This window comes from Dipodomys spectabilis, unplaced genomic scaffold, assembly GCF_019054845.1.
Source record: "Dipodomys spectabilis isolate Male_0828 unplaced genomic scaffold, ASM1905484v1 ptg000080l, whole genome shotgun sequence".
In the NCBI taxonomy this organism is placed as follows: domain Eukaryota; kingdom Metazoa; phylum Chordata; class Mammalia; order Rodentia; family Heteromyidae; genus Dipodomys; species Dipodomys spectabilis.
In genome coordinates, this window is record NW_024870757.1 from 1,046,547 (window position 1) to 1,184,611 (window position 138,065).

General features: G+C 50.2%; 8 protein-coding genes and 1 pseudogene across 14 annotated transcripts; 3 read left to right on the forward strand and 6 right to left on the reverse strand.

Moving 5' to 3' along the window:
- Nucleotides 1-3,065: 3,065 nt before the first annotated feature.
- Nucleotides 3,066-8,453, reverse strand: Znf446 (zinc finger protein 446). Of its 3 annotated transcripts, XM_042683298.1 has the most exons (7): nt 8,316-8,396; nt 7,611-7,701; nt 6,517-6,896; nt 6,240-6,438; nt 5,920-6,014; nt 4,093-4,177; nt 3,066-3,878 (listed from the first exon to the last, which is right to left on the reverse strand). In XM_042683298.1, the coding sequence occupies exons 3-7, from the start codon at nt 6,883-6,885 to the stop codon at nt 3,349-3,351; spliced, it is 1,278 nt and encodes a 425-aa protein (XP_042539232.1). In that variant the 5' UTR covers nt 6,886-6,896; nt 7,611-7,701; nt 8,316-8,396; the 3' UTR covers nt 3,066-3,348. The 3 variants fall into 3 exon arrangements, with proteins under 3 accessions (XP_042539232.1, XP_042539233.1, XP_042539231.1); XM_042683299.1 differs by lacking the exons at nt 7,611-7,701; nt 8,316-8,396 and adding an exon at nt 8,430-8,453; XM_042683297.1 differs by lacking the exon at nt 8,316-8,396 and having other exon boundaries at nt 7,611-8,067.
- Nucleotides 8,454-12,471: 4,018 nt separating this feature from the next.
- Nucleotides 12,472-41,573, reverse strand: Zscan22 (zinc finger and SCAN domain containing 22). Of its 3 annotated transcripts, XM_042683308.1 has the most exons (4): nt 41,485-41,573; nt 39,154-39,631; nt 37,795-38,853; nt 12,472-13,745 (listed from the first exon to the last, which is right to left on the reverse strand). In XM_042683308.1, the coding sequence occupies exons 2-4, from the start codon at nt 39,557-39,559 to the stop codon at nt 12,871-12,873; spliced, it is 2,340 nt and encodes a 779-aa protein (XP_042539242.1). In that variant the 5' UTR covers nt 39,560-39,631; nt 41,485-41,573; the 3' UTR covers nt 12,472-12,870. The 3 variants fall into 3 exon arrangements, with proteins under 3 accessions (XP_042539242.1, XP_042539241.1, XP_042539240.1); XM_042683307.1 differs by lacking the exon at nt 12,472-13,745 and having other exon boundaries at nt 37,682-38,853; nt 41,438-41,521; XM_042683306.1 differs by lacking the exons at nt 12,472-13,745; nt 41,485-41,573 and adding an exon at nt 41,365-41,450 and having other exon boundaries at nt 37,682-38,853.
- Nucleotides 24,007-25,116, reverse strand: Rnf225 (ring finger protein 225). The gene has a single exon (XM_042683124.1). The coding sequence runs from the start codon at nt 25,114-25,116 to the stop codon at nt 24,007-24,009; it is 1,110 nt and encodes a 369-aa protein (XP_042539058.1).
- On the reverse strand, nt 26,171-31,440 carry Rps5 (ribosomal protein S5). 2 transcript variants are annotated; one of them, XM_042683337.1, is made up of 6 exons: nt 31,343-31,440; nt 30,659-30,767; nt 27,348-27,557; nt 27,096-27,224; nt 26,369-26,467; nt 26,171-26,282 (listed from the first exon to the last, which is right to left on the reverse strand). In XM_042683337.1, the coding sequence occupies exons 2-6, from the start codon at nt 30,764-30,766 to the stop codon at nt 26,214-26,216; spliced, it is 615 nt and encodes a 204-aa protein (XP_042539271.1). In that variant the 5' UTR covers nt 30,767; nt 31,343-31,440; the 3' UTR covers nt 26,171-26,213. The 2 variants fall into 2 exon arrangements, with proteins under 2 accessions (XP_042539271.1, XP_042539272.1); XM_042683338.1 differs by having other exon boundaries at nt 30,659-30,775; nt 31,351-31,430.
- A 6,230-nt stretch (nt 41,574-47,803) lies between the features above and the next one.
- Nucleotides 47,804-57,374, reverse strand: Znf8 (zinc finger protein 8). The gene is made up of 4 exons (XM_042683284.1): nt 56,578-57,374; nt 51,593-51,719; nt 51,034-51,126; nt 47,804-49,487 (listed from the first exon to the last, which is right to left on the reverse strand). The coding sequence occupies exons 1-4, from the start codon at nt 56,641-56,643 to the stop codon at nt 48,049-48,051; spliced, it is 1,725 nt and encodes a 574-aa protein (XP_042539218.1). The 5' UTR covers nt 56,644-57,374; the 3' UTR covers nt 47,804-48,048.
- Nucleotides 57,375-57,441: 67 nt separating this feature from the next.
- Nucleotides 57,442-85,684, reverse strand: Znf274 (zinc finger protein 274). Of its 2 annotated transcripts, XR_006147903.1 has the most exons (9): nt 85,426-85,684; nt 84,981-85,050; nt 83,959-84,085; nt 83,002-83,097; nt 73,719-74,153; nt 70,722-70,810; nt 67,329-67,455; nt 65,608-66,669; nt 57,442-57,584 (listed from the first exon to the last, which is right to left on the reverse strand). XR_006147903.1 is itself a non-coding variant. In XM_042683279.1 (8 exons), exons 2-8 carry the CDS (start codon nt 85,011-85,013, stop codon nt 65,693-65,695), a joined length of 1,884 nt encoding a protein of 627 aa, XP_042539213.1. In that variant the 5' UTR covers nt 85,014-85,050; nt 85,426-85,684; the 3' UTR covers nt 65,521-65,692. The 2 variants fall into 2 exon arrangements, 1 of the variants encoding a protein (XP_042539213.1); XM_042683279.1 differs by lacking the exon at nt 57,442-57,584 and having other exon boundaries at nt 65,521-66,669.
- Nucleotides 85,685-89,130: 3,446 nt separating this feature from the next.
- Znf329 (zinc finger protein 329) lies at nt 89,131-99,245 on the forward strand. The gene is made up of 2 exons (XM_042683290.1): nt 89,131-89,174; nt 96,703-99,245. Coding segments are annotated over exons 1-2 (1,635 nt in total). The 5' UTR covers nt 89,131-89,173; the 3' UTR covers nt 98,337-99,245.
- Nucleotides 99,246-107,727: 8,482 nt separating this feature from the next.
- Nucleotides 107,728-124,875, forward strand: Zscan18 (zinc finger and SCAN domain containing 18). Its single transcript, XM_042683280.1, has 7 exons — nt 107,728-107,793; nt 118,596-119,625; nt 120,089-120,211; nt 120,597-120,709; nt 121,016-121,115; nt 122,119-122,199; nt 123,428-124,875. The coding sequence occupies exons 2-7, from the start codon at nt 118,680-118,682 to the stop codon at nt 123,928-123,930; spliced, it is 1,866 nt and encodes a 621-aa protein (XP_042539214.1). The 5' UTR covers nt 107,728-107,793; nt 118,596-118,679; the 3' UTR covers nt 123,931-124,875.
- A 7,341-nt stretch (nt 124,876-132,216) lies between these two features.
- Nucleotides 132,217-138,065, forward strand: part of LOC122110586 — a 17,460-nt pseudogene continuing 11,611 nt past the window's right edge.

A 138,065-nucleotide genomic window follows, 5' to 3' on the forward strand; every position in this document is an offset into this window, starting at 1 on the left:
CCAGGCTTACCTCAAACTCACCATGTCACTAAGAGTGGCCTTAACTTGTGATTTTCTTGCCCATCTTTTGAGCACTGAGATACAGATGGGGGCCACCACAATGTCTGTGAAATGGTTCTACAGATCCCTAAGCCTCTCAGTCAGCCACAGTGCACAGCCTGACCTGGCCTTTGAAGGAGGAAGCACAGGCTGCACCCCACACAGATAAACAAGGAGCAAGGGAAGGGTCCATAAACTTCAGCCTCATTAGGAATGGAGCCATTGTCTGGAGCAGAAAAGATACAGCCTTGGGGCTAGTACAACTCAGGGTCTCTTGCTCTTCCTTGGCTCTTTTTGCTCAGGACTGGTTCCACACCTCCACTTACAGCTTTTTGCTGTTTAGAGATGGAGTCTCACAGCCTTCTGTACAGCTGGCTGCAAACTTCCATCTTCAAGTCTAAGCCTACTGAATAGCTCGCATTACAAATATGAGCTACCTGCATCAACTAACTGATCAACTAACTGATCATTTCAGTCTCTAAGAACCCTTTCATGATTTATACTTTGTAAGTCAGTGAGGCCTTCATTACATTTCCTACAGTCAGACAAAGATGGCATCTGGATATGGACGAGGAAAACCACTCAGTCAATCCATTACCAAAGTGTTTGATGTATAAAATTTAGGAAAGCATATGTATTTGGATTACAGAGCTTGACTCCTAGAATCACCTGCCTTCCAGGCCTGTTTCCTTCAGTGGAAAAAATGAGGCATACAATAGTGTCCTTAAAGGGTGTTTAGGGAGAGTAATTGACATGGTTGGGTGCCGGTGTTCACACCTGAAGTCCTAACTACTTGAAACCAGCCCAGGCAGGAAAGTCAGTGAAATTCTTTTTTTTGTTCAGTTGTGGGGCTTGAACTCAGGGCCTGGGCACTGTGCCTGAACTTTTTTACTCAAGGCTAGTGCTCTAACACTTAGAGCCACAGCTCAAATCTGGTTTTCTGGTAGTTAACTGGAGATGAGAGTCTCATGGACTTTCCTGCTCAGGCTTGTTTTGAACCATTATTGTCAGATCTTAGCCTCCTGCATAGCTTTCAGGCCTGAGCCACTGGTGCCCAGCTCTGTGGGATGCTTACCTCCAAATAACCATCCAAAAGTGGCATTGTGGCTCACAGTGGTAGAGCTCTATAGTCTTGAGCCCCAGGATACACACACACACACACACACACACACACACACACACACACACACACACACACACACACACACACACACACACACACGAGAGAGAGGGAATTGAAGCCTGGCCTCTGCCCTCTCACCATACCTACTGTGAAGTCCTGGGCTTTGGCCTCTAAGTCCTAGTGGTGGCCAGACCCTGACACTCCCCAGGGGAAACTACCAGCAGGGTACAACCTGCACCTCTGTCTGGCCTACCCACCAACTCTGGTCTCTGTTACTTTAGTTTTGTTTCTGGACCTGTTGGGCCTGGGCTTGGGTGGCTTCCTCCTCACCCATAGGCCTGGCCTGCACACCTCTGACATCCTGAAGGCTCTTTGTGCTCCATGAATGACGGTCACAAGGAAGTGGCAACGCTTCTGACTATCCTGAACTTTGGAGACCCCCAACAGTCAGATGACATTGGATGGTGGGAATCGGCTTCTTGCATTTCAGCAGCTGGAAGAGGCATTATAAAAAAGTGAGGAGAGGGCTGGGAAGGTGGCTCATTGGTAGAGCGCTTGCCTTGCATGCCTGAGGCCCTGGGTTCGATTCCTCAGCACCACATAAGCAAAAAGAAAAAAGCTAGAAGTGACGCTGTGGCTCAAGTGGTAGAGCGCTAGCCTTGAGCTGAAGAGCTGAGGGACAGCTCCCAGACCCCATAACCGGACCCCCCCCAAAAAAAAAAGAAAGAAAAAAAGTGAGGAGAGCCTGGCACTGGTAGCTCACACCTGTAATCCTATTCAGGAGGCTGAGATCTGAGGATCATGGTTCAAAGCCAGCCCAGGCAGGAACATCAGAAAACCAGAAGTGGCACTGTGGCTCAAGCAGTAGAGCACTAGCCTTGAGCTGAAGAGTACAGGGACAGCACCCAAGCCCAGAGTTCAAGCCCCACAACCGACAAAAAAAAGTGAGAAGCTGGGTGCTGGTGGTTCACACCTGTCATCCCAGCTACTCAGGAAGCTGAGATCTGAGAATCGCAGTTGAAAGCCAGCCTAGGCAGCATACTCCATGAGACTATCACCAATAAACCACCAGAAACACCAGAAGTGGTGCTATGGCTCAAGTGGTAGAGCATTAGCCTTGAGCTGAAGAGCTGAGGGACAGTGCCCCAGAACTGACCAAAAAAAAAAAAAAACCTCTGAGGATCTTCATGGGCTATCCCAGGAACAAGCCAAAGCTGTTTACTTCTCAACTGACATTTCATCTCTAAGGCATCTCACAGACAAGGTTGTGGTATTCTCCCCTTATTGGTGGGGGCAGCCCCAAGTCAGAGGTAGTTTGTATTACCCAGTCCCTCCTTATAGATGTGAAATGAAGGACAAATATGTCATGAAAGAGCTCACTGGACCTTGAGTTACAAGTTTACCAGCACTTTATACTATTCATGTCTCCCTGAACCCCAGCTGCCTTCATCATTCACATTTTTTGCTACTACACTATTTGTAAGGATTAAAGGTAATCATTAGCCAGGTGCCACTGGCTCATGACTGTAACCCTAGCTATTTAGGAGACTGAGATCAGGAGGATCATGGCTTGAGGCCCATCAGGAAAAAAAAGCGCTATACTCTTATCTCCAAAATATCCAGCAGCACACTGGCCTGCTGCACGATTGCCAGTCAGGGGCGGCAGTGGCCTGCACATGGCACGAGACATGTACTTGCACCTGTCCTTTAGGAGGTCTCAAAAGGAAATGCCCTTACTGCCCCAAGCCCTGGCCCGTCAACACCCAATCCCAGTCCCTCTGGATCCTGGGCAGTTTTCCTGTGGTTCCCATGACAGGCAGAGAGCACTGGGCTATTCTTGCCTCAAATCAGGATTTTTATTCAGAAACTCCCATTATAGAAGTATAATTTTTGTTTAAAAATGTAGCACATGGAGACCCTGGGGTCTCACACAGGAGGATGGTCCCAGCTGTGCTTTGCTGGGCTTCCAGCACTTTCCAAAGACCAGGCCCTGCCACTGTGCAGAGGACAGGCCAAGGCAGTTTGGGGTTCTAGAATGAGGACTGGGCCTGACAGCCGGCAGGAGCAAGCTTGGTACCATTGGTCCACATGGGGTCCTCACTGTCCCCAGAGCTTCCAGAGGCAGAGCCTGTGCTGGGGTGCCGCACTTAGGCCTGCAGCCCCTAAAGCCAACACCTTCTCGAGGGTCACGGGGCCTGGGGCAGGTGGCTTTTTCTATGAATGACCAGGTGGGACTTCCAATCAAAACCACAGCCACAGTCAACACAGAAGTGCCGCCTCTGGCCTGCATGGCTCTTGCGGTGGATGACTAGCTGCGACTTCCAGCTGAAGCTGCGCCCGCAGTCCTCACAGGAGTAGCTCCGGCGCATCGCTGGCTCCCGGAGCACCTGTGACGGCCTCTCTGGGCCTGCCCCACCCACATGTGTTCGATGGTGGATGACAAACAGTGACTTCCAGTCGAAACTCTGGCCACACTGCTCACAGGTGTAAGGCCTTTGTGGCGTAGGCTGGGAGCAGGGCCTGGGCAGTGGTCTTGGGGCTGGCCCCTCTTGAGTTTCAGATGGGTTCTTGTTCAGACTCTGGCTCTCACCTGGATGGGGTGTACAGGCCTGGCCAAGGCCTGGCCCTGTGTCCCCCGCTCCCAAGTGCTGAGGCTCCATGCCCCGCGTCCCGGCCTCAGACTCAGCTGCCATCACCTGCCCAGGGGGCTGCAGCCCTGTTGGGGTGGGGGATGTCAGACAGGGTACAGGCACACAGAACTGGGGAGGGGATGGCAGCTGGGGCTGTGCATACAGAACCCTCTTTGGATAGAGGGACCTACGGCCAGGTGCTGGGCAGCTACCGAGGAGTCCTAATGCCACCAAGTGTACAGTTGGGAGCTGCACAGGGAAGGGAAGGTGGACGGGTCAGGGAACGGCTGGAGCCCTCACCCAGAGACATCACTGCGCCGTACTTCTCCAGCATCACATCCCAGTACAGCTCCTTCTGCGACGGGCCCAGCAGTCCCCACTCTTCCTGCCAGGGTGCACTCAGTTACTACCACACCAGCCAGTGTCACATCTTACCCATCACCTAGGGGAAAGCGGGCCAGGTACGAGGGCAAGAGGAAGTCTTGCGGGTGTTGGTCTGGCTTTCAGATCGTCTGGTCAGCCTCACAGCACTCATCCCAGAGTTACCCACCTCAGTGCTGGTGAAGACAGAACTGAGGGAAGGCTGTATGGAGTCCGGGCAGGAACACCATGGTTGGTCTCAGTGTTCCTCCATCACTGAGCCCTAAACTCCTGTAGCTAGAGGGAAGCTAAGGAGAGGGGTGCGGAGAGCAGAACAGGTAAAGAGGTGTGTGCAGCCAGTCATCTCAGGACTGTAAGAAAGTGAGGGGGCAGTAGTGGTGCAGGACAGCCAGGGCTGCTACTGCCTGTGCTGCTGTGACAGAGTCCTGGGGAGGGTGAGCCACGGCTTTTGCCCAAAAGATCCCTGCCTCGAGTCCCATTTGGGATTTTTCTGGGTTGAAAAAAAATATATATACAATAATTATACATATTATATACACACTTATATATGTGTTTGTGTGTATATATATATATATATATATATATATATATAGTGGGACTTGAATTCAGGGCCTGGGCACTGTCCTTGAGCTCTTTCGCTGAAGGCTAGGGCTCCATCACTTTGAGCCACAGCTCCACTTCTGGTTTCTGAGTGGTTAATTGGAGGTAAGAGTCTCATAGGTGGTGAGGTGGGGAATGTGGCTTAGTGGTAGAGTGCTTGCCTAGCATGCATGAAACCCTGGGCTTGATTCCTCAGTTCCACATACACAGAAAAAGCCAGAAGAGGAGCCATGGTTCAACTTGTAGAGTGCTATCCTTGAGCAAAAGCAGCTCAGTGACAGTGCCCAGGCCCTGAGTTGAAGCCCTAGGACTGGCAAAGAAAAAAAAAAAAGTCTCATGAGGACTTTTCTGCCCCGGCTGGCTTTGAACTGTGATCCTCAGATCTTAGCCTTCCGAGAAGCCACTGGCACTCAGGGGGAAAGATAATTTGAAGGACAGGCTAAAGCAGGTGTGAGGGCAGACGGGTACAGTGCTTAGCCACAGCTGGACATGGTGTTGGATGGAGGTGAGTGCACCAGAGGGTCCTCCTAGTCTTTTTTTTTTTTTTTTTTAAATCAGTATGGGGCTTGAACTCTGGGCCTGGGCGCTGTCCCTGACCTCTTCTGCTCAAGGCTAGCACTCTACCACTTTGAGCCACAGCACCACTTCCTGTTTTCTGTGGTTAACCGGAGATAAGAGTCTCATGGATTTTCCTGGCTAGGCTGGCTTTGAACCATGATCTTCACAGCTCAGCCTCCTGAGTAGCTAGGATACAGATGTGAGCCACTAGTGCCCAGTCTTCCTCTCAGTCTGGAAGCATGTTTCCTGTGGAATGTGGAAGGGAACTCCCAAAGTGGAGAAGCTTAGAAGCAGAAGAGCTGGAAAAGAACAAGACTTCTACCATGCACACTCAGGAATGGTGTGTTCCTGAGTGCAGGGACTCAGAGCTGAGCCTCTGGAAGGTCTCTAAATAGACTAAGCTGTATCCTTTCAATGAGGCCAGCTCTCTGTCCTTCCCTCTGTAGTCGCTGGGGTACCCCACTACTAATGCCACTCCTGGGCAGTAAAGAGTGGCTAAAGAGCCTGGAAAGCCACAGCAGATGGTGGCCAGCAGGGTTAATCCCCTCCCACATCCACAACCTCTACTTCCTATGAGGGGCTGCTCACCTGGGTCCTGGTTGGGTGGCAGGATGTGGAGGCTGGTTCCTGATGTTCAAGACACCCCTCAGGGGACTGGGCTAAAGGCCGGGGGCGGGGACATGCTGAGAAGTGAGGCAGACAGGAAGGGCTGTCAAGCGCTGGTGCTACTGCTGGTGCCTGGACCTGCCTCCACCACTTACGTGACAGGCAGGCAGCCCTGTGCTCCTCCTAAGGATCCCCTTCCTAGCTGGAGATCTATCCTCATTTCAGGAGGCCCAGCCCTAGCACAATCTCCTAGGAAATATGACAGCCCTCCACCACCCCTGGCCCTGGGTTGGCACCCTCACCCATCTGCCCATAGGCACTGGGCTCTTCCTTTACACTGCAGCTGAGTGGGGCAGACTCCTCCATCCTGGCTTCCTCCTGACTTTCCCCTGGGGCCACCCTGGAGGGCTCCACTGTGTCTGAGAGATGGAGGAACCCTGAGGATTCCTCTGTCTTCGGAGATGAAGGGAGCACCTCTGGCTTCAGGATATGAGCTGTGATCTGAGGAAAAGAGGCCAGTCACCGGGGCTGACAGGACTGCAGTCTGTCCCTCTAAGAAGACAACGCTGCCACACTCACCCAGCCCAGCAGCTTCCCAGGGTCATGCTGCAGCCCCTCCACCAGGGCTGCTGCCTTGTCAGGGCTTCCTGGCTGCTGTCCTCGCACCCAGGCCTGTATCTCAGGAGGCAGTGAGCCCAGGAACTGCTCCAGCACAAGTAGCTCCAGCATCTGCTCCTTGGAGCACAGCTCAGGCTGCAGCCACTGGTGACACAGCTCTCGCAGCCGGGCCAGTGCTTCTCTGGGCCCAGCCACCTCCTTGTAGCAGAAGCCCCGAAATTTCATCCGTGCAGCCTCAATCTCAACAGTGGTCTTGGGGTCTCTGAGGGGCAGCTGTGGGGGACCCAGAGGAGATGGCATTCTTGTTCTGAAGGGTCTTACTGGAATCATCCAGGAGGGACCTATATACAAAGGAGGAATCAATGTCACCAGAGGGGATGGCAAGCCAGGCAGCCCACACCTGTAACCCTAACTGTTCAATAGGGTGAGAGCTGGAAGACCCCAGTAGAAAAGTATACTAGATGTCATCTCCAAAATAACCAAAAAAAAGCAGCGCTGGAACCAGGTGCTGTGTTCACACCTGTAAATCCTACCTTCTCAGAAACTGATGTCTGAGGGCCTGTAGTTCAAAGGGCAAGAAAATCCAAAAAGACTCTTAATCTCTAATTAAGCATTAAAAAACAGCTGTAAGTGGTGCTGTGGCTCAAGTGGCAGAGTGCTACCTTTTATCAAAAGAGGCTCAGTAACAGTGCCCAGGAGCTGAGTTCAAGTCCCAGGACCAGCAGAAAAAAAAAAAGCAGCAGCCTGGGAAGGTGGCTCAGTGGTAGAGCGCTTGCCTTGCATGCATGAGGCCCTGGGTTTGATTCCTCAGCACCACATAAACAGAAAAAGCTGGAAGTGGCGCTGTGGCTCAAGTGGTAGAGCGCTAGCCTTGAGCTGAAGAACTGAGTGACAGCGCCCAGGCCTAGAGTTCAGGCCCCAGGACTGACAAAAAGGGGGGGGGGGGGGGACTTGGAGCACAGCCGAGCAAGTGCAAGGCCCCGAGTTCAAATTCTAGTAACATACATACATACATACACACACACACATACAGGGTGTTAGACACCAGGACCCACCAGGAGTCCAGACTGCCGCCGAGAAGCCTGAGGAAGGGGAAGACGGGTCGGGAAGGGCGCACACCAGTCGGATGCGGGGAAGCGGGAGAAGCTGCAGAAAAATAACAGCGGAGTCACACCCAGGGCTGTGGGGTGATGGGAAAGTGGATCTTTCCAGAAACAAACGGGCCGCCGGGGCGGGGTCCGGGTGACTGGGGCCCGAGGGCGGGGAAGGGGGACAGGAGCCCCTGAGGACTGGGCAGAGCCTGGGCCCGGCCGGCATCTGTCCCTCCGTTGGCTTGGGGTCCGCATAAATCTAATCTCGAAGGAGGGAGGCGGGCGGGAGCGACCCCGCGGTGCGGACGCCCGGTACTGACGGGGCCCAGGTTACAGCCAAAGCGCAATGCGGACGAGAGGCCCCGTGGCCCAGGGACGCGGCGCCGGGAGGCCGGCCTGCGGACGACGCTGGGCCGCGGAGGGCGCCCTCATGCCGGGGAGTCACGCGAGCGCGCCCGGCCGGGGTCGCGCTCACTTTTGCCCCGCGCCAGACCCTGGGCCACTTCCGGGAAGTGGCGCCGCGCTGGGACGCCCGCCACTCAAAAGCATGGCCCGCCCGCTGGTTGCCCGAGCGACGACGCTCCGACCCATCCGGGTACCTGCCTCGCAAGCAGCGACCCCTCCCCATGGGCTACGCGTCCCGTGAGCCTGGGGAAAAGCAGGGCTCACTTTCAGAGCCCTTTCGCGACCGAGAGACGATCCATTCCTCTCGAGTCTCTGATGCCAAAGCAGCCCGGGTCTCTATCCCCGCCTCATTCTGTTTGCTCCCAATTCCCTACTCACCCGCGGCGACCCACCGAGCACATCGGCTCCTGCGCATGTGCAGAGCGGACCCAGCTCCTATTGGCTGAGGGAGAAATTTCCTGACCAATCAAACCCAGTACCTGCGCGGGCCCCGCCCCGGCTCCCAGGGGGCGGCTTCCGGCGTGCCGGCTCGCAGGTAACCGGCGGAGCATCCCGATACCCCGGGGTGGACCGTACGTGTTGCCTTGCTGCGAGGGCGGACGGCTGTGACCGGTGGGCAGCGGCCTCCAGCGCCAAGCAATTTATTTTCCCAGCGCCTGCCGCGAAAAGCTCGGCCCCGCGGGTTCTGGTGCGCCCTGCGGGGCTCCCGTGGATCGGGCGTTTGCCGGGAGGAACCGGGCGGGTGGGGAAGGCGGCAGGGCAAGGTCTCCTTCCTAGGACTCACCAGAAACCAGTTTCACCACCTGCCGAGCCGGGGCTCGGGACCTCTCCCCTCGGAACAGCCTGGCAGGCTCCTCGGCTCTCGAGCCTCCCGTCCTGCGGGAGGCTGCCATGTGGTTTTCTCCATGCGGTTGCTGTGGACTCTAGCCTGTTCTCATACTAGTGCATTTGTGTTACTTTGTCGGTCACGGGTCTTGGACTCTGGACCTGGGTGCTGTCCCTCAGTTCTATCAATTGAGGCATGGTGCCACTTCCGGCTTTTTGGTGGTTTATTGGAGATCAGAGTCTCACGGACTTTTTTTGCCCAGGCTGGCTTTGAACCGCGATCCTCACATCTCAGCCTCCTGAGTAGCCAGGATGACAGGCGTGAGCGCCACTGGCGTTCGGCTCATACTAGTGAATTTGTCTCACTATTTATTGCCTGAGGTGTGCGTGACGAGCGAAGTGTGATGCATGTTTGTTCTTAACTCTGGCCAGAAAAGTCTAGGGACAGCATTAGTCACTTCTTCAGGATTAAAATGGGTCAGCCACTAAGCGCCAGTGGCTCACGCCTGCAATCCTAACTACTCAGGAGGCCCAGATCTGCGAATTGTGGTTTAAAGCCAGCCCCACAGGAAAGTCTGTGAAAATCTTACCTCCAATTAAAAGCCAGAAGGGGCTGGGAAGGTGGCTCAGTGGTAGAGCGCTTGCCTTGCATGCCTGAGGCCCTGGGTTCGATTCCTCAGCACCACATAAGCAAAACAAAGAAAAAAGCCGGAAGTGGCGCTGTGGCTCAAGTGGTAGAGTGCTAGCCTTGAGCTGAAGAGCTGAGGGACAGCGCCCAGGCCCAGAGTTCAGGCCCCACGACCGGACCCCCCCCCCCCCAAAAAAAGCCAGAAGCAGAACTGTGGCTCAAGTAGTAGATACTAGCCTTGAGAAAAAGCTCAGGGATAGCATCCCAGACCAATAAGTTCAAGTCTCGGGACTGGCACAAAAAAAAAAAAAAAGGGAGAGAGGCAGCAAAAGGATACTTTTAGTGGCCAAAACATGGAATGGGAAGGAAGCTCAGGACATTGGGAGTAGATCAAGGAGCTAAAGGACAGGACAACAGGCCCAAGCAAAGGTGGGAGAAGAGCTCAACTGGAGGCTGGTGGTCAGACCAGGACAGTTCAGTCTGAAGTCTGACTCCAGAAACTCCTTTCCAAGGCACAGAAAAGGTTTCGTAGAATGTGGTTGTGGCACAATTTCAATAGATGCCTTTGATCCTGAATTCCATGGACTCTGCATATGTGTTACCATGGTAAGGTTAAGAGGTTTGCATTTCATAACTTTGCTATGGACAATGGTCCAGGGGTCTGCAGGGTAACAGGAAGCCCAGCTTGGATCTGCCCTTAAAGGGTTTTGCAGCTTAGCCCTTCTTACCAACCCTTACACAGCTTATGGGTCTTGCCCCACTGGTGAATGAGACTGATAGCATTATCTGTGTGCTCCTGAGTATAGGGTTTTCTTGGTAATGAGACTGTAACAATCATTGGACTGGAGTCAAACTTTCCAGGTGATCATACATGGCTACCCTCACTCTGCCTTAGCAGCAGACAGAACACAGGCTTACCTACCTGCCTCTGATCATCTGAATCCACAAAGATTCACTTCTGTGAAAGCTGCTGCTCCTACAGAGACCGACCCACCCTGCTGAGATATCTAAAACCTCTCTGGCCTATTACACATCTACTTTGTGGCATTTCATGGTGGAATTCAAATCCCTGAACCAGCCGGGTGCCATGGCTCACGCCTGTAATTCTAACTTCACAGGAGGCTTAGATCTGAGGATCATGGTTGAAAGCCAGCCTGGGCAGGAAACTCTATGAGACTCTTATCTCCAATAAACCATTTGGAAAACCAGAAGTGGTACTATGGCTCAAGAGGTAGAGCGCTCACCTTGAGCTGAAGAGCGCAGGGACAGTGCCCAAGCCCAGAGTTCAAGCCCCACAACTGACCCAAAAAAAGAAAATAAAACCTTTAGCTGGGTGCCCCTGGCTCATGCCTATTAACTCAGAGGAGGCTGAGATCTGGGGATCAAGGTTCAAAGCCAGCCCAGGCCTACAAATCCAGAGGCATTTTTTGTCGGTGGTGGAGGCTGAACTCTGGGCCTGGGCACTGTCCCTCAGCTCTTCACCTCAAGGCTAGTCCCTATCACTTGAGCCATAGCACATCTGGCTTTTTTCTACTTATGTGGTGCTGAGGAATCGAACCCAGAGCCTCATGCATACAAGGCAAGCAGTCTATCACTGAGCCACATTCCCAGCCTCCCAGAGACTCATCTCCAATTAACCAGCAGAAATCCAACTGGCTCAAGTAATTAAGAGTGCTGGTTATAATAGAAAAGGCTGAGCAAGAGAATGAGGACTAGTTCAAGTGCCAGTAGCTGCACCAAAAAAAAAAAAAAAAAAAAGCGGGGGTGGGGGGGGGAGTGGGGAGGGAGGAAGAAAAAGAAAGCTTTTGTCAGGAAGCCTCCCCTTTGAGCTAATTAAAACCTGACCCATGCCCAAGAGTTGAGAAAAGGCTGAGCCTGTGGACTTCCATACTCCCACACAAGAAATCACACCCTTTATCCATTCTGAGTTGTAAATGCTAATGTTTGTTTTCATCCTGGCCAAAAAACAAAACAAAACAAAAACATGTGATTCTGGGTCCAGACTGGATTGGACTTAAGGCTTAGTCTGCAGAAGACCTAGAAGGCTATGGGAGAGTAAACTGCCCTGTGCAGTCTTGGGTAATACTATTCAATTTTCTTTCAACCTAGGTGGGCACACAACCAAACTCAGCAAATGTGAACAGCCCCATCATATGTCCTCAAGTGATCATAACTACCTTGGATGTTAAGGTTCCTCAAGACACTGACCTGACAAGACTTGGACAATGGTGTGAAAGCAGCCCTCTTGATCAGGCAGTGCTGAAAGCCACGTATTCTTTTTTTTTCTTCTTTTTTTTTTGGAGGGGGGGCGTCTGGTTGTGTGGCCTGAACCCTGGGCCTGGGCACTGTCCCTCAGCTCTTCAGCTCAAGGCTAGCACTCTACCACTTGAGCCACAGCGCCACTTCTGGCCTTTTTCTTTTTGCTTATGTGGTGCTGAGGAATTGAACCCAGGGCCTCATGAATGCAAGGCAAGCGCTCTATCACTGAGCCACCTTCCCAACCCCATGAAAGCCACATATTCTTGTACCTTGATGGACTGCCACCTCCTAGGGGTCTGCTGCTATGGCACCAGGCTAGGCCTTCAAGGCAGAGAGCTGAGCTGACACGAGGACCTTCCCAGCACCTAGATCGGCCTGGCAGTGCATACACACTGGGCTCAATTGGGGTCATGCCTAGAAGGCTGTCTGTAAACACCACCCTCTGTGGCACAGATCCTCTTTTCAATTTCTTTCTTTGCTGGGGTGGGCTGGTTCTTGGACTTGAATTCAGGACCTGGGGCTATTCCTGAGCTTTCCAGCTTAAGGCTACTGCTCTACTACTTGAGCCACAGCTCGACTTGATTTGTTAGTTGCAGAGTTTCATGGACTTTCCTACCTGGGTTGGTTTTGAACTGCAGCCCTCAGATCTCAGCCTGAGTAGCTAGGATTCCAGGCATAGCTATTGGTGCCCAGCTCCATTTTATTTTTACTTCTTCCCAGAGAAGGGAGCTGGGACTCGGGGCACAACGTCTTGCCTGGAACCCAGCTTGAGAAGCCCTGGACAAGCAGAGGCCTGGAGTAGAGGATCTACCACGGTCCTGTGTGCAGGCAAATTCTTCTCGGTCGACTCGGCTGAAGCCGGACTCCCCTCCCGGTCACCCCAAGTCAGGAAACACTGAAGCGGCGTCCACATGCAGGGCTCTTGGTTGTGCTCCACCAGCTCGGCCCACAACGTCGCGTCCGCCTGAGTTCCGCGAGCCTGACTGAGACCTAGTCTCCCAGCCCGGGTTCGAGCAGTGACTGAGGACGGGACCTGCCGGTGCGCAGGCGCAGACGGCCCTCAGGACTTGGGTTAGGCGGAAGTCCGCGAGGGTTGGCATGGTGTTCTCAGGCCTCGGCGGGCTGGGGGGCCGCCTTCCCGCCAGCAGCCGGACCCGTGCAAGCCGGGGCCTCGGCCGCAGCTCCTGGGGGCCCGGGCCGGGGCCGGCGCGCGGGCTTCTCCCCGCTATGGATGCGCTGGTGGTGGAAGAGGGCGGGGCGCTCGCGGAAGGCGCGGCCGCACTGCGCGCAGGCAAAGGGCTTCTCGCCGGTGTGGATGCGCTGGTGGCTGAGCAGCACAGCGCCCTTGGCGAAGGCCTTGCCACAGTCAGCACAGCGGAAGGGCCGCTCGCCCGAGTGCAGCAGCTGGTGCTGCGTGAGGTTGGAGCTGTGGCTGAAGGCGCGGCCGCACTGCGCGCAGGCGAAGGGCTTCTCGCCGGTGTGCACGCGTTGGTGCTTGAAGAGCGAGGAGCCCTGGCTGAAGGCGGCGCCGCAGAGCGCGCATGCGTACGGCTTCTCGCCCGTATGTGTGCGCTCGTGCTGGATCAGGTGCGAGTTGCGGCAGAAGCGGCGGCCGCAGCGCGCGCAGGCGTAGGGCCGGCCGCCCGCGTGGATCTTGCGGTGCTGGCTGAGGTTGGAGCCATGGCTGAAGGCCTTGCCGCAGTCCCCGCAGCGGAAGGCCTTCTCAGCTGTGTGGATGCGCTGGTGCCGCACCAGCGACGAGCTGTGGCGGAAGGCCTTGCCGCAGGCCGCGCATGCATACGGTGTCTCCCCGCTGTGGATGCGCTGGTGCTGTGTCAGGTGCGAGGTCTGGCTGAAGGCCTTGCCGCACTGCGCGCATGCATACGGCCGCTCACCGGTGTGCGTGCGCAGGTGCTTGAGCAGGTCCGAGCTCTTGACGAACACCTTGCTGCACGCGCGGCACTCGAAAGGCTTCTCCCCCGCGGCGAGGAGCCCAGGTCCAGCCCGCAGCGCCTCCTCCCCGGTGGCCAGGAGCCCCGGCCCGGCCCGCAGAGCCTCGTCCAGCGCTGCCCAGCCCGGGGCCTCGGCCCAGGCTGCGCCTGCACACATGTCCCCGAGGACGGGGACCGGGACGGGCTGGAAGGCGCCCTCGGGGCCCTGGGTGCCCAGCCTGGGCCGCCGGGCCCTCCGAGGCCGCCGGCCCGGCGTGCGACCGCCCGCCAGGACCTTGGGCCTGGTTGGGCCACCCTCGGGGGGCTTCTGCGGGGAGGTCAGCCGTAGACCCACGTCCTCCTCGTGGCCTGCACCTGGCAGCAGCCGCTCCCAGTAGATGACCGACACCCCAGCAGGCCGTCTCCCAGGGGGTGGGGAGGCCCGAGCAGCGGAGCCATTCCCTCGAGTTCCCCCAATGCTGTGTGGGAAGACATGAGGAAGGTCTGCTAGTCCAGAAGGTTTGTCCTCCACCGGAGAACGGGCACCTGGAGTCGGAGGGAGAGAAAAGAGGGGTTGGGGTCACCCGAACGCACCAGGTGAGCAGGCGTATGGAGGCCTGGTGGAGGCAGGGGCCCTAGGAGGTCCAGGCTGGCCAGGCAGTGAACCGGCCAGGAGCACGTGCTGCCTCTCTGCACCTGGTTCCCACTCAGCCCACCTGCGCCACATGGGGACAGCAGCGCCTACACACCACCCGTGCCTCCGCACCAGTGCACACCCCCCACACCACAGGGGATAGCAACCCCTGCACCCCGGGCTTGCACACCAGTGCCCACAGCAACCCCTACATATCACCTGGGCCTCCACACCAGCGCCCACTCGCGCCACAGGGAGACAGCAACGCCTGCATCCTGGGCCTGCACACCAGTACCCACAGCAACCCCTGCACGCCACCTGGGCCTGCACATCCCCGGGTCCTCCGCGCCTGCACCCACACCCGTGCCACATGGGGACAGAAACCCCTGCACGCCCCCCGGGCCTCAGTGCCAGCGCTCACAGCAACCCCTGCATGCCACCCAGGCCTCCACATCGGTGGTCTCATCTTCCCCCACCAAGCCCAGTGCTCACTCCAGCTTTTCTCCTTGTTCTGATCTTAACTGAGTCTATGGGCTACTTGTGAATCCCGTTTTCTACCTCTCCTGCTGGGGCAGATCCACAGCAAGACAAACGTTTCCTGGCCATGCTGTATCCAAGAGCCCAGTCAACACTTGAACACAAAGGAGGAAGGGAGGAAAGAACAGACTCACAAGCATGTGCAGGAGCTACGTGGAGGAGCCGCGGAGCCCAGCCACAGCTGCTTCTCACCAAGTTTGCTTGTGAACCCAGCCTTTGTGCCCTGGAACAGTACGGGAGCAGCCAGGCTCCCACATCCAGTGCAGGCTGATGAAGGAAGAGTGGGAAGTGGGAGGCAAGGGGATGTCTGTGGAGCCAGGACTCACCGAGGCTGTGCCTCTCATCGGTGCTGCCAGCCAGACTTGTATCCATCTCACTAAGAACCCAGGGTTCCTCCCCACGCTGGATCAGGACAACCACACGAGGTCGGGAGGCAGACAGACCTGGGAGGGAGGTGATCAAGTAAGCAGCCAGCCCCAGCTCAAGTCAGCCCACTTCCCAATAGATGGCAGCAATCAGGGAATATCAGTGCTGGGTGTGCAGCCAGGAAAACCCAAAAGTCAAATGCAGAGGGCACTCATTAGTGGCCCCTAGGTTGGTAGCACCAAAGGAAGGGGACTGGGACAGGCACAGAAAAATGCAGCCAGACAGCACCAAGGAAATACAGGAAATGGTTAAGCGAGGTTAAGCCAGACTGCACATCTCCAAGCCCTCCCCCCATCCCAACTTCACAGCCTCAGGGCACAAGGTTCTGCTCACAGCAAGGCTGTGAAGGAGGGGAGCAGCAGGGATGCCCCAGAGATTTACCCAGTGACGTCACAAGGGCAAAGTTCTCCAGCATCACATGGCGGTACAAGGCCTTCTGCGTGGTGTCCAGGAGCAGCCACTCTTCCCAGGAGAAATACACTGCCACATCCTCAAAGGTCATCAGGCTCTGTAACAGGCAGGGGAGAGCATCGAAGAATGACCAAGGGCTCAGTTCCCAGTCCTGATGGCCATTTCCCCCTGGTGCCTCTTGGATACTCATTCTCCTTCCCTCATCTACCCTGACTGTCTTCAGATGGCACTTCTGCTACTACTCTGTGTCTCCTTCTCCTTACCTCTACCTCCATATACAGACAACAGATGCTAGCTCGGCTTCCTTGCTGCCCACTTTACACAAGAAAGAGCAAGCATAAAACCCTTGGCTGGAGACAAATGCCTAAGTCCCAACTCTGGGTCCCCAGGTCATGTCCATCCCTAGGATTCTCCACTGCTGTGCCTGCCTAACATTTCAAAGCTGGTCCTTCAGAGACTGGATAAGCTGCACCAGCTTTCACAGGGAACTGACCCTGAGGACCTGGTGAATATAAAGTCAAGCCTTCCCTTTCTCACAGCTCCCTATTTCCACTCTACTGAACAGGCCCATGAGATCATCCCTTCTTCTGTCCAATTTCTAGACCCATCTCTGGGATAGGATACTAAAACCTTGTAAGCCGCACATCTACAATTTTAGGTCCACCAACCCCTCCACACTACTACATCACAGATTCTTGATCTTTTCCCTGAAAGAAACCTCCTTTCCTTTCCAATTACTATTTCTGTCGACAGCAACTCCATTCTTCCAGGTGCTAAGGCTGAAAAACTTGAGAAGGTTTTTCACTCACAGTGCTGGCTCAGCCCCCACGTGACACAACAGCAAATCTACCTATACTTCTACCATCTCCATCCACCACTGCTCTTCTGGTTTAGAGGTCACTATTACTTGTACGGTAGCAGTACCTTCCTCCTTTATAGGACAGCTCCCCATCCCATAAGTATTCTCCACTCAGTAGGAAGTGGTAGGCCTTTAAAATACCGAAAAAGCCAGGCATGGTGACAAATGCCTGTAATTATACTACCTAACTAAAGGTAGACATCAGAAGAATTGAGGTTCAAAGCTAGCCTGGGCCGGTGAGGAGGGTGGGAATCAAATTCCATCTCAGCTGACAAGCTAGGTGTAGTGATAGTCAAACAAGATCCAAGATACAGAGAATCAAGGTCTGAGGCTAGCCCAGGGGGTAAAATCCTGAGACTCAGTCTGAAAAAATAGCTAGTGATAAAGCACTCACCTAGCAAAAACAATGACCCGAGTCGAAACCCAATACTACCAAAAAAAGAAGTCCTAACTGGGTGGTGTCAATTTCCAGTCGCCCCTCCCGGGCACCCATGTCCCTGCTGCTTGTGCCCTCAGACGTGTCCACAGCTCCGCATCTCCGTGCTCTGCCTCAGTGGCGGCCAGCGCACGTGAGCCGTCCTTCCAGACCACGCCCCGCTGGGCGCCCCGCGGGTCCCAGCCCCCGACCCTGGCTGCAGGCTCGGCAAGCACCGCCTCTCGCCCCGGGGCAGCCGGAGGGCTGGGCGGGCTTCGGGCTCTCGTTCTCGGGAGGGTCCCCGTACTCACCCTCGGAGGATCGGTCACCGCCCTCGCCGCGGCCATCGGAGCCGCCACGGCACCCGCGGCCGGGTGATCCGCCACGGCCTCAGTCTCCCCGTCTGCCAGGGGCGCAGGCCCCAGGGGAGAGTGGTGGGACTGCGGCGGGGGCTAAGGAGCACGTGGCTGCCAGCCCGGCCAGACGGCCCCGCCGGGAAGCCGAGACGCACGGTTCCGACCAGCCGGCGCCTCGAAGCGGGCGCTCCGCCGCCGCCTCCCTCGGGGCCCTCCAGCCGGGTCCCCAGAACCTCCTGGAAAGCCGGCCCAGCCCCTCGTGCTACCGCCGACCAACTGTACAGTCTGATGTCCTGCAGCAAAGTGACAGTCCCAAATGCCGGAAGTCCCGCCCTCCGGCCCTCACTGGCCCAATAGAGGCGGCGGGCGCTCGCGCAAGGCCTTCTGGGCAGCGTAGTTCCTCTTTGCCTTTCCACGAGCCCGGAAGTAACTTCATGGTCCCTATGGCAACGGCCAAGCGTCCCTTCCCGCGTGACAGAGCCTGCCCCTCGCACCGCTTCCCGCCTGCCCGGCGGGCGAGCAGATTTAGGTTCTCGAGTTCCCGCGCCCATCAGAGCGGGCACAGACTCAACCCTGATGCGCCGAGTGGAAACTTTCAGAGTCCAGGAGGTGACCCCGGGCAGGGAGGACCACGGAGACAAAGGAAGGGAAAAGTTTGCGTCCAGAGACAGCAACATACTGGCGCCTAACTACTCAGGAGGAAAACTGAGGACGGCGGTTCGAAGTCGGTCCGGGCAGGAAATCCAAGGACCCTGAGCTCCAGTTTAACCAGCAGAGAAGCCAGAAGGAGAGCCGTGGCTCAGCCTCAAGTGAAAGAGCCAGGGGAGGGCTGGGAAGGTGGCTCAGTGGTAGAGCGCTTACCTTGCATGCATGAAGCCCTGGGTTCGATTCCTCGGCACCACATAAGCAGGAAAAAAAAAGGTGGCGGAAGTGGCGCTGTGGCTCAAGTGGTAGAGCGCTAGCCTTGAGCTGAAGAGCTGAGGGACAGTGCACAGGCCCAGAGTTCAAGCCCCACGACCAGACCAAAAAAAAAAAAAGCCAGGGGACAGGGCCAGAGTGCAGCCCTCAGTACACACACAGACAGACACATAGACACACAGACAGACACATGGACAGACACATAGATATCACAGATACATACACAGATACATACACAGACACACACAGACACACACAAAATAAACAGGAACTTTTTGTTTAAACCAGGCTATGGTTATTTTATAATGAAGCTCCAAGAAGATGCAGGATAGTGAAGTTTGGACTGCTGCTATAGAAACGCACTTGAAATAGTGCAGTGTTGGCATTTGAGACACATCCACATTTATAAGGACTGTGGGTTAGACCAGAAGAAAGGCACATCCACACTGCCGTTGAGGACTTTAGAGTGATACTGAGTCCATTCGGTGGCAGAATGTTGATATTCCTATGGCTCATGGTCGGTCTGAAATTAGTTTCCCTATTGTATATAGTTTAGAAAGAACAAAGAAAGGTGATTTTAGTGTAGGAAATGAGAGCAATACAGGCTCAAGGCTTTACTGAAGGCCAGACTTGCTGGGCTGCTCCAAGTGGGCAGCAGTGGACATGAGTGGGTGAAATTTAAGCAAAAATCTTAAGGGTCACAGGTCACTTTACATGGCTATTAGGAGAGTAAGGATCTGAGAAGGAGTATAAGGAGACTGTTGCAAATAGGGCCAGAATTTGTAAGTCACCGCCAGTGAACAGTACAGCATTGGGGAAATGGAAACGTAACGGATTTTTGTGAACAGGTAGGGACACACTGTGGGGACTTAATCAGCAAGCTGACTCTGAGATCTTAGATTTAGTACCCAAAATCACACTAGAACCCTAGGTGTAAATCTTGATAAGACTCATCCCAAAGTGACTTCAGAAAGTTATAAGACTGTGTTTGAAACAACTCAAGAAGCTTCTGCTTCCAAAACTGGATTGTCTAGTTACTTTTTTTTTTTTTTTTGTTTTGCCAGTCATGGGCCTTGAACTCTGGGCCTGGGTGCTGTCCCTCAGCTCTTCAGCTCAAGGCTTTTTTCTGCTTATGTGGTGCTGAGGAATCGAACCCAGGGCCTCATGCATGCAAGGCAAGCACTCTACCACTGAGCCACCTTCCCAGCCCTCTAGTTACTTTTTTGTTGTTGTTTTGGTCAGTTTTGGGATAGTAATTTACCCTATCACCTTAATTTCTTGATTATCTACGAAGAGTTGATTTTCAATTCAGCTTTTTCCTTACTGTGAGGACACCTTGATGATTTCTAAGCTTATCTGCACTGGTTGTTCACATCTGTAACCCTAACTATTCAGGAAACTGGGATCTGAGGATCACCATTCAAAGCCAGACCAGACAAGAAATTCCGTGAGACTCATCTCTAATTAACCACCTAAATGCCAGAAGTAGAATTGTGGCTCAAGTGATTGAGCCTGGGGCAGTCAGGGCATAAGGCTCTGAGTTCAAGGCCCAGTACCCACATAAAAAAATATTGAGCGTTGGGCTGGGAAGGTGGCTCAGTGGTAGAGCGCTTGCCTTGCATGCCTGAGGCCCTGGGTTCGATTCTTCAACACCACATAAGCAAAAAGAAAAAAGCCGGAAGTGGCGCTATGACTCAAGTGGTAGAGTGCTAGCCTTGAGCTGAAGAGCTGAGGGACAGCTCCCAGGCCCAGAGTTCAGGCCCCATAACCAGACCCCCCCCCCCCCCCAAAAAAAAAAAAAAAGAAAAAGAAAATGAGCGCTGTGCTTGTGGCTCACACCTTTAATCTTAGCTACTCAAGAGGCTGAGGGTGGCGGTTTGAACTCACCCCAGTGAGAAGGTCTGTAAAGACACTCATCTCCAATTAACCACCAGAAAACCAGAAATGGAGTTGTGCATCCAGGTAGTAGAGTGCTGTAAAGACACTTATCTCCAGTTAACCACCAGAAAACCAGAAATGGATCTGTGCCTCCAGGTAGTAGAGTGCTGGCTTTGAACAAAATACTCAGGAACAGTGCCCAGGCCCTGAGGGCAGGCTCTGTGACCGACCCAAAACTACATTACCCAGAAGTCCGCTCGCCCGACACGACCACTCGGGCCAATGACGGCCCAGGGAAGGCAGGACTTCCTGGGACGAGGTCGCTCCCGCCTTTGGTTGGCTCGTGGCTGGGAGGCTGGCTAGTGTCCGCCCTGGGCTGTGTGTCACCCCCACCCCCACCCCCGGGCGACAGGTGACCCAGCCAGGTAGCTTCTCCAGTGGATGGCCGGCTTGGCCCGTGCTCGTGACAACATAATCACGCTTGCTTCCGCCCTGTATCCACTGCACACAACAGGAAACCAAATCTCAGCAAAGCGGCTTCGGCAGTGCCAGTGGTGATGCCACCGGTCGTCCTGGCCTCTTGGTGGCTGAAGCCGTCAGGGACAGGGCAGTCTGTGCAACCCTTTTTTTTTTTTTGGGGGGGGGAGTCCAGTCGTGGGCCCTGAACTCGGCCTGGGCGCTGTCCCTCAGCTCTTCAGCTCAAGGTTAGCGCTCTACCACTTGAGCCACGGTGCCACTTCCTGCTTTTTTTTTCCTTTTGCTTATGTGGTGCTGAGGAATCGAACCCAGGGCCTCATGCATGCAAGGCAAGCGCTCTACCACTGAGCCACCGTCCCAGCCCCTGTGCAACCCTTATGTCCAATTTAAACAGGAAAAAAAATCCAGAAGGGGAACTGTGGCTCAAGTGGCAGAGAACTAGTCTTGAGTGCAAAAGCTCAGGAAGAGCGCCCAGGCCCAGTTCAAGCTCCAGGTCATGCACACACACACAAAATAAGAGGGGGTGGGACATGGCTTGGTGGGAAACAGCTTGCCTAACAGGCAGGAAGCCCTGGGTTCGATTCCTCAGTACCACATACACAGGAACAGCCAGAAGTGGTTGTGGCTCAAGTGACAGAGCGCTAGCCTTGAGCAAAAGAAGTTCAGTGATAAGACCCAGGCCCTGAGTTCAAGTCCCAGGACTGAAAAAAAAATAAAATAAATATCTAAGCCAGAGGATTGTGGTTTTAAGCCAGCCCATGCCCGAAAGTTCCTGTGAGACTCATCTGCAATTAACCACTCAAAAATGAATAGAGCCATGATTCAAACTGTTATAGCACTAGCCTATCCAAAGAGCTCAGGGACAGTGCACAGGTACCAAGCTCAAGCCCTATGACTAACAAAAAAAGTAAACATGATAAGTAGATAGATTGATGGTTCACAGATATAATCCCAGCCACCTGGGAGGGTGAGATCTAAGGGTCTTCATTAGAAGTCAGAAAAGTCCATAAGACTCCATCTCCATGGGGGCTGGGAAGTTGGCTCAGTGGTAGAGCGCTTGCCTTGCATGCATGAGGCCCCGAGTTCGATTCCCCAGCACCACATAAGTAAAAATAAAAAAAGCCGGAAGTGGCGCAGTGGCTCAAGTGGTGGAGCGCTAGCCTTGAGATGAAGAGCTGAGGGATAGTGCCCAGGCCCAGAGTTCAGGCCCCATGACCGGACCAATCTCCAGGGGCTGGGAAGTTGGCTCAGTGGTAGAGTGCTTGCCTTGCATGAATGAGGCCCTGGGTTCGATTCCTCTATACCACATAAGCAGAAAAAAGCTGGAAGTGGTGCTGTGGCTCAAGTGGTAGAGCGATAGCCATAAGCTGAAGAACTGAGGGACAGCGCCCAGGCCCAGAGTTTAGACCCTACGACCGGACCGCCCCCCCCCCCCCCCAAAAAAGACTCCATCTCCAATTAAACAGCGAAGTTTTGAGGTGAGAGGTAAAGGAGGAAGATACAGGCTATGGACAGAGGTGGGAAGAGGACCCTACAATCCTTTTTTTTTTTGGGTCCGGTCGTGGAGCCTGAACTCTGGGCCTGGGTGCTGTCCCTCAGCTCTTCAGCTCAAGGCTAGCGCTCTACCACTTGAGCCACAGCGCCACTTCCGGCTTTTTTCTTTTTGCTTATGTGGTGCTGAGGAATCGAGCCCAGGGCCTCGAGCATACAAGGCAAGCGCTCTACCACTGAGCCACCTTCCCAGCCCTAGGACCCTACAATCCTACATTAAGTAGCTTAATGCAGCCCCTGGGCTCTGTCACCAGCCTTCTCCCAGTGGTAGAGAGGAGACCCAGGATCCCAGTTGGGCGAGTATAAAAGCTACAGTAGCACCTTGCAGACAGCTAGGAGAGGGGTCCCTTCAGCTATTACCCTCAACCATATCCTGCCCTCTCTGGTTCACTTGGCTTTGTGCAAGCCTGCTAGCTATCTCAATACCAGGGTGCTTGCAGATAGTCTGGAGTTCTCTCCTTCAGACAGCCCTCACAGACCACCTTTAGGCAGATATTTTCCTGTCTTCTATGTATTGCCAGTCTAGGATCCCTTTCTGGCCCATCCAAATCTGCCCACCTTTACTTCCCCAGTGGGGAGTAAGATCTGAAACTCTTTGGTGAGTCCTCACAGATATCCAGGTCCCAATTACCAGAGACCTGTGAACCTGCTGCCCTCATAGCAAAATGGATGTTAGAGATGAGATGAAAGATCTTGAGATAGGAGATTATCTTGGGTTGTCTATGTATTCCAATTTAATCCTAATGGCCTTATAAATAAAGTAATTAAGGAAAGCAGCTCCACAAGTTGTAAAAGCTTAGGAAATAAGATTCTCACAGAGCTTCCAGAACTAGGACTGTTGGCTTGTCTTATCCACTTCAACTCAAAGAAATGATCTTGAGCTTCTGGACAATAGAACTGTAGGATGGTAGATGTACATTGTTCTAAATTAACACTGACCAAAGCACAACTGCTGATACACAGGGTCCTCTCCCTCCCAGGGAGATGGGCCACAGCATCCCGGTGAGCCAGCACACTGGTCCCCAGACCCGTGGATGACGTTGGCATCTGGGTGGTGGCCAAGAACTAGTCTGGGGAGACACACCCATGGGCTCCCTAACATTCCTCCTGTGGCTTCTCATGTGGAAAAAGTAGCTCGGACCTGAAGCAGCCATGCAGACAGGTCTAGCTCAGCCCCACAGACATGCCCGGGTGCCTCTCAGTTACCTCCGTGCTGAGAACACACGTGTAAATACACCACAAGAAAGCCTCCAGCTGCATAGAAATTGTGTTTCTTTCTGAAAAAAATATGCTAGATGTTTGTCCACAGCACAGCCCGGTTGGGAGGAGGCGGTGGGCGTTCCAGACTAGTGGTCAGTCTGTGCAGGGGTGGCCGCCTCTGGGAGGGTGGACTGGAGGTGAGGAACAGTCCATCTTAGAAGCATAGGTGCAGGGATGAGGCTCGGCTTCAGCTGGAGTTCAGGAAGACTGGGCAGGGCTGACAGGAGTCTCCGGAGGAAAGTCAGTGTCCCCAAGAAATTCATGGGCCCCATGCACCCAGGACGGGGCCAGGGACCCTCCAGCCGGCCCGGGAGGCCGATCACACCCCCCTGCCCAATCCACTTGTAGTGCGGCCTCTTAGCCTTGACACCGGCAGCCGCCATCGCAGTGAGAGGGGCCCGGAAGCCGGAGGGGAGCCGGCTCTAGGATGGTTCATGGTTCAGGACGCTGGTGAAGGTAAGTCTTGGGGAGCTGGTTCCCTTGGTCTAGGACACCCCGTCTGGGTTGAGTTCTGGCCGGGCATAGGTTGCTCGGTAGGGCGGCCGCTCCCCGGCCCCGTGGGGGGCCCGGCCGGGGCCCGGAACGCGACATCAGGGGCCGGCCTCTTCCCCCCTGGCGCCGTCTCGAGGAGGCTCCCGCGTCCTCCCGGGCCCAGCAGCGTCCTCAGGGACCCTGTCGGACTCCAGCCTGGGCCCTGCAGCGTCCTCGGGGCCCCTGTTGGACTCCAGCCCGGGCCCCGCAGCGTCCTCGGGGCCCCTGTCGGTCTCCAGCCCGGGCTCCCGCGTCCCCCGGGGCCCCGCAGCGTCCCCGGGGCCCCCGTCGGGCTCCAGCCCGGACCCCGCAGCGTCCTTGGGGCCCTCGTCGAGCTCCAACCCGGGCCCCACAGCGTGCTCGGAACCCCCGTCGGGCTCCAGCCCGGGCTCCGGCGGGAAGGCGGCGGGGATCCCGGGCGGCGGCGGCTGCGGCGGGAACCAGGGGAGGCCGGGCGGGGGCGCCAGAGCCACGATCTGGGGCCGCGCGGGGCCGACAGCGGTGGCGTGCGGGATGAGGAAAAAGATGTAGACCCCCGAGACCACCAGGCCCGCAGCCACCAGCACGGCCAGCGCTACGGCGGCATTGAAGGCCCAGGCGGGGCTGCTGAGCGACAGGCGGCGTGAGAGCGGGCGGCCCAGGCGCAGCGGCGGCGGCGGCGGCGGCGCGTGCATCTGCGCATGCGCCTGCGCCGTGCGGCCCTTGCGTGGCCCGGGCGGCGGCGGCGGCGGCGGTGGCCGCAGGTAGAGCAGCCCGCGGCTGCGGTCGAAGCGCACGGAGCCCTGGCGCGGCAGCGCGCGCGTGTCGCCGGGCAGCAGCCCGGGCTGCGTGGGCAGCGCGGGCAGCCCGCGGCGCGGGGCCAGCCGCGTGGGCGCGCGGCACACCGGGCAGGCCACCGCCGCGCCGCCGCCCGCAGTGGCCAGCGACAGACGCGCCAGGCACTCGAGGCAGAAGACGTGGCCGCAGTCCAGGCGCTTGGGCAGCTTGAAGATGCCGTCGAAGGGCGAAACGCAGATGAGGCACTCGGAGGGCGAAGCGGGGGACAGCATGCGGCCCGAGCCCGGGCCACCGTCAGCCTCCTCCTCCTCCTCCTCGTCTGCGTCCTCATCGCGGCCCGGGCTGGGCACGGCCCGGACACGGCGGAGCCAGGGCGGCCGCGGGCACGGCATCCGGACTCGGGGATCGACGCCGAGCAGGAGTGGGTGGTGTGCACTGCGGTGCTGAGCCGGAGATGAGAACCAGGCAAGAGCGGCGCCGCTGCTGAGCACAACGAGCTGGAGCCGGAGCCCGGGGCACGGCCCGCAGCCCAAGCAGGGCTCTCGCACCTGGAGACACCGCCGGTCTCCGCCTTCTCGGCCTACCTCTGGGCAGGAACGAGCTGCCTGTTGGAGGAGGGCGCCCTGCCCAGGCCGCCCATCCTGCCCCGCACAACGAGCCCAACCTGTCCCGCGGCCCGCCCTGCCCGCCGCCCATCCTGGGGTGTTGAACCCCAAACCAGACCCGGAATGGATCCTGGAGGTGGATGGAGTGCACTAACCGGCCTGAACAAAACAGTGCCAGGCCCATAGTCCACTCGCAGTCCCAGCCAATCCTGGGCCTGCCTTGAAAAACTTAAGAAACCACCAGAAACCAGAGGTCGTCACTCACAGCAGCAGAGCGCCAGCCTGGCATAGAAAGCCCAGGAACAGCGCCCAGGCTGATCCAGGGCCCAGGACCCACACCTCAGCCAAGACAGGAAGGATGACTCGGTAGCAGTGCTCCACACACATACATGAACAAGAAAACCCATGAAGGCCACAAAAGTGAAAAAATGCTCAGGGATAACGCCCAGGCCCAGCATTCAAGACCCACCACCGACCAAAAAGCAAAACAAAAAAAATCATGCTACTGGTTGGTGCAAGGGAATACCAGCCTAGCCTGCACATAAGTTCATTCACAGAACAATGGAAATTAGCTGCTACACAGAAGGGACATGAAGTTGGGCTACAGCCACAGGCTTCTTTCTACCTAATGTGATCCAACCAGGTCCTTTCCCAAGCAGGCCCAATTCTCATTTCCATACATGGCTGAGCCTATAAACTGGCTAGCCCTGAGGTGGTATATTTTTGAGTCAACAGTATTTTTCAGATGAACCTAATAGCCATGGCAGGAAAAGGAGTACTGACAATAGCCACAGGGAGAAGATATTCCACTCCCTTAAAAACAGCCAGAGACACAGGCAGGTGAAATTCCCCAAAGGGCACTTTATTGGGCAGCAACCGAGAAATCAGCGATTTGACTTGGCCACACGCTCCAGCTCATCCTTCTTCTTGATGGCATAGGAATTGGAAGAGCCCTAAAAAAAGAGATTGATTAGTTCTATGTTGGAAGGTTTCCCACGCCCACCTTGACACTTAAGGTAAATTCTGGGTCTCCATTCACCTTGGCAGCATTGATAAGCTCATCTGCAAGGCACTCAGCGATGGTCTTGATGTTGCGGAAGGCAGCCTCACGGGCACCGGTGCACAGCAGCCAGATGGCCTACAGAAAGCACGGGGCAGGGGGGGCCAGGTTAATCTAGCAGGATAGTGATAAGTTCCAGTGTTCTAGGCCCAATCTCAAAAACCTACCATGTAATGTGATCATCAAGATGGGGGGGAGGGGGAGGGGGGGGGAGGGAGAGACAAGACATTGGCACACTAGGTATGGATAAGAAAGGCTATCCAGACAAGCTAGACAAGGACTCTCCATGGAAGGAGATTCAAGATGTGCCACACATCATAGATATGTCATTGTCTTGAAGGACAGTCATACCAACCAATCTGATTCTCTACTGCTATTACGAATTTCTTCATGTGGGTATCAAAACTCCTGGCTTACATGATCCTCCTGTCTTGTCCTCTGAAGTAGCAGGGACTAAAGGTATGTAGGTACTATCAATCCAACCAATTCTTAAGTGGTCTAAGAAAACTAGTGTTAACAATGTACACTATCAACAATCTGAAAACAGATGGCTAAGAGCCAGGATCCACCCTGAACAAGGTAGGAATTCAGGAAGTTTCCTAAAGGGAAGTGAGGCTCTAGGTAAAGCATGCAGACAGGGACAAGCCTTCCCACCCACTCATGGTGGCAGTTCCTGCCCTGCCACCCACACAAGCTCCAGACCTACCTGATTCACCCGGCGCAGTGGGGACACATCCACAGCCTGCCTTCTCACTGTTCCAGCTCGCCCAATCCGAGTGGAGTCCTCCCGGGGCCCGCTGTTGATGATGGCATTTACCAGAACCTGCAGAGGGTTCTGGAAGAAGAGGGCGTTGAGCCTGACATCTGTTAACATGTCCCTCCCTTTCTCGACTCAGGTCACAGCCTGGCTTTGGCATGTGCCCAAGGGCAGCCTGTCCAGCCTGCCACACAATCCTACCTCACCAGTGAGCAGGTGGATGATCTCAAATGCGTGCTTGACGATGCGTACAGTCATGAGCTTCTTGCCGTTGTTGCGACCATGCATCATCATGGAGTTTGTGAGACGCTCCACAATGGGGCACTGTGCCTTGCGGAAGCGCTTGGCAGCATACCGTCCTGCACTGTGGGGCAGGTACTTGGCATACTTCTCCTTCACTGCAATGTAATCCTGGAAAGGATTTGGGGAAGGTCTATGAAAGGGCTGTTAGAAGCAGGATAGGCACCAGCGAGAGACCAGAGAAAAGACCGGAAATCCACTCAGGGTATCAGTGGAATTACTTGCAATCTCCGTTGCCTTCCCAGGAAGTGTATGTGGAATCCCTCAAGAAAACTACCTTTATCGTGGAAGAATGTGATCATAGATCATTTTTTTTTTAAAACAACTGACCCCTAAATATACCATGGGCACTATAGGTTACATAGCAGTACCCAGCATGCCAGCAGCAACCTCAAGTTCTGACAACTATCTACATACTGCTCAGCATCCTTTAGAGGGAAACAACCAACCCAGGGCAGAGAATCAAAGCCACAAAGAAAATGTGTAGGTTTATGCCCATGGCTCATGCTTGTAATCCTAACTACCCAGGAGGCTGAGGATTCTAGCTCAAAGCCAGTTCAGGCAGGACAGTCTACAAGACTTAACTTCAGCCAGGGGTGGGTAGCTCACACCTGTAATAATCCTATTCAGGAGGCTGAGATCTGAAGATTGTGGTTCAAAGCAAGCCCAGGCAGGAAAGTCCGCGAGACTCTAATCTCCAATTAGCCACCATGCATCTGGAAGTGGCACTGAGCTCAAATGGTGGAGACCTCACCTTGAGCTCTTCAGCTCAAGGACAGCACCCAGGCCCAGTTCAAGCCCCATGACTGCTAAAAAGAAAAAAAAGAAAAAAGCCTAGATGGGGAGATTGCAAGGGTAGAAGCATTTTATACACATATGAACAAAATAAAACCCACTAGCAGGGTGCCAGTGGCTCATGTCTGTAACCCTAGCTACTCAGGAAGCTGACATCTGAAGACTGAAGTTCAAAGCCAGCCCAGGAAACTCCATGAGACTCTATCTCCAATAAACCACTAGAAAACCGGAAGTGGTGCTGTGGCTCAAGCAGGGTAAAGTGCTCAGGGAAAGTGCCCAAGCCCAGAGTTCAAGCCCCAGGACATAAAAGGAAAAAAGAAAACAACAACAACAATGAGGGGGGGGGGGGGTAAAACCCATTGAAGATCATAATGTATCAAACTAAAATAAAATAGTTGAGCCAGGCCCTGGCTGATGGCTCACACCTGTAATCCTAGCTACTCAGGAGACTGAGAACTGAGGTTCATGGTTCAAAGCCAGGGCCGGCAGGAAAATCTATGAGATTCCTATCTCCAATTAACCACCAGAAAACTGAGTGGCGCTGTAGCTCAAGGGGTAGACTAACACTAGTGTTGAGCTGAAGAGCTCAAGAACAGTAGGCCAGCTCAGAGTTCAAGACCTGCAAATTTCAGTTGGAAGCCATGAAGGACAGAAGACTTTGCTTACCCTAAAATGTTTACTATCTGGTCCTTTAAGGAACTTTGGATAGGTGGATAAATTCAGTAGGATTGTATTAGTAGCACCACAAAAAATAAGTTTGCAGACTTCTTAAACATACCTATGAAAATAAAGATCAGCCTGAACAAGTTTTGAGTTGTCAATGAGGGAAAGTGTCAGGCTAGAGTGAGTACTAGTCCCTGACCAAAAAAACAAAAGCTCAAAGACATGATGTAGGACAGGAAAAAAGGGTCGGGGGTATGGGGGATGGGAGAAGCACACACAATACACTCTACTCCTCCAACTTCCATTGTGGGCTGGTGGCTCTTGCCTGAAATCTTAATTATCCAGGAAGCTGAAATTAAGGATTGAGGTTCAAAGCCAGCCTGGTCAAGAAAATCTGTAACTTTGTGTTTATGTGGTGCAGAGTATTCCAACCCAGGGCCTCATACATGGGAGGCAAGCACTCTACCATTGAGCCGCCTTCCCTGCCCAAACTAACTTTTTTTTTCCTTTTGTGTTGGTCGTGAAGATTGAACTCTGAGACTGGGTGCTGTCCCTCAGCTCTTCAGCTCAAGGTTAGCACTCTACCACTTGAGCCACAGTGCCCATTTCCGGCTTTTTTTGTTTATGTGGTGCTGAGGAATTGAACCCAGGGCCTCATGCATGTGAGGCAAGCACTCTACCACTGAGCCACCTTCCCAGACCCCCAAACTAACTTTTGATGGGTTGTGGAGCTTAAACTAAACCTGGGAGCTGTTCTTGAGCTATTTCAAGCAAGGACAGCATCCTGCCACTTAGAGCTGCAGCACTACTTCTGGTTAACTGGAGCCTTATCTGCCCAGGTTGGCTTTGAATGGTGACTCTCAGATCTCAGCCTCCTGAGCAGCTAGTATTACAGTGTGGAAGTAGCAATATGGCTCAAAGTAGTAGGGTGTTAGCCTTGAGCAAAAGAGCCTCAAAACAGGGGCCAGGCACTGAGCTCAAACCCCTTGGCCAACCGACCATACCCACACCCATCTTTTTTCTAAATAAACAACGGCCAAAACTCATGAGGCCCGTGGATATGGCTCAGAGGTAGGATGCACACTAAAGGTCCTAGGTCCCATCTTACACACAAAATGCTATGTGTAAAAGACAACACTTACTCAGTCTTTCCAAAAAACTCTGTATTACAGAAAAACTCACTCCTGACCAACTGTTTAAACAGTCACTTTAACAAGATGCAGGATAATAGGATATCCATAAACAACTTAAATAGCAAATTACATGTACTTTACCACAAAAAGTAAAACCCATGACAATCCTAGAGGAAAAAAAATGGAAAAAAGCCGCTTAAGTTAACATTGGTTAGTGGTTGAGCATTTGCCTATTATATGTATAAAGTCCTGGAAAAAACATCAAGAACTCCACAAAACACACTGTAGCAAACTGTTGTTAAAAGGTAAGACTCGTTGGGCGCTGGTGGCTCACACCTGTATTCCGGGCAGGAAAGTTCGTGAGACATCTCCAATAAACCACTAAAAAAACGGAAGAGACGCTGTGGCTCAAGCGGTAGACCACTTGCCTTGAACTAAAGAGAGCAGGAACAACACCCAAGCTCAGAGTTCAAGTACCACGACCGACCAAAAATAAGAAAATGGTAAGCCTCAATGTGCTTTTTCTGGACCTCTTGCCTTTAGCCCTCACAAATCCAACTGCTTGGTGGGAAAGATGCAGGTTTTACGTGTCCTCTGCGCCCCAGGGCTGGGCCGGCTCACCTGCAGGGAAATGTCGTTGATCTGCACATCGTCGGTGCTCCACTTCCCAAAAAGCTTGATGTCGGGGGTCTCTGCTACGGCTGGCGTGGCGGCCTCCCACTCGGTCATCCTGTGGGTGGGAATAGATGGTGAAAGCCAACACATAGCGCGGGAACACGAACACCAAACTGGGGCGGGTCGTCTTCTAACCTGGGGAGTTAGCAGGGACAGCAAGAGCAAATTTCCCAACCTAGGGAACAGAATCAGCTGCAAGAAGCACCATTCCTGCTACCCAGGAGCCCCAGGTCCAAACCCGGTGCCCCATCTCCCGGGGGAAGTCGCTCGGAGTCTGCAGGGCGACCTGCGGCTGACAGCCCTGTATTAGTGAAAAACTCCAGGCTCGCCGGCCGCGATCGGGAGACTTAGGTTCGAAGCCAGATCGAGTGGGTAAGCCTGCGAAACGCCGGGCTGGAGGCGTAGCTCCGGGTAGCGAGGCGCCCGGCGAGGCGAGGCCGGAGCGCGGTCCGGCGGCCCAGCACCTCCCGCGGCGGCGGGGACCAAGACGCCGGGGCAGCCTGCCCGCGCGCGCTCCCGAGGACGCGTCCTCCGGAGGGAATAGAAGGTCCGACCCGGAGCCGAGGGGTCGGCACCCGCCCGCAGCGATCCAGACAAACTCGCAGACCCAGGACGGCTGTGCGGCCTCACCTGATCGCTAGGCGGGAGACTTCCGTCCGCTCCGCGTGGTCTGCGTGCGGCCCAAGCACAGACAGGAAGAGGTCGCGCGTAGCGGGCCGACGACTTTAAGGGCGCCGAACACTTCCGGGTCAGTGACAGCGACACGCGCGCGCAGAAGGATGGGAAGTGTTCTTGGACCAATCGAGAACGGGGACGCGCACGTTCTCGCCGCATGCGCACTTCTCGGAACGGCGACAAGCAGCTCTGGCGGATGTGCTACCTCAAGTACGCCCTGGCTTGTGTCAAGCTGAGAGCATGCGCAGAAAGCGCCGCGAAGCCAATGCCGCCATGTTTAGAAAGGGTAGAAGTGGGGCGGAGCTCCGAGCCGCCGCCGGCCGCCTTGGCACTCCATTCTGGGGCTTCCGCTAGCGGCCGCCAAAGTGCTCCGCGCTGCTCCTGCCTTCGTGGCGTTGTTTGACGCGCTCACCAGTTCCGCCGGCCTCCGTTGGCCGCCAGGGACCCGAGCCACGTCCATGACTTCTCGCCGTCCTCCGCCTTGTGCCAGGGGCATCGCCTCCGGGCCCGGGGCGGGATGGAGGGGAGGACCGAACCCCGGATCGGAGAGACCTCAGGGACTTCGGGGCGGTGGGGTCGGTCATGGGTCCGCCCCGTGTCTGCTCGTCGGGATAGCGGCCTCGCAGGAGCCAGGGAGGGAGGCGGCGGGAGCGCGTGCCCTGGTGCGCACGCGGCGGACGGACACCTCCGGGGAGGGAGGGGGGCCCAACCTTGTCCCGGAGGAGCACACTGCCTCCCCACCCTGCGGCTGTGCCAGAGGTGGCCTGAGAACCCCACCCCGCTTCTGCTGCTTTCCTTTATTTATTTTTTGGAGTCCGGTCGTGGGGCCTGAACTCTGGGCCTGGGCGCTGTCCCTCAGCTCTTCAGCTCAAGGCTAGCGCTCCACCACTTGAGCATCAGCCCCACTTTTGGCTTCTTCTGCTTATGTGGTGCTGAGGAATCGAACCCAGGGCCTCAGGCATGCAAGGCAAGCGCTCCACCACTGAGCCACCTTCCCTCCTTTCTTTTTTCTTTTTTTTTTTTCCGGTCGTGGGGCTTGAACTCTGGGCCTGGGCGCTGTCCCTCAGCTCTTCAGCTCAAGGCGAGTGCTCTACCACTTGAGCTACAGCGCCACTTCCGGTTTTCTGGTGGTTTATTGGAGATAGGAGTCTCACGGTCTTTCCTGCCCGGGCTGGCTTTGAACCGCGATCCTCAGATCTCAGCCTCCTGAGTAGCTAGGATTACAGGCGTGAGCCACCAGCGCCCGGCTCCTCCTTTATTTTTTTTAGAGGGGGTGAGGTCCGAAGCATGTCAAGAAGATGTTCTGTCACTTGAGCCTCACCTCCACTTCGTGTGTGTGTGTATGTGTGTGTGCGCGCGCGCGTGTGCATGTTGCCAGTCCTGAGACTTGAACTCAAGCCCTGGGCACTGAACCTGAGCCTGTCTGTGCCCAAGCTAGCACTCTACCACCTTCAAGCCATCAGTGGCTTGAAGCAGCAAGGAAAATAAAGATGGTCCCCTAGAACCTCCACAGGACTTTTGAATTTACAACACTTTCATTTTGAATAGATGTTTTAAGCCATCAAGTATGTGGTGATTGATTACAGCAGCCACAGAAAAAACTAAAATGCCTCAGATTCCCAATCTCCCTCTGCTGCCTTTGGCCCTTGCTTGCGTTTCACCTCTGTGAAGACTTGGACCACTTCAGGGTGACAGCCTGAGCTGTAAGCTGGGATGCAGCTTTCCCCCAGATTTGTAGGCAGCTTGCTAGGTAAAGCTTTGCTGATCCTATGGTGTTCAGAAATCAGGCCATTTTTCTCCAGTACAACCTTTTCAGGGAGACATCCCCACTTTACATTGTCAGGGAAGCGCAAAAAAGAAAAAAGTAACTTCTCTAGTCTCGCGGAAGCACAGTGAAGCTGGGAGTATAAAGAGGCTGGCCCCAGAGCATGGCCTCTTCCCACCTCCACTGGGCCTCCCAAGCATCACGTCCTCCATGGCTCCAAGGGGGTCTCCACACAGATGCAGTGCCCTAAATGTTTCTGCTCGGTGAACAAAACAATTTAGAATCAGACAGAATAAGGGAGTCCAAGCCTCTCATCGCTGAAAGGCTGGAACAACTGTAATGACGTACACTCCGGACTTGCAGCAACACAGAGAGACAAAAGGACAACGCAAGGCAGGCGTATTTACTGTGCACACCTCCCGAAGGAAGGTGGCTTGCTTCTCCCAAGGCTGCCGGCTCCACCGAGGGCCAGCGGACTTCTCCCACGGGAACTGAGCAAAGCCGAAGGAAAACTGGCTTCGAGTCGAGGGCAGGTCCCCCCCAGCCCGGACCTTGTACTGTCGGGTGGACTGCAAGGTCTCCGACTGGCTCACAGCGTGGTTAAAGGGGCCGCAGGGTAGGGGATTCGCCGGAGATTCCCTCTCCGCTCCCCAGGTACCGCACCCGGGGCTGGACTACATTTCCCAACAGCCCCCGCGCGGACGCAGGCCGCGCTCCAGCATTCGGTGGGGGAGCCGGGACTATATGTCCCAACAGCCCCCGCGGGACGCCGGCCCGTTATTCGGTCGGGCCCAGGGCCTCGCGCTGGGAGAAGTGTCCTGTCATACTAGTACTCAGAGGGCTGAAATCTGAGAATCGCGGTTCAAAGCCAGCCCGGGCAGGAGTCTCTTATGTCCAATGAACCACTAGAAATCGGAAGTGGTGCTGGCACTTGCCTTCAGCTGAAGAGCACAGCAGGGACAGCGTTCGACTATATCTATCTCTATCTATCTATCTATCTATCTATCTATCTATCTATCTATCTATCTATCTATCTATCTATCTATCTATCTATCTATCTAATATTTTGTCAATCCTCGGGCTTGAACTCAGGTCCTTAGCGCTGTCCTGAGCTTCCTTTTCATGGCTAACACTTTACCACAGAACCACAGCACCACTTCAGCTTTTTCTGTGTATGTGGTGCTGAGGAATTGAACCCAGGGCTTCAAGGAGCACTCTACCACTGAGCCACCTTCCCAGCCCGAAAACAAAGAACTTAATTCACTGTTAGCTTAGCTCGCTGGATGGTGTTATCAGGGTTACAGGTAAAGCTCTTGTAGCAGCCTTGGATAGTCTCCTTTGTCATCGGGCCACACGGTGTCCACCCTGACGAGAGGAGAGGCCGGTGTTCCAGCCAGCCTGCTACTGCAGACAGCCAGACACCGCCCGCAGCCGGAGCAAGGCCCCTTTGTCTGGCTGGAGGCTTTCCCACTGCTCTGGGATTCGGGGTCACGGGCTGTGGACCCTGTGGGCGGGAGGCGTGTGGAGGGCTTCCTGGGCGCTGTCTGCAAGCCTCACCCAGGGCCCAGCTGTGAGATAGCTGTAGGTGAGCTGGGGGCTTGGGCCTCAAGGTGGTGAGCCCCGGGCTGAGGCCCTGTCCCCAGCACCTAGCTGACCCAGGCCCCCTGCCCACCCAGTCTGTGGGCAGACTCCAGATAACCGTGGAACCCTGGGTCACAGGTGCCAGGCCCGGCTGGCCATCACGGACCTACAGCTGCTGAAGGACGGTGTAGACGGGGAGGATGTGGTGGATGGGGAGGATGTGCAGGACAGAGGACAGAGTGCTCCAGGACCTGGTGCGCCCAGGCCTGCTTGGAGAACCGGTTCCTCCCTAGGATTGGTGGCAAGTGACAGCCAAGGTCAATACCTCTGTGGCTCAGACTCATCTTCTGTGGCTCAAGCCCGTCCCCAAGCGCGTGGCTGAGCTGGGCAGCCCTTGGGTGACAGGGGCCATGCTAACGTCTCCTGGTCTCTCTGGGCCCTTTTGCCTGCCGCCACCAGCTGCGCGGCCCGAACACCACCTGGCCGTTGGTCGGCGAGCCCGCCCGAGGAGCCGGTGCGGGGCCGCAGTGAGCCTGCGCCCTGGCGGCGGCGGGATGGCGGGCCGGCCCCGCGGGGCTCCAGGGTCCTCGGACCGCGTATCCCCGGCTGCGGGGGGACAGTGAGTCCTGGGGACCGGAGACCCAGACTTTTCCGGCCAGGGCTGTTTGGGAGGTTGGCACGGGCTGGACCCGCGCGAGGCCTGCCCTGCCTCCAGGCCGAGCCCGCTTCTTCTCCGCAGAAGCTGCCGGGCCCCGGTGCTCATGGTGGAGCCCAGGACCGCGCCTCGCGCTACAGTCAGCGCAGGGGTCCGGGCGGGCGCCGCTTGCTCTGCCTGCTGCGACCGGCAGATGTTGAGATGCCGTGGGTTTCGGCAACTACCGCTGCGTCCACCCGCATGCGGAGCTGCACTTCGCAGGATCGGCGCCCAGTGTGCCCGTGGAGCTGTGCGTGTACCGAGAATGCCCGCGGGCGGAGCCTGTTCCCCGCCCTAAATCGGTGTGTGTGTTCAGCGGGCAGCTGGCCAGGCTCTGGTGGTGTGCGGGAGGACGCCGGGCCTTGCACTCCACCCCACTGAGGTGACCTTTGTCTAGGAAGCTGACCTGGCAGCGACGCGACCCCGGGGAAGGAGCTGAAGCGCTCCTCCCCGGAGTTGACACCATGGTCTCCCAGGCTGTCTCCAGCCCAGGTCTGGGAAGGGGCGGCTACGACGAGGTGAAGCCCCGCGTGTCGTGGTCCCTGGTGGTCTCATCTCTGCGGGATGAGCGCATGCTACATCGCAGGGGTTAGGGTTATGGCTCTCTATAAAAAAAATTTTGTCGGTCGTGGTCTTGAGCTCTGGGCCTGGGCACTGTCCTGTGCTCTTCAGCTCAAGGCTAGTGCTCTACCGCTTGAACCACAGCACCACTTCCAGTTTTCTAAGTGGTTTATTGGAGATAAAAGACTTTCCTGCCCAGGCTGGCTTTGAACAGTGATCCTCATATCTCAAGCCTCCTGAGTAGCTAGGATGACAGGCGTGAGCCACCAGTGCCCAGTGGGGATGGCTTAATATTCGATAAACTGACTTGCAAGAAATTTTGTCTATTTCATCTAAAGGGGTCTGACTGCCTGAGTAATAGTTACTAATGTTCCTTTTTTTTTGGTCGGTTGTGGGGCCTGAACTCTGCCTGGACACTGTCCCTGAGCTCTTAGGCTCAAGGCTAGCGCTCTACCACTTGAGCCACAACGCCACTTCCAGCTTTTACTGCTTATGTGGTGCTGAGGAATCAAACCCAAGGCCTCATGCATGCAAGACAAGCACTCTACCACAGAGCCACCTTCCCAGCTCCCCTCCCCCCTTTTTTGTGTGCCAATCCTGGGGCTTGAACTCAGGGCCTGGGCACTGTCCCTGAGCTATCCAGCCAACTGGAGCTGTTCTAGCTTTTTTGATGATTAATTGGAGATAGGTCCTATGGACTTTCCTGTTGAGGCTGGCTTCAAACCTTAGTCATCAGATCTCAACCTCCTGAGTAGCTAGAATTACAAGTATGAGCCACCTATGCCTGGCTTCTTAAAAAAAAAAAAAAGTCTGTGAAGCTGTTATGGCGTTTGTTCTTTCATGCATAATTCTCTCTCAATTTTTACTTGGGTAATACTGTGATTTTGAACTTAGGGTCTTATGCTTGCTAGATAGATACTCAACCACTTGAGCCATGCCCCCAGTCCTTTATCTCAATTTTTTTTTGGTACTGCGGTTTTAACTCTGGGCCTAGATGCTGTCCTTTAGCTTTTCCGCTGAAGGATGGTGCTCTACCACTTGAGCCACAGCCCTTCTAGTTTTTTGTTGGTTAACTGGAGGTAAGAATCTCTCAGATTTGTCTGCCTGGGTTGGCATCCAACTGTGATCTTAAGCTCCTCAGTAGCTAGGATTACAGGTACCAGTTATTGATGCTGGCTGTCTCTTTTCTTGGTTTGTGAAGCATGGCTGTATTTACTGAAATGCTGACATGTGTAGGTGCTTCCAGTTCCTGCCATGTGACCCTGGCCACTAGCTACATCTCTCTTCTCCTCTCCTCCATGACACATGGATCACTATGTTGGTCTCTTTTGAGAATTATAAGATGATGTATGTAAAGTACTTGGAAGACTATCCAGTACTCACACAAGTCCTTACAACTCATTTTCCTGGTGTCAGGGGCTCATGCCTGTAATCCTAGATACTCAGGAGGATGAGATCTGAGGATCACAGTTCAAAGCTAGCTGGGGCAGGAAAGTCTATAAGACTCTTATCTCCAATAAACTACCAGAAAACTAGAATTGGTGCTGTGGATCAAGTGGTAGAGTGCTCTCCTTGAGTTGAAGAGCTCAGGGAGTGCCCAGGGCCAGAGTTCAAACCCAAAACCGATAAAAATATATATATATTTTTTCCTCTGACCTCTTCCCTTTTAGACAAACACAGACAGACACACATCTCAGGGTGACGTTGGTGTGTTTCCAAAGGCTGCTGGGGCTTCTCAGTTCTTGCCCTGTCCCTGGCTCTTTCAGAAGTCAGGGTTTCTTAGACTCGGTCACTACAGCACCGTGATGTGGACCCTCAGGTGCACAGTGAGTGCAGAGCTGCGGCTGAAGGCCTTCCCACAGTCACTGCACTTATAGGGCTTCTCTCCCGTGTGGACCCGCCGATGCTCGATGAGGGACGAGCTCTGCGCGAAGGCCTTCGCACAGACCTTGCACTGATAGGGCTTCTCTCCAGAGTGGATTCGCAGGTGTCTGATAAGAGCTGAGCCATCACTAAAGGCCCTCCCGCATGCATCGCACCTGTAGGGCTTCTCCCCGGTGTGGACGCGCTGGTGCTGTGTGAGGTGGGTGCTCTGGCTGAAGGTCTTGCCACATTCCTCGCACTCGTATGGCCGCTCCCCCGTGTGCACGCGCTGGTGCTGCGTGAGGTGGGTGCTGCGGCTGAAGCTCTTTCCACAGGCCCCACACTGGTAGGGCTTCTCCCCAGTGTGAGTCCTTTGATGCTGTGCCAGGTGGGTGGCCCGGCTGAAGGCCTTTCCACACTCCTCGCACACATGAGGCTTTGCTCCTGTGTGTACTACCTGGTGCTGGACAAGGTGGGTGCTGCGGCTGAAGGCCTTCCCACACTCACTGCAGGCATAGGGTGTCTTCCGGGAGTGGCTCTTCTGATGGGCTGTGAGGGCCAGGGTGTTCTGGAATGTTTTCCTGCACTCCCCACACCTTGAGAGCTTCTTCTCCGAGTATGTATATGAAGGCACTTTCCTATACCCATCCGACAGACCTAGTTTCTCCGCAGAGGGAGTTTTCTCTTGGGAGGGGAGAGCTGGCCACATGTTGGTACTGAGTCTTGGGGCTCCACACTCAGAGCCAGGCTGATCTGGAGGAGTGTCCTTACTAGGTTTGGTTTTCCTAAAAGCCAGCTCTTGGGGCACAGACTTTGTCCAAATGGCCCTTAAGAGCTCTGACCCACTCTGCAAGCTGTCCTCAGGTTCACAAGCATTGACGAAGGCAGGTCTAGGAGAAACACCTCTCATGAGTGTTTCAGTGGTGTTATCTGGTGATCCCAACTCTTCTGAGTTGCTCTGTTTGCAGTTTGCCTCTGCAGATTCAGCTCCCAGCTCCCATCCTGAAACAAACCTCAGTGTCACTACTTCTGACAACAAAATAAACCTACAGAGAAATCTATGTAAGTGTGTTTATGTGTCTGAGAGAGGGGAGGAAGGGGAGAGGGAGAAAGGGAGAAATGTTATCAAGTGATCTATCTTCTTGAAACAGTCATATCTAAACCCTTTACTGTTCTTGATATTTTGGTCAGTTGCAACCATGGCTAAAGTACAAAAGTGAGTGTCGTGACCCCAGGCCAAATCATGTGTGCCCATGTTACCCAGTCGAGTTCTGCCCCCAGGATGTTGTAACTCTCCCTTACCTCTCTTGTGCAGCATCTTAGTTAGATTCTCCACCAGCATAGCAGCTTCCTCTCCACTCTTAGGGCACTGGGCCACCACCCATGCCTGGATCTTAGCAGGCAGTGAGCCTAGGAACTGCTCTAGCACCAGCAGCTCCAGCATCTGCTCCTTGGTGCATAACTCAGGCTGCAGCCACTGATGGCACAGCTCTCTCAGCTGGATCAGCGCTGCATGGGGGCCAGATGCATCCTCATAGTGGAAGTGCCGGAAGCGCAAACGTGCAGCCTCAGGGTAGGCAGTAGGACTGGGGCTGGATTCCTTGCCCTGGGAGAGATCAGCCTCTTCCTCTTCCTCCTCTACCTTCACCTGAAGGAAGTTGTTGTATTCCCAGGGCACTGGGCTCAGGGGACAGTTTGGGGTGGCCATTAGGCAACAGTACCATGGGATGGCTGGAGCCTTAGAACTGGGTCAGCTGGAATGGCAGAGCTTCATTGCCACCTGGAAGAGGGAAAAGTCGAGCAGGTGTAGGATTAGACTCTGTGAGACAGATGATAATAATCAGAATAGTCGGGCTGGGAAGGTGGCTCAGTGGTAGAGCGCTTGCCTTGCATGCTCGAGGCCCTGGGTTCGATTCCTCAGCACCACATAAGCAAAAAGAAAAAAGCCGGAAGTGGCGCTGTGGCTCAAGTGGTAGAGCGCTAGCCTTGAGCTGAAGAGCTGAGGGAGAGCGCTCAGGCCCAGAGTTCAAGCCCCACGACTGGACCAAAAAAAAAAAAAAAAAATCAGAATAGTCCATTTGGTGCTAAGCCTGATTCTTTTTTTTTTTTTTGGGTGGGGGGGGGGGTCAGTCGTGGGGCCTGAACTCTGGGCCTGGGCACTGTCCCTCAGCTCTTCAGCTCAAGGCTAGCACTCTACCACTTGAGTATCAGCCCCACTTCTGGCTTGCTGAGCAATCAAACCCAGGGCCTCATGCATGCAAGGCAAACACTCTACCACCAAGCCACCTTCCCAGCCCCTAAGCCTGATTCTTAAAACTTACAACACTCAGCAGGTGGCAACTTCCTTCCCATTGCAGGGATTTGCAAACAGTCACAGAAGACTGTTCAAAGACTTGGATAGGCCAGGCACCAGTGGCTTGTGCCTGTTATTCTAGCTAATCAGGAGGCTGAGGTCTGAGGAGTGCAGTTCAAAGCCAGCCCCAGCAGGAATGTCTGTGAGACTCTTTTCTCCAATAAATCATCAGAAAACTGGAAGTGGTACTGTGGCTAAGTGGTAGAGCACTAGCCTTGAGCTGAAGAGCTGAGGGACAGAGCCCAGGCCCAGAATTCAAGCCTCACAACTGACAAAAAAAAAAAAAACAGACTCAGCCAGTAAGTGGTGGCTCACACCTGTAACCCAAGCTACGCTTCCTGTCTCTCAACCCAGGCAGCTAATGACAATACCCTCACTTTCATTTTTTAGGAGCTGGTACTGGGACTTGAACTCAGGGCCTAGGCATTATCCCTGAGATTTTTGGGCTCAAGGCCAGTGCTCTTCCACTTGAGCCACAGCTTCACTTCCTGGTTTATTGGAGGGTCTCACAGACATTTCACTCCTTTGAGGGCATTTCCCTCATGGTGCAGGGTTTTAAAACGAACTCCTGATCCTACGAAAAGCTGTAAGCAGCCTCTCTAGCCATCTTAACTTTCAAATGCTCCATATATGTCTAGGCGTCCCTGAGATGGGGGCAATACTGCTCCTGGGTCCAAAGCCGGGAGAGAGCTCCAGAATAATAATTTTAAAAATTGTCAAAATGTTACTTATAATGAGAGAGGGAGTGTGTGTGTGTGTGTGTCCTGGTACTTGAACTCAGGGCCAGGGCTCTGTTCCTGAGCTTTTGTGCTCAAGGCCGGCGCTCTACCACTTTGAGCCACATCTCTATTTGGGGTTTTGGCGGTTTCGGTCTGGCTTTCAACCGTGATCCTCGGATCTCAGCCTCTTGAGTAGTTGGGAGGCCAGGCGTGAGCCACCGGCGCCCGGCTATTTACGATGAGTTTTAAAAAGGAAACCAAACCTAATTGCGTGAGGAGGGAACGGCGCCGACCTCGGGAGGTGGCTATGGGGTTACCGGCCGCCGCCCAGGCTCGCACGGCCGGGCCGGGTCGGGCCCGGCTCCTCACCCCCGCGCCGGCCTCCCGCAAGCTCCCTTCGTCGCCCAGGCTCGCACGGTGGGGCCAGGCCCGGCTTCTCACCCCGGCGCCGACCGCCACGCACGCTCCGTCCACCGCACAGGCTCGCACGGTGGGGCCAGGCCCGGCTCCTCACCCCAGCGCAAGCCGCCCCCAAGCTCCGTCCGCCGCACAGGCTCGTACCACGGCTCGCTCCAGCCTGGGTTTTGGCTCCAGAGAGCTCCAGCAGAGCGGCTGACACTTCCAGTGGCGCTTCCGCGCTGACGTGCTCGCCTGCGCCCCGGGACCTCGTTCCCGGCATGCCCCGCGCATGTCCAGCCCCCGATTGGTCACACCCAGGACTACAAGTCCCAGAGGGCGCAGCGATCAGGCCTCCAATGCGTAGTCGCGGTGGGCTTCATCTCAGCGCGTCTGGCGCTGCTCGCCGTCTTGCTCTGTCCTGCTTGCCTGCTCCCGTCTTCTCAGAGGTTTTCATGGCTTCTTTTGACTTTGCTATTGTCCTCTTTGAATTTTCTTCCTACTTTTTAGAATCTTAAACGCTATATATAAACATATGTGGGCGCTAGGAAGGTGGCTCAGTGGTACAGTGTTCATCTAGCTTGCATGAGGCCCTGGGTTCGATTCCTCAGCACCACATAAGCAGAAAAGCCGGAAGTGGCGCTGTGGCTCAAGTGGTAGAGTGTTAGCCTTGAGCAAAAGAAACTCAGGGACAGTGCCCAGGCCCCGAGTTCAAGATCCAGGACTGGCAAAAAAGAAAAAAAAATTGGGATAATCTTTGCCATCCTGAGTGGGGAGGGGAATGTTTGAAAACAAGGCTGGGACACGTAGAACCCTGAGGACAGCTGTTGGGCTGGCTCTTAGGTCAAGCATCAATTTGCCTTTCCTGAACACCTCAGCATGAGCATACTCAGTAATCACTTCCTGTGACATCTGCAGCTACTCAAAACGGGGTACCATCATCACCCTACTTTGCAGGTTGGGAAATAGAGACACAAAGAAATTAAGTCAGTCTAGTGCTGGTGGCTCACACCTATCATCCTAGCTACTAGAAGGCTGACATCTGAAGCCAGCCTGTGCAGGAAAGTCTGTGAGACTCCTCCAATTAACCAACAGAAAACCAAAATTGGCTCAAATTGGTAGTGTTAGCCTTGAGAGAAAAAGCTCAGGGACAGAGCCCAGGCCTTGGGTTCGAGCCCCATGATTGACAAAGAAAAAAGGAGGAAATTAAGTCAAAGACTGTGTTGTCAGTAATTAGTAGAGTTGGACTTTTGTGCCTTCAAAAAGGTATATTTTAGAGAAGTCTGACTCTTTAGCTCAGTGAGTTCAACAAATGCACATTCCTCTGCAACTACCATCGAGATGGAGCTCTATAATGTTCTCCTTTTCGTTGTTGTTGTTGTTTCTCATGGGGCTTGCACTCTGGGCCTGGGCTGTCCCTGAGCAATTCAGTTCAAGGCAAGCACTCTACCACTTGAGCCACAGCACCACTTCCTCTAGAATGTTCTGAAAGACTGGAGATGTTCTGAAGTAGTAGTGTACAACAATGGCACCATCAGCTCCCACATAGCTCTTAGACTGGAAACAAAGTTGGAAACAAGGCCCAGTATTAACCAAAAAAAGAAAAGAAAGGGATGGTGGGGGGGAACATGATGAAGAGAAGGAGAAAGAGAAAGACAGCTAGGTGGTATGGACCTGCAGGAGTCCCAGCTGCATTTGTAATTCAATTAATTTACTGGCACCAGGAGTTTCCACATGCTCAGCTTGATGTCACACGCTGAGGTGTGCCCTCATCTCCCAGTAACTATTTCAAGTTAACTAGTTTTAGCAAACTAATGCTAACCACATGTGATAGATCAGAGCTAGGATATTTCAGCCCCATGGACAGCAACCATTGCAGCCTCGGCCTAGAAATGTTACTACACTACTTGAGCCATACTTCCAGTCCAGCATTTTGCTGATTAAATTGACTTTTCTGCCTGGACTGGCTTTGAACTTTGATCCTCTGGGCTGAGTAGCTAGTATTATAGGCACGAGTCACTAGTGCTAGGCTTAATTTCTCATTTTTAAGAGAAGAGAAAAAATTCAAAACAGGGGCTAGGAAAGGTGGCTCAGTGGTAGAGTGCTTGCCTTGCATGCATGAGGCCCTGGGTTCGATTCCTCAGCACCACATCAACAGAAAAAGCTGGAAGTGGCGCTGTGGCTCAAGCGGTAGAGGACTTGCCTTGAGCTGAAGAGCTGAGCTGAGGGACAGTGCCCAGGCCCAGAGTTCGTGTCCACGACTGGCAAAAAAAAAAAAAATCAAAACAACAATGTACAAAACTCAATTTCAGAATCCATCAACATAGTTTTGCCTTTCATCTTTAAAAATATGTGCTAGGGGCTGGGAAGGTGGCTCAGTGGTAGAGTGCTTGCCTTGCATGCCTGAGGCCCTGGGTTCAATTCCTTAGCACCACATAAGCAAAAAGAAAAAAGCTGGAAGTGGCACTGTGGCTCAAGTGGTAGAGCACTAGCCTTGAGCTGAAGAGCGGAGGGACAGCGCCCAGGCCCAGAGTTCAGGCCCCATGACCAGACCCAAAAAAACAAACAAAAATAAAAATATGTGTTAAAGCTGGGCACCGGTGGCTCATGCCTGTAATCTAAGCTACTCAGGAGGCTGAGATCTGAGGATCATGGTTCAAAGCCAACCAGGGCAGGAAAGTCTGTGAGACTCTGATCTCCAATGAACCACCAGAAAACCAGAAGTGGCACTGTGGCTCAAGTGGTAGAGCGCTGGCCTTGAGCTGAAGAGCTGAGGGACAGCGCCCAGGCCCAGACTTCAAGCCTCACGACCACCACCACCACCAACAAATGCGCTAAAGGGCCTGGGAAGGTGGCTTAGTGGTAGAGTGCTTGCCTAGCATGCATGAAGCCCTGGGTTTGACTCCTCAGTACCACATAAGCAGAAAAAGCTGGAAGTGGCACTGTGGCTCAAGAGATAGAGCGCTAGTCTTGAGGAAAAGAAGCTCAAGGACAGTGCTCAGGCCCTGGGTTCAAGCCCCAGGACTGGCAAAAACAAAAACAAAAAACCCCCACAAAAATGTGCTAAACAAAAGGACAAAAGAACAAAAAAGTCTCTGAGACTCTCGTCTCCAATAAACTACTCAGAGAAAGCCATAATTGGCAATGTGGCTCAAGTGGTAGAATGCTAGCCTTGAGCAAAAGAAGCTCAGTGATAACACCCAAGTCCTGAGTTCAAGCTCCAGGACTGGCCAAAAAAAAAAAAAAAGAAAGAAAGAAAAAAAAATCGTATGCTTCCTCTCTTCTGTCTTACTTTTTTATTTACTTATTATTTTTTTCCAGTCCTGGGGCTTGAACTCAGGGCGTGGGCACTGTCCTTGAGCTTCTTTTGCTCAAGGCTAGCACTCTACCACTTGAGCCACAATGCCACTTATGGCATTTTCTTTGTACGTGGTACTGAGGAATCGAACCCAGGGCTTCATGCATGCTATGCAAGCACTCTACCACTGAGCCACATTCTCAGCCCCTTTTTATTTTATTTTTTTATTTTTTGTTGGTCATGGGGCTTGAACTCTGGGCCTGGGCTCTTTCCTTCAGATCTTCAGCTCAAGGCGAGCGCTCTACCACTTGAGCCACAGTGCCACTTCTGGTTTTCTAGTGGTTTATTCGAGATAGGAGTCTCACAGTCTTTACTACAGGGGCTGGCTCCTCAGATCTCAGCCTCCTGAGTAGCTAAGATTACAGGCGTGAGCCACTGGCGCCCCTGCTTTTATTTTTATTTTTTTGTTTGTTGTGGGGCTTAAACTCTGGGCCTGGCTGTTGTCCCTCAGCTCTTCAGCACAAGGCAGGCGCTCTACCACTTGAGCTACAGTGCCACTTCTAGTTTTCTGGTGGTTTATTGGAGATAAGAGTCTCATGGACTTTCCTGCGGGGCTGGCTTTGAACCCTGAGCCTCAGATCTCAGCCTCCTGATTAGCTAGGATTACAGGTGTGAGCCACTGGCACCCGGCTTCCCTTTTTATATTTTTGAGATTGGCTTTTGCTACATTACCCAAGGTAGTTTTGAGCTCCTCTTGCCTTAGCTTTGGAGTAGTTTGGTGCTATCAAGATGGAGCTCTAGAATTATCTGGAAGGATGGAAATGTTCTGGAGTGGTTGCTCTAGCTCTGTGGTTTATAGAGACTCCCATGCTCTGTTAGACTAGGCAGCAATAGACATTACAGGCATGAGTGCCTGTACCAACACCTTCTCACCCTCAATACTCCATGAAAATCAGCAGAAGGCAGGACACAAAGAAGGGAAGAAGAAATAGGGGGGATAGTAGCCTAAGCCAGGATGGGGAGGACAGGAAGGTAGAACACAGGTGGCAGGAGCAGGGTGTTTGGGATTTGGCTTCTGAAAATTTACAGCTTTTTATTGGCCTCTTGTACCACCCACCTCGCCCAGAGCCTTGAGCTATCATCCTGGGTCTCTCTAGCTAGTCTCTAGGCTGCTGGGCTGAGCAGCTACAGGGCACAGGTTAACAGAGCTGTGGTCTCAGTCCTGGGTGGAAGTCCCAGGTTACTGATAACCTGCATGGTCAGATGACAGCTTCCATAGCAGGGTTTCCTTTCCTAAACACACACACACACACACACACACACACACACACACGCACACACATGCACACACACACACAGAGCAGGCTCTGGGCTCCAAGCTTGGGGAGGCCAGGGATGGGAGGAGGAAGGAAGGAAGGAGGGAAGGGAACATTAGTGATTGCTAAGGACTGGAAGGAAACGGGGAGTTGTGTGGATACAGGGTACCCTTGCACACCTGCCCTTCACATAGGTAGTGCCAGCCCCCCAATTCTGGCATGCATAGACACAAACCTGAACCTCCCTTATGCACACAGGTGATGTAACTCTATGCACCGGTACCTGGAGTCTCCACAGCACACACAGGCAGCGTCAGGCGTCATCTGTATGCATGGGCCTGGTAGAAGTGACTCAGTGGCAAAGTGAACTCCAAATGTCAGAGGACCTGAGTGACCCAGTCAGACCATAGCTAGATGATCACAGGAATAAACATCCTTTCAGCCACCTCAGACCCACTGTAGGACTTTCTGTCATGATATCACTGCAACTAGTGAAATATGGAGTGACAGAGGAACCAGTTTTGTTTTTTGTCTTTTTTTTTTTTGGGGGGGGGTCCGGTCATGGGCCTGGACTCTGGGCACTGTCCCTCAGCTCTTCAGCTCAAGGCTATCACTCTACCACTTGAGCCACAGCACCACTTCCGGCTTTTTTTTTCTGCTTATGTGGTGCTGAGGAATCGAACCCAGGGCCTCAAGCATGCAAGGCAAGCGCTCTACCACTGAGCCACCTTCCCAGCCCCAAGAACCAGTTTTGTACTGAAGTTTACGCATAAACAGCTATACAAGCCGATGGCTACAGTTAGAGACTGCATTCTGGAAGATGTTTATGTTGGCTCTCCTTAGGAGAACTGATAGGAGTTTGCTTTCCGAATGGCTGCATGTTTCTTCTCATACACACTACAGAAGTAGACCGAGTACCTGGAAGATGTATGTGAGGGGCTCACCTGCTGGACACACTTATATAGAAGGATTTCATATACAACATACATTGCGCTGACTGATACAGAGAATTAATAAAGTAACTTGGAAATTGATGTGTTCATTAAGACATACAGGGCTTGGATGCTGCCCCTGAGCTTTTTTGCTCAAGGCTATAACTCTACCACTTGAGATACAGCTCCACTGCTGATTTTTTTTCAGTGACTAATTGGAGATAAGTCTCCCAGATTTGTTTTGAGCTGGCTGGCTTCAAACTGTGATCTTCATTTCTTAGCATCCTATGTAGCTCGAAGTTCAGGTGCGAGCTATGGCTGCCTGACTCATTTTTCATTTTTGGTGAAAGCGTTGAAGCGTTGGTTATATAACACTTGTATACACAGACTGGATGTGACAAAGCCACACAGCAGTCCCCGTTTCTGTGGACATTCTAGTAGGGGGAGGCAGACAGTAAATAAAATGAATTATAAAACAATCTGGAAGTTTTTTGTTAAATTTAAATTTATTTTATGAACTGTAATATTATACATGTTTCAAATTTCCAAAAATATAAAAAGATGTAGTGAAAACCAGCCCTCCCCACCCTCTTTTCCTTTCCACGCACTGACTTGTCTAGATACACCTGTGTGAATGTTCTGCCTTGGTGAGCTCACTTCAGGGTAATGGAGGAAACGCTGTAAGAGATCTGTTGGAGCTAGGAACCAGTGGCTCATGTTTGTAATCCTAGCGACTCGGGAAGCTGAGATCTGAGGACTGAAATTTGAAGTCAGGATGGGTAAGAAAGTCTATGAGACTTATTTCCAGTTAAGCACCTAAAATCAGGAAGTAGAGTTGTGGCTCAAGTGGTAGAGCATTGGCCTTGGGCAAAAATGCTCAGGGATCATACTCAGGCTCCGAGTTCAAGCCTTAGGACTGGCATGTGCACGTGCACACATGTAAACACACACACACACACACACACACACACACACACACACACACACACACACACCTGCTGCAAAGTGGGCAGTGGGTCTCATAGGTTTGAGAATCACCAACCGTAGGTGTCTAGGACGTACCACTTACATACAAAATCAAGGGTCACTGGGCCATTTCTGCCCCAGCCCCTCTTGTCACATGAATACATCCTGTGGACTTACCACATGTGCACCTATGGTTCAAATGTTTTCTGAAGAACTCCTACGTTGATTCTTTGAAGTCAACTATCTTGGAAGCCCCTAGAGGATGTTCTTCTACCCCAATAACATGAACAGGATTTTTCTGCTGCATGATTTCATGAATGTCAAACAAGGCCAGAGTCTTGCTTGCTGGCTGTCCTGCTTCTGCCTGGCCCCCAGGGTCCTCGGCTGAATTGGACTGCTGATGATGAGTAAGCTGGGCCTTCTGACCACAGGACCGTTCACGTCTTCTTGTGCGCCCATGGGGCTCATCTCTGCTGTGAGTTACCTGATGTCGAATGAGATGAGAGCTCTGAATGAAACATTTCCCACACTGATTACATTTAAAGGGCTTGTCACTCCGGTGAGTCTTTTCATCCTGACTCAAAGGTGGGGCACAGCCAAGGGTTTCTGTCCACTCGTGCTTGGTGAAAGCCGGTGTCTGCTCAAAAATCAGCCGCTGTTGGCACTCATAGGGCTTCTCCCCAGCATGCTTTCGCTGATGCTGAGCCAGAGAGGAGCTGTGTCTGAAGCCCTTCCCACAGTGGTTACACTCAAAGGGCCTCTCCTCAGTGTGAGTCCGAAGGTGCAGAAAGAGACAGGTGGTCCGAGAGAAGGATTTCCCACAAACACTGCAGGTATACGGCTTCTCTCCAGTGTGTGTCCTTTTGTGCCGGCCAAGTGACGAGTTCTGATTGAAGGCCCTCCCACAGTCCTGACACTCATAAGGCTTTTCTCCAGTGTGAATTCTACGGTGGACAGTGAGATGTGTACTGTGGCAGAAAGACTTTCCACACTCAGCACACTTATAGGGCTTGTCTCCAGTGTGGATTCGCTGGTGTTGAACGAGGGAAGAGTTCTGACTGAAGGCTTTCCCGCATTCTTTGCACATGTAAGGTCTCTCTCCTGTATGAATCCTCTTGTGTACCGTGAGGTGTGCATTGTGGTTAAATGACTTCCCGCAGTCAGTGCATTTGTAGGGTTTATCCAGCACTGGGCTCCTTGTGAGTTCTGTAGCAGGGACAGTCTGCTCAGTGGCTCTGTGACACTCTTTGTTGTTACAGGGCTGTGTTCCTGGGAGGTCTGCCGGCCGCTGACTGACTAAGGTTGAGTTGTGTTCTGAGTTTTTAACTTGTGAGTCATAAGTACAGAAATATTCTCTCCTAGAAATCTCTAGGAATGGATCTACATTGGAACGCAAGACACAGTTTTCCTGTCTGTGACTTTCATAGTCTTGACTTTGAACTGGTCCATCTTTGAGGCCCAATTCCAGTTGCCTCAGGTTAGCTGGGTCCTGACTCAGAGACTGGAGCTGGCCCTCACACTCCTGGGCCCCCACCATCATGGGAGGCCGTGGAGTCTCCTTCAGGAGCTCTTTCCTTTCTGTATGGGGGAATGGCTCCTCCTTGGGAAGGCCCTGAGACTTGAGGAACATGTAGCCTTCGGGTCCAAGTGCCCAAACTGAAAAAAAAAACAAAAACAAAAAAAAACAGGAATTATGAGAAATTGTGGGAAAAAAAATCTCAGATCTCTGCTGTTGATCTTGCTAGACAAGTGCTGATTCTCATTATGACACCAAGTACCCTGCCCTAAAACAGCTTCATTCCTGGGCTAGGAGATGGTAATAATAATAAAAAAAAATACTCACTTCCTACCTAATGCTGTCACAACCTGCCACAAACACAGTTCTGTTAAGTAACACATGTGTTATCTGGAATACTTAAGTCCTTAAACCCAGATGTGGGTGGGCTGGCTCCTCTTGGAGGCTCAAGGGAAGAACAGAGAAGAGACAGCCCTGTAGCACTTTTTTTTTTTTTGTCAGTTGTGGGGCTTGTACTCTGGGCCTGGGTGCTGTCCCTTAGCTCTTCAGCTCAAGGCGAGTGCTCTACCACTTGAGCTACAGTGCCACTTCCGGTTTTCTAGTGGTTTATTGGCGATAGGAGTCTCAGGGTCTTTCCTGCCCAGGCTGGTTTTGAACCAAGATCCTCAGATCTCAGCCTCCTGAGTAGCTAGGATTACAGGCATGAGCCACTGGCGCCCAGCTCCGTGTAGCATCTTTAATTGGCCCTTATATTTTGTCATATGACCTTTTCTGGCTCTACCTCTATTGCCTCCTCTCCCTTCCTCCCCCCTTCTTCTTCTTTCTTTCTTTCTTTTTTTTTTGTTTGTGGTTGTGGGGCTTGAACTCTAGGCCTGGGTGCTGTCCCTCAGCTCTTCAGCTCCAAGTGAGTGCTCTGCCTCCTAAGCCACAGCACCACTTCTGGTTTTCTGAGTGGTTTATTGGAGATAGGAGTCTCACTGACTTTTGCCCAGGCTGGCTTTGAACCGCAATCCTCAGATCTCAGCCTCCTGAGTATCTAGGTTTACAGGCATGAGCCACCGATGCCTGAATATTGCCTTCTTTTTTTTTTTTGATTGCCTCCTTATAATGACCCAATAACTCACAAAATTGGCGCTAGAAGCCCAGTGCCGGTGGCTCACTCCTATAATCCTACTCAGGAGGCTGAGATCTGAGGATCACAGTTCAAAGCCAGTCGGGGCAGAAAAGTCTGTGAGACTCTCATCTCCAATAAACCACTCAGAAAACCAGAAGTGGCACTGTGGATCAAGTGGCAGAGCATTTGCCTTGAGCTGAAGAGTGCAGGGACAGCGCTCAGGCCCAGAGTTCAAGACCCATGACCCATGACAAAAAAGAAAAACAAAAGAACTGGCACTAGAGATCCAATGTGGATACTGCTGGAGACCACGGGACCCCTCCCTGGCTTGCACCTTGCCCTGTACATGTCATGTGTCCAGTCACTTAAGGGTCCACAGGAGTGTGCAGTCAGTGCCCAGAGTTGACACGTAGTAGGAAGGCCTGGGTTGGGGGTGGGGGTGAGGGCCTGCCTATGCATGTGACTGGGCCTGGGAAAGAGGGTGGTCTTGAGTGCTCCAACACTGTCTTTTCTGTGGTATCTCTAGTGGCCTATGATGACTTGTTTGGGGTACCCATTTGGTGAGCTCTTACCTGGATTATAGCCCTGGGTGACTCCTCTCTCTATCCATAACTCAGCCCCTTGTTCCAGCTGAGAGATGACTTCGGGTTTGGGAAGCTCAGGACCTGGACACAGGAAGAGACACAGGATTTTGGAAGCTACTCTGGAGGGAATGAGCCAATTCAGGTTACAGACCAGACTCCTGACCATAAAGACTCATGGTCATCCGACTCCCTCTTCTTCTTCTTTTTTTTTTTTTGGGTCCGGTCGTGGGGCCTGAACTCTGGGCCTGGACACTGTCCCTCAGCTCTTCAGCTCAAGGCTAGTGCTCTACCGAGCCATAGCGCCACTTCCGGCTTTTTTCTTTTTGCTTATGTGGTGCTGAGGAATCGAACCCAGGGCCTCAGGCATGCAAGGCAAACGCTCTACCACTGAGCCACCTTCCCAGCCCTGACTCCCTCTTCTTCTGCACCTTCTTCTTCTGCACCTGTGCCCCACAGGAAATGACACTTAGGTAATGTCCCCTGCCAGGGGCTTACAACCTACAACTTAGGAGGAGTCAGTCACTGAGGCTTGAGAAGTGGGCCTTACCCACAGACAGCAGGTGCCGGAAGGTCTCCAGCATCACTTCACGATACAGTGTCCTCTGGGTAAGGTCCAGCTGTCCCCACTCCTCCTGGGTGAAGTCCACGGCTACATCCCGGAAGGTCACTGGCTCCTGAAATATCACATTCTCAATCAGTTGGACCAGTCCCATCAATGCTTTCTGGTGGAAAAATGGGGAAAGGAAAAATAGGGCAGGCAAGTATTCTGAGAGAGGGTCATTCTGAGTGATGTGGTATCCAGGTAGCACTGAGCATATACTGGGCTACTACAAGTTTAAATATCTATTAAGATTAACACAAAGAGCAGGGTGCTGGTGGATCACGCCTGTAATCCTAGCTACTCAGCAGGCTGAGATCTGAGTATCTCTGAGGTTCGAAGCCAGCCCAGGCAGGAAACTCCAAGTGGTAGAGTGCTCGCCTTGAGCTGAAGAGCTGAGGGATAACGCCCAAGCCCAGAGTTCAATCCCCACGATCAGCAACAACAACAACAAAAATCGCCGGGCACCAATGGCTAGCACCTGTTATCCTAGCTACTCAGGAGGCTGAGATCTGAGGATTGCAGTTCAAAGCCAGCCCAGGCAGGAAAGTCTCTGAAACTTTAATCTCCAATAAACCATTAGAAAACGGGAAGTGAGGGTCTGGGAAGGTGGCTCAGCGGTAGAGTGCTTGCCTTGCATGCATGAGGCCCTGGGTTCGATTCCTCAGCACCACATAAGCAGAAAAAGCCAGAAGTGGCGCTGTGGCTCAAGTGGTAGAGCGTTCGCCTTGAGCTGAAGAGCGCAGGGACTGTACCCAAGCCTAGAGTTCAAGCCCCACGACCGACCAAAAAAAAAGAAAAAAAAAATCAACACAAAGCCAATAATAAGTCAGGTGCCAGTGGCTCACACCTATAACCTTAGCTAAGGAGGCTGAGACCTGAGGATCACGGTTCAAAGCCATCCTCAGCAGTAAAGTCCATGACACGCTTATCTCCAATTAACCAAAAGAAAAATGAAACAAACAAAAAAAGAAAAAACGAAGTGGAACTGTGGCTCAAAGTGGCAGAGCACTAGCCTTGAGCAAACAGTGCCCAGGCCTTGAATTCAAGCCCCATGACCACCACACCAACAAAAAAGGCAGTAACAGCTGGCCTGTAACTGACCATATAGGCTAAGAAACAGAAAGCAGGCCAAATCAAGAGATTTCTGGGCTGAAGAAATGGGTGGTTATTTTTTTTTGGCGGGGAGGAAGGGCAGTCCTGCAGCAGCTTGAACTTAGGACCTGGGTGCTGTCCCTGAGATATTTATTTATTCATTCATTATTTATTTATTTTGGTCAGTCATGGGCCTGAATTCTGTGCACTGTCTTTCAGCTCTTCAGCTCAAGGCAAGCACTCTACTGCTTGAGACACAGTGCCACTTCTGGCTTTTTCTGCTTATGTGGTGCTGAGGAATCGAACCCAGGGCCTCATGCATGCAAGGCAAGCACTCTACCACTGAGCCACCTTCCCAGCCTCCCTGAGATTTTTTTTGTGCTCAAAGCACAAAAGCTCCCTTTCTGGATTTGTGGTAGTTTATTCGAGATAAAAGTACCCGGGAGAGCCAGGCATGGGTGGCTCATGCCTGTCATGTTAGCTACTCAGGAGACTAAGATCTGAGGATCGTGGTTCAAAGCCAGCCCCGGCAGGAAAGGCCATAAGGGTTGTACCTCCAATAAACCAACAGAAAACTGGAAGTGGCACTGTGTTTCAAGTGGTAGAGTGCTGGCTTTGATCTGAAGAGCTGAGGGACAGCATCCAGGCTCAGAGTTCAAGCCCCCGACTGACAAAAAAAGAAAGTACCTGGGAATTTCCTGTTCAGGATTGCTTTGAAGTAAGATACTCAGATCTCAGTCTCCTGAGTAGCTAGGATTACAGGTGCAAAGCACTGGTGCCCAGCTATTGCTACTGCTTTAAGACACACAGTTTTAGAACAGGTTGTTACACGGCAAGAACCAACTAATACCCTTAGATCCTTAAGTCATACTACCTAAAAAGAGGGGTATATATCCTAAGAAAAGGATATTAGAAACTCACCTGCTTTCAGGGCCAGGTATGTGACTTAATTTGGGGAATCCCACCTCCGCCCTGGGGCTTGAACTCAGGGCCTGGCTGCTGTCCCTGAGCTCTTTTGTTCAAAACCACTTTGAGCCACAGCTCCACTTTCAGTGGTAAATTGGAGATAAGTGTTTCATGGATTTTCCTGTCTAGGCTTGCTTTGAACCATGATCCTCAGACCTTAGCCTCCTGAGTGGCTAGGATTACAGGCAGGGCTTTTTTTATGCTAGGCAAATGATCTACGACTGAGCTACAATTCTAGTCCATTAATTTCTTTATAAGATAGGCAAAGGAAGAGACTTAATATAGAAGTCAGAGGCAATTTGACCACTGAACCAAGATGTTACACTGATGGCTTTGAAGACTGATAAAGCCAGTAGTGCCCCTCCTCCTGCTCCCCCCCTGCCCCCCCAGCCCTGGTAAGGAATGGCAGGCCTAGAGCTATGGTAGAAAAGAGGAGAAACACATTCTCCCTTAGAGCACCAGTAGGGAGGGTGTCTGCTCACATCTTAATTCTAGACCAGTGAGGTTGATTTTATGGGACTTTTTTTTTTTCTTTTTTGGAGGTTGTGGGCTTGAACTCAAGGCCTGGGCACTGTCCCTGAGCTTCTTTTGCTCAAGGCTAACACTCTACCACGTGAGCCACAGTGCCTCTTCCAGCCTTTTCTGTTTATGTGGTACTGAGGATTCGACCCCAGGGCGTCATGCATGCTAGGCAAGCCCTCTACCACTGAGCCACATTTCCAGTCCCAGAAAGTGTAGTATCTTAAGCCACAGAGTGTATAAGGACTTGTTATAGCAACCATAGAAACCAATGTACTTAACCTCAAAGCCTTGCAAATTTGGCTCTTCCTCCTGTGGTGGTGACCTCCAAGATGAGTACATATCATTTCCAGATGACATGTGGTCTCCTGCACTCAGCAAGGCTGGCTGACAGGATACTATGGAAATAACTGTGAATTCCTGCATTCAACAAGGTGGACTGACAGGATATGGTGGAAATAACTGAACTCCTGCACTAAGCAAGGCCCAGTGACAGGAATCGATGGAAATAACTGTAAACTCCTGCACTCCTGACTGATAGGGAGTCTATGGAACCAACTGTGAACTCTTTCACTCAGCAGGGCCGAGTGACAGGAGTCTATGGAATTGTGCATTCTGAGCTGAGGTGGCAGTGCTCTCCACAGACAACTCACGCAGTTGGAACCAGGCAGCATTTTGTGAGGAAACCCAGAAGGGTCTACATGGAGAATAGAAGGCTTGGCTGATAGTCACCATGAGTGCCATCTTGAAGGTGGCCCCAACAGCCCCAGTCGTCTCAGGAGACAATGGCGAGGCTGACATCTTGATTCTAACCTTATGAGCCTGAGTCAGATCCATTAGCTAAGTCATTCTGGGATTGGTGAACTGCTGCTACACATCTGAAACTGAGGTATTGTGTCACATCACTAAATTTGGGGGTTATTTATTATACAGGATCAGATCACACACTTTTCAGCCTTCCTTACTGCTCTCTGCCTACCAAGAATATGGTGTGGCCATATGTCATGCAAACCTGGGATAACAAACATTTAAGAACCTGTAACTAGCCGGGCACTGGTGGCTGACGGCTGTAATCCTAGCTACTCAGGAGGCTGAGATCTGAGGATCGTGGTTCAAAGCCAGCGCGGGCAGGAGAGACCATGAGACTCCTATCTCCAATAAACCACCAGAAAACCAGAAGTGGTGCTGTAGCTCAAGTGGTAGAGTGCTTGCCTTGAGCTGAAGAGCTGAGGGACAGCGCCCAGGCTGAGTTCAAGCCCCACGACCGACCAAAAAAAAAAAAAAAAGAACCTGTAACTGTCCTTGAGCTGAAGAGCTGAGGGACAGAGTTCAGGCCCTATCTCTCTCTTCCTCTCTCTCTCTCTCTCTCTCTCACACACACACATACACACACACACCCTGTAACTGTCCTTGAGCTGAAGAGCTGAGGAGCAGCACCCAGACCCAGTCAGGCCCCACAACCTACACACAGACAGACAGACAGACAGGCATACGGAACCTGTAACTGTCCTTGTTCAGGCCCCATCTCTCTCTCTCTCTCTCTCTCTCTCTCTCTCTCACACACACACACACACACACACACAAAACCTGTAACTGTCCTTGAGCTGAAGAGCTGAGGAGCAGCATCCATTCCCAGTCAGGCCCCACAACCCCACAACCGACATATAGACAGAGAGACAGAGAGACAGACACACACACACATACACACAACCTATAACTTAATAATCTAACCCTGGGCACTCCATCGGAAATGCACTCCCTCCCCGACACACATACAACCTGTAACTGTCAACAGTCTAACCCTGGGCGCGCGTACGCGCGCACTCACTCACACACACACACACACACACACACACACACCCGTGTGCACACGCCAAGCTCGCACACGCCAGGACATGCTCGGCACTCAAGGCGGAGGAGCACGGGTTGTTCCGGTTACTGCTGCAGAGTAGTACGTGGGGAGCAGGTCGCCGAGCCGAGCCAGCGCTGAGGGCCTGGGACCTTGCACACTCACCGCACACCCCGCAAGTGACCACCGAACACTCACGCGGCCGGTACTGGCCGGAAGTTGCCGTGCTCATCCACGGGAGGGCCTCGGGGCCCCGGCCCCTCCGCGCCTGGCGGGGGCGCCCGTCACGGCCGCGGGCGGGAGGGCGGAGGCTTCGCTCTGCTTCCGGGCCACGGACTTGGGCCACGGGAGGGCAGGAGGCAGGGGCGGGGGCCGGGCTCCGGCTCCGAGCCCGTTCCCCAGGTGGGCCGGACGCTACGGCGGGTCTCCCGCCACGCCGCGCCGCGGGGATGCAATGTCCGCGGGAAGCGCTAGGCCCGGAGCCCACAGCCCGGAGGACCGTTACCTGAAGCCGTGCCGCCGGCGGAGGCGCGGCCATGGTCACCGCGGCCGCTAGGTTCTCGAGGTCCATCCTGGGCCGGTGGGTCGAGCACAGGCACCCAGAGCGACGACCCTCGAGCAAACGTGCTGTCTCACCGACCAAGGGGGACCACCAGACCAGCGGCCGGCCAGACAATGGCGGCCGTGCCAGGGACCTCAAGACCACAACTCCCAGAAGGCTGCGCCCCGCACTTCAGCACTGGACCAATGAGAGTCTCCGCTCTCCATGTTGTAGACCAATGGGAGGCTTTCTGTCCCACAGCCAATGGGAGCTACCGCTCGTTGGACCTTCAGCCAATGAGGAAGCCAGACCGAATCCAGCCGCCTCCCGCTACCTGGCTAGACTGGGTGTAGGCAGCCTCGGGCCTTGGCCCCTGTCCCGGGGACTCGGGCTCGCAGGGGCTGGGGTTCAGGGATCGACCTTTTCCCCCTGAGCTCCTCCGCCTAGGATCGGGACGTAAGCAGTAATGGGAATGGCGGCACCCGCTGTTGAATGTCAGCCCACGCTCCCTGGAAGGACTGAGCGGAGACCTGGGGTGCCCCGGATGGGCTGGAAACTTGCAGCGTCCCGGGGCCTTCAGGGGCGAGTGTCTGGAACGGGGAACGCGAGGCTTTCGAGGGCAAGGCACAGTGGATAAGAAGAAACTTGGTGATGTCGAAGATTTGATTCCCCCGAACTCCAGTTCACAAATAATTGTCACAGGGGTTTGGCCAGGAAAACGAGGGCCAGCATGGTTAACTCATGGGAAGGAGTACGGTCCTCGTGTGTGTTTGCGGGGGAGGGGGGGTTGGGGGGGGAGATTTTTAAGTAAAAGCCCAGCAGCTTCCCTATCATGTGCCGAGGCAGGACTGGGGACTGCTCTTTCCTGATGTCCGGGCCGTCTGCAGAGTTGTATGTCTTTCTGTTCAGATGATCCATCATTCCTATGGTTAGCAAGATAAGGCAAGGGGTATGGTGACCTTCTTGAATTCCTGAGAGAAAGAAAAAAGGGGGAGAACGTATTTAAACCTTGCATATTGGAAAGCGCGCTAGTAAAGTGATGAGTTACTGCACTGGAAGTACAGTTGGGAGCATACTGAGGTGTCTGCCCCTGTTAAACTCCCAGCATCCTCGCTCCCTGCTGGGCACCTTACTCCACACCTCTCTTTCTGCAGGGCCCCGGTTGGGCACTGCAGTTGTACGAGGAGGAGGAGCAAGTTTTTAGGCATGGGTGGAAATTAAGGGAGGCTGTGGTTTTAGGTAGAGGGGATATCCTTAATGTGATGATTCAGAAGACTAGAATCTCTTGTTTTCAGGAAAAATTGGTCTACTCTCATTTTTCTCAAGATGCAGTATAGTTTTCTAGAAGATGCTGGATGAATAATATTATAACCAAAGTTCAAAATTATGCTATTATAATCACTACCAAGTCTATTAAAAGATTGTTTTTGGTGCCAGTTCTGGGGCTTGAACTCAGGAACTGGGAGCTGTCCCTGAGCTTTCATGCTCAAGGCTAGTGCTCTACCACCTTGAGGCACAGCACCTCTTCCAATTTTCTGGTGGTTAATTGGAGATAAGAGTCTCACAGACTTTCCTGCCTGGGCTGGCTTCAAACCACAATAGCTAGGATTACAGGGATGAGCCACCTGCTCCCTGAAATCCTGTCTTCTATTTTTTGTCGGTTGTGGGGCTTGAACTCAGGGTCTGGGTGTTGTCCTGAGCCTCTTTGTGCTCAAGGCTAGTGAAGTGAAAACACTGACTTACATCATGGTACTGAGGACATGGCTTAAGTGCTCAAGAAACTGCTTAGGCCCTGAGTTTAATCCTGAATCTCTCTCTCTCTCTCTCTCTCTCTCTCTCACACACACACACACACACAATTTGGGGCTGGAGATGTGACTCAAGTAATTAATGCTTGCTTGGCATATCCAAGACCCTGGGTTCAATCCCTAGCAGCAGCAGCAACCACAATAATAATAGCAGTAGTAGTAATAATGTGGGAAGAGTCAGGGAGAACATGGAAGAAATGACATTGGTCAAGATGAGTTAGACTCATAAACTGTTAAGTTGAATTGAAGCCCTTTTGTACAACTTCTTAAAGATAATTAAAAAAAGAAAATGATAATTCTGGAAGATTTCCTACCCTGAATTATTCCCCAATTTGTGTGTGTGTGTTTGTATGTGTGTTTTCCAGTCCTGGGGCTTGAACTCAGGGCCTGGGTGCTGTCTTGAGTTCCTTTTACTCAAGAATAGCGTTCTACCACTTGAGCCACAGTGCCACTTCCAGCTTTTTTTGTTATTTAATTCGAGATAAGATGGGCAGGGATGGTTGGGAAGGTGGCTTGTCTTGCATGTATGAAGCCCTGGGTTCGATTCCTCAGCACCATACCACACACACGCGCGCGGCGCGCGTGCGCGCGCCAGAAATAGGCTGGGAAGGTGGCTCAGTGGTAGAGCCCTTGCCTTTCATGCATGAGGCCCTGGGTTTGATTCCTCAGCACCACATAAGAAAAAAAAAAAAGCCGGAAGTGGCGCTATGGCTCAAGTGGTAGAGTGCTAGCCTTGAGCTGAAGAGCTGAGGGACAGCACCCAGGCTCTAAGAGTTCAGGCCCCACAACCGGACCCCCCCCACACACAAAAAAAGCCAGAAGTGGTGCTGTGGCTCAAGTGGTAGAGTGCTAGCCTTGAGTAAAAGGAGCTCAGGGACAGTGCCCAGGCCCTCAGTTCAAGCCCCAGGACTGGCAAAAAAAAAAGAAAAAAAAAGATAGATGGAGATATGACTTAGTGGTAGATGGCTCACATGAAACCCTGGAAGTGGCACTGTGGCTCAAGACTTTCCTGCCCAGGCTGGCTTCAAACTGTGATCCTCAGATCTCAGCCTCCTAAGTAGCTAAGCTTACAGGCGTGAGTCACTGATGCCCAGATCAATTTGTGTGTGTGTGTGTGTGTGTGTGTGTTTTTGGGTCCAGTCATGGGGCCTGAACTCTGGGCCTGGGCACTGTCCCTCAGCTCTTCAGCTCAAGGCTAGCGCTCTACCACTTAAGCCATAGCACCACTTCCGGCTTTTTTTTTTTTTTTGCTTATGTGGTGCTGGGGAATCAAACCCAGGGCCTCATGCATGCAAGGCAAGCGCTCTACCTCTGAGCCACCTTCCCAGCCCCTCAATTTGTGGTTTTAATTGCTGATTTACATTACATTTGAAAACGTCTGCCTTTGCATTTTGTCACTCAGCACCAACTTTTTTTGTGCAAGATCTTCTTAAGCATTTAAAACTCATCAAAAATATCTCCCAGCTTGGCCTAGTGGTGTACACACGTATTCTCAGCAACTCAGGAGGTGGAGATTGGGAGAAGTCTCAAGGACAACCTGGGCAAAAAAGTTAGCAAGACCCCATATCAGGCAGCAAATCAAGCGTGAGTGGTACAATCTGTGGTCCACAGGTAGGAGGATCACAATTTGAGGCCATCTGTGGGCATCAACAAAAGACTCTTTGCAAAACGTAAGTATAGCACAACAGCTCTTAAGACATGGTTCAAGTGGAAGAGTACCTGCCTAGCACACATAATGCCTTGGGTTTAAACCCCAATCCTGCCAAAAGTATCTTCCTGCTCATTTTCAGAATGTGTTATCTGGACATCTGATGGACAATGCACAATGAGGGGAATCTTCTGGCTGAAAGCCTTTCCACAATGACTTTACCCATATGGTTTCTCTTCGGCTTGTGTCTGCTGCTGCACTCTGAGCTGAGATCGCTGCCAAAAGTATTCCCACCGTCATTATGTTTATATGGAGAAGGAATTCTCTGTTGGGAGGGGGCATGGGACCTCCCAGTGAAAGCTGTCCAGTATGAGTTCTCTGATGTTTCAGACTGTCTGTGAAGGACTGACTGCCATGAGTGCACTCGTAGTGGCCTCTCCCCCATGGAATTCTCAGATGCCTACTGCGTTGAGTGCACTGAACGAAGGATTTTCCACACTGGTTACACTCAACAGGACTTCTCTTGAGCGTGTGTCCTTTTACGTATGAGAAGAGTCAGAACTTGGGCAGAGGACTTTCCATGGGAGTGTAAGTACACATTCATAGGATTTTTCTCCAGTGTGAATCCTGATGTACAATAAGGTTAGCTTTCCACCTGAAAGACTTCCCACAGCTGTCCTCACAACTGAGTGAGGCCTTGCCACAGTGACCTCCATCTGTACAAGACATACATTTCAGAACAGGTTTCCCTATATTCTCTACAACCATTTGAACGCCCTCCAAAATACATCTCATGTTCATTTAGACTCAGCCTGTAATTAATGAGATTACTGCAATCCTTATACTCAACAATATTCTCGGGGCTGGGAAAGTGGCTCAGTGGTACAGTGCTTGCCTTGCATGCATGAGCCCCTGGGTTCGATTCCTCAGCACCACATAAGCAGAAAAAAAGCTGGAAGTGGCGCTGTGGCTCAAGTGGTAGAGCGCTAGCCTTGAGCTGAAGAACTGAGGGACAGCGCCCAGGCCCAGAGTTCAGGCCCACAACCAAAAAACTAAACAAACAAAAAACCAATATTCTCTTCTTGCAGGTAGGATTAAATTAAGGATGTTGAGATATTCATCTTGCACTATATGTTGGGCAAAATGAAGAGGCTGAAGGGGAAGAGGGAAATTTAACCCACCAAGGAGCAGGCCTGACAGGGGGCAAGCAAGATTTGAGCAGTAGGTTTACAAGCCAATGATGCACTGGCCAGAAGACTGGAAATTAACAGATCTTTCACTCAGAGACATTGAAAAGTGTGGAGATCCATTGACAAATTAACTTCATCCTGGATAATGATTTTGTATGTCTGGTACCTAGAACATTGGGAGAATAAGATTCTATTGTTTTATTTTATTTATTTATTTTTTTTGTCGGTCGTGGGGCTTGAACTCTGGGCCTGGGCGCTGTCCCTCAGCTCTTCAGCTCAAGGCGAGCGCTCTACCACTTGAGCTACAGCGCCACTTCCGGTTTTCTGGTGGTTTATTGGAGATAGGAGTCTCATGGTCTCTCCTGCCCGGGCTGGCTTTGAACCGCGATCCTCAGATCTCAGCCTCCTGAGTAGCTAGGATTACAGGCGTGAGCCACCAGCGCCCGGCTCTATTGTTTTAATTGCCAGGAGAGTGGTGTTTATTATCCTTGTTTCAGGAAACTAATATGGAATCCTAACTTGAATTTGGGGTAGATTATCGATCAACATCTCAGTTTATGTTCTAGTTTTTTAACTCCTAAGAGCATCTCAAAGTTAATACCTACTTATTAGTTCTTATTTTTATCTATCTTTCCCCCACTGGGCTTTGAATATGTTAGGCAAGTGCTATACCATGGAACTATCCGCCAAGTACTGTGTGTTTTTGTGTGTGTGTGTGAGCACTGGAATTTGAACTCAGGGCCTTGTGCACTGACTTAGCTTTTTTGCTCAAGGCTGGCACTCCTGGCTTTTCGTTGGTTAATTGGGAATAGACTCTGGGAATTGCTTGTCCAGGTTGACTTTGAATCTCAAGCCTCAGAGCTTACAGGCATGAACCATACACACCAAACAAATTAATGTTAGCCCAGGATTGACTCAACAGAATCCCCAGCAGTTGTGTTCCCTTAGGCACTGACTAATGTCTGAGCTTTATTGTATGGTGAGTTCACAGAAGTCCTTTGCTTCTTAGCAATATACCAGGAAGAAAATGCTTAGCTTGAGTTTGTCTGGAGTTATGAATGAAGCAATACATGCACTTCTGTGGTATCTGGCAGCATCTGTTGAACTCATTACTGTGCTGCAGAAGATGCTGGACCTTTAGTGTTGAGCTAGACCTGAATGCTGAATGTGAAGAGGCTCCCTGCTCAGAAATTCCCTCAAGGGCAACATATGGGTCCTGACTGTACTACTTATTTGGAAAGCAGATAGCAGGGTCCAGCCAAGGCAAAAATCCAGTGAAACCATCTTATAGAACAAACCAGGAGTGGAGGCACAGTAATCCCAGACAGTCTGGGCAAGAGTCAAATATGGCTGAAACCTGTCTGTGAACTTCATCTGTGATCTTCAGAAATTTTTTTTTTTTTTTTTTTTTTTTTGTCAGTGGTGGGGCTTTAACTCTGGGTTTGGGCGCTGTCCCTCAGCTTTTTGGCTCAAGGCGAGCGCTCTACCGCTTGAGCCACAGTGCCATTTCTGGTTTTAGAGTGGTTTACTGGAGATAAAGAGTTTCATGGACTTTCCTGCCCGGGCTGGCTTTGAACTGCTATACTCTGATCTCAGGCTTCTGAGTATCTAGGATTACGGGCGTGAGCCACAGGTGCCGGCTTCTTTTCATTCCTGAAATAATGTGGAGTTACTTCTTGGCTAACATATCACAGGGCAAGTTCAAGTACCATCACAAAGAAACTTATACACACTATCAGGTTGTTGAAATGTTTTTGGGCCATCATAGCACCTTGACAGATGCATGAGAAGACATAGGGTATTGATGCTGCCATCATTTTCCAGGCATTTGGCCTCATGGCTTCTACTCTGATCTGTAGAAGAGGCTGTGAAGAGCCCCTCTCAGCACCATTTGCTGAGCCTATTTGGGCTGTGGAGTTGAAGGTGCTTATTATGGTTTGGGGATTGAACTCACAGCCTCTACCACTTAACTCACATCCCTAGGATGTTTACTCAGAACAAAGGTAGAGTTCTGAAGTGGGACCTCACACTGTAGGGAACACTGAAGCAGAGCTGTCAGACCCAGAAAGGGTTCAGAGGTTGGAAGGCCCCCTCATTAGTACTTAAAATGCTGAGAACTGGCCCTGGAAAGGTGAAAAGACAGCTATTGAAAGAGTTAAGAGGCTGGAAGGCCATTTATTCAGACAGTGTGGAATGGCTAAGAGCTGGACCAAGACAAAGTAAAATACATGTGTGAATTATGCCTGGGTTACAGTCTTTGCTCCCAAGACAATGAGAGCTAGTTATTCAGTTTTGACTCTATGATTATAACAATATAGATGCTGCCGGGCACTGGTGGCTCACACCTGTAATCCTAGCTACTCAGGAGGCTGAGATCTGAGGATCGCGGTTCAAAGCCAGCCCGGGCAGGAGAGACCGTGAGTCTCCTATCTCCAATAAACCACCAGAAAACCGGAAGTGGCGCTGTAGCTCAAGTGGTAGAGCGCTCGCCTTGAGCTGAAGAGCTGAGGGACAGCGCCCAGGCCCAGAGTTCAAGCCCCACAGCCGACAAAAAAAAACAAACAATATAGATGCTATGTTTTCCGCACATGCCCACGGTAACCTTCCCTGTACTAAGCCTAATAAATAAGCTTGTGTAGGGGAACTTGTGATTCAAAAGCCAATACACACTAAAACCCTTGGTCCCTGCTATCTCTGTCTTTTCTCATTTCCTTGGCTTGGGTATCCATTCATTTTGACTCAGGTTGCAGGTAGCAACATCACACACGGTTAGTAACGAGGAGAAAGTCTCAGTCAAAAGTAGGTATCAAATGGAGGCCCTAGGGTTGGGAATGTGGCTTAGTGGTAGAGTGCTTGCCTAGCATACATGAAGTCCTGATTTCTTAGTACACATAAACAGAAAAAGCCAGAAGTGATGCTGTGGCTCAAGTGTAGAGTTCTATCCTTGAATACAGAGAAGCTCAGGGACAGGGCCCAGGCTCTGAGTTCAAGCCCCAGGACCAGCAAAAACAAAACAAAACAAAACAACAACAAAAAATGGTGCTAGTGCTGCTACTGAGCTGTTGTTAAGCTCCTGGTTGGACATCAGTTCTTCCAGTGAGTCCTCTGGGAAAATAAAAACTTTAGAGATGTTGTGCTTCTCAGGTGTTTCCAGCCCTTTGAGCTCTAGTGGGTCTTACAGGTTTCCTATGTCCACACCAATCAATCCTACTACAATGATAAGTGAGAACAACCTGCTAGTTCAACTCACTTGGAATCCAAAGTGATATGGCCTTGTATAGACTTGCTAGATCTGACAATTTCCTTTTGTTTTATGTTGCTCATTTTAAATATCAAAGCACTGCAAATATTTAATAAGCAGGAATCAAATTCTACATGGAAATATAGCTTTATTTATTTACATTTTCTTAAGATCTTTTCCAAATACATAAACACTTTACCCTGGATGTAATTATAAGTGCATAGATTATTTGGTACCTGGCTTAAAAAACTTATAAATAGCTGGGTCCTGGTGGCTCAAGCCTATAATCTTAACTACTCAGGAGGCTGAGATTTAAGGATCACAGTTGGAAGCCAGCTGAGCAGAAAAGTCCCTGTGAGGCCTTATCTCCAATTAACCACGAAAGAACCAAAGTGGCACTGTGGCTCAAGTGATAGAACACTACCCATGAGCATAAAGAGGCTCAGGGATGGTGCCTAGGCTCTGAGTTCCAGTCCCACAACCAACAACAACAAACAAACAAAACCCCTATAAACATTTTCAGATTTCATTGTTACTTACAGTGACCAAAGGAAGAATTCAAGCTAATAAAGGCGAGTGCTCGTGGCTCTGAGGATCATAGTTTGAAGCCAGTCTGGGCGGAAAAGTCCCTATGAGACTCATCTCCAATTAACCACTTAAAAACTAGAAGTGACAAGCTGGGTGCCAGTGGCTCACGCCTGTAATTCTAGCTACTCAGGAGGCTGCGATCTGAGGATCACTGTTCAAAGCCAGCCCGAGCAGGAAAGTCCGTGAAACTCTTATCTCCAATAAACCACTAGAAAACCAGAAGTGGTGCTGTGGCTCAAGAGGTAGAGCGCTTGCCTTGAGCTGAAGAGCTGAGCGATAGCGCCCAAGCTCAGAGTTGAAGCCCCACAACTGACAAAAACAAAACAAAACAACAAAAAAAACAAACAGAAGTGGCACTGTGGCTCAAAGTAGTAGAGTGCTAGCCTTGAGCAAAAACAGCTCAGGGACAGCATCCAAGCCCTGAGTTCAAGCCCCAGGACAGCAAAACAAACAAACAAAAAGCTAAAAAATTAGCAACTTCCAACTCATTAATTCATTTGGCTTGTCTAAACTTCTCACCATGAGTAATGGTGCATACAGCAATCGGGAGACTGAGGCAGGAGGGCTAGCAATGCTTCCACAGGCTTGAAGGCTGTGAACTGGGCTACTTCTTCTTATACTTTTTCCCACTGTGTGTTTTCTGATGCCCAATAAGATGTGAGCTCTGGGTGAAGGCCTTTCCGCATTTACTGCACACGTAGGGGCGCTCCCCGGTGTGAGTCCTCTGGTGCCGGATGAGGTGCGAGCTCTGCCGGAATGCTTTCCCACAATCCTGACATGGGTAGGGCTTGGCTCCAGTGTGAGTCCTCAGGTGCTGGGAGATGGCCGAGCGGTCATTGAACGTCCGCCCACACTCGTGACACTCAAATGGTCTCTCCCCACTGTGAACTCTCTGATGCTGTGTGAGGGAAGAGCTCTGCACAAACCCTTTCCCACAGTCCTGACACACATAGGGCCTTTCTCCTGTGTGGATCTTTTTATGGACAGAAAAGTATCTTGGGTTTCGGAACATTTTCCCACATTCACTGCATCGGCAAATTTGGCTCCCTTTGTGAATTCTTATAAAAGTAATCTGCTGAGCTCGATGGCATATTGTTTTCCTAAAACCACTGCTCTCCTTGGCTTTTCTTCCTGTAGAGCCCTTTTGATGAATTCTTGCACGGGAACCACTTGCTACACAACTGTTGCTCTTCTTGGTTCTCCCCACTTCACAGTCCTTCTTGTGGGTTTTTACACGTGGACTACCTCCCATGTTTTTAACCTGCAGGCTACGTTTGCGTAAGCCCTTTGTGGAAGGAATGTCTTGGACTGAACCCTGACTGGTGTGGAGACCAGTGCTTGGCTGGTATCCTGGGCTTTCAGTGAGCTGCTTTTCAGAGAGGCCTTGTTCCCGGGTGAACTCTACTTGTTTCAACACTGTGTTGGGGACAACTTGGACCTTGTCTTGTACATCGTCTTCGGAGGAAGAATGGTGGGTGTTGTCCCTTGAAAACTTTTTCATTTTTAGATCACGAACTGCTTCTTCCACAGGAAAGGGAGAATCTGAAGTTAACTCTTTGCTTCCCAATGCAGTCTCCCACCCTGAAACAAACCAAAAAGATGTAGACTCTACAATTTAACGCAGAATTAAGTACTCAACAGATAGGGACTTCTTTTTTCCAATACAGTCATGGAATCTGGGGAGTGCATGTACAAAGGCATGAGGATGCAAAGTAAGAACAACCAATCTGGGGCTGGGAAGGTGGCTCAGTGGTAGAGAGCTTGCCTTGCATGCCTGAGGCCCTGGGTTCAATTCCTCAGCACCACATAAGCAAAAAGAAAAAAGCCGGAAGTGGCGCTGTGGCTTAAGTGGTAGAGCGCTAGCCTTGAGCTGAAGAGCTGAGGGACAGCACCCAGGCCCAGAGTTCAGGCCCCACGACCAGCGCCCCCCTCCCCCCCCAAAAAAAGAACAACCAATCTAGCGACCGAGATGAGCAATAAAACAATCCACTTAGTCACCAGAGAACATTCTCAGAACTAGCTCTTCAGGCTCCTGTTCTCATTCCCTGTTTCCCTAAGGAGAATTCGACCAAACCTGTCTCTGTTCATCTAAAGTTCCCATAGGTTCCAGCTTAGATAAGTTCCAGTTAACGGTCCTGAACAGAGCAAAGGAAGGTATGGCCAGGCCAAGCGCTGCGGTGGGAGAAGATGAGGGCCTTGGCTTGGAACCCCACAGCATTCCCCCAGCAGCAGGTCCTTACCTACAGAGACTAGGTTCCCTAAGGTCTCCAGCATCACATCACGGTACTCAGTCCTCTGCACTGGGCCCAGTAGTCCCCATTCCTCCTGGCTGAAGTCCACGGCCACGTCCTGGAAGGTCACTGGCTCCTGTGATGTTACATGTATGTCAGAGATTTGCCAGTGGAGACAGAGAAAGACTTCTAGCATGCTCCAGTAGTTTGCTGTACCAGGGACTTCTCTGCTTAGGGGAAGTGCTCAGAGACACTAACTTCAGGCCCATAAAAAATCCATTGGAAGCCGGGCGCCGGTGGCTCACGCCCGTAATCCTAGGTAGTCAGGAGGCTGAGATCTGAGAATCATGGTTCAAAGCCAGCCCAGGCAGGAAAGTCCATGAGACTTATCTCCAATAAGTCACCAGAAAACTGAAGTGGCGCTGTGGCTCAAGTGGTAGAGTGCTCACCATGAGCTAAACAGCGCAGGGACAGCGCCCAAGCCCAGAATTCAAGCCCCACAACGGACCAAAAAAAAAAGATCCATTGGAGCTGGATGCTAGTGACTCATGCCTGCAATCCTAGCTACTCAGGAGGATGAGATCTGAGGATCATGGTTCAAAGTCAGCCTAGGTAGGAAAGTCCATGAGACTTATCTCCAATAAGTCACCAGAAAACTGGAAGTGGCGCTGTGGCTCAAATGGTAGAGCACTAGACTTGAGCTGAAGAGCTGAAGGACAGTGCCCAGGCCCAGAGTTCAAAACACCACCACCACCACAACCAAAAAAACCCCAAATCCAAAGAGCCACTGGGTCTTTCTCACACCCCAGAGTCTAGAGGCTGAGCTGGGAGGCAGAGCTCCTGATTCACAGAGACTCAGGCATAATAGGCAAGCTGCCATACAATACCCACACTTGTATCCAACACCCCAGGAGAGCCTGCTCCTGGGAACAGCTCCCGGTTTTATGCTACAATCAAAGAAGAAGACTAAGCCTTTGCTTTGGTTGACAGGTCTGAGCTGGGGCAGAGCATTTTCCCAGGTTTACAGTGTTTACTAGAGTTTTGGGGGTCATACAGCCCTCTCCTCAAGACTGTATAAAATGGAGCAGAGCCTGCCTCAGAGGAATGTGAGCAGAGTGACAAGCCCAGAGACCCTTACCATCACCTGGGAGCATAGGGACGCAGCCTTATCTGAAGACTAGCCTACACTATTCATCACTTGAAAGCCAGTAATTTCTTTCTTTTTTTAATCAATAAAATACTTTTAATGCCTACAATTTCTTGTATACATAAATGGCAAAACATTCACCTGTATTTCCTTTTCTTCCTTCTTTTCTCTCTCTCTCTCCCCGTCTCTCTCTCTCTCTCTTTCGCATGAACTCTGCACCTGGGCACTGTCCTTCAGCTCTTCAGCTCAAGGTGAGTGCTCTACCACTTGCAAGGCAAGCACTCTACCACTAAGCCACCTTCCCAGCCCTAAAGCCAGTAAAAACCATTTTACAGGACAAATATCACTGACCAATGTCACATATACACCATCACTTTAATGGTTGGCAAGATAGGACGAATCCTGTTTCATTTACATGAAAATTTGTTCTGAGGGGCTGGGAAGGTGGCTCAGTGGTAGAGCACTTGCCTTGCATGCCTGAGGCCCTGGGTTCGATTCCTCAGCACCATATAAGCAGAAAAAAAAAGCCGGAAGTGGCGCTGTGGCTCAAGTGGTAGAGTGCTAGCCTTGAGCTGAAGAGCTGAGGGACAGTGCCTAGGCCCAGAGTTCAGGCCCCACGACCGGACCCCCTCCCCCCAAAAAAAATGCCTGAAGTGGCGCTGTGGCTCAAGTGGTAGAGCGCTAGCCTTGAGCTGAAGAGCTGAGGGACAGCGCCCAGGTCCAGAATTCAGGCCCCACGACAGGACCCCCCCCCAAAAAAGAAAACTTGTTCTGAAACAAATCTCAGCCTTTAGTGTTTCACTCTTAATGCCCCAAGTAAGTGTTTTCTGAAGGATGGGGGCTCTGTTCTTCTACCTGAGATAGAGTGCGGGAAGAGGTCTCTCTTCTTCCAGTTGGGAGACAATGCAATCTTAACAGGCTGCCTGTGGTTGTTCTGCCTTTTTTTTTTGTTTCCCCCGCCAGTCCTGGGACTTAAACTCAGGGCCTAAGCACTGTCCCTGAGCTTCTTTTTGCTCAAGGCTAGCACTCTACCACGTGATCCACAGTTCAGTCGTGGGGCTTGAACTCTGGGCCTGGGCGCTGTCCCTCAGCTCTTCAGCTCAAGGCAAGTGCTCTACCACTTGAGCTATAGCGCCACTTCCGGTTTTCTGGTGGTTTATTGGAGATAGGAGTCTCACGGTCTTTCCTGCCTGGCTTGGCTTTGAACTGTGATCCTCAGATCTCAGCCTCCTGAGTAGCTAGGATTACAGGCGTGAGCCACCAGCGCCCGGCTCCAGCTTCTATTTAAGTGGCACTGAGGAACTGAACGCAGGGCTTCATGCATGCTAGGCAAGCACTCTACCACTAAGCCACATTCCCAGCACCTGCCTCTTATTTCTCTTCCAGTTCTCAGTCCCTGTGCTCTTGCTTTGTGGCTTGAATTCCAGGTATTGATGCCCTGTCTACGCCTTCAATAACACCATAGTGGAGGCAGGACAGCCTTTCATAGTTCAGAACCCAGCTCAGATTAAAGAGCTCAAAGGTCAGAATGGCCCAGCATGTACGATGCTTTTGCAAGGCTTTGCACAGAAAAACATCTTAGGAGCTGGGGGCCCATGGCTCATGACTATAATCCTTGCTACTCGGGAGGCTGAGATCTGAGGATCACCATTCAGAGCCAGCCCAGTCAGGAAAGTCCATGAGACTCTTTTTTTTTTTCCCGTTTGTTGGTCGTGGGGCTTGAACTCCGGGCCTGGGTGCTGTCCCTGAGCTCTTCAGGTCAAGGCGAGCGCTCTACTGCTTGAGTTACAATGCCACTTCTGGTTTTCTAGTGGTTTATTGGAGATAAGAGTCTCACAGACTTTCCTGCCTGGGCTGGCTTTGAACCGTGATCCTCAGATCTCAGCCTCCTGAGTGGCTAGAATTACAGGCGTGAGCCACCGACACCCGCCTTCCATGAGACTCTTATCTCCAATTAACCACCAGAAAACCAGAAGTGGTGCTGTGGCTTAAGTGGTAGAGTGCCTTGAGCTGAAAAGCTGTGAGACAGCGCCCAGGCCCAGAGTTCAAGACCCACAACCGACAAAAAAAAAAAAAAAATCTTAGGCACAACATCTGCAGGAAATGCTATATACAGTATGTATATGTATATACAGTCTACACCTGCACATACTGTACACATACTGTATGTTGTCTATACCTGCAATACTCTATACATACTATATACATCTGTAGGGTAGGCTGTACCCAGAAGAACAAAGGGTGAGACTGCTTACCTCAGGCAGCACTTCCACTGGCAAGATGGCCACATCCTCCTTTTCTTCCTTCTGTGGGGCAGTGGCCTTAGGAGAGCAGGCAAGTAGTGCTGGAAGAGACACACAACAGGCAGGTGATGGGTTGTGCATACCTGTGTCCTTGTCCTGCTGTCTGCTCTCCTCTCTTCTCCTAATGCCTCCCAATCCCTGTGCCTGGATGGGCCTGGTTATGGTCACCCATGCATGAACCATACACACTTACTTACTTGGCTAACACTACTGCTTGAGCTACACCTCCAACCCTGCTTTTTTGCTGTTAAGTGGAGATGGAGTCTCATGGACTTTTCTGCTTGGGCAGGTTGTAACCGCAATCCACTGGCTCTCAGCCCGATTAGCTAGGACTACAGGTTTCAGCCACCGGTATCCAACTTGGAGGCACTATTTTGGGAGACTGTAGAAACTAGGAGGTGGGACCCATATATAGCAAGCTGGTCTATGTAGAGGCAGGTCTTGGGACTATCTCATCTTTGACTTCTTTCTGGTTGTTCCATGTCTGGCTTTCTTGGAGTATTTTATTGGAGTCTCATGGACTTTCCTGCCTGGGCTGCTTTGAACTGTAACCCTCAGATCTCAGGCACCTGAGCAGCTGAGATGACAGACCTGAGCTGCTGGCTCCCAGTTCAATTTCCCTGTCTCATGTCACTGCCATGATGTTCTGCCGAAGTGCATGGGGCAAGAGACTATGAACAGAACTCTGAAACTGTCGGCAGAAACAGATTCTTTTTTCAAGTTTCTCTACAAGATATTTTGTCACAGCTTGAGCAAAATATCTACACCTACTCTGCGAAACTCAACAGTTTACCTCTAGATTACTTCTGCTTCCTCAAGCATCAATCAGTCAGTCCGTCACTTGTTTGTTCTAGAAATATCCTCTGGATACCATGAGTGTGGTATGGTAGTGAGCAATGACAAAGCATTCATGCTCTCAAGTTCAGCCTGATAAAGAACGCAACACTCAGAAATAACCAAAACAAGCTCCGCACTGGTGGCTCAGGCCTGTAATCCTAGCTACTCAGGAGGCTGAGATCTGAGGACTGCGGTTCAAAGCCAGCCCGGGCAGAAAGTCTGTGAAACTCTTATCTCCAATAAACCACCAGAAAACCGGAAGCAGTGCTTTTGCTCAAGTGGTAGAGCACTCTCCTTGAGTTGAAGAGCTGAGGGACAGTGCTCAGGCCCAGAGTTCAAGCCCCACAACTGACAAAAAAAAAAAAAAAAATAACCCAAACAAATGCACGGTCACTGCTGGCAAGCTGTAGCTTTCCGAGGGCAGCAGCCCTCCTGTCCACCATCCACCACCAGCCCAGGGGGTCTCTAAAGTTCACGTCGGACTGGGCCACTTATTCCCAGAACTCAGGAGACTGATTCTCACTGTTCAGGACAATATTTCCTCATCCTTCAGGTAAACATTCAAATTTTGACAGGAAGTGCAGGTGTGGTGGCACACGTCTGTAGATCTGTCACTCTGTAGTTCAAGCTATGAAGGAGACTGAGGCATGAGGAATGCTTGCACACAGGAATTTGGGGGCAGTGTGGACAATGTAATAAACTTACTCATTAAAAAAAAAAAAAAAAAAATCTAGGCACAGGTTGCTATCTGTGATCCTAGTGACCCCTGGTGGCAGAGATCCGAGACTGCAGTTCAAAGGCAGCCCAGGCAGAAAAAGCCACAAGATTCATTTTTTTTTTGTTGGGCATGAGACTTGAACTTCGGACTTGGGCGCTGTCCCTCAGCTCTTCAGCTCAAGGCTAGCGCTCTACTACTTGAGCCACAGCACCACTTCTGGCTTTTTTCTTTTTTTGCTTATGTGGGGCTGAGGAATCGAACCCAGGACCTCATGCATGCACAGCAAGCGCTCTACCACTGAGCCACCCTCCCAGCCCCAAACTTGAGCTTTTTTTTTTCTTGGTTGGTCGTGGGTCTTGAACTCTGAGCCTGGGCACTGTCCCTCAGCTCTTTCAGCTCAAGGCTAGTGCTCTACCACTTGAGCCATAGCACCACTTCCTTCTGCAAGATTCTCATCTTCAATTAACGACGAAAAAAAGCCAAAATGAAGTTGTGGCTCAAGTCCTTGAACACAAAAGCTCGGGGGCAGTGGCTAAGCCTTGAGTTCAAGCCCTCAGAATGGCTAAATAAAAGATCCTTGTAAGGAACCTCATGTATAGGCCTCATACCCTGTTCACACCTATCCAGACTCATTACCCAGTTTCTCCTCAGTTTCTGCATGCTATACTTTGGTCATTTTCACATTGGACCCTCAGAGGCAGTGCTTCCTTTGCTAGGTACACCCTATCCTGCCTCTTTACCCTGACAAATTCCAGTACCTATCAGCTGTCAGCTACACAAACAGCCTTCAGTGGCTCCACCAGTGAGTCCACCTTTGGTCTCCATTTGCAGTATAACATGTATGTGCATGCATTTGCCACATCCCATCTTCCCCTAGGACCACAGGTTCAGCAAGCCTTATTCTAAGTCCCACCTTAGCTACCACATCCTGTGCAGGCCCTACATACCAAGAGCTAGAGGGCAAATCTGACAGGGATCCCAAGAGGATGAAAAGAAAGGACTGTATCTCCAAGTTTCCATAGAAGGCTTTAGAAAGTTCCTTCAAGAGCTCTAGGTCAAGCCAGGCACCAGTGGCTCATGCCTATAAATCCTAGCTACTCAAGAGGCTGAGATCTGAGGATCCTGGTTCAAAGCCAGCCCGGGCAGGAAAGTCCGTGAGACTCTTATCCCCATTAAACCTCTCAGAACCACAGAAGTGGCCCTGTGGCTCAAGTGGCAGAGCCCCAGCCTCAAGCCACCCCCTCCCCCCAGCTGTGCCACACCTTACCCTCTACCACACTCACCCTCTTCCTACTTGGGCACTGAGACTCCATCCTGGTTCTGAGAAGCCCCCCACTCAACCCATGAGCTGTCCCTCCCCTCACCCTCTTCCTCCTTGGACACTGAGACCATACCTTCCACTAGGACCACTGCTGCTTCGCAGTCCTCTGGGTGCTGTGACTTAACCCACAAGTTTAGCTGTGCAGGCAGAACACCCAGGAACTGCTCCAGCACCAGCATCTCTAGGATCTGCTCCTTGGAATGCAGCTCTGGCTGCAGCCATTGGTGACACAGATCACGAAGCTGAGCAATGGTCTCCTGAGGCCCAGTTGACTTCTCATATTGGTAGTGTCGGAATTTCTGGCGAACGGCTTCAGTGTCAGATGGATGTCTGCCCAGCTGTTGGACTGGACTCTGGCTTCCATTTTCAGTGTAGAGGGCATGAATCTGAGCATTCCGGGGACCAGCCACCGCTTGGTTCAGGGTAAGAACTTCAACAACTTTGATCTTCATCAAGGGATCCTCAGCAGGAAGACCCAACTGAGGTACTTGTGTAGCCCCAGAACATTCTGGTCAAAAATAGAAAAAAAGAGCAACAAGTACAGGAAAGATGCTCAGGATCATTATTTTCCAGGGAAATACAAATTAAAACCAGTGGAAACTTCATTTAGTTATTTTTGGCCAGTCCTGGGGCTTGAACTCAGGGCCTGGGCTCTGTCCCTGAGCATCTTTTGCTCAAGGCTAGTGCTCTACTACTTGAGCCACAGCACCACTTCCGGCCTTTTCTGTTTATGTGGTGCTGAGGAATCAAATCCAGGGGTTCATACATGCTAGGCAAGCACTCTACCACTAAGCCACATTCCCAACTCTCTACATCTCTTAGCAACCTAACAGAAAAATTTTGTGAGGACAATGTACATTTTTCAAATAAATTATGAGGCAGAAGGCTCAAGAAATTACTTGTTGGGGCTGGGAAGGTAGCTCAGTGGTAGAGCACTTGCCTTGCATGCTCAAGGCCCTGGGTTCGATTCCTCAGCACCACATAAGAAAAAAGCCAGAAGTGGTGCTGTGGCTCAAGTGGTAGAGTGCTAGCCTTGGGCTGAAGAGCTGAGGGACAGCGCCCAGGCTCAGAGTTTAGGCCCCATGACCGGACCCCCCCCCCCCAAAAAAAGAAATTACTTGTTGAAGTTATTAGTATTCTAATCATCTGTATAGGGCCAATGTGGGCAGCTTTATACCTTCCATGGGTTTGTTCCACTATTTGCTCATTCATGTACTCAGCATCATTACTGAGCCTCTATACTGTGGCATGAGTTAGAACAGGAAGCAAAGATACAGTAGGGGAGTGAAAGGGTTTCTCATGAGAACTGTCATGGACAGCCCCTCTGAAAGCTAATATAAAAATAAAATTTTATTTATTTTTTATTTTATTTTTTTTTGGGTCCTGTCATGGGGCCTGAACTCTGGGCCTGGGCGCTGTCCCTCAGCTCTTCAGCTCAAGGCTAGCACTCTACCACTTGAGCCACAGTGCCACTTCCGGCTTTTTTCTTTTTGCTTATGTGGTGCTGAGGAATCGAACCCAGGGCCTCAGGCATGCAAGGCAAGCGCTCTACCACTGAGCCACCTTCCCAGCCCTAAAAATAAAAATTTAAAGGTAGAGAAGGGACACATGAGAGAAAAAAAAATTACCTTCCCATTTCTATGTTCTACTGACACAACTGTAGTGGAGCATGCTTATATTTGAATACCTTTTTTTTTTTTGGGTCCGGTCATGGGGCCTGAACTCTGGGCCTGGGTGCTGTCCCTCAGCTCTTCAGCTCAAGGCTAGCTAGTGCTCTACCACTTGAACCACAGTGCCACTTCCGGCTTTTTTCTTTTTGCTTATGTGGTGCTGAGGAATCGAGCCCAGGGCCTCAGGCATGCAAGGCAAGCGCTCTACCACTGAGGCACCTTCCCAGCCCCTTGAATACATTTTTACAAGCTTATAGATTACTACACACATTAAATCACTTTTCCTTTTTCTATAGGATTTTGAAGGAAATCTCTCCTAACCTCAGAAAGCTTATTAGTTTATTTGTTTTCCTTCCTACAGGTAAGGCATTCTAGGGTAAGGCTTTATTATTCATAGTCTGAATGCCAGAAAGGGATCTTGGGATAGAATCAAAATATGCCTAGATCCTAGTGAGCAAATAAAGAGGTGACAAAAGACATAATGCCCTTCAATAAAAGATCAACAAATCCTGCAATCACTCACTAGTTTGAATTCTAGGCAAAATGTTTGATATTTATCCAAGATTGACAGCCCTGCAAAGTTCTCTACAGTATCATCCATCTCAAGAATTCTCATTAACATCCCTTACCCATTTGCATAACCTGGCTTTATCTTCAGAGTTTCTTCTCTGAAGATACATCCTTGACACTTGTTTCTTTATTTGCTCAGTAGTTTTTTTTTTTTTTTTTTGTCGGTCGTGGGGCTTGAACTCTGGGCCTGGGTGCTGTCCCTCAGCTCTTCAGCTCAAGGTGAGCGCTCTACCACTTGAGCTACAGCGCCACTTCCAGTTTTCTAGTGGTTTATTGGAGATAGGAGTCTCACGGTCTTTCCTGCCCGGGCTGGCTTTGAACTGCGGTCCTCAGATCTCAGCCTCCTGAGTAGCTAGGATTACAGGCGTGAGGCACCAGCACCCGGCTTGCTCAGTAGTTTACTGAACTCTTAGGGATTTAGTCATTGTGTTAACAAACGTTGCCGGTGGCTCATACCTGTAATCCTAGCTACTCAGGAGACTGAGATCTGAGTATTGCGGTCTGAAGCCAGCCCAGGCAGCAAAGTCTATGAAACTCTTATCTCCCCAACAAACTACTCAGAAGTGGCACTGTGGCTCAAGTGGTAGAGTGCTAGCCTGAAGCAAAAATGAGTAGGGGACAGTGCCCAGGACCTGAGTTTAACCCCCAGGACCAGCAGAAACAAAACAAAACAAAATCCCGGCAAGGTACAAAACTGAGAAAAGATGCCTGCTCTCGTTCATATTGTTAAAACTTGTTCTAAGTATTCAGGGGGGACAATATAACAAACTAAAAAGGTTGAATCTTGCTTTATTACATCCATATATTTATAGAGTTTATATTCTAAATATCTGGTTGAAAAAGGGCAATTTCATTTTTATTATTGGTGGAACTTTTCCAATAATTTTCCTCATATTTCAATAAGGTGGGAGTTCAAGTTGATCTGTCTTCAGATTTCATGGAAAGAATCATTGCCAATATGAGTCCTCTGATACACAGAATGAGGACTCCTACTGAAAGTTTTCCCCCTCCTTTTCACAGGGGTCCTCCCCAGTAAGTTCCACAATATTTCAAGCTGTCGTTAATGTAATTTGCATTACTTCTGTGATGTTAGGTAAGAGCTGGAGACCAAATCATTTCCAGAAATTGCATTCTCTGGTTTCAAAGCTCTCAGATATAACTATTTGGTGTAGGAATGTTTCCAAATTAAATAGTACTAGATTTTCTTGTATATAATACAAAATTTCATTAAAAATTAACAACGAATTAGGTCAAAAACATTTTCTGCTACAGTAATCTATTTGATGTGAGTTCTCAGATACTGAAAAACTTGTGGAAAAGAGTTCTATCTAGGTCTTTAGAGATTAATATCCTAACATGATACTTATTTAGTTAAGGAAGTCTCAGCTGAGCTGCAATTGAGCTTTCACACTAACCACATTTTTTCTACTTTGTTCTTTGAACAATTATCTTTTTTTGGCACAAGGTTAACATTCTACTGCTTGAGCCACAACTCTACTTTCAGGTATTTTTTGGGGATTGATTAGAGATACAAGTCTCACAGTCTTTCCTGCCCAGGCAACCTTTGAACTGCAATCCTCAGATTTCAGTCTCTTCGGTAGCATGAAGCACCATGCTCATGCTGAATTATGTCATGTGTAAAACAACTGAACTTTTCATACCCTACATTTTCCATGTATTTCCCTCTAAAACTACATAAAAGATAAGAGCTAGAGTAGCATTTGCTTCTTTCTAAAAACAAAAACAACTCTCCCCAAACCCTCCTTATAGATGTAGAAATACGGTTGACAAAAAGGCCTACCTTTTATTCAATCCCAGTTTTATTAAGGTAGTGCACCGAAAGACCACTTTAGGAGATAGGCCTAAACTCACATTTCTTTTTTTTTTTTTTTGGTCCGGTCGTGGGGACTGAACTCTGGGCCTGTGTGCTGTCCCTCAGCTCTTCAGCTCAAGGCTAGCACTCTACCACTTGAGCCACAGCGCTACTTCCAGCTTTTTTCTTTTTGCTTATGTGGTGCTGAGGAATCGAACCCAGGGCCTCAGGCATGCAAGGCAAGCACTCTACCACTGAGCCACCTTCCCAGCCCCTAAACTCACATTTCTAAGTAATATCTGGACCTGCTTCTGAGGTTCTAACAGATGCATACAAGTAGTTTTATAAGCGTTTTAGGATGTTTCTATGGACCCAAGACATTTATATTTCATTATCTGAATAAGTAATGACAAGTAACAATTAAGGTAAGTCAAGGAAAGGAAGTCAAACTAAAGAGTACTAAGGAATCATTGTATGACTGGTTTAAGTTTTTGTTTAAAATTATTTCCACATTAAAAATCAAAACCAAAAAACAAAGCCGGGTACTGGTGGCTCACACTCAGGAGGCTGAGATCTGAAGATCACAGTTCAAAGCCAGCCCGGGCAGGAAACCTCGTGAGACTCTTATCTCCAATAAACCACTAGAAAACTGGAAGTGGTCCTGTGGTTCAAGTGGTAGAGCACTCGCCTTGAGCAGAAGAGCGCATGGACAGAGCCCAAGCCCAGAGTAAGCCCCATAACCGACAAAACAAACAAAGAAAAAAACACCCAAATTTCCACTCTGTAAACAATCTTCTTAGCAGAGCACAGGTGGCTCACACCTGTAATCCTAACTACTTAGGAAGCTGAGATCGGAAGATTGCAGTTCAAAGCCAGCCTGGGCAGGAAAGTCTAAGAGACTCTTATCTCCAATTAACCACCAGAAAACCAGATGTGGCTTTATGGCTCAAGTAGATCACTAGCCTTTAGCTGAAGAGTTCAGGGACAACACCCAGGCCCAGAGTTCAAGCCCACAACCAACGAAAACAAAAAATAAAATAAAAAATAATTAGGTCACTGACACACAGAAAAGAGATTCATAGCTGGGTGCTGGTTGCTTATACCTGTAATCCTAGCTACTCAGGAGGGTGAGATGTGAGGATTGCAGTTCAAATCCAGCCTGGGCAGGGAAGTCTGGGCGACTTTTTTTCTTTTATTTTCTTGCCAATCCTGGGGCTTGAACTCAGGGCCTGGGCACTGTCCCTGAGCTTCTTTATCAATCAACCACTTGAGCCACAATGCCACTTCTGGCTTTTTCTGTTTATGTGGTACTGAGGAATTGAACCCAGAGTTTCATGAATGCTAGGTGAACACTCTACACATTCCCACCCCTCTGTGAGACTCTTATCTCTAATTAATCAACAAAAGCTGGAGGTGGTGCTGTGGCTCAAAGTGGTAAGAGTGCTAGCCTTGAGCAAAAGAGCTCAGGGACAAAGCCCAGACCCTAAGTTCAAGCCCCACAAAAGACTAAAAAAAAAAAAAAAATCATGGGGCCGGATGCCAGTGGCTCACACCTGTAATCCTAGCTACTCAGGAGGCTGAGATCTGAGGAGTGTGGTTCAAAGCCAACCTGGGCAGGAAAGTTTGTGAAACTCTTATCTCCAATAAGCCACCAGAAAACTGGAAGTGGCAGTGTGGCTCAAGCGGTAGAGTGCTTGCCTTGAGCTGAAGAGCTGAGGGATAGCGCCCAAGCCCAGAGTTCAAGCCCCACCACCGACCAAAAAAAAAAAAAAAAAAAATCATGGGATTAGAGATATAGCTCTGTTTGGAATGCCCAAGTAGGATACTCTATAGAACTCTTATCTTCCATTAACTACCAAGAAGCCAGAAGTAGAGCAGTGCCAGTGTTATAACACAACCCTTGAGCAAACAAAATTAGGCCCAGAGTTCAAGCCCCAGGACTCGTACAAAACCAAACCAACCAACCAAACAAACAAAAAACCCATGACATGAAATAAGAGAAATACAGCACAGTGATCATTAAAACCTAGAAACTTGCCAAGTTAAATCAGATCAGACATTCACTCTTTATATGCACAGCATTATGTTCCAGAATTTGTGATGCAACTAACATGATGTCTATGTCTATCCAAAGGAAGTAAGCTATTAATATAACTTCCTCCTATTTTTTTTTTTTTTGGGTCCAGTCATGGGGTCTGAACTCTGGGCCTGGGTGCTGTCCCTTAGCTCTTCAGCTCAAGGCTATCACTCTACCACTTGAGCCACAGCGTCACTTCCAGCTTTATTTTTCTTCTGCTTATGTGGTGCTGAGGAATCGAACCCAGGGCCTCAGGCATGCAAGGCAAGCGCTCTACCACTGAGCCACCTTCTCAGCCCCAACTTCCTCCTATTGTATACTTGCAGGTAGCTTTGTATCAGAAAATGTAATGAAAACTTAATAAATAAATGAAAATGAAAACTTATAAATAAGAAACTTATGTGCATATTAGGTTCTGCTGGAACAACAGTACAAGAATAAGACATAATCAATCAGATCAGATAACAGCAATAATGTAAGCCCAATCAAGTATAATTTACATTCTTAGGATTTTTTCTCAACTAATGGATGGTAAGTCTGCTGGAGCTTGGGATGAGTAAGGACATTTAAGAATTTTATAATTACAAAGGATACTAACGTTTATCTAAAGCTGTAAGTACAATAATGTGTTTCTTAGAGAGGATAAAACATAAAGTACAAAGGAGAATCCAGAAAGAGTTCTGCACAATATAGCGTATGACCATAGTTTACTCCACACAGAGATGGTGCTTCCAATGAGCAGAGGAAGAAGTAGTCAAAATATGGTATGGAAAGAAATTGTGCTGTACCATATACAAGAGGAAACGCTAAACAAATAGAGCTTAATGAAGAAATATAAAAATGCTCAAATATGTGAAAGCATTAGGACAATGTGTCTACACAATTATAAACCTGTAACAAAATTAAAAAGAGGAGATGGGGAGCTACAGCTCCGTGATTCCATACAGTATACCATGTATAACCCTAAGCATCAACAACAAATAAATGAATAAAAACAACCTTAAAAATTATTTATTTATTTTATTTATTTTTTTGGGGTCCGGTCGTGGGGTCTGATCTCTGGGCCTGGGCACTGTCCCTCAGTTCTTCAGCTCAAGGCTAGCACTCTACCACTTGAGCCACAGCGCCACTTCCGGCTTTTTTCTTTTTGCTTATGTGGTGTTGAGGAGTCTAACTCAGGACCTCAGACATGCAAGGCAAGCGCTCTACCACTGAGCCACCTTCCCAGCCCCACAACCTTAAAAATTAAAAAAAAAAAGTCCTCAAACTATAAAACTGTATTGTAAAAAAAGGTAGTCTGGAGGACTGTGGTTCACATTTGTAATCCTATTCAGGAGACTGAGATCTGCATCTCCAAGTAACCAGCAAAAAGCTGTATGTGGAACTGTGACTCAAGTGGTAGAGCACTAGCTTTGAGTAAAAAAATGCTCAGGGACAGTGCCCAGGCCCTGAGTTCAGGCCCCAAGACCAACAAAACGAACAAACAATAACAATAAAAAAAAAAAAAACACCAGAAATACTACAAATATCTAGAGGTATAATCAAGTGGTAGAATACTTTACCATCCAGTATGAGGATTGGGTTCAATCTTCTGTCACAAAAAGACATGGTTTGATTTGTTAGTCATGAGAAAAATCTGAACCAAGTAACATACTTTTCTGGTAAGAAAAATCCCATCAATCTCCAAATCTTAAAAAGGCCATTATAGAGCTGAGATGTGGCTCAGTAGCAAAGCACTTGCCTAGCAAACACAACATTCTGGGATTGATCCCCTAGTACTAAAAAAAAAAAAAAAAAGACAAAAACAAAAACTAGGTTTTTGTTTTTTAAAGCCGGGTGCTGGTGGTTCATGTCTGTAATCCTAGCTACTTAAGAGGCTGAGATCTGAGGATCTCAGTTCAAAGCCAGCCCAGGCAGGAAAGTCTATGAGACTCATATCTCCAATTACTCACCAAAAAAGCCTGAAGTACAGCTGTGGTTCAAGTGGTAAAACCCTAGCCTTGAACATAAAGAGCCCCGAGAACTCTTTGCTGCTATCATATAATTAGTTTACATTTTCTTTGATCCTATGTTTCTATTTCTACAAATTCAATCTACAGAAAAATTAACCTGTATGTACAGAAAAATGTCTACAAGGAATGCATTTGTATTTCTTGCTTTGTACTATCTTGAATATTCATCAAGATAGGAAAAGCCAAATGTGGACAACACCAAAATATGAATAGGAATTGTATAAACTTGTTTCTATTGAGTATAATATCATTAAAATGTGAGTATGCCAGGTGGCTCATGCTGATAATCTTCCTCAGGGAGTTGAGACCTGGAGAATCATGATCCAAAAATAGCACAGGAAAAGTTCCCAGACTCCATTTCCAATTAACTAGTAAAATATGGGACTAGAGACATGACTCAAGTGGTAAAACACCAGAAAACAAGTCAGAGTACAAGGTCTTGACTTTAAGCCCCAGAACCAACATGAACACACAGATTGAATACATATTGATACAGACAGACTGACGGACAGACAGACACACACACACACACACAAATCTATAGTAAAAAGTCTAGCTGGAGACAGCAGTTACAAGTGATCACACAAGGAGAATGAAGTAGACAATGAGTAGAATGAGTAAGGGAATCTTTTGTTGTTTTTTGTCCTGGGGCCTGAACTCTAGGGCTGGGCGCTGTCCCTCAGCACTTCGGCTCAAGGCTAGCACTCTACCACTTGAGCAACAGCACCACTTGCAGCTTTTTCTGCTTATGTGGTGCTGAGGAATCAAACCCAGGGCCTCAGGCATGCAAGGCAAGCGTTCTACCACTGAGCCACCTTCCCAGCCCTGGGCTTTTATTTTATTTTTTGCCAGGTCTGGGGCTTGAACTCAGGGCCTGGGCACTGTCTGAGCTTCTTTTGCTCAAGGTTAGCATTCTTACCACTTGAGCCACAGTGCCACTTCTGATTTTTTCTGTGTATGCAGTACTGAGGAATGGAACCCAGGGCTTCATGCATGGTAGGCAAGCACTCTATCAATAAGCTGCATTCCCAGCCCTGGGTTCACTTTCAACCAAGCTTGACATCCTGGCTAAGGGCAGGGGAAAACTTGAAGCTTATTCATACCAAAGCATTAGACTTGGGTTCTCTTACATTTGACCTCTTTTCTAAGATACCAGTCTTTGATTAGCTAGTTGGCTCATTCCCTGTGGGAACTCCCATAGGCCTGGTTCTCACCTGGAAAGGTGTCTTGAAGAATCTCTCTTTCCACTGTCCAGCAGTCTTCTGCTTTCTCTAACTGTATTATCACATCTGGCTTGGAAAGATGAAGTTCTGCTCAAGGGAAAAGAGACAGGGCTTGGGGAGTCTGTGCTTGAACAAAATGCTACCCTCCTGCAATACACTCTATTCCTACCATTTCTCTGCTGGAACTTAACATGACTTGGGGCCCAAGGCAGTGATATCCACCAAACACATCCCTTTTGTCCTATTTGTTGAGTTCCTTTGCCAGCTGAGGAGCCTAAGGGAGGTGGGGCCAGTTTTGTCCAGCAAGATACAGGGGAAGATCTTAATTAGGAAGCTTATTGGGAAAACTTTGGCTTTCTTGGCACATGTGATCCTTGTGAATGGCTATGGATGTTACCTCGTTTGTTTCTGCCTTGAACCCAGGCATGAAGTTTGGAGCCACAGCCATAGAACAACTAGCCAAAAGATGAAAGGTACAAAAGAACCATAGAAATGGACAGAATCTGGACCTTTGATGAAACTGGTAAACTGCTGGACACTACTAACACATCCTCTGCAATTGTTACAAAGTATTCACTACTGCAGGTACAATCAATCCTGATGCACCTCCCCCAACTCCCCCAGTACTTAAGAGACACTGAGTTAGGGATTGGGTGAAACTTCAGAGTCATACCAAGAAGCTGCCTTTTTTCCTATGCATACAAAGAAGAGGACTCCCAAGCTCTTAATACTTCCAATCTAATCCCAGCAGCCCGCACCTAAGCAGACACACTTCAGAGGCACCACAAATAATGATACAAAGCACAGACTTGTTTTCTTTTTTGAGACAGGATCTCATAATGTAGCCCAAGTTGGCCTGAAACTTCTGCCTCCAGCTTCTCAGTGCTGAGATTATAGGCAGGCACCACCACGCCCAGCCAAAGCATTTGACATTTAGAGTGGCCTTACCCACTGAGACCAGGTTTCTGTAGTTTTCCAGCATCACTTCCCTGTATAAGGACTTCTGTGGGATGTCCAGCAGTCCCTTCTCTTCCAGGGTAAAAGTCAGTGCTATATCTTCAAAGGTCACTGGTTCCTAAAACCCACAGGATCCTGTTCAGCAAGGGCAGATCCTCCTCCATGGTAACAGGAAGAGAAAGGAGACTGGCCAAGATGACCTGAAAGGGTTCTACCTGTCTCACCTTGTGTTATTTGTTTGAAATCCTGAATAAATCCATGCCTGGACCTATTCAGGACACAGTGAGGACAAGTGAGACATCTCCTCTACCAAATATTGTTTATTTGTAGCGAGGCACCTCTGAGAACATTTTTGATCCTTGCTACTCAGGGGGCTGAGCCGTGAGGATCGAGTTTGAAGCCAGCCCAGGCTAATCTCCAATTAACCAGGTCTGGTGATTACTACTCTGAGATTGGTATGAATGCCATTTTTGGGTGCCGGCTTCTGCCTGTCCCTGAGGTTTTTTGCTCAAGGCTAGCACTCTACCACTTGAAGCCACAGCTCCACTTCTGGCCTTTTGGTGGTTCATTGGAAACAAAAGTCTCACACTTTCCTTCCTGGCCTGGCTTTGAACACTGATCCTCAGATTTCAGCCTCCCGGGCAGCTAGAATTACAGGTACGAGCCATAAGCGCCTAGCTTCCTTTAGTGTCAACAGGTGGTTAAGAGCTCTCAGAATCCTCCACCATTTGGCTTCTTTTCTAAACACTCACTAGGAAATCGAAGCAGTTTCCCCGTAACAGCCGACCCCCTCCCCGCAGAAGTGCTCCGAGAAACGGGGGCATTTCAGAGACTGTAGGGAAGTGGCGCTGTGGCTCAAGTGGTAGTGCTCTAGCCTTGAGCAAAAGGGCTCAGGGATGGCGCCTAGGCCCCGAGTTCAAACCCCGCAACCGACAAAAAATAAAAATTAGAGACCGTAGTTGTTCCCCCACCACGTGCATCCTCAGGGGCTGGGAGTGTTAGTCACTACTCACATTGGACCAGGATGGCGAGCGCCTGAAAGCCATACTCCCCTCTGCGTCTCCCTCGTGAGTGGGCAGAGTTCTGAGAAAACAAAAGTCGGAGGGGGCAGGAAGGCGCTTGAGGGGGACGCCGAGGTTCCCGGACTCCGCCCCGTCCATCCTCCGCCCCGGAGCTGGGGCACCGGTGAATCCTCGCCCCACACTCCACGCCCAGAGGACCGGGTCCCCTCACCCGGCCGAGGCCGCCCCGACCCGGGAGGCGGGCTGCCGCCCAGCCGGCTCCACCCCGGCTGCGAGCCGCGGCCCTCGGGATCCCGGTCCAGGACCACAGACAGCTCTCCTCCAGCTCCGCAGCGGACAGATAGGTAAGGGCGACTCCCGCCACCGAGCTGACGGGACAGAAGCAGAGGAGATGCCCAGCCCGAGGCGGGAGCCACTTTTTAAAAGCAGCACTCACCAGGCGCGCACCCCGCAATGGCGCCAAAGGGCCCCGCGGTGAGGTGCGTCAGAGCGCCGGCCCGGACTACAACTCCCAGAGGCCCCCGCGGCGGCCGCACCTAGGCGGCGACAATCGGTTTTGCGGAAAGGACGCTTGTCGGGGCCCCACAGAACACGGGAGGTCTCTAGCAGAGGACACTACACTACGGGGGTCCCAGCGTCTCCGTGAACGGCGACCCAGCCTGGCCAGACTCGTTAACACCCAACAAGGGTGGCCAAGAGGAGGCGGACCGGAAGTCGGAGTCGAGGGAGGCTAGGCCCGGAAGTGCCGAGTAGTTTCGCGGCTAGGCGGCTGGCGGGGCTGATCTCGTCCTCGCGAGAGGCCTGGAAGTGCCGCACTGCCGCTGGGCTCGGCGCCTACCGGTGCTGACCTCGTCCTCGCGCGCGGCCTGGAAGTGCGGGGCGGCCGGCTGGGTTGACTGCCGGACGCGGGGCCCACGCAGGTGGAGGAAGACCGGGTGTGTCAGTGCCCCGGGTCCTTCCTCGCTGGCCCTCTGCAGAGAGCCGTGGCTGGGCGGCCGACACGTCTGCTCGCCTTCCTGAGGCTGGACGAGTGGGCGAGCCCAGTGGCCCCGTGAGCGGAACCCGAAGTCCGCCTTCGGGGAGGTGGGGCGGGCCGGAAGTGCGCCTGGCGGGTCCACGCACAGTCCTCGCTTCTTGTGGGGAGCAGAGGAAGGCCCCCAGAAAGCCAGAGCTAGTCCTGGGGAGCTCCGGCCTGTGTGTCCCCTGACGGCCCGCAGGGCAGAGGCCTAGGCAGCATGCTAAACAATAGCTCGCTTAGACTTGGAAGTCTCACTCCGTGTATTCCGACGCTTCACCTGGAACTCGCACCAGTACCGAACTCCTAGGCCTAATTCTAGTAAGCGTGTCGTCCACCCAGGGGAGCTCACGTGGCGGTCACCTGGCTTTGAGGTCCGGGGCATCCGCCGAGGGCGTCCTCCGTGTTGTTTCGAGTCGCTGGAAGGAGAGGCGGCCGCCTTGCTGGCTGGATGCCAAGGCGGGTTGGTGGACGTGGAGTCATCGCGGCCTCGGGGTCTCTCTGCTGGCCTGCATTTCTATATGCTTTAGGCTGGGCCTTTCATTTCTGGCCATATCCGATGATCAGGGCTGCCTTAGTGGCAGCTTCGCTTCTGTCTGGTAATCGACAAGGGCGGTGCTGGCTTGCCTCTGGCTGAGTCTGGTTATCTGGTGGGCTGGATGCCTTGGTGATGGCTCTGTAGGCTCCCTGGGTGCGCCCTTATCTGTATTCCATAGCTCTAACTCTAACATTTTACAGCTTAATACTTCATACTATTTCACAGCACACATGCTCAATGCATTCCTATTCAATAACCTACCATATGGGTATTTAATAGCACACTATGCCCATGGTATAACCCCTGCTTTCACTATATATGATGTTGGTATGTGTGGAGGGGAAGGAAAAAAACCGTTAAAACAGGGAGACAGGAGGACCCATCACAACAATGAGATGTACAAGTCGTTATGTCGAAAAACGAACTTTACAACTTTGGTGGGGGGATTTGGGGGGAGGATGGGAAGGGGAAACAAAGGAGGTTACAATGCTTGATAAGAAATGTACTCATTACCTTGCCCATGTAATTGTAACCCCTCTGTACAGTATTTTCACAATAAAAAAACGTTTATAAAAAAAATAGCACACTATGTCAGTACCTAATAACAGTGTCAATATTCAGTAACAAACTACGACAGTATTCCATCATACTCACTACATCTAGACACAGTGTCTTTCCCCCAGGGCTTTGAACAATTTGCTCCAGAGAAGTGGCCTGCCCATATCCAGGAAGGACAAACACTGGCCAGAACCTGGTGTGTTTGTGCTCAGCTTTTTTGACAGTCCCAGGACAACAAAATACTGTGTTCGGGGAATATTTTGTCTCCCTTGGGTGGCAGGCCCTAGTATGGTCTTGTTCCTCCGTGGGTTCCAGGTACTTAAGAGAATCTTCAGCTTCAGACCCACTGACCAGACCCTAAGAGCCTGGTATACTCTGCTCTCCTTTGGAGTTTCCAGGTAAACTCAGCAACGTTTTATCTCCCTGGGGTCTCTGGTTCATTGTTTGCTAAACTGGTTTCAGTGTTGATCTTTATGGAATGGTAGAAAGGATCTGTTCAGAATACCCATTGTTCATCTCAATTTTTGTTCCAATTAGATAGAAAGTATTAATTTTGCATATTAGTATTCAGAGCTTATGCAGATATCTTATTCTGAGAGTATATCCTTGATGTTTAAAATTTATTATAGATAGAATACTATTTCTCTTCCTTTTTCATATAAACCATGTAAAATCCCAATCTTGTTTTTTTGTATGTGAGTAGAGAGTTAATTACATCAACTCAAGCTTGAAGAGCTTTCCCATCTCAAGCCATCCTGGAACCAATAAAAACTTGATATTGGGGCTGGGAAGGTGGCACAGTGGTAGAGTGCTTGCCTTAGTTTGATTCCTCAGCACCACATAAACAGAAAAAGCCGGAAGTGGTGCTGTGGCTCAAGTGAAAGTGCTAGCCTTGAGGTGAAGAGCTGAGGGACAGCGCCCAGGCCCAGAGTTCTAGCCCCAGGACCGACCCACAAAAACAAAAAGAACTTGGAGTTGTGGCATATATCTTTATTAAGAACTATATGGGAAGTGTAAATACGATCCTTGGCCAGGCCAGCCCTAATATAAATGTGAGAATATATTAAAAAAAGTCAGGTGCTGGTGGCTCACGCCTGAAATCCTAAGTGCTGGGGAGGCTAAGATCTGACAGTTGCCTTTGAAGACAGCCAGGGCAGGAAAGTCTCTGAGACTCTTACCTCCAGTGAACCACTAGGAAATCAGAAGTGGTCAGAGCCGTGAAAGAGCTCAGGGATGGCGCTCACGACCCTAGTTCAAGCCCCACGGCCGACGAAGCAAAACAAAAAAATACAAGTGAGATCTGATTTATGGTGGCCACAGTAAACCAGTTTTCAGTGCATCTCAGAGTGGAGGATGTGGTGGAGCTCACATCGCAGTAACTGGAAAACAAAGAAGGCTGCCTCTGCGGGCTTTTCAGCAGAGCCTCTGACCTTGTCTGGAAACGTCCTCTCGGACACGCACCGACGCCTGCTGCTTCTAGTGCAGCCAAGTTTCAAGCTGAGACACTTTGCAGGGCACTCGGATTCCAATGCACACTGGTTGTGTTGTCAAGCCTTTAAAACGAAGCGCCTCGCAGTCTTTCCCCGGTTACGATGTCCGCTTGCTGGGCCATGCGTGGCTCTCGGGGCTCTCCGGGGCCCTCCGTCTCCGTGTCCGCTGCGCACGGCTCTGGAGCACGCCGCCTCCGCCGGGAGCCCGGCGCTGGCGGCTCGGAGGACCGGGACTGGAAGCCAGCCTCCTCAGCCGGCTCAAGGAGCAAAGCGCCCGCTTGGAGCCAAGAAGCGGAGCGGCGGCGCCCAGGCGCTGGCCTCGGCCCCGGCCGACCCACCCAGGACCGGCGGCCGCTGACAGAAGCCGCCTCCTCAGCCCGGTCCGCCGAGCATGCACAACCGCAGCAACGCGGGAACCGAGGAGGCAGCGTTCCCCGCGGGCCGTCCCAGTTCCCGGCCGCGCCGACCCCGTTTCCCCGTGGCGGGGGCGCCCGGGCCGCTCACATCCGGATCCTGGCGCCTGCGCGTGCGCAGTCTCCGCCAACATGGCTGACGCCGGCCGGCCGCCGGGCCGCCCGCCCACAGTGAGTCTTCCGGGCCTCGGCGTCACGAGAGGGGCAGCGCTGGGTGGGGGTAGCGGAGAGCCGCGGTGTCCATCGCGGGGTTCCTCCGGGGGGCGGGGTCCCTCCGGGGGGCGGGGTCCGCGCGAGCCCGGACGCGCCCCGGCGGGAGCGCGGGCACCTCCGCCGGCCGCGGGCGAGGCGCGGGGCCGGGTCCTCCGCGGCGGGCGGGCGGGCGGCGCCGGGCGGGCGGGCGGCCTAGGCCCCCCACCCCCACCCCCACCCCGATCCTCCCAGGCCTCCGGGCCCGGTCTCCGTCCTCCCCACAGCCTCCGCGGTACTTAGCAGCCAGCGAGCCGCGGGTCCCGCCACGTTTGCAGCTGGCGCGCCGGTTTGTACGTGATGTAATTCCACGCAGTTTTGTTTTGTTTGTCGATCCTGGGACTTAGAACTCTGGGTCTGCAGCTAGCACTCTACCACTTGAGCCACAGTGCCACTTTCGATTTTCCTGCTCATGTGGTGCTGAAGAATCGAACCTAGGCCCTCACGCATGCGAGGCGAGCACTCTACCACTGAGCCACCTTACCAGCCCATTCCCCCCCTCCCTCCCCCTTTTCTTTGTGCTAGTCCTGGGGCTTGAACACCAGGTCTGGGAGATACTCATCCCTAAGCTTTCTTGCTCAAGGCTGGCGCTCTACCACGTGAGCCACTGCACCACTTCTGGTTTTCTGGTGTTTCACTGGAGATGAGAATCTCACGGACTTTCCAGCCCGGGCTGGCTTTGAACCTCGAGCCTCAGAACTCAGCCTTTTGAGTAGCTAGAATGACAAGCATGAGCCACCAGTGCCCGGCGGCCCCCTCCCCCCTCTTTCTTCATCAAGCTTTTTGTTTTAAAGTTTCACACTTGTTAAAAAAAATTGGCAGAAATCGTTTGGTGAACACTTACAAAGCCATCTACATTTGCAGGTTAACACTTCACATTAACTTTGTCTCCTCTCTTCCATTCCTTCCCCTCCTCCAATATGTCCGAAGTGTGTCACACAGTGGTGTTACAGGCGTATGTTTACATACACATATCTTTTTTTGCTGAATTACTGACAATTCACCCTGAAATACTTTTGAGAGTATTTACTAAAGAATAGGAACAAAGCCGGGTGCTGGTGGCTCACGCCTGTAATCCTAGCTACTCAGGAGGCTGAGATCTGAGGATCGCGGTTCAAAGGTAGCCGGGGCAGGAGAGACCATGAGACTCCTATCTCCAAGATAAACCACCAGAAAACCGGAAGTGGCACTGTAGCTCAAGTGGTAGAGCGCTCACCTTGAGCTGAAGAGCTGAGGGACAGCGCCCAGGCCCAGAGTTCAAGCCCCACGACCGACAAAAAAAAAAGAATAGAACATTCCTGAACAAACCAGGTTATCCTGCTAACTAGTTATTACGTCTGATATTCAATCTGTGTGGTGCTTTGTTGGGTTTTGTATTTATATTTTTTTCTATCTAAATAGACAATAAAAGAAAACCTTCTACTTAAGTATGTAGTCACATTGCCACCTACCGAATGACGATTCCAAGTGTTATTGGGACTCTTCTGTTCTTTGCCTTCATTGTGTCGATGCTGGTACATCATTAGAAGAGGTTTGATTTAATTTCCAAGCCATCTCCTTTCCCATTTGTTTATTTTATGTATTTGTTTATTGGTGCTGGTACTGGGGTGTGAACTGAGTACTGTTTTGTATTTTTTTTCTGGCATTTTGCTACATGAGCCACAGCTCCTTTTACAGCTTTTTTGATGGTTAATTGGGGGAAAAGTCTCACATGGGCTGGGAGTGTGGCTTAGTGGTAGAGTACTTACCTAGCATGCATGAGGCCCTGTGTTCGATTCCTTAGCACTACATAAACAGAAAAAGCCGGTAGTGGTGCTGTGGCTCAAGTGGTAGAGTGCTTGCCCTGAGCTGAAGATCCGAGTGTTCAAGCCCCACAACTAACAACCGCCCCCCCCCCCCAAAAAAAAAAAAGCCTCACAGACTTTCCTGCCCTGACTTGGAGGCTGGCTTCAAACCCTGATCCTAAACTCTAGAGTAGCCCAACTCTAGAGTAGCAAGGATTACAGGTATGAGCCAATAGCACCTCTTATCCCCCCCCCCATTTTTTTTTTTTTTTTAAAGAATTGTCTTAAGTTAGGTGCTGGTGATTCATACCTGAAATCCTAGCTACTCAGGAGGCTGAAATCTGAGGATAGCAGTTTGAAGCCAACCTAGGCATGAAAGTCTGTGAGACTCTTATCTGCATTAAACCACAAGAAAACCTGAAGTGGTTCTGTGGCTCAAAGTGGTAGAGTGCTAGCCTTCAGCGCAAAAACTCAGGGATAGTGCCCAGGCCCTGAGTTCAAATCCTACAACTGACCACCTCCTCCCCAAAAAAATTGTTTTGGGAGCTAGGCACCCTTGCCTCATGTCCGCAGTCCTAACTACTTAGGAGGTTGAGATCTGAGGTTCGTAGTTCAAAGCCAGCCCAGACAGGAAAGTCTGTGAAACTTTTTTTTTTTTTTTTGTCAGTCCTGGAGCTTGAACTCTGGGCTTAGATGCTGTCCCTCAGCTCTTCAGCTCAAGGCGAGCGCTCTACCACTTGAGCTATACTGCCACTTCCGGTTTTCCGGTGGTTTATTGGAGATAAGAGTTTCACGGCCTTTCCTGCCCGGCTGGCTTTGAAATGAGATCCTCAGATCTCAGCCTCCTGAGTAGCTAGGCTTATAGGCGTGAGCCACCTGCGGTGCCCGGCTAGGTCTGTGAAACTCTTATCTCCAATAAACCACCAGAAAACCAGAAGTGGTGCTGTAGCTCAAATGGTAGAGTGCTCTCCTTGAGCTGAAGAGCTGAGGGATAATGCCTAGGCCTTGAGTTCAAACCCCAGGACTGACTAAATAAATAGCATAATAAATAAATAGCAGCAGCAGAACTTCTATATATGACTCACAGGAACTCTTCGGGATTCTCCAGTAAAGTTCTTCCAGGAATTGCATTAGGAAGGCTTTGCTTCTGAAACAGTAAGACTGGTGAGCATTATGATGGTTTCCATATGGGACTCTTTGATCCCTGAACCACTTCGATTTTCAGTTTTTTTTTTTGGAAAGTGTTGATATAGAATGCCACTTGTTTACTCAGCTATTTTTTTTTTTTTTTCCTTTTTGGCTGTTTGCTTGCAGGGCATGTGTTCTACCGCTGAGTCATACTGCAGAATCATGAAGTCTTAAAGTAGTATAAATTCTGGTAGAGTCTAAACCAGTGGTTCTGGCCCTAACCGACTCATCATACAGAGGCTGGGAAGGTGGCTCAGTGGTAGAGTGCTTGCCTTGCATGCATAAGGCCCTGGGTTTGATTCCTTAGCACCACATAAGCAGAAAAAGCCGGAAGTGGCGCTGTGGCTCAAGTGGTAGAGCACTAGCCTTGAGTTGAAGAGCTGAGGGACAGCGCCCAGGCCCAGAGTTCAAGCCCCATGACCGACCAAACAAAAATAAAACAACAAAAAATAGACTCATCATACATTTTACAATAAACAGCTTTATTGAGATATAATTCATATGCCTTATGGCCACCCTTTTATTTTTATTTATTTTTTGGTCACTTGTGGGGCTTGAAGTCTGGGCCTGGGTGCTGTCCCTCAGCTCTTCAGCTCAAGGCGAGCGCTCTACCACTTGAGATACAGTGCCACTTCTGGTTTTCTGATGGTTTATTGGAGATAAGAGTTTCACGGCCTTTCCTGCCCAGTCTGGCTTTAAACCTCAATCTTCAGATCTCAGCCTCCTGAGTAGCTAGGATTACAGGTGTGAGCCATCAGTGCCGGGCCCAGTTTTCACTGTTGAGCCATGGTTCCACTTCCTGTTTTCTGGTGATTAATTGGAGATGAGTCTCAAAGACTTTCTTGCCCAGGCTGGCTTTGAACCACGATCTTCAGATATCAGCCTCCTGAGTAGCGAGGATTACAGGCATGAGCTGCCAGTGCCTGGCATGGTTACCCTTTTAGAAGTAACTATACATTGTTTGTTTGTTTTTGTATTCACTAGCTAGTATGCCCGTATATCAGCATAACCTATTTTAGAATATTTCATCCACCTCCCCCCAAAAAAGCCTATGCACACTAGTACTCACATCTCACTTCATCCCCTAATTCATCTATTCCTCCCTGACCAGTCAAGTACTAATCTTTCTGTCTAGTTTATTCTGGACAATCTATATATGTATATATACACAAATTATGTAGATTGTCCAGAATATATCTATGTATATCTATGTATGTGTGTGTGTGTGTGTGTGTATATATATATATATATATATATATATATATTTTATTTATTTATTTATTTATTTATTTATTTTTTGGGTCCAGTTGTGGGGCCTGAACTCTGGGCCTGGGCGCTGTCCCTCAGCTCTTCAGCTCAAGGCTAGCGCTCTACCACTTGAGCCAGCGCCACTTCCGGCTTTTTTCTTTTTGCTTGTGTGGTGCTGAGGAATTGAACCCAGGGCCTCAAGCATGCAAGGCAAGCACTCTACCACTGAGCCACCTTCCCAGCCCCAGAATTTGTATATTTTGGATATGGCTTCTCTAAAATGTTTTTGGTTCATCCATGTTATAGAATGTGTCTGAATTTGGTTCATGTTTTTGTAGATCTGCTATATTTCGTGTCTTGTTTATCCATGCTTCTTTAGTGGCTGTTTAGATTGTTTCTACTCTGTGTGTGTGTGTGTGTGTGTGTGTGTGTGTGTATGCGTGCGCGCACACACACGCACGCGCGTGCACGTGTGTGTGCTCGCACGCGCTCATGTGCACTAGAATTGCAGTTTGAACTCAAGGCCTAGGTGCTGTCCCTTAGCCTGTTCTCTCAAGGCTTCACTCTACTACCTGAGCCACAGCTCTTCTTTGGGCATTTTGCTGGTTAATTGCAGGTGTCTTTATGGACTTTGAACCTACTCTGGCTTTGAACTATGATCCTCAGATCTCAGCCTCCTGAATAGCTAGGATTACAATTGTGAGTTACCAGAGCTGGGCCTTTTCTTTAATTCTTTCATTCGTTCTTTTCTCTCCCTCTTTCTTTTTTCTCTCCCTTCCTTCCTTCCTTCCTTCCTTCCTTCCTTCCTTCCTTCCTTCCTTCCTTCCTTCCTTCCTTCCTTCCTTTCTTTCTTTCTTTCTTTCTTTCTTTCTTTCTTTCTTTCTTTCTTTCTTTCTTTCTTTCGTGGTGCTGAGGAATTGAACCCAGGGCCTCATTCATGTGAGGCGAGCACTCTGCCACTGAGCTACCTTCCCACCCTGAGCTGGGCTTTTTCTATTTTTGATATTACAGATAATGCTGTGAACATGTATCTGCAAGGTAATTTTTGTGTGTGTGTGTGTGTGTGTGCAGGTCCTGGGGAGATAACTCAGGAGCTGTTTTTTTTTGTTTTTGTTTTTGGTCTGGTCATGGGGCCTGAACGCTGGGCCTGGGCGCTGTCCCTCAGCTCTTCAGCTCAAGGCTAGCGCTCTACCACTTGAGCCACAGTGCCACTTCTGGCTTTTTTTCTTTTTGCTTATGTGGTGCTGAGGAATCGAACCCAGGGCCTTAGGCATGCAAGGCAAGCGCTCTACCACTGAGCCACCTTCCCAGCCCCGGGAGCTGGGTTATTATGATCAAGAGCTTTTATGACAAAGCCTAGTACCCTGCCAGTGGAGCCATAGCTCCACTTCTGGATTTTGTTAGTTAATTAAAGAGTCTCACTGAGTTTTCTGCCTGGGTTGGCTTCAGACTACAATCCTCAGATCTTAGCCTCCTGATTAGGTAAGATTTCAGGCATGAGCCACTGGAGCCTGGCTACAAGTTACTTTTTTTCCCCCTTGGTCGTGGGGCTTGAACTCGGGGCCAGGGCACTGTCCCTGAGCAATTTTGCTCAAGGTTAGTGCTCTACCACTTTGACCCTCAGCACCACTAACATATGAACACACACACACACACACACACACACACACACACACACACACACACACATTTCTCAGTCCTGGGGCTTGAACTCAGGTCCTGGGCTCTATCCTTGAGCCTCTCTGTGGGCAAGGCTAGCACTCTACCACTTGAGCCACAGTACCACTTCCAGCTTTTTCTGAATAGTTTGGGGATAAGAGTCTCATGGGCTTTGCTGCCCTTGGATGACTTTGAACCATGATCTTCAGACCATAGCCCCCTGAGTAGCTAGGATTACAGGTGTGAGCCACTGATGCCCGGCATGATCCACTTTTACATAGTGGTCTTACATAGTGGTCTCTAACAGAGCCATGACTGAGACCCTCATCGTTCAGGTCAAGGATCTTATGTATATTCCCATCAATGAAAGTGGAACTTGAGAATTGCTCATTTTATGTTGTTGTTGGTTGTGGGGCCTGAATTTTGGGTCTGGGTGCTGCCCCTTAGCTCTTCAGCTCAAGGGTAGCACTCTACCGCTTGAGCCACAGGGCCACTTCAGGCTTTTCCTGCTTATGTGGTACTGAGGAATTGAACTCAGGAACTCATGCATGGGAGGCAAGCACTCTACCACTGAGCCACCTTCCCAGCCCATTTATGCTTTTTTAAATTTTCAATGTTGAATTTTTTCATTTTACTTATGTTTGTGTGTGTGTATGTGTGTGTGTGTGTTAGTCTTGAGGCTTGAACTCAGGGCCTGAGCTCTTTAATATTTGAGCTGTTTAATATTTGAGCCACAGCTCCACTGCCAGCTTTTTGGTGGGTTAATTAGTGATAAGGTCCTATGGACTGGCTTTGAACCATGATTCTCAGAATTTAGCCTCCTGAGTGGCTAGGATTACAGGTCTTAGCCAGTGGTGCCCAGCTTCATTCTGTTTTGTTTGTTTGTTTGTTGTTGTTTTTGTCAGTTCTGGGTCTTGAACTCTGGGCCTGGGTGCTGTCCCTGAGCTCTTCAGCTCAGTGCTAGTACTCTACCACTTGAGCCACAGCACCACTTCTGGTTTTTGAGTGGTTTATTGGAGATAAGAGTCTCACAGGAGCAGGGCGCTATACTCAGGAGGCTGAGATTTGAGGATCCAGGTTCAAAGCCAGCCTGGGCAGGAGAGGCTGTGAAACTCTTATCTCCAAAAAACCACCAGAATACCAGAAGTGACACTGTGTCTCAAGTGGTAGAGCTCTAGCCTTGAGCTGAAGAGCTGAGGGACAGCACCCAGGTCCAGAGTTCAAGACCTACAACCAAAAAAAAAAAAAAAAAAAAGAAAGAAAGAGAGAGAGAGAAGAGTCTCATGGAGTTTCCTGCCTGGGCTGGCTTTGAACTGCGATCCTCAGATCTCAGCTTCCTAAATAGCTAGGATTACAGGCGTGAGCCACTGGTGCCTGGCCAGCTGATTTTTTTCTTTTTACATGTTTTGTTTAATCCTTTGTCTTTTATTTTATCATCTGCCTTCACAGATGTGAATTTTAAATAGGAATGTAAAATTCACAGCACAAATCTAGCCCATCTTTATTTTTCTTTCTTTCTACAGATGTAGTTTTGCATACTAAATATGCCTTTTTATTTCCGTTCTTTTCAGTGTGGGATATAAGGCCAAAAATGACAGCTCAGAATGAGCCTGAAGAAGAGCCAACCTGTGTAGTAGTTATGGAAAGATTTATGAGGGAGGATTCCTGTTCCTGTGTTCTAGGTAACAGCTGGGATTCTGAGAATCAAGAGAAACATTTGAGGCAATCTCCTTTAACTCAGAATAATAGAGGGGCTCAGGAATCAACTTGTGAATATCTTGGTTTTGGGGAGCATTTGAGTGTAAGCTCAGGTCTTCTATCAACTCAGAGAGTTCCTACAACAAATGGCTTCTATGTTCCTAAGTCAGATGTTAAAATTTTAGATTGTGACCAATCCTTACACAGTTTTTCCCAAAGTTACATAGCCCAGAGAAATGCTGAACATGATTGTGGAAAAGCCTTCCACCTTTCCATAGAAACTCTACAACTTAGAAGAAATCAAATGAGAGACAAATCCTATAAATATATTGAAGGTGCTAAATCTTTCAACCACTGTACCACCCTTGGCAATCAAAAAATAATGAAACAAGGCAAGAAACTTTACAAAAGTAAGGACTCTGAGGACATCTTTGCTCTGAGCTCCTCTCCTGATGAAAACAGGAGTCACCCCATTGAGAAGCCATATAAATGTGGTCAGTGTGGCAAATACTTCAAAAGGAACTCTTCTCTTGTTCTGCATCACCGGACTCACACTGGAGAGAAACCTTATACCTGTAATGAGTGTGGAAAATCCTTTTCTAAGAACTACAATCTAATTGTACATCAGAGGATCCACACAGGAGAGAAGCCCTATAAATGTAGTAAATGTGAAAAAGCTTTTAGTGACGGGTCTGCTCTGACACAACACCAGAGGATCCACACGGGGGAAAAACCTTATGAATGTCTAGAATGTGGAAAAACTTTCAACCGAAATTCATCCCTGATTTTGCATCAAAGAACTCATACTGGAGAAAAACCATATCGATGTAATGAGTGTGGGAAACCCTTTACAGACATATCCCACCTCACTGTGCACCTCAGAATCCACACTGGAGAGAAGCCTTATGAGTGTTCCAGATGTGGAAAGGCTTTCCGGGATGGGTCATACCTCACACAGCATGAGAGGACTCACACTGGAGAGAAGCCCTTTGAATGTATGCAGTGTGGGAAATCATTCAATCGCAACTCTCACCTCATTGTGCATCAAAAAATCCATTCTGGAGAAAAACCCTATGAATGTAAAGAATGCGGGAAAACATTCATTGAGAGTGCCTATCTCATCAGACACCAGAGAATTCACACCGGTGAGAAGCCCTTTGGCTGTAACCAGTGTCATAAAGTGTTTAGGAACATTGCTGGTCTCATCCGGCACCAAAGGACTCACACTGGTGAGAAACCCTATGAGTGTAATCAGTGTGGCAGAGCCTTCAGGGACAGCTCCTGCCTGACCAAGCACCAGAGAATTCACACTAAGGAGACTCCTTACCAGTGTGTGCAGTGCGGGAAGTCCTTCAAGCAGAATTCTCACCTTGCAGTACATCAGAGGATTCACAACCAAGAGGGTCCAAGACAGTGTCCTCAGTGTGGGAAAATGTTCAGAAGGAACTCATCCCTTGTTCGGCATCAGAGAATGCACCCTGAAGAGCAGCCCATGGGAACAAAATGAATGTGGGCCACAAACACCTGGCTGCAGGCTCTGTGTCTTCAGATGCTAGTGACTCTTCCTTCTCACCGGAAAGGAACCCTTCAGGCTATGGAGAGGACTGATGATTGAGACATTCTGTAGCATGATTAAATCTATCATTAGGGAACTCCTGGAGACAACATTAGATGATGATAATTGTGGAAAAGGCTTCAGGGATGATTCAGCCTCTACCAGACATGATAGTGCAAACACTGGAATAAGGCCTAGAATGTGGGGAAGATGCTTGCCTGGAGATATCTACCAACCTTAATACAAGGATGCTTGAACTGGAAAGAACCTATGCAGGCATTGAGTAAGTACTTAGTTGAATCCTTTAATTGTGAGTATCCAGCTTGTACATAAGCAAACACTGAATCACACCTGGTAAGTATAATCAGGAAGAGAATCTTAAGCAGGAGCTCTTACTATCAGCAAAGACATATTGGTGAGAGGTTCAGCACAGGGCTCCACTCTACAGAAACCACAGGATGATAACTCGAATGCTGTTTGAATGAGTTTCCATGTTACAGTTCTGTCAGAACACCAAGGACTCATTTTAAAATGGAAAGTGCATAAAAAGTTGTTTGAGAATAAACACTGAAGTTGTTCCTCTTAAGGCTAAAAGGAAAAATGCTTCTAAGGAAAAAAAAATCATTGCTTTAGCTGTTGAAAGGAAAAATAGTTAACTTTATTTCCCCTACCATCATTGTTCATTTAGGGTACTTTTCTTAAAAATTCAACCACTCTGAATCATGTTTATAAAAGTTTTGCAGCAAAAATGAGGCATAAGAGTAATTGTCATTACAAGCATGGAAAGATATGTGCACACATGGATGTAGTTTAGAAGTGGATGATAGAGAAATAAATAAGTGAACTGTTAGGGAACTACAATTGTGTATGGTTTTTCTTTTATTATAACATCATATATTGGGGGCATAATAACTGGATATTGAACAACAGTGTGAAGCTCCAAACAGGTGAATCTGGATCTTACTTATTTCGAGATGGGCTTGATCAGGACTACTGCATGCTGTATGCATCCAGGAGTACGTCCCAACCCAGACTTAGATCCCACAGCCTGAATTACTTCTTTCTTTAGAATGTGAAATGTTATTTTACAGTGACCCTAGCATGTCTCTTCTGAAGCAGTGTAGTGCTGTGAGAGGGAAAACCAGATAAGCTGGTTGATGGCCTCAAAGTTCTGGTAGTGCCCTCCCCCGCAGCTTCTGACTTGACCTTGCCTTGTATTTCCTGACTGCTACTGAGAGAGAGTCAGAGTGAAGCCCACTTTTAGCTCATTGAGGCTGTGTGGAGTAGAAGCTGTCATATACTTCAGATTCTCAGTGTGGGTGCCTTCCCTGATAAGGACCAGTCATCATTCAAGCCCCAAGGAGGGCAACCTACTCCCCAGCTGCCTTCACTGTAGCCTGGCTGTAGTTCTTTTTTTTCCCCAGCCCTGGGGCTTGCAATCAGGGCCTGGGCACTGTCCCTGAGCTTCTTTTGCTCAAGACTAGCGCTCTACCACTTGAGCCACAGTGCCATTTCCAACTTTTTTTGTGTATGTAGTATTGAGGAATTGAACCCAGGGCTTCATGCATGCTACCACTCTACCACTAAGCCACCTTCCCAGCCCTGTCCTGTAGTTCTTGAATGTGCTGACAAATTTTGGGAAGGTTGGTTGGTTGATATGTATAAGTACCCTTTTCTTTCTGGATAGGTGGTCTTTTCACCAGGATCTTGAAGGGAGAATAAGAGATTCCAAGTTCTGAGATGCCATCTCTACTTGGAGCATTCTGGGAACTTAACAGAAGCCTAGCTACCCATGCTCTTCCAGGCTTGGTACATTGCCCAGGTAGTGGCAACTTCAGGAAGACAAAAATGCCACATGATTTTGCTTATTTCATCTAGTCCATTCCTCTCCAGGGTCTTTCCTTAGATGCCTGAGTGCTTGCTTGCTAAAGAAACTGGAGGAGAAGAGAAGAGGGAGAGAAAAGGAAGAAGGCAGAGGTATATAGAAATGTATATGGCCCCAGACTGCATAAACAGTTGCCGAGTCCCTAGTATCTTGGGAAGAAGTAGAATAGCCCTTGTGCCCCCAAAGTAACCACTAGCCTGACTGTAACCCAGTTTTGCACATATGTGTGTAATATATATATATATGTATATATATATATATATATATGTATAGATATATGAACGTATATATAATTTTTGTTGTTGGTGGTGGTTGTGGGGCTTGAACTCTGGGCCTGGGCACTGTCCCTCAGTTCTTCAGCTCAAGGCTAGCACTTTACCATTTGAGCCATAGCACCACTTCTGGCTTTTTCTGTTTATGTGGTGCTAAGGAATCGAACCCCAGGGCCTCATGCATGTGAGGCAAACACTGAGCCATCTTCCCAGCCCTGTATATATAAATTTTATATAATTTTTTTTTGTGGGACTTGAATTCAGGACCTGAGCAACAGTCCCTGAACTCTTTTTGCACAAGGCTAGCATTCTACCACTTTCTAGCCACAGCTCCACTTCTAGTTCTTGATTGGTTAATTGGAGATAAGAATCTCATGGGGACTTTTCTACCCTGACTGGCTTTGATCTGTGATCCTCAGACCTCAGCCTGTTGAATAGCTAGGATTACAGGCATGAGCCTTCTGCACCCAGCAATTTTTGTATTTTTTTATGAGTGGAATCATGCAGCATGTATACTATTAGACCCATTTGTGTTGTAGCATTTTATTATAGTTTATTTTCAGTGCTATGCAGTATTCCATTTTGATTTCACTTTGACACAGCCATCTGTTTTACTGGAAACAATGGTTCTCATGCTGGTGCCAGGGACACAGGGAGACATCTGCATCATTGTGACAGGGTCATGGGGAAGCCTGGTGGTGGGAAGTCAGGGATGCTATTAACCATCCTACAAAGTCACCGCTGGCTGCTTCGAGCCATTAGTCTCAAAATATGAACAGTGCCATGTGTGAGGGGTGTATATTTCTTTTCTTTAAAAGAATGAGCTTCCTCATTAAAAAGAATTGTCTTATGTTTCCAGGATGTGTATGTTGTTTATAACTTCCAGATTGGTGTGTCTGGAATGATATGTGAATCCTGTCACACACCTTGACTGGGCTCTCTGGGAGACCCAGGCTGAGCCAGGCACTCTGCTTTGGTGTGTGCTACTCTAAAGTAAAATGCACATAGTTTGTAGTAATGTCTGCAGGGTCCACAGCACTTGATTCCACATTTCAGAATTTGGGACAGAGAACAATTACTAGATCAGCTGTGGCCAGAGGGAAAGTACCTGGTGGAAAGCAACAAAATTGGAGTGAGTCTACCTAGTTTTATGTTGTTTCATCTTGCTTTTGTTTTATTAAAAAATGTTCCTTTAAGGGAGCAGGAATAACTGGTGTCTTGAAAAGTTACATTACAGAAAGTGGATACTCTTGACCAAAGTGGCTCCTGGGTAGCTAGGACTATGGGTGTGAGCCACCAGTGCTCAGTGTAAGAGAATGATTTTATTTATTTATTTATTTATTTTGGTCGTGGGGCTTGAACTCTAGGCCTGGGCACTGTCCCTCAGCTTTTAAGCTTAAGGCTAGTGCTCTTCCACTTGAGCCACATCACTACTTCTGGTTTTGAGTGGCTTATTGGAGATAAGAGTCTCACCGACTTTCCAGCCCTGGCTGGCTTTGAACCTCGATCCTCAGCCTCCTAAGTAGCTAGGATTACAGGCGTGAGCTACCGGCACCGGCAAGATTATTTTAAGCAATAATATTTTTAGTAATTTGTTATACCAGCCATGGTAGTGCACTCCTGTTTCTAGTTTTTTTTAGAACTGTTTACATTCCCCACTCCCAATATTTTCTATAATTTCTTTCTAGTAAGTTAATAACGTTAACAACAAAATAGCCAGCTATGGTGTAATCCTAGCTACAGTAGAGATCGGGGACTGCAGTTTGAGAAAAAAAAGTTAACACCAACTGTCTGTCTCAACAAATAAGCCCAGTATAGTGACATGTGCAAACGTCCTAGCTAAGAGGGTGGCCTGCCTGCGTGGGAGTGTTCAAGGCTTAGTCCAGGCATGTGGGAGTGCCCAAGGCTTAGCCCAGGTCACAGTGTGTGGGAGTGTCCAAGGCTTAGTCTAGGTCACAGTACGTGGGAGTGTCCAAGGCTTAGCCCAGGTCCTGGTGTGTGGGAGTGTCCAAGGCTTAGCCCAGGTTACAGTGCAAGGCTATGTGAAAAATTAGTGAAGCAAAAGAAGGCTTGGGAGCCGGGCTCATGTGGTACAGCCCATTTGAGGCAAGTATGAATACTGCCAGTTATGGGAAAGATCTCTTGGCCTTTGTCTACTTTGAGATTAAATGCTTTAGAAAATTAAGTCTAAGTGGCATGGTGGCTCAAGTGGTAGAGCGCTTGCCTTGAGCTGAAGAGCACACGGACAGCACCCAGGCCCAGAGTTCAAGCCCCACGACGGACCAAAAAAAAAAAAAAAAGAAAATTAAGTCTAGCTGGGTGCCGGTGGCTTATGGCTTTAAGCCTAGCTACTCAGGAAGCTGAGATCTGAGGTTCACGGTTTGAAGCCAGCCCAGGCAGAAAAGTCTGTGCCACCAGAAAACCAGAAGTGACACTGTGGCTCAAGTGGTAGAGTGCTTGCCTTGAGCTGAAGAGCTGAGGGACAGCACCTGGGCCCAGAGTTTCAAGCCCCATGACTGACCTCACTCCCCCCAAAAAAGAAAGAAAATTAAGTCTAATTAATGGGAAACTATAAATGATAGCTTAGAAAAGGCCAAGAATAGACACTCAAGCTGGGTACCAGTGGCTCACATCTGTAATCCTAGCTACTTAGAAGGCTGAGACCTGAGGATTGCGGTTCAAAGCCAGCCTGGCCAGGAAAATCTGTGAGACTCCTATCTCCAATTAACCACCAGGAAACCAGAAGTGGTGCTGTGGCTCAAAGTGGTATAGAGTGCTCGCCTTGAACAAAAGAGTTCAGGGACTGGGCCCAGGCCCGAAGTGCAAGCCCCATGACTGACAAAACAACAAACCCCAAACAAGACACTCATCTTCCCACTTCTTTACCCTCTATTGAACACAGACATCTTTATGTCACGCACGAGTAACATAAAGCAAGTCTGAAAGCCTAAGAACGTAGTAGTTCCAGAGAGGCAGTACCACCACATATGGAGATTGTGGGTTCAGTTGATGACAGTGCCTATGTCCTGAGTTCCAGGAATCCATGTCCTTCTGTGGGTTTACGATTGTGATACTCTCACAGGAGCGAAGTTGGCCTGAAGCTTTATGACATCAGATAAACATGAATTGTGTAAATCTTAGAGAAGACACAAGGAAGGATAGAGTAATGAGGCTCTTTGCATGGTTAGCTGTTTCTCTGACCCCAAGATAGGGGTGACTGGGGGAGCACAATTGTGATAAAGTTCAGTATTGTATACTTTTTTAAAAATGTGGTTTCTAGCTGGGGGCCAGTGGCTCATGCTTGTAATCCTAGCTACTCTGGAGGCTGAGATCTGAGGATTGTGGTTCAAAGCCAGCCTGGGCAGAAAAGGCCATGAAACTCATCTCCAATAAACCACTAGAAAACTGGAAGTGGCACTGTAGCTCAAGCAGTAGAGAGCTGGCCTTGAGCTGAAGAGCTGAGGGACAGCGCCCAGACACAGAGTTCAAGCCCCACAACCAACCAGAAAAAAAAAGTGATTTCTGGGCCATATGGTCAGTCTGGAGCACAGACCTGTATGGGACAATAATTCTGTAAGAAATTGCAAAGCTTTCCAAAGCACCCATAATTCCTTTGCTTTTCTATCAGCAGTGAATGAAAGTTCCTGTTGCTCTACCTTTTAACCAGTACTTCATTTATCAAACTGGTTTTTGTTGTTGTTTTGGTTTGTTTTTTCTGTTTTTTGTTTTTTGCCGGTCATGGGGCCTGAACTCTGGGCCTGGGCACTGTCCCTCAGCTCTTCAAGCTCAATGCTAGCGCTCTACCACTGGAGCCACAGTGCCACTTCCGGCTTTTTCTGTTTATGTGGTGCTAAGGAATCGAACCCAGGGCCTCATGCTTGCAAGGCACGCACTCTACCGCTGAGCTACTTTCCCAGCCCCTGTTTTTTTTTTTTTTTTGTCAGTCGTGGGACTTGAACTCTGGGTCTGGGCGCTACCACTTGAGCTACAGCGCCACTTCCAGTTTTCTGGTGGTTTATTGGAGATAGGAGTCTCACGGTCTCTCCTGCCCGGGCTGGCTTTGAACCGAGATCCTCAGATCTCAGCCTCCTGAGTAGCTAGGATTACAGGCGTGAGCCACCAGCACCTGGCTGTTTTTTCTTTTTTTTTGTGTGTGGGTTGTAGGGCTTGAACTTTGGGCCTGGGTGCTGTCCCTCAGCTCTTCAGCTCAAGGCTAGCACTCTATCACTGAGCCACAGTTCCACTTCTGGTTTTCTGGTGGTTAATTGGAGATAAGAGTCTCACGGACTTTCCTGCCTGGGCTGGCTTTGAACCGTGATCCTCAGATCTCAGCCTCCTGAGTAGTTAGGAATTACAAGCATGAGACACCAGTGCCTGGCTCAAACTTGTTTTTAATTTTAGTTCTGATAGGTGATGGAGGTTGTAAAATTTTAACCTCTAAAAGCACAGTAGTTTTAATGATTTGTTGTATTAGATGAAGCTAATTAAGTTATACTGCAATAACAAATGAGAGTAAAACTCAGTGGCTTCCTGCATTATTTGCTTGTGTGATACAGCCTAGCAGCTTATCTTTTGCTTGTTGCCTTCACTCCAGAGCCTAAACAGTGGGGTGGGAAGGCTTTTTAATTGAGAAAAAGGCCAAGAGGATGCAAGGATACAAAAGCTCAGAAGTAGGACACCAGACCTCCTCTCACCTTTCATTGCAAAAGCAAGGGGATGGCCAAGCACGAAGTCACTGGAGGCAGGGATACAGTAGGTAATGTGCCCTTAAGGACAACCAGCTATGTAATCATACAGGTTACTGCACTTGTCTTCGTAGTTTTTTTTGTTTTGTTTTGCTGGTCGTGGGGCCTGAAATCTAGGCCTGGGGGCTGTCCCTCAGCTATTCAGCTTAAGGTGAGCACTCTACCACTTGAGCCACAGCGCCACTTCCAGCTTTTTTTTTTTTTGCTTATGTGGTGCTGAGGAATTGAACCCAGGGCCTCATGCATACAAGGCAAGCACTCTACCGCTGAGCCACCTTCCCAGCCCTTCATAGTTTTTTTTTTTTTGGTCGGTCGTGGGACTTGAACTCTGGGCCTGGGCGCTGTCCCTCAGCTCTTCAGCTCAAGGCGAGTGCTCTACCACTTGAGCTACAGCGCCACTTCCGGTTTTCTGGTGGTTTATTGGAGATAGGAGTCTCACGGTCTCTCCTGCCCGGGCTGGCTTTGAACCGCGATCCTCAGATCTCAGCCTCCTGAGTAGCTAGGATTACAGGCGTGAGCCACCAGCGCCCGGCTCCTTCATAGTTTTTTTTGACACAGCAGTAATGTTTTAATTAATGCCTCCCCATGACCTATCAGGATTCATCTCATTTTCCTTTCAGTTTCTTTTCCAGTCAGGTGGCCTCCTGCTATTCCTGACTGGGCAGGCAGGTTGTCACTTCCTGGTCTCTCCAGTCCTTGCCTCTGGAGATCTTCTCCCAAGACCTGTGGGCTCACATCCTCCCATCTCATCCACTGGTGCTCACACACAGTTTTCTCAGTGAGCCTTTCCCTAACTCATATTTGAAGTTGAAACCACACCTGCCCAACACATCCTCTGTCTTGCTTTTTTCTCCAGGGCATTGACTACCATTTGGTGTAATACATGGTACTTAGTACTTGCTTATCTTCTTTGCTGAATTGTAAACAACTTGTTCTGCCTGATCTCTGCCACATCCACACAGCAACATAATGGTTATAATGTGAAAGCTGCTAGACAATTTGTATGCAAATGAGTGTCTAATTTTTACTTACAGACTGTTAAATTTGAATTTCATATAATTTTAATATGTTGTAAAATAGTTTTTTCAATTATGGAACCACATAAAAATATCCTGCCAGGCGCTGGTGGCTCAGACCTGTCATCCTAGCTACTCAGGAGGCTGAGATCTGAGGATCGCAGTTCAAAGCCAGCCTGGGCAGGAAAGTCCGTGAGACTCCAATCTCCAAGTAACCACCAAGGGCTGGGATGTAGCTCAGTGGCAAAGCGCTTGCCTAGCAAGTGCAACGTCCTAGGTTCGATCCCCAGTACCAAAAAAGAAAAGACAAAAAAAAATACTGTTAACCCCCCCCCAAAATAAAACCAACCCTCCAAGTAACCACCAGGAAACCGGAAGTGGCGCTGTGGCTCAAGTGGTAGAGCACCAGCCTTGAGCTGAAGGACAGTGCCCAGGCCCAGAGTTCAAGTCCCATGACCCCCACCCCCCAATGTTCTTCACTCTTGAACCATACACTAAAATGTTCTTCACTCTTGAACTGTACACTGAAAATGTTCTTCACTTGAACTGTACACCAACAGACGTGGACTACACAGCTGACCTGTGGCTTCCAATTTTCTATTCCCTGCAATAGACAAAAAAATCAGTTTTTGTGGACTGCAACTCTAAATGAGAAACGCAAATAAATGAAAAATACCTGTACCTGTGATGTCTGCCTAGGCCAGCATATCTTACAGCTCGGGAGCGCGATGAACCTGGCTACGGGAGAGAACCTAGATAGGCAGCAGAGAGACCGGGAACCACAGCCATCCTCACAGAGGAGTTTGGCGATGTTGGAGCGGCCTGGGGACAGGGACGAGAACGCCCCGGGAGGACGGCACCAGGGCTCAGTAAATGGCCTGGTGCTGCTGCGTACTCGCTGGGAGAGGGGCTGGGCTGCGGGCAGCTGGCCCTCCAGAGTGCGTTGGGTCCCCCGGGCCGCTTGGGGCCTCACGCGGGCCTGGCCAGACGGGAGGCGGACCCCTCCCTGCGACCCCCTGCCTCAGTGTGGAGGAGAGGGCTTGGTCGGGCCTCTAGTAGGCGCCTTCCCCGGCCCCGGGGCGCCGACCGCTGCTCCGCCTCTCCGCGGACCCACTGGTTTTCCTGCTCCCCAACCCTTTATCTGGTTGGGAGCGCTCGGACCATCGGAGCCGGTGCGCACAGCCTAAGCTCGCGGCGCGACTGGGCCAGTGGGCCCCGCACCTTGCCCAGCATGCCCGCCCCCTGCCCAGCCGGCCTCGTCCCCTCCCCCTGCCTGGACTGCCCCACGCTCTTCCTAGCTGTCCCTACACCGCCCGCTGCTCAGCTAGCCCCGCCCCCTGCTCAGCTGGCGTCGCCCCACGTTCTCCTCAGCTGGCCCCGCCCCCGCGCTCTGCTTGCGACGTTCTGCATTTTCGGGAGCCTCATCCGGGAGCCTGGCAGGCGCATGCGCAGACTTGACAACTCGCCGAAGTGTGCGTTGCGGTGCTGGAGGTAAGTCCGCGTTTTTGCGGCTCCCGGGCCTCTCGGTGCTCGGTTTTCCTAATTCCAAAGACGCGGAGCAGAGCCCTACGCGAGGGACCGGGGGCGTCCTGCGGTTCAGAGCGGCCGAGCCCGGGCCGTGCCCACCCTCCCGGGCGCCGCGCTGCCTTTTTTGGGCATGGCCGGCGAGGGTCCGGGCCCGCGTTGGGCGGAGGCGGGCGCGGTCTTCCGCCGGGGTTCCTTCCTCAGTCCCCCCTCCCTGTCCGCGGGGACACCCCTCTCCGGGTGCCTTGGGGTGGACTCCCCGGGGATCCACGGCCTCCTCCCGAGCCCCGCCTTCCCGCGCCGTCTCTGGTCTTAGGGGGTTTGAGCTGAGCACCTGTTCATAGCGTCCGCGCGCCTGTGCGTGCATGCACGCGCGTGTGCGTGCCCTGTGCGCGCCTCCTGCCCCTGCTTCCCCTGTGAAGGCCCCCTACCTCACCCCGCCCCCCGGACTCTCCCCCTCAGGCTGCCCCCGCCTCACCCCCTCGAGGCCTCCCCTCCCCCGCCTCCCCCTCTCCCGGTTTCCTCCCCTTTCCCCCAGGCCTCCTCCCGCCTTCCCTTCCCCCAGGTTCCCCCCCCCTAACCCCCAGGCTTCCCCCCTCCCGCCGGGCGTGCACCCCCACCGCTGCTCGTGTTTGCGTCGTGCGCACGTTGCCCTCGGCAACGGCCGCGAGGGCCTCGACCCCGGGACTGAGGCTCCGGGGCTTGATGCCCGCGGCCGTGTGAAGTGCGGCTCCTTCTCCCCAGTCTTCAATGTCCTTAAATCATCGCATACCGTGCCTCCGCCTCTGGGAGGCCCTTGGGTCTCCCCGGGGTGGGCCGCTCCGCCGCTTCCTTGCCCGGGGTCCTTGCCCGGGAGCCAGGAGCCGCTGGGCCTCCCGGAGCTGCCTCCACTCTGCACTGAGCGGCAGCCCGCCCGCGTCCCGGGCAGCCCGACGCCGCGCCGTGGCCCGGAGATGGCAGCGAAGGCGCCACGTCCTGCTCTCTGCTACCCCAGGGCTCGGTCCGAGCTCTTTGGCGAGGGTCAGGCGCGGGTTCCTGGCGGCGACAGGCCCAGCGAAGGAAGTTAAGCAGATTTTGACGGCTGGGAGCCGAACCTTCCGGAGACGTTGATGGCAGAGGCAGAGTCGTGACTCAGGAAATGCTCTTCGGGCTGCCCGGCTGCGGCCGAGCTGCGTCGTGACCCGCGCGGCCTCGGGTGGCAGGAAGCTCGTCGAGTGTGTGCGTGTGCGTGTGTGTGTCTGGACTGTGCAGCCTGCCGCCTCGTTCTGTGCTGGGATCTGTGCGATGCCACTCGTGGTGCGGAGCCTGCGCAGGCGTGACCTCGCCCTGGTGCAGTCCTCCCTCAGGTGCTCAGGTTGGGTGGTTTGTTTGTTTTTGTATATTTCTTTTTTTTACCTTTTCTTTTGTTGGTCTTGGGTCTTGAACTCTGGGCCTGGGCGCTGTCCCTCAGGTCTTCAGCCCAAACGAGTGCTCTACCACTTGAGGCATAGTACCACTTCGGGCTTTTTCTGCTTATGTAGTGCTGAGGAATTGAACCCAGAGACTCTTTCTAGGCAAGCGCCACATCTGGTTTTCTGGTGGTTCATTGGAGATAAGTGTCTCGGACTTTCCTGCCTGGGCTGGCTTTGAACTGCGATCCTCAGATCTCAGCCTCCTGAGTAGCTGGGATGACAGGTGTGAGCCATCGGTGCCTGGACTGTTTTTAGTTTTTAATGGCAGTACTGGGGTTTGAATTCAGGGGTGTCCTGTTAGCCAGGGAGAGTATTTTAATGAATTTGAAGTGCTATTGAAATAGTAAGCTCCCCTGTTGAGCCTAAAATACAGTTTTGTTTGCCCTATTTTTATAGACTTGAAGCAATTCGGAAGCATTCCGAGCTCATTGTGTAAAGAGTTTAAATAGCATTGAACTTGGATCAAGCCCAGTATACTAGAAGTGGCTGGAGGACCAGAAATTCCAGAATTGGCCAGAAACCTGAGTGATATGAAGGGCTCTGCTGTATCCTCACACCAGTTTTGTTTTATTTTTTTCAGTCACAGTGTTCTTGGCTTCCTTGCCTATGGCTACCATTTGAGCCACACTTCCAATCTGGCTTTTTTGCTGGTTAATTGGAAGTGATCTTGGCTTTGACCTTGATTCTCTGATCTTATCCAGTTTTGAGTAGCTAGGTTACTGGGTGAGCCACTGTCCTGGCCTAATCCCAGATCTTATTGGCAGACATCCCTAGTCCTGCAGTACTCTTTACTTTGAAAGCAGAGGTGTGACTCAATGGGTAGAACACCAGCCCTCAGTAAAAATTTTAAGCCAAGTGAGAGTGTGAGACCTTGAGTTCCAAATCCCAGGATGGGCTCCAAAAGAAAAAAAAATTTACCTCCCCTCCAAAAAAAATAAATAAATAAAAAAGCTTCCTGTGGAGAAGTTCACAAGTTATCAGGTAGTAATTCCTTATACTTTTCAGCTATCACCATATTTTCTCACCTTAAAATATTTAAATCTTTTGAGGAAGCTTTTATTATTGTCACAAAGTTGTTAACGAGTGCTAACTAGAGGCATTACATTTTCCCTTTCTTTCTTTCTTTCTTTCTTTCTTTCTTTCTTTCTTTCTTTCTTTCTTTCTTTCTTTCTTTCTTTCTTTCCTTCTCTCTCTCTCTCTCTCTCTCTCTCTCTCTCTTTCCTTCCTTCCTTTCTTTCCTTTCCTATCCTTTCCTTTCCTGTCCTGTCCTATCCTGTCCTGTTCTAGGGTGTAAACTCAGGGCCTAGGCTTTGTCCCTGAGCCTCTCTGTGTTCAAGGTTAGTGCTCTACCACTTGAGCCACAGCACCACTTTCCGGCTTTTTCTGTTTATGTGGTACTAAGGAATTGAACCCAGGGCTTCATGCATGCTAGGCAAGCACTCTATGACTAAGTCACATTCCCAGCCCTCTACTGTTTCCTGAAGTATGATAGAAAAGTTGAAGAGAGAACAGTGAATTTACCAACTTACACATATATAATAGTTACATGTGTCGATACTATATGTGTGCCTGATGGTGTGCATATATACATCTTTTTGTATAGCAAATATTTGTGGGGTTTATATGTGTATATTCTGTATATGTATTATATGTATTTTTATGAGTATATGCCACATACATGGGTGTATATGTTTTAAAATTTGCATGTGTATTTATGTGTATGTGTATTTATGTGTGCACATTTATGTGTATTATGTATAATCTTCAAAATGAGTCCAAGTATGACACTTTACCTTTAAAATTTTAAGGACAGAGATTCTAAGGATAAGAGCATTCTTTTTTTGCACGGGCATACTACTATTACCAAACCTAAACAGTAATTTCTTCTTACCTGATAACTCATCTCTTTATGTATTTTTTCTAGTTGTCCCTGGGAAAACTGATTTTTGAGATAAGAAATTTTGCACTGGGCACTGGTGGCTTGTGTAGTCATTCAGAGGGCTGAGATGTGAGTATCCAAGTTCAAAGCCAGCCTGGGCAGGAAAGTCTGAGATCCTTATCTCCAATTAACCACCAGAAAACCAGAAGTGGCGCTGTGGATCATGTGGTAGAGTGCTGCCTTGAGCTAGTGCTGAGGGATGGCGCCAAGGCTGCATTAAAGCCCCATGGCTTGAAGAAAGTTTTGTGATCATTGTGTTGTTTTTAACTGTTTTGAAATAATTTGTAATTTCGGAAGGAAAACTGAATAGTGAGATAGTGTGCCTTTTATCCTAACTGCCAAATGTAAACTTCTTGTGTAATTGTAGAACATTGTCAATACCAGGAAACAAATTGATGCAACCCCAGGGTGGATTTAGGTTTCACTAATCATGGGAGCACTCACTGAGGGTCTGCCTTGTCTACCCGAGGACCTCCTGCTAGGTCCCCCCTCCTAGCACTGTCACCTGGGATTTTTTTTTTTTTTTTGCCAGTCCTGAGGCTTGAACTCAGGCGGAATCCCTGAGCTTCTCTTTTTTTTTTTTTTGCCGGTCATGGGGCCTGAACACTGGGCCTGGACGCTGTCCCTCAGCTCTTCAGCTCAAGGCTAGTGCTCTACCACTGGAGCCACAGCGCCACTTCTGGCTTTTTTTTTTTTGTGTTCTTTTTTTTTTTGCCAGTCATGGGGCCTGAACACTGGGCCTGGACGCTGTCCCTCAGCTCTTCAGCTCAAGGCGAGCGCTCTACCACTGGAGCCACAGCGCCACTTCTGGCTTTTTCTGTTTATGTGGTGCTGAGGAATCCAACCCAGGGCCTCATGCTTGCAAGGCATGCACTCTACCGCTGAGCTACCTTCCCAGCCCCCCTGAGCTTCTTTTGTTCAAGGCCAGCACTCTACCACTTGAGCCACAGCGCCACTTCCAGCGTTTTCTGTGTATGTGATACTGAGGAATTGAACCCAGGGTTTCATGCATGCTAGGAGAGCACTCTACCACTGAGCTGTCTTCCCAGCCTGAGTCTGATTTTTTTTGTTGTTGTTGTGTGGATCTTGAACTTTGGGCCTGGGCCCTGTCTCTGAGCTCTTCAGCTCAAGGTGAACACTACCATGTGAGCCACAGTGCCACTTCTGCCTTTCTGGTGGTTAATTGGAGATAAAGAGTCTCAAGGACTTTCCTGCCTGGTCTGGCTTTGAACCACGATCCTCAGATCTCAGCCTCCTGAGTAACTAGGTTTACAGGAGTGAGCCACTGGCACTAGGCCTGTGTCTGATTTTTGACTATTATAAATAGCTCAGTTTGAAACTGGGTAGCATCATTAGTTTGAAGAAAAAAGCTTTATATAAGCATTTCCATTTTCTAATTTAGAATACATTTAATATTGAAGTAGTGAAGGTCTCTGACTTTTTGCTTCCCAATCTCCTGCCTGGTTGCTGGGATTACTAGCATGAATCATATGGTTGGACTGACACTATATTTAATACACTGTACACTATTGGTTGTTTATATTCCTAGTCCTGTGGCTGATGGGAACATTGTTTCACACAATGAACATGAAAACAATGAAAGAAAAAAATGCAAATGAAACTTAAAACCATTTCTGCCTCACCTGTAATCCCAGCACCTGGAAGGAGTATTACAAGTTTAAGGTCAGCCTGAGCTGACTTAGAATAGCTAAGACAATTTGGAAAGACAAAGAAAAAAGTAGGAAAAAAGAACTATCCAGTACTAAGATTTTTTTTAATTTTTAATTTTTAAATTTTTATTGTAAATTAACTGTACAGAGGGGCTACAGTCACATGAGGAAAGTAATGAATATATTTCCTATAAGATTATTATTATTTTTTTTTTTTGGGTCCGGTCGTGGGGCCTGAACTCGGCCTGGGTGCTGTCCCTCAGCTCTTCAGCTCAAGGCTAGTGCTCTACTACTTGAGCCACAGCACCACTTCCGGCTTTTTTCCTTTTTGCTTATGTGGTGCTGAGGAATTGAACCCAGGGCCTCAGGCATGCAAGGCAAGCGCTCTACCACTGAGCCAACTTCCCAGCCCCTCCTATAAGATTTTCTATATAGCTGGATAATCAGGAAAATATAGGAATAGAACGGAATAACCAGGATGATACCTGTGGTATAATAGCATAGTTTTGTCCCTGAGTGCTGGCCAAAAGCTTTGGAATTCTTTGTGCTAAGTTGACTCAAAAAGTGGGGGCCTCCGGCTGGGAAGGTAGCTCAGTGGTAGAGTGCTTGCCTTGCATGCATGAGGCCCTGGGTTCGATTCCTCAGCACCACATAAGCAGAAAAAGCTGGAAGTGGGGCTGATGCTCAAGTGGTAGAGTGCTAACCTTCAGCTGAAGAGCTGAGGGACAGCGCCCAGGCCCAGAGTTCAAGCCCAACTGACCAAAAAAAAAAACCCAAAAGCTAAAAAGTGGGGCCTCCGGCTGGGAAGGTGCTCAGTGGTAGAGCACTTGCCTTGCATGCCTGAGGCCCTGGGTTCGATTCCTCAGCACCACATAAGCAAAAAGAATAAAGCCGGAAGTGGCTCTGTGGCTCAAGTGGTAGAGCTCTAGCCTTGAGCTGAAGAGCTGAGGGACAGCACCCAGGCCCAGAGTTCAGGCCCCACGACTGGACCCCCCCCCAAAAAAAAAAAGTGGGACCTCTTGATAGAAGCAGGGTGGGGAAGTTTCTCAGAACACTCAGCTCCAGGAGCGTCCTGAGGCACAAGGTGTCCTGGAGGTATGGAGCCCAGTTGGAGAAGAGGGGCTTTGAACCATCCACATGTCTTCCACTTGGTTGCTGCTGACTTGTATCACTTGTCATGAACTGACAACACAGGTAAAGTTTCCTTCTGAATGTTCTGTGAGTTGTCCTGGCAAAGTATTGTGCCCAAAATAGGGACATTGGAGACCCTTAAATTTGTGGAAAACAATCTATGGCCAAAATAGTCAGAAGTGAGCCTGAGTCTTTGGCCTGTCCAGTTGACGCTAATTCTCAGTAGTGTCTGAATTTTTAGACATCTAGCTAATGTTGGAGAATGGGTTGGTGCTGAGGATAATATAGATTTGGTGTTAAGAAAAAGAGGCATTCCGATGGAAAGAAATGAACCTTAATATAAACCTCACATCTTATGAAAACATTAAATTAATATATTAGAAATCAGGAAACCTTGGAACTTAGGAGTAGGTATAATTTTTTTTTTTTTTTTTTTTGTCATGGGAGCTGAACTCTGGGCCCAGGCGGTGTTCCTCAGCTCCTCAGCTCAAGGCTAGCACTCTACCATTTGAGCCACAGCTCCACTTCCAGCTTTTTTCTGCTTATGTGTTGCTGAGGTATTGAACCCAGGGCCTCATGCTTGCAAGACAAGCACTCTACCACTGAGCCAACTTCCCAGACCCCAAGGTATAATTTTAAACTGACAACAAACATCAAGAACATCTAAAAGGAGAAATATTTAAATTGGACGTTGTTTAAAAATCCTTTGCCAAATTTTTTTTTTTTTTTTGGTTCCGGTCGTGGGGCCTGAACTCTGGGCCTGGGCGCTGTCCCTCAGCTCTTCAGCTCAAGGCTAGCGCTCTACCACTTGAACCACAGTGCCACTTCCAGCTTTTTTCTTTTTGCTTATGTGGTGCTGAGGAATCGAACCCAGGGCCTCAGGCATGCAAGGCAAGCGCTCTACCACTAAGCCACCTTCCCAGCCCCCCTTTGCCAAATTTTTAATTTCACAATGTGATTTTTTGTTGTTTCTTCCCCCATGGTATAATCCCTGTTTTCACTGTATTTGATAGGTGCCCTGCATCCTGTATATGCATTTTTCTGATTTGGGGAGGGGAAGGGATAACAAAATGATGAAATAAGGATAAAGGATGACCCATGTAACAACAATATGTACAAGACATTAGGTTGAGGGGGAGTTATGGTGTAGTTGGGGAGGGGAAGGGATGCTAGGGGAAAAACAAAGGAGGAGGTAACAATGCGTGATAGGAAAACAGGACTCATTACCTTGCTTAAGTAACGGTAACCCCTCTGTACAGTATATTTACAATAAAAATATATAACAAATAAAAAAAAATCCTTTGCCAACCTGGGTGCCCGTGGCTCACACCTGTAATCTTAGCTATTCAGGAGGCTGAGATCTGAGGATTCCGGTTCAAAGCTAGCCTGGGCAGGGAAGTCCATGAGACTCTTTATCTCCAATAAACCACTCAGAAAACCGGAAGTGGCGCTGGGGCTCAAGTGGTAGAGCATTAGCCTTGAGCTGAAGAGCTGAGAGACAGCGCCCAGGCCCAGAGTTCAAGCTCCAGAACTGACAAAAAAAAAAAAAATTCTTTGCCAAAGCCCCTGTTAAGGACATAAAACAAATTGGAAGAAAATTTGTGAGTTATATATCTGACAAGTTATATTTAAAATATATAAAGACCTCAAGGCATTTATTAACTAGAAAGAGGCAGAAGACACAGTAGATACTTTACTGTTTGAATAAATAGATGGCAAATAATCATGAAAATGAGTTCAATATTGTTAGTCATTAGAGGAATGCAATTAAACCACAGTATTACTACACCACAGAATGGCTCCTGTTAACACCAAATTCTGGTGACAATGTGGACAAACTGATACATATACCTTGGTGGTTAGAATGTTAAACAGTATACTACTATGAAACAGTATGACTTTTTCTTTTCTATGAGTAATTTATTAGCATGTTTTTTTTTTTGTTTAAAAGTATAATTTTGGTGGGCTGGGAATGTGGCTTACTGGAAGAGTGCTTTCCTAGCATGTATTGAAGCCCTGGGTTCAATTCCTCAATACCACATACTCAGAAAAAGCTGGAAGTGGCATTGTGGTTCAAGTGGTAGAGTGCTAGCCTTGAGCAAAAGAAGCTCAGGGACAGTGCCCAGACCCTGAGTTCAAGCCCCAGGACTGACAAAAAAATTTTTTTAAAGTAATTTTGTTATTAAGGGGTTAACAACACAGGGGTTATATTTCATAAGTCAAATAATGAGTACATTTTTTTTTCTTTTTTTTTTGTCGGTTATTAGGCTTGAACTCTGGGCCTGGGGGCTGCCCCTCAGCTCTTCAGCTCAAGGCGAGCGCTCTACCACTTGGAGCCACAGCGCCACTTCTGATTTTCTGGTGGATTATTGGAGATTAAAGTGTCATGGACTTTCCTGCCCGGGTTGGCTTTGAACCGTGATCCTCAGATCAGGTGGCTGAGGCCACCTGAGTAGCTAGGATGACAGGTGTGAGCCACTGGCGTCTGGCCAGACTTTTCTGTTTTTAACACCAACCAATTCTTGTTACACTACAGCAATTGTGCTCTGGGTACCCGTCCCCTCCCCAAAGTGCACAAAATGTCTTGATTTGTAATAGCAAATTACTGGAAGCAAACCCGATGGTATTAAACTGGTGCAGTGTTTAAATGTTGTATACTATGGAATATTACTTAGCAATCATCAGCAACAAACTGTTTCTAGATGCTACCTTCATAGGTTTCAGGCAAGTTACAAACAGTACAAAAGCAAATTTCAGTAGACTACACATATGTCACATACGTGACATTCTGGGCCGGGAGGGTGGCGCAGTGGTAGAGTGCTCGCCTTGCATGCATGAAGCCCTGGGTTCGATTCTTCAGTACCACGTAAGCAGAAAAGGCCGTAAGTGGCGCTGTGGCTCAAGTGGTAGAGCGCTTGCCTTGAGCTGAAGAGTTGAGGGACAGCACCCAGGCCCAGAGTTCAGGCCCCACAACTGACCAAAAAAAAAAAAAAAAGGACATACTGCTCAGATACGTGTGTGTAGTCTTTCCAAACGACCTTCGGGAGCTGGTGGAGGGTGCAGCCTGGCCCCCGGTCTTCGGGCCCCCATCCCCGACTTATTCCTGACCCCCTTCCCCTCTGCCTCTCCTCTTCAGATTCTGTCTGCAAGTGCAAACTGCACTGCAGTGAACCTGTGTCCTTCAGGGCCTCCGGGCCCTGGGCCTGTCGTGCGCCGCTCCCCGGCCGCCCCACTGTCCGGCCTCCATTTTCATTGCTGCCTAGTGTTCTCTCCTGTGTCTTTCTGTCCTCTCCCTGTCTTGCTCATCCTCATCTCTGTTCCCGCTCTCGGCATGCGCGCCGCGGGCTTCACGACTGCTGCCAATCCCAGTTTAAGTCTGATCTCTCACATCTCCGCCTTTTCCAGCTTTTTTGTCACCTGCTCTCAGGTCCTGGGGTCCTGGGCGCCTCTGATTTCCTCTTGTTTACCCAGTTGCCATGGCACCGGAGGTGGTGCTGGCGCAAAGGGGGAGGGCGTTGCCTCTGATTGGACGCTGGCCCCGCCCCTGCAGCCTCAGCCCTCGGAGGCGCGGTCCCCGCACAGCATTCGGGGAATTGGAGTCCGCGAGGCATCTCCTAGTGCATGCGCAGTTCTACTGTCGCCATCGCACCACTTTTGGGTCGGGGGCTGCGGGAGCCCGTGGGTTGTTGCTGCACGGAAGTCGGGTCGGACCACCTCACGGGCCTGACAGGCCGGTGGCTGGGCGGGGCGGGCGGGGGCCGGGACCGGAGGCCTGGCTGCTTCTCTGTTGCGGTTCACCCGGCGAGCGCCGCCCGCAGCTCGGGACGCCCGCAGCTCGGGACGCCCGGCAGCTCGGGCCTCCCTGGAGGGTGCAGACGGAGCTCTGTGCTGGGGTGCAGCTGCGGTGGTGGATTGGGCTCACTGATGTTCTAGGCGATTCCATCTGGGTTCATCGTCGGCGGCCTTGTAATTTTCCCCTGTATCTTATTCATGGGTAATTGCCGCCCTCCCCCCCCCCCCCCCCAAAACAAAAAATTTCAAGCCGGGCGTGGCTGCTCACGCCTGTGATCCCAGCTACACAGGAGGCTGAGACCTGAGGGTCGCGGTTCAAAGCCAGCCCGGGCAGCAAAGTCCGCGAGACTCATCTCCAGTAAACCACCAGGAAACTGGAAGTGGCTCTGTGGCTCAAGTGGTAGAGCGCTGGCCTTGAGCTAAAGAGCTAAGGGACAGTGAGTGGCTCAGGCCCAGAGTTCAAGACCAATGACTGACGAAAAAAAAGAAGGAAGAGGCTGAGATTTGAGAATCAAGGTTCAAAACCAGCCCAGGCAGGAAAGTCCCTCAGATTTCACTCCACCAAAAAGCTGGAAGTGGAGCTGTGGTTCAAATGGTAGAATATGCTTAGGGACAGTGCGCAGGTCTTGAGTTCAAGCCCCAGCTCCTGCGATCGATCGATAAGATAGATAAAATTCTGTATGCGATTTATGTGTGGGGTTGCATGGCTAAGCTCAGAGATGCTGGCTTTGCTCTGATACCCTTGGCAAGGGTCTTCACCATGTGTCTTGTTGGCACCTTCTGCAGATCCTTGAGTCCTGATACCGGTGGTCCTCTTGTGTGTGCCTTGCCTTAGTACAGACAGTCACGTTTTGGTGGAGGTCTGTGAAGATGCTGCCTTTGGAGAAGGTGTTGGCCTCCCCGAGGAGCTCCCCACTGCCCCCAGAAACGCCCACACTGGGGTCAGACGACACAGTCCAGCAGGCAGAGCGCAGCCCATGGGAAGAGCCCAACCTGCAGGAAGAGTTCATCCAGCAGGAGGAGTGTGTCCTGGAGGAAGAGCCAGTCCAGCGTGAGGAGCCGTTCCAGCATGAGGAACCGGTCCAGCATGAAGAGCCCATCCAGCATGAGGAGCCAGTCCAGCGTGAGGAGCCGGCCCAGCGTGAGGAGCCCGTCCAGTGTGGGGAGCCGGCCCAGCGTGAGGAGCCGGCCCAGCGTGAGGAGCCCGTCCAGCGTGAGGAGCCCGTCCAGCGTGAGGAGCCCGTCCAGCGTGGGGAGCCGGCCCAGCGTGAGGAGCCGGCCCAGTGTGAGGAGCCCGTCCAGCGTGAGGAGCCGGCCCAGTGTGAGGAGCCGGCCCAGCATGTGGAGCCTGTCCAGTGTGAGGAGCTAGTCCAGCAGGAGGAGTATCTGCTGGGGAAAGAGCCCAACCTGCAGGAAGAGGATGACTTGCAGGAGGAGGATGACCTGCAGGAGGAGGCCTATCTGCAGGAGGAAGTTGAACTGGAGGACGAAGATGATCTGCAAGAGTCTAGCCGTCAGAAGGGATCTGAGAGGACCCCTGCTGACCTTGAGTTCTCCCGTCTGCGCTTCCGAGAGTTTGTCTACCAGGAGACTGCTGGGCCTCACCAGACTCTGGCCCGGCTGCACGATCTGTGCCGCCAGTGGCTGCGTCCCGATGCCTGCTCCAAGGAGGAGATCTTGGAGCTACTGGTGCTGGAGCAGTTCCTGGGCATCTTGCCGGACAGGGTCCGCCCCTGGGTGGTATCCCAGTACCCGGAGAATTGCACGAAGGCTGCCTCTCTGGTGGAGGGTATCTCTGATGTTTTGGAGGAACCAGGTGAGTCTGCCGACCCAGAAGGAAGCATGCTATGAGCAGTTTACTATGTGCAGTTCAAACCCGTTGTGGCTTTTCTGAGATCTTAGTCACCCATGTATAAGATGCAGAAGCATGCACAACTCCAAGCCCCATTGCCCTGCCCAGTGGCTTCTCTCTAAGAGCTGCCTCAAAGTTAAAACAGCTGCCTGGGCTCTTGCCTTCATGTCTGCTTTCCAGAATCTAGGAAACAGGAGAAATGGAGGGCAGTCAAAGGCAGAGAGCAGGCTCTTAAAGACTAGGTAAACATTCTGGGTGTATCGCTAGCTGGAGGTTTCCTCCATGTCTAAGGGCTGGGACCTGGGGTTGGACGAAGAGGCCTGGGGGCCCAGAGGCCCTGTCATCACCTGGGTTCCTTCCTGGTCCCTGCATGGGTCCCCATCTTTGGGGTCCCTGTTCATGCAGTGGTTTACTTGGTTGTTCACAGGGATACGGCTGTGCTCTCCGGGCGGGTCGACTTCTTCCTTCAGTGAGGGGGACTATGAGAGGCACTCTGACCCTCTGCTACTACCAAGAGGGCTGCTGAGCCCCAGCGGAGACCCAGATACTGGTGAGTGTTACTGGGTCCAGTGTGAAGTGGTGGATGTGTGGTTAGGAGACCATCTAGGGCTTGTTTCAAGTGGTAGAATGCCAGCTGCAAATGGTAATGCTGAACAAGAGCATGAGGCCCTGAGCTCAAGCTGCAGTATCAGAACACAAAGAAACTAAAACGAAACATTGCCTCTTCTGTGGCTTAAATGGGCATTTCTGGGGCTCCTCCTGGATCTGGGCGCCTTGTTAGTTTTGTGACCATGCTCAGTACAGACAGAAGTGTTTGCTGAACTTTGACACATGTGACACAACGTAGGGCATCTCCACCTTCTTCCGGGGGCTGTGTGGGTGGAGTGGGCCCGGCTTGTTTTGGAGGTGCTCAGCCACAGCATTTGTCTCCCCAGATCTGCCATCACTTCTCCCTGCCTGGCCAGCTCTGGAATCCATGCATCTGGATCAGGAGAATTTGGGGAGAGAAAAATCTGAAGAGTCTGACATTGATGCAACTGAGCCAAAGGTGGGTGGGGCCACTGGTATTGTGGAGGCCAGGGGACTGCTACAGGCGGCACTGGAGGCTGACCATGTCCAGCGGCTCCTGGAGTCTGTTCCCACAGGAGAGGCTTTGTCTCTCCCTGACTGTTGACCAGCTTCCCAGGGCTAAACTCTGCTGTAGTGAGGGATCTGAATATCTGTAGGGTGAGGTGTACGAGACCTTACAGAACTCAGGAGAGGGGTGTAGAGCGGTGCGTCTCAGGGTGGGTCACAGTCCCCGGGTGGGTGCTTGTTCCTAGCCAGTGCTCTTGGGGCCACCTTGCTGTTTTAGACAGAGTCGCTCCCGGATGAGACTCTGGCCTTGGGAGAATGGAACCAAATAGACCCCACAGAGGAGAACCTGAAGAGCTACGAGAAGCTGCTCCTGAGTGGTGAGACCTGCCTCCTGGGGGCTTCGCCTTACCCCCCCTTCTCTCCCAGCTCTGCTGGCACAGGCCAGCACAGGCAGTCCTGACTTGGGCTATGGTTAGAACACCAAAGGAATTTTCACACTTTTCTTTTAATTGTTATGTATTAAGGTGATGTAGATGTGTTTGAACCTGAGCATGTTTTAAGTGCCTTGGGACTTGGACTTACCTGTTTGCCAAGATCCTCATCCATCCTAGTCTACTCTTTTGAGTTCTTCCTGGGCCTCAGGACTTTCTGTTTGCATATCTGCCTGTGGAATATGAAGCCACTAAATTTAGAAAGGCCTGGGCCCAAGATGCCAATACTGTCACATAAGTACAGAGATTGACCTGACAAAGGCAGAGGCTTCTCTCACAGAAGTTCTTACCCCAGAATTTGCCTTTGCAGTGAGCCACAGTCAGATTCCTGGGCCCTTTACAAGGTTCTAATTTTATGGTTTTGTTTTGGTGATGCTTAACTTAGACCCAGAACTTCACTCATGCAGGTCTGAGGCTTGGACTCAAGGCCTAGGTGCTCTCCTGAGCTTTTTTTTTTTTTTGGCTCTTATCACTTGAGCATAGCTCCCCTTATAGCTTTTCTGCCTGGGCTGGCTTTGAACCTTAGTCCTCAGATCTCAGCCTCCTCAGTAGCTAGGATGACAGGCATGTGCCACAGTTAGGTGATCCTTCTTAGCACTGAGCTAAACTCCTAGCCCAATTTTATGTTTTTCTCTCTAACGTTTCTCACCCCTGGACTCTCGCCTTCTGCTTGTCCTCATTGTGCTTTCCTCCTCACCAGGCAGACCCTCTGCTTTATCTCTGCTTCCTTGTGCTCAGAACCTCTGGCTGTCCAGGGGCTCTGGAGGTTGCCCTCCAGTATAAAGAAAAAGACAGGCTGCCATGTGGGGACCCCTCTCCTGCACCCCACATCCCCTCAGCTGCTTTGTACGGATACCTTTTTTAGTCTGTACTTTTTAACTTAACTCAGGGTATGAGCTTTCTCAGCCGTGCACCGCCTTTGTGCTGGAGGCAGAGGACCTGGAAGAACTACCGGGAGGCAGACTCCAAGGTGAGGTCAGGTTAGAGACCAGGGTGTGGTCCGGCGGGGGAGGCTGGCATGGGGGGGGATGAGGGTCAGGTCCAATGGGGGGAGGCTGGTGTGGGGGATGAGGGTCTAGTGGGGGAGGCTGGCGTGGGGAGGTGAGGGTCAGGTGGGGGAGGCTGGCGTGGGGAGGTGAGGGTCAGGTGGGGGAGGCTGGTGTGGGGGGGGATGAGGGTCAGGTGGGGGAGGCTGGCATGAGGAGGTATAGACCTTCTTGCCCAGGCCCACACAGCTACATGCCTCAGCAGAGACCTCATCTCAACTCCAGTAGTCATTCCCCCTCTCCCTATGTTGGAATCCAGTCATTTCATTGATCTCTTATGTATAAAAAACTGCCCTGAAACTGGGTCGCCTAAAAGAATTCTGTGGCCTGTGGATTGTCTGCACCCAACCCTGCAGCTCTCTGGCTTCATTTGGTGGCTTTAAGGCATGCCTAGGGCTGGGATGTCCTATTGGCCTTAGTGACACACTGCAGGAGCCCAGCTGGAGCTATAGGCCTGAGTTCTTCCTGTGGCTTCTCCGTGGCTGGCTTGGGCTCCTCACAGGACGCCCTGGGACAGTAAGTCTCCAGGACAGTAAGCATTTGCCACAGTCTTGCTTGTATGCTGTGTGCTTACATCCCATTGGCTGCAGTAGTTCACATGACTGAGTCAATGGAAAAACAGATTATCCCAGGGTCATTCCTGGGTGTCATAGGTCATAGTTGGCCAGTTGGTCCACCACAGGGTTCAGTTGGTCTTTGTTAGTGACCAAATAGTGACCCATCTCATGGCTCCATTGCCGATGGCCCCTTGTGGTCCTGAAGATTGCCCCAGATCTCACCTTCATAAACGCAGGAAGGAGGAAGTCCCTCCTTGCAGCCCGCACTTCTGAGCAGAATGCAGGCACAAGGTCACCTGGATTCGAGGCTGGCTGGGAGCGGGTGGATCTGTCTCCTAGGGAGCTCAGCTCTCATTCAGAGACTTGGAGGAGGGGCGGGGGAACAGGTGAGTCTTACGAGGCTGCCATATGGTCTCACCTAAGTTAAAAATAGGGCTGACTGACTGGGCATACCTGAACTTCTTGTCCCATGGCCTCTTTTACCCCATGCTTAGGTCTTTGGGCCTCACATTTTATTTTCTTGGTTTCTGCTCAGGAAGCAGCCTCTGTGGCAGGCTTGGGAGTCAGGATTGCTTACACTGTGACCTTGTTTTAGATGGTGGCAGGATACAAGAGAGCAGAGAGAATGCGTGCGAAGATGTCTGCATGTATAGGATGCTCATGGAGAGGCTGACGAGGGGTGCTCCTGCAAACCCTCTACTGGACGCCCGCCAGGGCGCTCAGAACGGAGAGTCGAGCTCTGCAAACCGTTCCCAGCGGCAGTCAGTCATCCGGCAGCCAGCCCGGCCCGGCGCCCTACAGCAAGCCACTGGAAGGAAGAGGCCCCATCCCAACGATGAAGATGAGCTGGGCCCGAAGTATCCCTCCAGTAGGAGCAGCCAGCAGCCATACACAGGGAAGGTGCCTGGCTATGCTGCCATGTCCTCAGCTTGGCTGGACCCAGGCCCCTCTACTTCCAGCTATTGTGTGGTTGATGAGCCAGGAGTGTGCACAGGGGAGCCCTACACCTGCAGTGAGTGTGGGGACACCTTTGCGTGGATCTCACAGCTCATAGAGCATCACAGGAGCCATAGCAGCAAGAAGCGCTTTGCATGCTAGGGCTGTCAGGAAACCACCTCTCCGTCCCGGCCCTGGTTTAGCACTAGAAGACCCAAGACAAGGAGAATGGCTCCGTCTGGAGTCCCCTCCCTGCCACAGTGGCACCCGCACTGGCGGGAGGATCTCCTTACCCAGAACACCACACATGCAGGAGCCACCTGCTCCGAGAGTCCCAGGAGGTGAGTTTTGGCCTTGTACACACCCTGGGCTAATGTTCACATCTGGGTAAGCCATCAGATGTGAAGGAATACTTCCGCAACGTTTGTACCGCCATCCATAGGCTGGATCATTTGACATTGTGCAGTGTAGAGTTGCCTTACAGTGTGTGATCTGTTGGCGCTTTCTTGAAGTCATTCTTGCCTCAACTGCTCACCAAGCTCCCCAACTTTGTTCAAGCAGAATTCTTGCCATCTGTTTTGGCCGTTTCACAAATATGTGATGTCGAGTTTACTTCTGAACCCTCAAAAACAAGCAATGTTTTAGTTTAAATAAAAGGGCGCTTGCAGCCTAGTGATGCAGTGTGGGGCCTTTAGAGTGTGATTTCCAGCCCATTAGTGAATTGTGGGTGGTCCCTGGCATTGCAGAGCAATGAAGTAGAATAAAGTAGGTCAGAATGCATCATGTAGTAAAGGCAAGTATTGTTGTGTGAAACTTTTCAGCTATGTATCTAAATAGGAGAGCTGGCAACCATGTAAACTGTATTTCTTACTAGGGGGTTATGGTTAAAACTGGTTAAAAACTGATGCTCCAACTGAGCAAAGAACCAAACTTGGTCTACAAAGGCGATCTTTTGATTTTGTGTTTCATTGCAGTATTTTCTGTTGCCTGAGCATCAGTTTAATTGCCTCCTACAGATACAGAAACTGGTGCCTCTTCTGTCAGTGTTTAGGCAATCTGTAACAACCCTGTCTGATATGCTTAATAAAGTATTTATTTCTTCACTCATATTATAGCTTACTGTTTGTGATTGTGCTGCTGCTTGCTTGTGTGTTGAAGGGAGGGACACTGCTCCCAGCAGGGACACGAGAATGCATATTGTGATGGCTCTCCGCTGGATACCCTTCATCTGGGAGAAGACATACACATCCCTGGAAGAAGTGATCCCATGGCTTTGTTCCTTATAATAAGATAGGAATGTCCACCCAGGTGCCGGTCTCTACCAATTACTAAGCCAAGATCGCTTGTCTCTACTACCTGAACCCCAAGTTAAGTGTGGCTCTGGTAAAAAGAGCCTGTGTCCCTAGCTTACCTGCCATCCTGCCTTCACCACTGCACTGGGAGACTTCCTCACCGTGTGTCCCACAGATAACTGTTACTCTAAAGCCCATCATGTTTTTCTTCCTTCTTTCTTTCTTTCTTTTTTTCTTTCTTTGTGTGTGTGTGTGTGTGTGTCGGTCGTGGGGTCTTACCTCTGGGCCTGGGCGCTGTCCCTCAGCTCTTCAGCTCAAGGCTAGTGCCCTACCTATCACTTGAGCCACAGTACCACTTCAAGCTTTTTTCTGCTTATGTGGTGCTGAGGAATCGAACCCGGGACCTCATGCATGCGAGGCAAGCACTCTACCACTGAGCCAACTTCCCAGCCCCATGTTTTTCTTTTTTATGCAGATACTGCGGCTTGCTCGTTGCTGGTACGGTACTACTTGAACCATGTCTCCACTTTTACTTTTTTAATTTCTGTGCCAGTCCTAGGATTTGAATTCAGGGCCCGTGGGGGCTGTCCCTGAGCTTTCTCACTCAAGGCTTGTTGGTGCTCTACCACTCGAGCCACAACGCTACTTCTTGCTTTTTGGTGGTCAGTTGGACATGAGTCTCACAGGTTTTCTGCCTGGGCTGGCTTTGAGCCATGATCTTCAGATTTCAGACTTCTGAGTAGCTAAGATTACAGGTGTAAATCACCAGCGCCCAGCTTTACCCTCTATATTGGCAGATGAGAGTCATGGATTTGTCTGCCCAGGCTAGCTCTGAACTGAAGGTCTCAGATCTCAGCCTCCTAAGTAGTGGAATTAGCTAGTATGTAAGCTACGAGCACTAAGATAATTCATTTTTTCTCATTTAAATGAATTTTTAAGATACTTTATCTGCTGAAAATTTGGATGTCAGAAAAAAGTACAAAAATCATCCAGATTTTGTTTTTCACACTTCCCCCCACACTCGAGTTTTGCATGTGCATGTGCCCTTTCCATGTAAAGGGACACTGTCACATCTGCATTCCTCAGGTGACACTAGTTCTGTTAATCTGTTCAGCGTTATTTCTCTATTCAGCAGGCTGTGGGAAGATGCTGTAAGATCCTGCACTTATTGTGCTCATCAAAATGTCACCCATTTATTTAGCCTCCATTGATGGGTTCTGCCCATATCTCTCTACTGTGGAGGTTACAAAGTGGTTTCCCCACACCACTTCCCAGTCATCCCAGCATTCTGTAAGAAGCACTCCCCTCCCCAGCTAGTAACTTTGATGTCCAGAACCAGACTGTGAAACACTACATTTTCTATTGTGAGTTTACATTCAGGAATCTTGTGCCATTTACTCAGACTGATCCCTTGCAGTCCATCTGCTTTCTCTGAAGATAACCCAAGAAGAAGCACAGAGAAGGGGAGATTTGTTTAACAAAAGTCAGAGCAGCACGGGCCAGCTTGTGATATGCCCTGTTCAGGACAGCCACTGGCTGGTCACTGTTGTTTAGAATTCAATTTTGAGCACTTGAAATGCTGCCATAGAACATTCCAGATTTCAAAAGCAGGATGAATGGAAAGATCATGAAGTCCTATGATCTTTGTAGAAAGTGGTAACATAAGCTGGGCACCAGTGGCTCATGCCTGTAATCCTAACTACTCAGGAGGCTGAGATCTGAGGATCACAGTTCAAAGCCAGCCTGGGCAGGAAAGTCTGTATATATATATATATAGTGTGTATATATATAAGTATATATACACACAATTAGAGATAATATATATACATATATACATGTATATACATATATATATACATATTTTTTTGTAAAGATACTGTAGAGAGCGGTTATAGTTACATGAGTAAGGTAATGAGTACATTTGCTATTGAGTATTGTTACCCCCTCCTTTGTTTTTCCCTTAACATCCCTTCTCTCTCTCCCCAACTCCCCTCCCCCACCATGACATGCTTATCTCTAATTAACCACCAGAAAACCAGATGTGGTGCTGTGGCTCAAATGGTAGGGCACTGGCCTTGAGCTGAAGAGCTGAGGGACAGTGCCAGGCCCAGAGTTCAAGCCCCACGGCTGACAAAAACCGTAAACATAACATAGGAGTAGTAGTAAATTAATATTACCTATTCTTGTTTTTTACTTCTTAGAACTTACTGTCTTTCGTGCAGGTTGAACTCAGGACCTGGGTGCTATCCCTGAACTCTTTCTGCTCTTTACCACTTTGAGCCACAGTGCCACTTCTAAGGTTGTCTGGTGGTTAAGTAGAGACTTTCTTGTCAGGACTGGTTTTGAACCACATTCCTCAGATCTTAGTCTCCTGAGTAGTTTAGGATTTCAGGTATGAGCCACCAGTGCCTGGCTTCATTTTCTTATTATTCTTATTATTATATATTTTTTCTGTCAGTCGTGGGGCTTGAACTATGGGCCTGGGCGCTGTCCCTGTGCCCTTCAGCTCAAGGCAAGCTCTCTAATGCTTGAGCCACAGCACCACTTCTGGTTTTCTAGTGGTTTATTGGAGATAAGAGTCTCACAGATGTTCCTGCCTGGGCTGGCTTTGAACTGCAATCCTCAGATCTCAGCCTCCCGAGTAGCTAGGATTACAGGTCTGAGCCACCGGCGCCCAGCTCATTTTCTTTTTAAAACGGTCTTTGCAGCTCTGGTGGTCCTCGGTCTCTGGAGTCCTGGGATTATGGGGTGGGCACCACCATACCAGCTTTTGATACTTGTAAAATGGGAGCATTAGAATCTATAAGGTTACCATGGTAGCTTGTATGGAATCTACTTGATGGTATTATGCAGTAGTTGTTCCTACTTACATAGCTTTTAAAGTAATTTTAAAGTAATTCCAAAAGGCATCTGACAAATACATCAAAGAACAGTACTGAAGACTGCTTGCAACATAGTTCACAAGAGAGAGACTGAGGGTTAACTGGGAGTTTGACACCAGGCCATTCATTTCATTTCTTTCTTTCCTTTTTTTTTTTTTTCCGGTCGTGTGGCTTGAACTCTGGACCCGGGCGCTGTCCCTCAGCTCTTCAGCTCCCGGCCAGCACTCTACCGCTTGAGCCACAGCGCCACTTCCGGATTTCTTGTGGTTTATTGGAGATAATAGTATCTCAGACTTTTCTGCCCGGGGTGGCTTTGAACTGTGATCCTCAGATCTCAGTCTCCTGAGTAGCTAGGATTACAGGTGTGAGCCACTGGCGCCCGCCTCAGGCCATTCATTTCTCATGAAGTGGAAAGTCACCTTCCCGGGTTGTGGTTATCAGGCTACTATTTTGGATTTGGGCTTCAGTGAAATGCTATGGGCTTATTCAGAAGGATAAGAAATGTTTACTGAGCATCAGGGTAAAAATATCAATGAAAAAACCCATCCAGGAGAGGGTTACCTGTACATTTCCTTGAAGACACAAATCTTCAGAAAGGTTCCATTGTGGACGCCACGGCGGACCACAACTCCCAGCACCCTGAGTTGTGGTCCACAAATCCCAGAATGCAATGTACCGCCGCGGACCACAACTCCCAGCATCCTGGCCGAGCGTGGGCCACAGCTCTCAGCAGGCTAAATGCATGCTCCCAGAGAACCTTGCGCGTCATTGGCGGACGTCCACTCTCAGCGCATCGCTCCGGGCGGCCTCAGTGGCTGTGAACTTCTGGTGATCGCTAGGCTTCCAGGGCGGGTCAGCGCACACCTGGGCTGGTCCACTCGCTCGCGCGCTGTCGCTGGGAAGCCCTGGCCGCCGGGCTCCTTTGCCGTGGAGCCTCTGTCTGGTTGTGTCAGAGGCCTGGAGGGCTGCGCAGGGGTGGGGTGGGGGCCAGTGGGGACCAGGGTGTTGTGTGGTGGGCGAGAGCCTGGGGCCGGGGGGGGGGGTGGGGGGTGAGGCCGGGGTGGGCCGGGCCGGGCCGGGATGTTGGGAGGGGATGGGGTGGAAGCGGTGAAGGGGGTGGCGGTAGCCTGGCTGCCAGACAGCACACCGCAGCACCGGATTGACACACTGACTTGTCTGATTTTGTGTGTCCTATAGAATGCGTTAGCTTTATAAGCATTTTCTATTTAGCATATTAAAAATATTCCAGTATATTTTGCGTGCATGTTTCAGTGTGGTGCTTCCAGTTTAGTGAATAAATATGAAGAAAGCCCAATTAAGGTAAATAATAAGCAATGAGTACTTCTCTAGTATCAGTCCCATATTTAGTCTGTTTCATATAATTTTTTTTTTTTTTTGGTCGGTCGTGGGGCTTGAACTCGGCCTGGGTGCTGTCCCTCAGTGCTTGAGCTCAAGGCTAGCACACTACCACTTGAGCCACAGCACCACTTCCAGGTTTTTCTGCTTATGTGGTGCTGAGGAATTGAACCCAGGGCCTCAGGCATGCAAGGCAAGCACTCTACCACTGAGCCACTTTCCCGGCCCTGTTTCATATAATTTTTTTTGGGGGGTCCGGTCGTGGGGCCTGAACTCTGGGCCTGGGTGCTGTCCCTCAGCATTTCAGCTCAAGGCTAGCATTCTACCACTTGAGCCACAGCGCCACTTCGGCTTTTTCCTTTTTGCTTATGTGGTACTGAGGAGTCGAACTCAGGGCCTCAGGCATGCAAGGCAAGCACTCTACCACTGAGCCACCTTCCCAGCCCCTCATATAATTTTTATTCATGAAAATTTTATATAACTATGTCTACCAAAACCAACTGCAATAAGTATGAGAATATGTGCCACAATGGAGTCCTTATATTTAGCCAATAAGAATGCAGGGTAACTAGGTATGGTGGCCAATACCTGTAACTCCAGATATTCTGGAGGCTGTGGTGAGAACCATTTGAGTTTGTAAGATCCAGGCTAGCTTAAGAAACAGCAAACAGATAGGCATCGGTGGCTCATGCCTGTAATTCCAGCTACTCAGGAGGCTGAGACCTGAGGATCGCGATTCAAAGCCAGCCCGGGTAGGAAAAGTCCAGGAGACTCTTAGCTCCAATGAACCACCAGAAAACTGGAAGTGGCGCTGTGGCTCAGGTGGTTGAGCACTTGCCTTGAGCTGAAGAGCTGAGGGACAGCCCCCAGGCCCAGAGCTCAAGCCCCATGATGACCAACGAAAGAAACTCACCAAAACCAAAAACCCAGCAAACATCCCAAACAAAACCCCAATCCAAGCCAGCAACAAAAAGCTACCAAGAAGGCAGAATTAGGCTTAGTTAAATTTGAATTTCAGGTAATTGATTAAGAAATTTTAGAATATTTGAGTATACATTCTGTATACTAAGTATATATAATAAGAAATTACAACTAACTTTAATTAATAAACTTTATTAAGTATTAGTAGTATTCTTATAATCATCTCTCTGTATATATTTGGATCATATACTGAATTCCAACACCAAAACTTCTGGTCCTAAGAGCACATTACAGAATAAGTACATTCTAATGGTGCACTTGGCTATTCAATGAAAATGTAGTATAGATAGGACCTTAGCGGATGATTTGAGAAGCCTGTGTGACTCTGACTGAGGGCAAAATGGTTGGGACTGGAGCTGGAGGTGTGAGTTAGAGAAGGAGATGAGTTGAGGACCCGGTTCAGGGCTGGCTTGGAGCACTGAGCTAAGTGTTCACTGGGCGGGGTTTGTTGTGTGCCTGTGTGTCCAGGCCTGAGGACTGAGGCTGAGACTCCATCACTGTGCTGGGCAGTTGCTCCTAGCCAGGTTTCTTTCTCCTGTCTGGCTGTTCTGGCCTCCTGGCTGTAGAGGCCTCAGCTCAGCTTGAACGACCTGCTTGTGCTGAACTTGACTTCTTCCAGCTGAGACCTCTCTGGTAGCTTCAGGCCATCTCTAGCTCTGACAACACCCGCATCTCCAGACACTTAGGGGAGACATCGCTGTGAGAGCCAACACCTCTAGTACTCCCCTGGCACCTCTCTACTAAACGGGTCCCTGAGCCTGGACAATGCTAGGCTTGTGCACTGCCGCACCCCAACCTACTAGGGTGTGCCACGCCGACCCCAGTAGAGTCTGCTTAGCATGGGAGACCATCTATCAGACCATGATAGGGGCTTCGAGACCTATCTCTGAGTCTTGGGACTTCACCGAAGTCTACCTCAGAGAATGGGGCTTTACAGAAACCTATCTCCAAGTTTTGGGACTTCACCGAAGTCTACCTCGGAGAATAGGGCTTCTAAGAGGCCTACTCCTGGGAAAAGGCTGGAAAAACCCCTGGGAAAAGATGTGTTTCTGCCTTTCTTCACTGCATAAGAGTGCCTATTAATCTTTTACTGCTTCTACTGCTCTTTGTACTTGCTCATTGTCAACGTTCCCTTATTCAAAGCTCTTTCTTAAGAGTGTTGACGACCCCAATATCTGATGAGTGTCTTAAAAATATGACTAACTCACCAGAGTTAAGTGCTACCCTGAAACACCTCTTATGGAGGCTAGGAGATAAGTCATAAGTAAATATTGGGGGTTTCATGATGTCATTTCAGCAGAAGGAATTGTTTGTAAGAGATTTACAAGAAGCTGTAGGCGCGGCTAGAATAGAAGGAATGTATGGCAATTGCTGAGATAACTACTTAGGAGAAAGAACTTCTTGTTACTCTCTTTCATTTACTAAAAGACTTGCTAGATGTAGGCCTCGGTGACCTTGCTATTGAGGAAAGAACAGGAAAGATCTTATGGGACAGTTAAGGCCTCTATAGAAATAAGGTAATGGTTAGTTGATGACAAAACATCGAAACCCATTATATTTCTTAGAGATAAGCCGGAAACAAGTGCCTATCAGGCGACCAGCTGGTGACCACCCAAGAAAGAAGCCCTGCAGCAAGATTGTGTAACCTTTTGCCCTTTCTCATGGAGACTTTTGCTATAAAAGTTTGTTATCCTCTGCATTAAATCGCACTCAGCATCCACTCCTAATGTGTGTGAGTTGTCTGTTTGCCATCTCCCCACCTATTCCAGGTTCCTCCCTTAGGTGTCCTCCGTCGTCCCGACAGAACCCGGTCCGCGGCAAGGGTGCAGCTAGGACCCATTGACTGTGTTATGGAAATCTGCAGATGATGCCCAGAGCAATGAGGTGTAGGAAGTCAAACTTTTAACGATGTTAGGATTTAGTGGGCATTCAGCCCCATGGTCTGCGGGTCTGCAGCTCTCAGTGTAGCCTGTGCCCCGTCACAGAGAAGGGCACAGACTTTGATGATCAAAGCCTCTGTGATCACTGGGCCCGGCCTCTCCTGGGGCCCCTTGGGCTCTAGAGCAGGCCTGTGGCTGTGCATCTTGCTCCCGACCCTTCTGGGCTCACTCTCTGGGTCTGTACTTTCTGCACCAAGGGGCTGGCACTTGCTAGGGAAGAGTCCTCGTTCTGACCGTCCAGTTGACGTAGTGTTGGGAGCCGGTTTCCCCATCTTACGCTTCTGTAACGTCCCTTGGTTGGATTTCACCAATCCCCAGCTGGTGGCTGGCCCCACCAGCGGGGCTGGTGCATTTGAGGTAGGTGCTTTGTAAGACAGGAGGGATGAAGGTTGATCCTCGCCTCCACAGGGGGCTGGGGACCATGGGTTTCCTCCTCAGAAGCTCAGCCTGGTGGCCGGGGTCATCTGACTCTCTGAATGCTCTTCCTTCCTTAGCATTTTCTTTCTTTCTTTTTCTTCCCTCCCTCCCGTCCTGATTTATTTTGGCTTGTGGTTTCAGAGGGTTCAATCCACCAAGTAAAGAAGAGTGTAAGCAGCCAGAAAGAGGAGAAGGGGCTGTGTTTGCTTTCTTATTTGCATAGGACTCTGCTGTGGGTGGTTTGTGATACTGAGTGTGATGCATGTACTCCACTGGTCAGGCAGAAATTCTGGTCTCTTTTCCACCCTGAAATGCTTAGAAGAGGGTTTTGATGAGTTTGTTTGGTCAAGAGTGAATGTGGAATGAATACATTGCTTCATAAGTCATTGCATTCACCTGTAATCCTGATGGCAGTTTCTGTACTGGCTTTCCCAATGTGTCTTTACAGACAGGAGTTCCCAGCACTGTGCTTTTGGCTAGTTAAAAAAAAAATGGTTTCACTTTATTTAAAAGTTGCTCATGCTGGGTGTGATGGCACACACCTGAAAATCCAACATGAGTTCAAGTTCAACCCAGGCTGCATTGTGAGAGAGAATCTTAGAAACAAACAAACAAAGCCAAGCTTGGTGCTGGTGGCTCATGCCTGTAATCCTAGCATCCAGGAGGCTGAGATCCAAGAGTTTTGCCTTTGAAGTCAGATCAGGCAGGAAAGTCCATAAGACACTTGTCTCTCAACCACCAGAAAACCAGAAGTGGTACTGTGGCTCAAGTGGTAGCGTGCTAGCCTGGAGCAAAAAACTCAGGGACAGCACCCAGGCCCTGAATTCAAACCCCACCACGGGCAAAAAGGAAAACAAATAGCCAAATGTTTGTTTTGTTTTCAGTTGTTGTTGTTGTTTAACTAGTCCTGGGGCTTGAACTCAGGGCCTGGGCACTGAGTTCTGACTCTTTGTGCTCAAGGCTCCCGCTCTACCACTTCGGCCAGAGCCAGAGCTGCACTTCTTTTTCTGAGTAGTTGACAGGAGATGAGAGTCTTACGGAGGTTCCTGCCCAGGTTAGCTTCGAACTGGGATTCTCAGATCTCAGCCTCCTGAGTGCCTAAAGTTATGAGCTACCAGTGCCAGTGTATTGGAAAGTAAACAGTTGGTATTTACACCTGAAATACATTTTTTCCTTGCAGTAAGTACAAGGAAGGAATTGAATACTGGGTCTTGCCCATTCTACGCAAGCACTTTACCAATTAACAACTCTCCTAGCCTACCAGGTCATTTTTAACTTGATTAAAATAATGTGTGTGTGTGTATTATACATATACATTATGTGTTATGTTTGCATTTTGGAGTAATTTAATCGAAATCATTAACATACCCATTATGTCACATAATTATCACTTTTTGGTGATGCAGATGTTTAAAACCTCTCTTGGCACTTTGAAACATGCATTCATAATGGTTAACTTCCCTCATTGCATGGTGCAGTTATCTCCCAATTACCTCTGACTCCTGTTTTTCTGAATGATGCAGCTATGCATGTCCACGTGTGAGTATTGATTAGGACGTGTCATCATGCTCCTGACGCAGATGCTCACATCTGTATAGTGCACTGACTGTCAATGTTCTTTCTCTATTTGCCCTCTTCTTCATGGTAAAAGTGGGCATTTCTTTCCCACCATTTCCAACTGGGGCTACCGTGAGTCCCAAGGTTTTGTCTTTGCCGTCCAGGAAGTTAACAGGAGCATCCGCCTGTGGCCCAGTGTGACCCTGGGCTTCTCCATCCGCACCTCTGGGGACTCTGTGCACAGAGCCCTCAATGAGACCTTGGGCTTTCTCACAGGGCAGGAGGAGCCGGTCCCCAATGACTCCTGTGGGTCTGGCCCCCCAAAGCCACCATGGTGGGGAACAAATGGTCCCCCCTGTCTGTGTCAGGCTAGGCTTCTCGGGCTGTACGAGTTTCCCCACGTGAGTCCTCCTGAAAGTCTCCCCCAGTGATGATGACGATGGTGAGTGGTGTGAATGGAGCTGGAGGGGAAACTGAGCAGCTCTGTGTGGGAGCCGGATCCCTGTGATTGCCCTCCTACCTGGCAAGGTTCTCCTTGGCTGAGCCTCATTCTGAGGGGACTGTAATCCTATTACATTGATGAGAAAACTGAGGTTAGTAGAAGAACAGGGGTAGGTCTAAGTGCTATGATAGAGCACTGCGAAGGCTGTGGTTTGAGCCCAGGCTTCCAGGCTCACACCCTAAGCCTTCTCTGCATCTCACTGATTTCTCCAGGTCAGGCCCTGGCTGTCCATCCCACAGTAGCCTCTGCATCATGCTCATACCTCAGCTCTCTGTGCATGCATCTGGTATTGCTGGGGCTGAACTTGGATCTTGCACTTACTATGAGAGGGCTACACCACCCAGCCATACCTACGGTCCTTTTGCTTTTAGGGTTTTTTGTGTGTGGGTATGTAAGTGCTGGTCTTGGGGCTTGACATCAGGGCCTCAATGCTGTCCCTGAGCTCTTATGTTCAAATCTAGTCTTCTATTACTTGAGATACAGTTCCACTAACAGCTTTTTGGAAGCTTATTGAAGACATGAGTCTCAAGGACTTTTTCTTGCCCAGGCTAGCTCTAAACCTTGATCTCCTGCATAGTTAAGAGTAAAGGTGAAAAACAAAAAAAAGGATAGGTGTAGGACTGGGAAGATTGGCTAGGTTCAATTCCTGAGTACCACATAAACAGCAAAAGCCGGAAGTGGCTCTGTGGCTCAAGTGGTAGAGTGCTAGCCTTGAGCTGAAGAGCTGAGGGACAGTGCCCAGGCCCTGAGTTCAACATCCACAACCAACAACAAAAAAAGTGGGGGGAGGGAGGGGTGGGCGGGGAGGATTGGGTGGGGGGGCGGGGGGAGGATGGGAAGGGATGGGAAGGGGAAACAAAGGAGGAGGCTACAATGCTTGATAAGAAATGTATTCATGGGGCTGGGAAGGTGGCTCAGTGGTAGAGTGCTTGCCTTGCATGCATGAGGCCCTGGATTTGATTCCTTAGCACCACATAAGCAAAAAGAAAAAAGCCGGAAGTGGCGCTGTGGCTCAAGTGGTAGAGCGCTAGCCTTGAGCTGAAGAGCTGAGGGACAGCGCCCAGGCCCAGAGTTCAGGCACACGACCGGACCCAAGAAAAAAAAAAAAAAAAGAAATGTACTCATTATCTGGCCCATGTAATTGTACCCCTCTGTACAGTATTTTCACAATAAAAAAAATTAAAAAAAAAACAAAAAAGTGTATGTATAATACACACACACACATACACACACACATACATATAAGTCAGGTGTGAAGGTACATTCCTAAAAACTCAGCCACTAAGGAGTCTGAAGTAGGACCAAGGTGTTGGGAGATGTTGGGAGCTAATAGTAAAGCTCAAAGGTCATCTTGACCCCTGTGCTTGCTTAAAGGCACATACAAGGAACTGGCTTATTTAAAAGACACCAGGTGCCCGGGATTGCTTTGCTATGTCTGCAGTTTGTTTTATATTTTCCTTGTTTTTCTGGACTATAATAGAATGGCCTGAGTGTGGGGGCCCACGAGGATGCACCATGCTGCATGTGTGGAACTCCCAATACCCAGGCTGCTCCCATGCTCTGAAGAGGATGACCTTACAAGATGCTTTTATATATGCCCAGGAATTAATTGAACTGCTTCGGACATTTCTAACTGTGGTGGGACTGATGTTTATTACTGTGCTAGGTAGGGATGTGAGGTAACTGGGACGGGCTCTTGGATCATGCACAAGGGCCCTCCCTATCCTTCTCTGGCAAATCTTGCCCCCCAGACTTGCCTCGAACCCCCTGCGTGGCCAATGCTATTCTTACCAATGTAATCCTGTTAAATAGCCTTTACAGTGGAGAGAAAAGGATAACTAACTGGGAGGTGGGTCTGCCATTAAAACAAAAAAGGGGGAATCTGTGGAGCACATGGGTAGCAAAGATGGCTCTGAGAGGGAGTTGAGTGAGCATAGCCTGATTTGATTTTTTTTTTTTTGGGTCCGGTCCTGGGGCCTGAGCTCTGGGTCTGGGTGCTGTCCCTCAGCTCTTCAGCTCAAGGCTAGCACTCTACCACTTGAGCCACAGCGCTACTTCCAGGTTTTTTTTGTGGTGCTGAGGAATCGAACCCAGGGCCTCAGGCATGCAAGGCAAGCGCTCTACCACTGAGCCACCTTCCCAGCCCCCTGATTTGCTTTATGTTCAGTAGGTAACCAGCCTGTGGAAGCTAAGGTGCATGATAGGGTGTGACCTTTACAGTGATTGGTTCCTCTTCCTCCCCTCCCATGCCACCCGGTCTTTTTTGCTTTAAAAAGGGCTTGCTGTGTGTTAATAAACGAGTTTTCCTGCTTGACTTGACTCCACGCTGCATCTGATTGTCTCCCAGGCTAAGGGAGGCTGGGGAATGGGTGAGCAACCGCACTTACCTTTCCTCGGACCCCGTCTGTCTTTCATGGGACAGATGAAGACCCGACACCAAGGTCCATGGACAGATGGACAAAAATGAAAGACCCTATTGAAAAAACTGAAAGTAAGCCTGGCCATGGTGGCTCACAACTATTTTTTTTCTTTTTTGCCAATCCTGGAGCTTGAACTCAGGGCCTGGGTGCTGTCCCTGAGCTTCTTTTGCTCAAGACTAGCACTCTAGTCGGGCGCTGGTGGCTCACGCCTGTAATCCTAGCTACTCAGGATCACGGTTCAAAGCCAGCCTGGGCAGGAAAGTCCGTGAGACTCTTAGCTCCAATAAACCACTAGAAAACCGAAAGTGCGCTGTGGCTCAAGTGGTAGAATGCTTGCCTTGAGCTGAAGAGCTGAGGGATAGCGCCCAAGCCCAGAGTTCAAGCCCCGCGACCCACAAAAAAAAAAAAAAAAGGCTAGCACTCTACCACTTGAGCCACAGCACCACGTACCAGCTTTTTCTGTGTATGTGGTACTGAGGAATCGAACCCAGGGCTTCTTGCGCCCAAAACAAGCACTCTACCACTGAGCCACCTTCTCAGCCCCTCTGATGGTTTATTGGAGATAAGAGTCTCACAGACTTTGCCATCAGGTGGGTCAGGTTACAGCAAGGATGCAAATTCTGAGGGAGGATGGAGCTTAAGGATGGGTGGAGGCTGCGTTACAGAGGTGCCTCTGTGCTGCGGACTTGGGCCTTATGGCACAGATGGCAGGCACCTCACCTGTATGGTCTGGGTGAATTGGTCTTCTGTTCTCCCTGTTTCTTGCTGTTCCTTACCCATGCCTGAGTTCTGTTTGTATCCTTCCCCTATTGCTTGGCCCCTGACAGCTCAATCGCTCATCTACACTGCCAATCCCCAGTGACGTGACTCCTTTCCCTTCCTTCTTCTGGACCACAGCAGTGACCTCTCGTCTTCCTGAGCTGTGACTCAGCAGATGCTCTGTTTTGCAT

Bases quoted from the DNA above. Each gene is read 5' to 3' on its own strand.
- Znf446 (XM_042683297.1), bottom strand. From the start codon at position 7,872: ATGCCGGCCGGGCCCAGGCTCTGCCCAGTCCTCAGGGGCTCCTGTCCC. The intron at 4,178-5,919 runs GTGAGCAGCCCC...GCACCCTGGCAG, and splicing joins GCCACCCAACCAGGACCCAG to GAAGAGTGGGGACTGCTGGG. The intron at 3,879-4,092 runs GTGAGGGCTCCA...CCACCCCAACAG, and splicing joins CGGCGCAGTGATGTCTCTGG to GGCTGCAGCCCCCTGGGCAG.
- Rnf225 (XM_042683124.1), bottom strand. From the start codon at position 25,116: ATGCCGTGCCCGCGGCCGCCCTGGCTCCGCCGTGTCCGGGCCGTGCCC.
- Rps5 (XM_042683337.1), bottom strand. From the start codon at position 30,766: ATGACCGAGTGGGAGGCCGCCACGCCAGCCGTAGCAGAGACCCCCGAC. The intron at 27,558-30,658 runs GTGAGCCGGCCC...AATCCTTTCCAG, and splicing joins TCAACGACATTTCCCTGCAG to GATTACATTGCAGTGAAGGA. The intron at 26,283-26,368 runs GTGAATGGAGAC...CTCTTTTTTTAG, and splicing joins AGCTTATCAATGCTGCCAAG to GGCTCTTCCAATTCCTATGC.
- Zscan22 (XM_042683308.1), bottom strand. From the start codon at position 39,559: ATGGCCACCCCAAACTGTCCCCTGAGCCCAGTGCCCTGGGAATACAAC. The intron at 38,854-39,153 runs GTAAGGGAGAGT...GGTTTGTTTCAG, and splicing joins TAAGATGCTGCACAAGAGAG to GATGGGAGCTGGGAGCTGAA. The intron at 13,746-37,794 runs TCACGGTGCTGT...GGCTCCTCGCCG, and splicing joins TGTGCACCTGAGGGTCCACA to CGGGGGAGAAGCCTTTCGAG.
- Znf8 (XM_042683284.1), bottom strand. From the start codon at position 56,643: ATGGACCTCGAGAACCTAGCGGCCGCGGTGACCATGGCCGCGCCTCCG. The intron at 51,720-56,577 runs GTAACGGTCCTC...GTGATATTTCAG, and splicing joins CGCCGGCGGCACGGCTTCAG to GAGCCAGTGACCTTCCGGGA. The intron at 51,127-51,592 runs GTAAGGCCCACT...TCCTGTGTCCAG, and splicing joins CCGGCACCTGCTGTCTGTGG to GTCCTGAGCTTCCCAAACCC.
- Znf274 (XM_042683279.1), bottom strand. From the start codon at position 85,013: ATGGCTTTCAGGCGCTCGCCATCCTGGTCCAAT. The intron at 74,154-83,001 runs GTGAGAACCAGG...ATTTTTGACCAG, and splicing joins TCTTCAAGACACCTTTCCAG to AATGTTCTGGGGCTACACAA. The intron at 70,811-73,718 runs GTATGGTCTCAG...TGTCTCTTCCAG, and splicing joins AGCAGTGGTCCTAGTGGAAG to CACTACTTGCCTGCTCTCCT.
- Zscan18 (XM_042683280.1), top strand. From the start codon at position 118,680: ATGCTGCCTTTGGAGAAGGTGTTGGCCTCCCCGAGGAGCTCCCCACTG. The intron at 120,710-121,015 runs GTGGGTGGGGCC...TTGCTGTTTTAG, and splicing joins TTGATGCAACTGAGCCAAAG to ACAGAGTCGCTCCCGGATGA. The intron at 121,116-122,118 runs GTGAGACCTGCC...AACTTAACTCAG, and splicing joins CGAGAAGCTGCTCCTGAGTG to GGTATGAGCTTTCTCAGCCG.